Source organism: Sebastes umbrosus, chromosome 8 (assembly GCF_015220745.1).
Source record: "Sebastes umbrosus isolate fSebUmb1 chromosome 8, fSebUmb1.pri, whole genome shotgun sequence".
Classification (NCBI taxonomy): domain Eukaryota; kingdom Metazoa; phylum Chordata; class Actinopteri; order Perciformes; family Sebastidae; genus Sebastes; species Sebastes umbrosus.
Genome location: NC_051276.1, coordinates 23,188,053 through 23,315,603, shown reverse-complemented (window position 1 = coordinate 23,315,603; position 127,551 = coordinate 23,188,053). Strand labels below are relative to the sequence as shown.

At 42.1% G+C, this 127,551-nt stretch overlaps 3 protein-coding genes across 3 annotated transcripts in view; all 3 read left to right on the top strand.

Moving 5' to 3' along the window:
* The first annotated feature begins 5,899 nt into the window (after positions 1 to 5,899).
* On the top strand, positions 5,900 to 25,665 carry ncs1b (neuronal calcium sensor 1b). The gene is made up of 10 exons (XM_037777479.1): positions 5,900 to 6,595; positions 7,600 to 7,721; positions 8,750 to 8,896; positions 12,866 to 12,890; positions 18,384 to 18,522; positions 21,592 to 21,670; positions 22,113 to 22,201; positions 22,272 to 22,349; positions 23,810 to 23,917; positions 24,395 to 25,665. Exons 3-9 carry the CDS (start codon positions 8,833 to 8,835, stop codon positions 23,906 to 23,908), a joined length of 573 nt encoding a protein of 190 aa, XP_037633407.1. The 5' UTR covers positions 5,900 to 6,595; positions 7,600 to 7,721; positions 8,750 to 8,832; the 3' UTR covers positions 23,909 to 23,917; positions 24,395 to 25,665.
* An 863-nt stretch (positions 25,666 to 26,528) lies between these two features.
* hmcn2 (hemicentin 2) lies at positions 26,529 to 87,799 on the top strand. The gene is made up of 81 exons (XM_037777478.1): positions 26,529 to 28,079; positions 29,776 to 29,846; positions 31,180 to 31,338; positions 31,767 to 31,889; positions 35,897 to 36,068; positions 37,091 to 37,197; positions 37,282 to 37,402; positions 37,486 to 37,749; positions 37,850 to 37,994; positions 38,432 to 38,553; positions 38,788 to 39,060; positions 39,479 to 39,620; positions 39,927 to 40,054; positions 41,749 to 41,862; positions 41,954 to 42,112; positions 42,197 to 42,391; positions 44,071 to 44,166; positions 44,318 to 44,445; positions 44,536 to 44,680; positions 45,873 to 45,985; positions 47,524 to 47,683; positions 48,623 to 48,782; positions 52,302 to 52,429; positions 52,575 to 52,826; positions 55,162 to 55,245; positions 57,094 to 57,285; positions 57,382 to 57,512; positions 57,679 to 57,823; positions 59,143 to 59,269; positions 59,361 to 59,518; positions 60,223 to 60,501; positions 60,588 to 60,730; positions 61,304 to 61,454; positions 61,561 to 61,776; positions 61,893 to 62,006; positions 62,108 to 62,295; positions 62,394 to 62,490; positions 63,364 to 63,525; positions 63,643 to 63,756; positions 63,959 to 64,155; positions 64,526 to 64,607; positions 66,108 to 66,239; positions 66,325 to 66,468; positions 66,551 to 66,710; positions 67,811 to 67,935; positions 68,309 to 68,492; positions 68,597 to 68,694; positions 68,792 to 69,070; positions 69,158 to 69,348; positions 70,436 to 70,517; positions 71,661 to 71,797; positions 71,895 to 72,036; positions 72,129 to 72,273; positions 72,680 to 72,807; positions 72,981 to 73,137; positions 73,240 to 73,361; positions 73,450 to 73,614; positions 74,009 to 74,116; positions 74,232 to 74,366; positions 74,617 to 74,751; positions 74,876 to 75,145; positions 75,235 to 75,425; positions 75,520 to 75,733; positions 76,994 to 77,128; positions 77,220 to 77,410; positions 78,087 to 78,168; positions 78,490 to 78,660; positions 78,957 to 79,109; positions 79,541 to 79,678; positions 80,128 to 80,249; positions 80,373 to 80,613; positions 80,725 to 80,784; positions 80,877 to 80,996; positions 81,857 to 81,991; positions 82,207 to 82,326; positions 82,484 to 82,609; positions 83,907 to 84,035; positions 84,151 to 84,444; positions 84,542 to 84,661; positions 86,137 to 86,263; positions 86,396 to 87,799. Exons 1-81 carry the CDS (start codon positions 27,821 to 27,823, stop codon positions 86,772 to 86,774), a joined length of 12,603 nt encoding a protein of 4,200 aa, XP_037633406.1. The 5' UTR covers positions 26,529 to 27,820; the 3' UTR covers positions 86,775 to 87,799.
* Positions 87,800 to 121,299: 33,500 nt separating this feature from the next.
* Positions 121,300 to 127,551, top strand: part of angptl2b (angiopoietin-like 2b) — a 12,386-nt gene continuing 6,134 nt past the window's right edge. Inside the window, exons 1-2 of the mRNA XM_037778669.1 lie at positions 121,300 to 121,857; positions 127,480 to 127,551. The exon at positions 127,480 to 127,551 is cut by the window's right edge and continues 830 nt beyond it. Of these exons, the coding sequence (XP_037634597.1) occupies positions 127,499 to 127,551 (53 nt within the window). The 5' untranslated portion in view covers positions 121,300 to 121,857; positions 127,480 to 127,498. The remainder of the gene's footprint in view (positions 121,858 to 127,479) is intronic.

Here is a 127,551-nt window from a genome sequence, read left to right as displayed (position 1 = left end):
TGTGTTGTTTCCTGTTGTAGCCATTAGAGGGCAGACATGATCCTGTGATTGAAGTGGAAGAAACTGGGAGGCAACAGAAGCACTTACACTCCTCCACAAGAGTGTAACAAAATAACATCCCTTGTGTCCAGGGCAGACATAAAACCTTACCTAAGGCCAAATTGCTTATTTGGAGGGCGGAAGATTCACAGTGGAAACAATAAAACAACAACAGTAGAGCTAAAACTGACCAGCTTTATCCTCTGGGTCATGGCTATCATTAATCATTTCCTATAATACTCAAACTGGGCCCGATGAGGGACTTTTCTCTCTAAATTCAACTATAAGTAGTGCTTTTTAAAAAAAAAAATAATTTGGTGTCAGGGAAGTCATTTTAAATATTACTTTCTTTGCTTTTGATGATACAAATGCAGTAAAACTGGGCCCTGCAGGCAACATTTTCCTCCTGCTATGATAATGACACCAATGTCCCGAAATAACAATGTATTCCACCTTTCAGATAATCTCACAATGATGTTGTTTCACTATAAAAATAAAACATTTTTTAAAGTGTTTGACCCCCCTCCTCCCCTTCCTCTCTTTCTGCTCCTCTCCATCCCTTCCTTCCTGAGGGAGGGGTGGATAGTTTATCTCCATAAAGCTGGGATTCAAGCCCCCATCTGCCATTAGTCTGCCAGATATCTGCCTGTTGTCAGTCTGAATTAACAGCTGGGTGTCACAGGCATTACACCAGCATCGCCGCTCCACTAAAACCTCTGCTGGATTTACCGAGCAGCACAACAGGCTGCGATAAGTGTTGTCGAATCCTTATTACCCGTGTGTGTTCAGAGGAGGGTGGGGGATTGTATATTTATGATCCTAAATTATATATATCTAGCCATATGGGATACTCAAGTGGGTACAACAGATGACGCCTCGGGGAAAAATGTTGTTCAGTTGCGGTTAGTGATGGAGGAGGAAGTTGCTCTTGGAATGAAGTTAGTCAGAGAAAACTGATGATCTGATTCTGTTAGATAGATACGGACACATTTTTGCCATCCTTTCCATTTTTAGAAGGGGGGAAAAATCGATACAGCATAGTATTTGATATTTTGCGTGGCAATATTGTATAGTTACACTGATGTCAAGTATCGACCTTTTATTATATAAACTCTTAACCTCTTAACAATCCAGCTGCTATTCTGTCTTTCACAAGTTGTAGCGGGATGAGTCTTAAAGCTAGAGTGAAGATATGTTTGTGTGAAACTCGAAAACCTAAGGTGTCGATTGTCATGTTAGGTTGTCGGGAAGAACGATAAATAATGCTCCTAATTTTCACAAAATTTTGGTGTGGATAAAACTGGCATAGCCATTTTCAAAAGACTCCCGTGACCTCTGACCTCAAGATATGTGAATGAAAACTCTGAGTTGAACACAGAGTGAAAACTGTATCTTATTAGATAAAACAGAAGTTGACAAGGGTTGAAAAAAAGGTAATAAATCGCTAAATATCTTATCGCAATACACAGCATATTGCAAAATGTTTAAAATTGCAACAAGATCATATCGTGACTTAAGTATCATGATAATGTTGTATTGTGGGGCCTCTGGTGAGTCCCACCCCAAATTTTTGTTAGGACCGCAGAGGGCCAGCCCTACAAACGCAAAAGTCTGTCACTGAGTGATGAAGTTGCATGCATGGTCGGCCAAGTGTTGGAGTTTCCTCAACAGTTTATCCACAAATTTCCATACTGGCCATACAAGGTCCAGACATGTACTCGGTTTTGACCGAGTCTTGTTACTATACTAATATTATTGTCAAAATCTATGATTAATATTCTTGTTATAACCTTTCAGATAGACATTTGTCTAACTACATTTTGTATGGTGAAGCCCAACCTCTCAGCGTTTCATTTTGAGATGCATTTATGTAGAGTGGCTCCGGCTTGTACATAAAGGGATTCTCGTTGATCTGCTGCCCTTTGCCCAGTCGCTCCATCTGTCACACTGTTGTGAAAGATTCATATGTGCAAAAACTAGAAACTCTTTTTTGTTTGGATAATGTTTGGAGGATAAGTATTGATGCTAAAATGTTCCTGTGCTGGTTTGAAAGAAAAATGATTAAGGATGTTATTTTCAGTAGCTGACGTGGAAATATCGCTTTCTAAGCACAGAGTAACAGCCTTGAGTGATAAAATAATGCTTTTTTTATCGTGCAACTTATCAATTGTCTTGGTTAAATCTAGCACGCCTTTCATGTCTGACTCATTGAAGCTGCATTTCTCTTTAGGTATGCGACTATTTATAAAACTGCCAGAGTGATGGATCAGATGTTGAATCAAAGTTACAGCTATACATAAAAATATCACCCCCAAACGGTCATAACATCCGTTTCTCTCAACCGTTATGTGCTTTGTTTATGTACGAGCGCCTCTGTCTTCAGCCTGTAATCTAAGAAAACCTGTAAACTCAGGAAGACTCCCTCCTGCTGATGGACTTTTTACTACCTTCTTGTGTTTTCGCTGCTAATTAAGACAAATATTGTGTTGATGGTATGTTGTCAGCCCTGAGGTGATGACTTTCCAGCCTGTAATGCAATACTGAGGGTGCTAAAAACACGGTGGCACAACAAAATATATAGATATTTTTCCAGGCAGTGGTCTCCTCCCAATAGTCCCCCAGCTGTTTTAGCACATGTCAGCGTATCATGATGATGCAAAGGTGCTGCAGGGGCATTTAATGATGCCCCTGTGCTGATGATGATTTTAATGATCATGGTGCTGGTTTTCTGATAAATGCAAGTAATTACACTGAATTGTTTTAAGGGGAAGTGCTTTTTGTAATGTGTGTTTGAATGATAGGAGGCCGTGTTTGATGCTCGGCAATGGAAATTCCACGCTTTCTAATGTATATTGGTGCCTTCAAAAGGGGTTGTGTTCACGAGAGTCCATATGAAGGCCCCCTTCTTGTGGTATTCACGACCTCGTAAGTGGAAAGTTTCTGAATGCTCAGAGTTTACGAGTTGTGACGTGTTTGTTGACGTCAGAAATGGCCATGGAAGTTAGTTTTTTCAGTGCATAATAAGTTAATATATTGTAATTTTAGTCGTATTTTGTTTTTCTTCGTAATTATATAATAGGTCTGAGGAAAATGTTGATATTCCCAACTGCCTAATCTTTTTCCTCTGTCATTATGTCTTTGCATTTCCTGCATTATGTTACCCACTTGCTAGCTTGCTAAATTGTTAGCCTCTGTGGCTTTTAGACGCCGATAGTGATGTTAATATTGCCGTTGCTTAGCAGCAGTGTTCTCATGACTTAACCACTTGAACGCCAAGCATATTGTTATACACAACGTGTCATGTTGTAAACACGAGCTCACTAGTTTCACTTGAAGGCACCATAAGACTATCAGATACTTAGCAAAAAAGAATGGGAATTAGTGGCAACTTTGACATGTTTCAGTGCGGATCTTTTGGTCTCTAGAAATTGTGAAATATGTTACATTATATCAGTGATAAAGCTGTAAGAAAAAAAAACTGGATTTATGGAATTAACTTGAAAACACCATATAGTTAATTTGTTTGATGACAAGAATATATAGCCAGGACTTATGGAATTGAGATCTACTGTACTGGACTAAGTGGTTGGTGGTAAACTGTGCAAATAAAGTGAGTTTAGGTCAGTTTACCCACTGCAGGTGAAAATAAATGATGTTCCTAAAAAGCACCAGGCCTGCTCTCAGGTCTACAGCATGAAAACATTAGACACCTTCCATTAATTTACCCCGTTTTTGCCCTTGCTTCTTTCTCCTGTGCTCAGCCTTCTTCCCTCTGTTCCTATGAGACTACTGTAACTGCAATTGACTGCTAAAAGGGACTGCAGGGAAGAGCACTGAATACTAAGATGGCCAAGCCACACAGCCTACAGTACATTTCCATCCAACCCTCCCTCCCATGAATGGGCAGAAAGCTCCTGTTGAGTGATAGTGTAGCAGTTGTTAATGGACAATCGCTATTGCTGAACATCTGTCGGCATGCGGCTGATGGGACCAGAATTTTAATAAGCTGCACATGTAAAGGTCTGATTGCAAAGTTTGGACTTAAGCATGAGTAACCAATGTGATAAATTGAGACTCGTGGGAAAAGTGATTTGTTCTTGCGTCTTTCATGTAGCTTAATGAGCAATTAATACATGTGAAGACTGCAGAGCATTCATCTTTTGCTTCAATATGAATTTCTTTCCCTCTGCTTTAGTGGTAGTATATCTGAAATCATTTTTCCTCATTCCCATACTGCAATGTTTCTCAGCTGGCCATGTGCTCTCCAAATCAGTAATTATAGTGGGCTATGTTTAGATAAACACCCAACCTGAATTTTCCTGCTATGCTCTCTCAATTTGACATCAAGCATTTAGACTTCTCTTCTAGTCAAGGACTTGCAAGATACTTATACTGTATATATTTTTAGCTGCGACTAGCAGCTCTATTAGCTCACTCTGTCGGTCCACAACAATTTCCCCACCCTTTGATGGCCACCGTTTTTGCCCTAGGAAGCTGAAATTTGGCATGGAGTTCAAGTGTGTGGTGTTAAATTGTGTTTGTGTTCTTGCCAGTTGGAAAAAGGGGGTGTGGTAGCGAGAGTGGCCTGTAACAAAAATGCATAACTTCGAAACGGATTCAGTACCATGGACAAACTCATGAACCATTTGTCGTAGGCATCATTGGTCTCAGCAGAGAGTTCCTGTTTCAACTCATGGCTATTGTATGAAGGCTGGGACACGGTCTTGAACTGTGGGGTATGATACATGCACAGTGTAACTGGAGCTGCAAAGTTGGGAGGTTGATTGATTCATATTTGATCAGCACTGCCTAGTTTGACTGTTTGATCGGAGTTAGATTGCCTCCTGCTCAGAGCTCGGCTCTGATTGGTTGTTTTCCTCCTGTCTGTGAAATCTTGCAGATGCCATTAGGAGCACTGGAGGGCACCGGAGGACACTGGAGGATTATCTGTCTCATGCACTACTGTCAGGATATAGGGACCATTTTATAAAAAAAATGTTTTAATCGTATTTGCTCAATGTCTACCCACTGCTGCTTTAAGGTCATATTTGCTTAGTGACCCCTCGGCAATCATCATGCCAAATTTGGTGCTTGTATCACTATTTGCACGATTTGATTGAAAAATGTATGTTATCCGCTCCACTTATCAGTGTTGCACTAAAATTGGGCACACCAGGCTACCTAAAGTGTAAAATCTGCCTTTAATCTCTGTGTGTGTGCGCAAAAAAGTGAGTTCCTGCACTGTATTATGGCATGACACGTGTAAAATGCTCTTAAAAAGCACACAAAGAGTCCTTGTATGACTAATTACACACACTGGTGTAGCGATTAGCTAATAGAGGCGATAAAGCACCTCCACCCTCAACATATAAACTGGGGAAAAAAAGTTCGGAAACTTGTGTTTGGTCGATTATTTCTCTGTTGTTACAATGCTAACTGGCATTGCATTTTACATCGTTGGATGATGTCCAACTCGTAAGGATCATGCATTTGTGGGATGAGCAGCACAGCTGATTATGTGGGTAGCGCCCAAGAAAAATTTGCCAAAATGCTCTGCCAATGGTAAACAGTGTATTCTCCTGTTGGTATTGACTCTTGTTTTGAGTTGTTTGGTGGATTGGATGATTGAACTCTCTATCAGTAACAAGGAACAAACAAGACATATTGGCTATTTTACACTTTATTCATTCACTGCATTCAGTTTTAACAGTCTCTTCTGCACTCTATTCACTTTTTTGATAGTCGTGTATCACAGCTGTTACCCTGCACTATATTCAGTTTTAACAGTTTTCTTCATCTCCTTGTATTTTTATATCTGGTATATTTTTTTGTACTTTGTATTTTGCACTACTAATTTTTTTACTGCCTTTTTACTAACATGTTTTGCACAATGGAACTGTGATGCTGGAAACTTGAATTTCCCTCGGGATCAATAAAGTTACTATCTATCTATCTATCTACCTATCTATTTATCTAATTGTAAAATACACTAGGTTTTAAGTTGATCATACACTAATTAAACACACTGGTGTAGTGATTAACTAATAAAAAAGATAAAGCACTTCCAGCCTCAACATAATGAGAAACAAAAATGAGCTATTTATGAGCCATGTGAACCACCGTCGAAAGACCAGACATTACTCACTAACATCAGTGTTGCACTAAAATTGGGCACACCAGGCTACCTAAAAGTGTCAAATCCGCCTTTAAAAACTCTGTGTGTGTGCGTCAAAAAGTGAGTACACCAATCCTTCACTGTATTACGGGATGACACGTGTATATGCACTTAAAAAAGCACACAAAGAGTCCTTGTATGACCAGTGTGGTACCGCGACGTCAGTGTCTCCCTGCTGGCACTGAAGCTGAGCTGGTCGGGGCCAGGCAGCCAGCAGCAGCAGTGACGTCACTCCCTGTCGGCGGCATCAGAGCAGCACGGACGTTCCATTCCATCCGCGCGCAGCAGAGCAGCGAGTCGTTCCAGAACTCTGCGATAGGAGGAAGAAGACGTTGGTCAACGGCTCAACGGACGGCGACTTTTCCCGCTTCTATAGCTCAGGTAAAGTCGCCTTATTTTTTATCGAGGACACGCTTTTATTAATTTAGAGGTGTTTTTTTTATTTTTTTTTTAGTTAACTCGCTTCAAGGAACAGCGTGGGTACCAAACGTTGCGAGTACAATGACTACTAGCAAGCTCTCCCCGCACTAGCTGCTGTGCTGTAGCCATAAAGTGTGTGTTGTTGCTATGGTAGTGCTGCCAGGCAACGTCCCACCTGCTGCTGCTGCTGCTGCGACTATATGTTTCTTTATCAACCCAAACAAATATGAATATATTATAATGTGCCCGTAAGTCCTTTATCCCTTCTGCTGTTAAGCTGCTGAACATAGACCATACCAATTTTTAAATGACTGTTATTTAGAGGAATTTTAAGATGTGTTGTTTTTATTTCTTATTTTTTGGCTTTTATTGCTATAATCCTATGTATTTATATGGTTCTTATTGTAACTTGTCCCTCCAACTTGCCCCATGCCTTTTTAATATATATTTTTTTCCTTTGACTTGACTAATTATTGGTTGTCTGTTGTATGTATGGATGTATGGACTGGGAATGCTACAAATGAATTGCCCCCCTTGGGGATGAATAAAGTTGTCTGAAGTCTGACAAAGCCCCATTCTTATGTGTTAATTCAGCCATTCATTTGCTGTGTTTTTAAGTGTGCATCAGAGTGTGTTTTAGTTGTGCTGTTTTTCTCCTAGCCAACTGTTTTCACAAGACGTGAATCAATCATTCCTAACACTTTTAACGCTACACTCATTGAAATTGTGCTAATTTAAAGCATTTTACTTTAAAAAAAAAAAATTCCACATTGTGCCTTTCCTGTGGGCTAATATTCAGCAGCTTTAGCAGACAGTAGAAAGGTCGTCTGTTTTGATCGTTTTCCAGTCAAGTGCTCATGTGTCTGTTGCTCTAGGTGACAACAACACACAGCCCGTTTCCATTAAAACACAGCAACTGCTTATCATTCCCTTTTCTAACTGCTGTCTTGTCTGTTTATTTTCAGTGTCTAAGTAACACACCAGGACCACAAGGCTCGAGCGAACACAAGATGGTGATTACCAGCGTGGCATCCCTCAGAAGGACATTGCCGGCCATGGACACGGAGAACAGATGTTCGCAGTGAAGGTAGCCTAGCGCATACAGTAGTTTTCCTCATTCTGTGGCTTATAGAGACAGCTGCTGTGGTTAGGCATAGGTGCATTGCCAACACTAGGCAGGCCGATACAAAGAAATTCCATTATCCCTCATCTCCTGTCTGCTGTGACAGAGAGGAGGAAATCACCATATACCATGCTGTCGTGAGGCCAGGAAGAAGGAGGGAGAATTATGAGTCAGAATGGAGAAGAAAAGAAAACTGTCACTCTTCAAATCCTCCTCTAAGCTTGGTAGACAGCTTGCACACTTATTTTAAGAGCAAGACCAGATCTCTTTTCAGCATGGCATCCAGAACCGTGTGGATACCTTGCCTCTTTTTGCTTTCCATAAATTATTACCGAAACATTTTCCACTTTTCTTAAACTGTTGCGTCTGTATACATGCCAGGGATTAGAGTTAACGCTTTTGAGTGAGAGCAAAGTGCAGCGGGGTGCATCCAAGGCGAGCTCTGTTCATTGTATTTTAGTTTACACACCTCCTTATCTCAGCTGTCAAGAGGGAGGATTCTTTTCTACAGTAACTTACCCAGAGCAATAGAGATAGTGGTGGGAAAGGAGGAGGGGGTGGGAGGAGTGAGAAGAACAGAGAATGACTGTGAGGAAGTGAACATGCTTAACCCAGCCACTGAGTGACTCTTGTATCCAAGGACGAAGGTAGCAACGCATCCAAACGCCACTCTTCGCCCACGGACTGCTATGAAGAAATGAGGCGAGCACATAGGCACTCAGCGGCGCTCGTATAGACTCAACAACCTGCCAGCCCTTCTTCACAGGGCCCCTGGGGTTTGACTCGCCTGTCTGGAGTGCCAGGGCTGATGATGACTGAGCAGATCATGACCGCAGCTAGAGTGAACTACACAGAACGATAGATTCATTTAGCTTGAATGGGAGTTTCCTTTTTTCTTTTCTTTTTTACAAAACAAGACAAAAGCGTGTTTCCCTTATTTCACTGGTGTTCTTGCACCTAAACTGGCCCACTTTTGTGTATGTTTTTGGCAGAGGAGTAGACCGGAGAGGAGGTAGTAACAGGTCCTGCGTGCCAACCAAGGTGGGCTTGGAGGTGTGGAGGAGAGCTGAAGATCATGGGCAAATCAAACAGCAAGCTCAAGCCAGAGGTGGTGGAGGAATTGACAAGGAAAACCTACTGTGAGTACCTTTTCTTTTTGCTTGTCTTTGGGGAAACAAACTCTTTTCAGCTAGCCTGTATAAGGATAAAGGACCATTCAAGACTATACAGTGTGTGATAGGACACCATTAATTATCATATTTTCCACCCACTGTGTTCCATACAGGCTGTACAGTAAATAACCCTGTCTGCTGTGCTGGGAAATATTGAGATTCTTCACCAGTATTTCGTTGTCGACAAAACAGAGCTACAACTAAATGTCAGCTGGGAATATAGCTCCCTGTTTGATTTAAATTTACATTTAAATGTTGTGTCGCAAATTGTGATTAGTTAAGGTCTGGCAAAAGTTGCAATCAGCATCTTTAAATCACGCTGAAGGGAATTTATGAATATATAAATGCTGAGTTTCTATCAGCTATTGAGCAGGGGATTTTAGAGATGAGGATGTGGTTTTATATGCAGGTCATGGACCCTCTGTATAATTTCATATATAGACAGAGACAGAGATTGATAGATATAGAATATAAACAGAGCCTAATTGAAATGGTGGGATTGGGTCTGCTCTGCAACATTGCAAGTACATGGATTTGTGTTGTTCCTGTCGACTTGTCAAGGCATTGCAAACTGACAGCATTTGCTTTTCTCACCTTGCTCGCACTACCCTTATTCATTAACGATCCCCTGCTGAACAAAAAAGATCCCCACCCCCCCACATTTTTCAATCAAATTTGACCAGAGATCACATTTATAATTACCACAACGACGTCTGTTCGCAAGACACTATATTAATCATTTATGTGTTGTTTCCGGCGCACAGAGTTATTATTATTACTTGAGCAGTGCAGTGTGCAGGTGTGGGTGGGAGTTGACATCCATTGGCTGCTTAATGACAGTGTTATTTGTGTGGTGGGTCTCTCCACAGCAGAGCCGTGGAAGGCTGTTGTGGCAGGAAATTGCTGTGGAGGAAGATTGGGCTTCGTGCTGGGCTGGGCTGCTTGCTGCTGTCCTCTACTCACTCTCTCTCGCTCTCTCTCTCTCTTTCTCTCTTACCCTTTCGCCCTGTCTCCTTCACTTTATCCCCTAATTGCCCTCTTTGAGCTGGGAATGGAATAGTATAATTAGGATCTTATCTGGTTAGCATCGCTGAGAGGGGCACCAAGCTTTCTCTCCCAGCTTGATCATTCTCCCTTTCTCTGTTGTTGCCTGACTTGACTATCATTTCTGCTTTCCTTGTTGTCTCTTTCTCTCTCCCATGAGAAGCTCTGTCTGCCATTTTAGTCTACGCTTTCCTTCGGTTCTTGACAGATTGGGGACTTTGTAAATTTATATGTGCCTATGTGTCTTTTTCTTATTTTCCAGTGGTAGAAGAGGTAGGGTGTTTTTTTCCCACCAAATTATGCCCTCTGTGTTGACAGGCAACTAACAAGGCCAGGCCAGAAATAAGGCCTGATTAGTTCAAAAGATGTCTTTCTTCAGCTGTGTTGTAGGTTTGAGAATGCATCTTCATAAGAAAATTATTATGACCTTGTATTTTAAATAAAATGCTTTCTGGCCAAAGACCAACCTTGAGCTGTGCCAAGGCTCCAGCTAGCCGGTGTTTTTCCTGTTCTTAATAAAAACTGTGGAAACTGGTTGCAGCCTCACCTGTACTTAATTCCAACCAGAAATGCTTTTCCAAATGACTGTTCTGGCATCACATGGAAATACCAGCAGTTATTAAAATGTCTGCAGGATGTAGGCTTGGCCCACGTAATGGCATTAGGGATGGCATGAGAACCGATACTTAGGTACCAAGTCGATGCCAAAATTCGGAAAATGTGACGGTACTTGTTTTTCTACAGTACCGAGGATCAAGACTAATGGTGACCCGATGCCCCGGGGACGTTACAAAATTTCCCTGATAATGCTACATTGTGAACAACAAATCTGTGTTGGAAGAGAGCTAGTTAACGTTAGCTCTTTAGCAGCTGGTGGGCAGCACAGTCCTGCTTGGCTAAATAACGGAGCTAACCACTAACATTAACAGAGTTTGCATAAAGTTACATTATGATGCATTCAAGCTCTATTAGGTTAAGAGGGTTAAAAAATGTTGTATTCGGCAAAGTTAAATTATAACATTATCATGATGTATTCATATTAGGGCTGTCAATTAACAACACAAAACAATGACAAATATTGTCCAGAAACCCTCACAGGTACTGCATTTAGCATAAAAAACATGCTCAAATCATAACATGGCAAACTCAAGCCCAACAGGCAACAACAGCTGTCAGTGTGCTGACATGACTATGACTCGCCCAAAACACCAATGGATTCCTTAGGTTTTCTAGTTGATGCCAGTATCTTCACTACGTTTAAAACTGAGCCCGCTACAACCTAAAAATCGCAAGTTGTGTTAATGTGTTAAAGAAATTAGTGGCGTTGAAACAAATTTGTTTTAACATGTTAATCGCTCCAACTTTGACAGCCCTACTTCATATGTAATGGCGAGATACTTGAGGCGGATCATCAGGGATTAATAATAAATTTACAAAAAAACAGTATAATGATAATAAAGGTGTGTATGTTAAAGTACATAGGATTTATTGTTTTATTTTTGTTTTCAGCCGTGGTATTGAATTGGGTGTCGAGAGTTGTGGAATTTCTCTGGTATTGGTATCGCCCACAAAATTTCTGATGTCGTGACATCCCTAAATGTCATGATGCTTTTGCAAGTTGTCAAAGCCATGAAGAGTCTCACAGTGACAGAATACAAGCTGGATGTGTTCTCGCACACCCTGCAGGGTCAGCCAGTTAAGTGGGCCCTGCACTCTTCTGCAATGGGCTGATTGCATTATTGCCCATCGCCTCTGACGGACTTATGTAATAAAACATTTTATTAAATCGTAGCCATGGTGAATTGCCTCAATTTTTGACTACATTGTCTTTTGAGGCCAATTTAATGGTAGCTTGGCTTGGCTGACAATCGTGAGATTGACCCTGACATTTATTGCCCAAGAAAGGGTCACATGATGGGTTTTCATGGTGAAATGCTGAGCAGAACGAATCGAGGCCGAGAGATATGCAGGCGAGGGCTACCTGACCTGACCTGACCCATAGCCTCTGTATGATTTTGCTCCAGCGCTGCAGTAGACACATTATGGGATACACATGTAGATCTCATTGTAGAGTGTTGGATAATTTGATTTTAATTCCCCAGAAATGTCTTATTTGTGACTGAATGTGCATGAAACTCCCTTTGTTTCCCTGACTGTATAACTTTGCAGTAACCATGACTATGAGTTGCTTAAGGTTAAACATTACAGTAGGAGACATTATCGATTAACTAACTGGCTGTTTGCTGTATTTGTAAGGCAATTGCTTTGCCCCAGGCCCAACAGAAGTGGTACAGTAGTAGACGGCATCTATCCTCAGACTTTTACCGTGGCATGAATTCAGCAAGTCTCTCTCAAAGGACCACCTGGTTAAACTAATGCTATTGATTTCCAGCCCTTGTTTTCATTAGCAACCCCAGGAGGCAGAGAGGCCGAAAATGGCTGTGGTTACTTGAGAGAAAGTAAAGAGACGAGGGAAATCCATGAGGAATCAGTTGATTAGATGCTGGCAGATAATGGCATTTTGTGTGGGCGTGATAGCACATCATGCCTCCTAAACTGTTCTTTCTTAAAATCTGTGGCTGACCTTCATTCCCTCAGCCTTGTTTTATCTTTTTGTAGCTCCCTGGGGTTTACTCCCACTTGTCCTTTACTGTCCTGGCCAACAGAAAAAGATATTCATCTCCTCTTGATAGTATGCTAGAATCGATGAATTAAAATCATGGCTTGTGTCCAATAACTGCACGTTGACATCGTTGAGTGTGAATATATGTAAGGATTGGGCCAAGATAATTAACGATGCTACTACTTGGCTCCTTTAACAACAAGCTACTTTTCTTGTAGGACAGCCAACGTTTTCCTCTAAGCTAATGTCACTCTTTATTTCTCTTACAGTTACAGAGAAAGAGGTGCAACAGTGGTAAGTGTGTTTTTTTTTTCTCCATTCCTGATGTAAGCATGTTGTGGCAATTGTGTTTTCATTGTCAAACCTCCAGTGGTGGAAAGCAACAAAGTACATTTACTCAAGTACTGTACTTAAGTACAATTTTGAGGTACTTGTATTTTACTTGAGAATTTCCACTTTCTACTTCTCGTCCACTACATCTCAGAGGGAAATATTGTACTTTTTTTATCTCCACTACATTTATTTGATAACTTTAGTTACTTTGCAGATTAATAATACAAAATATAATCAACTGATAAATTATGTTGTAATATTAGATTAAGATGAAACTTTATTGATCCCCGGGGTGAACTACCCAGTAGTATATAAAGTAAGTGAAGTGTTGAACAAATAGAATATCCCAAAAATATTAGTAAAATAGCAGAAAATATTACCAAATTGACAAAAATTTACAAAAGAAATTGTAAAATTTCCAAAATAATATCAGTAAAATATCCCAAAAACATTTGTAAAATATTAATTAATTATCAGACAAAAAATCTAAAATATCCCCAAAAATTACAAGCTCCATCTTTACTAGCTGTAACATTAAAGTGGTGAACACATTAATGCATCAATAATTATAATCCAATAATATAATATAGATTATTCTGCATAATGAGTACTTTTACTTTTGGTACTTGAAGTATATTTTGATCCTAATACTTTTGTACTTTTACTAAAGTAAGAATTTGAATGCAGTACTGTTACTTGTAACAGTGTATTTTTACACCGTGGCATTGTTACTTTTATTGAAGTACAAAATGTGACTGCAAACCTCACTTGTCTTGACACACTTGCAAAACCCACTTTGATATATTTTACCCAGGATTGAGTTTCTTGAGTCCGCGGATAGTGTATTTACATTTAGTTTGATAGTTGATTTGAAGCCGTTTCCCTCACCCCACCCTGAAGACAGATGCGTTCTGAAAATAGAATGACTTTGGAGTCTTCCTGAGGCTGAATGACTTTGAAGGCTGATAACACTGATACAAACATTTCCATGATGCATTCCTCAACAACCTTTTTTTTGCTCTGTTTGGTAAAGGGATGTCTGATAACAGAAGAATGGCCTGGGGTGCATAAGGTTGTTCCACTTTCAGGCACTTAATCGCTACACTGCCTAGAGAGCCTCCACAAGGTTGCCGATTAGTAATCCTCCCCGTTGGATTCTGCACCTATTATTCAGTGTGACCTGCGCCAGCCCGCCTTGCAGAGGTTTCGCCTTTGTCTGATACCAGCTTGCACTCGCAGTGTTCTAACATGTACTTACATATACTTATTCATGAAACAGAGACACCTCAGACTACGATACGTCACAAGACTGTGGTGAGAGCGATCATTACTGTTAAGGTGTGAATTTCTGATCGTTTTTCCGAAGGCCCAATTTGACAGCCACTGGCACAGGGATAAGAGACAATGCACCTTCATTTCCAGAGATGATTCAAGCATGAGCGTAGCCATCGCTTTTGTTTGCTGCATGCTGCTCTTGGGCTATTGTTTCTTTGGAAATGAAAAACAAAGAATAGCGTACATCAGAAGAGGGAGCACTGTAATAAAGTGATCACTGTTCCGTGTTCACACTTCAGTTCTCCTGCTTTGGTTTTGCATTTCACGACCTAATTCTGCATGCATGAAAAGAGCTCTGTCTCCGGAGCTAGGCGCTGTTCATGTCCCCTGTTAGGGGGTGTACGGTGGGAAGGATGCAGGGCACATTCACAGCCACGCAGTAGCATTATATATCACCGGGTATTGGCAGGTCAAGACGAGCCTCCGAGCTGGCCCGTCTCTGGGGCTGACTTGAGTGCACTGGGGTGGAATACCCCCCACCCCTCTTAAACCTCCTCTCCTCCGGCTGTGCAGCCAGCTAGCTCACCATCACTCTCGCTGTCTTTCACAGCAAAGTTAGCATGAGTCCTCACTTGAAGATCAGCAGCAATCAACACGGCTGAGTGTGAGGGATGAGAGGGAATTTTACCAGGGGAAATGCCAGATGGCATGTAATTAGAGCACAGGCACAGACACAGAAGAATTAGCGGGGTTAGATAAATGCCTGTGTTGTGCATTAAATTTGTTCCCCTTCCTAATTCTCCTCTAAAGGGAACATCATTAGTATGCTCGAGGATCACCTGAAATCAATAACAAAATGGCATAGCGCAGTGATGTTCCCGCCAGCTAAGCAGGAACAAGAGAGACGTCGTGCGTAAGTCTTTAGCGAACCACCACGGTAGATGCCAAGGAGTAGGAGCCTGTGCCAGCAATAAATACTTAATCTTCATGCTGGCCCCCCACTGTGGTCTGATGCACAATGTCACGTCTGCTATGTCCCTGCAAGTTCAGTGCGTAGTTGCACTCTTACACTACTTCAAGTACAGTCTGACTGCGTATGTGTCTTAGCACCAGTGTCACCAAGTCAGATTTCTTGTACATGATCTGTTCTTGGCAAATGAAGGTGATTCTGATTATGACTCTGATGAATAGCTGACACTGGGCAAACATGTTTACACTGGTACATTGCCTTTGTACTGTAGATGTGTCTTCTGCTTGGTAGTCAGCCTTACATTTGTATTACTGTATGCTTAGCAAAGCAAGTGAATGTGATTATCGACTGGCTGAATAGGGAAAATAAGTATTTGATAATTCAAAACTCATAGTGCATATTGAAGAATTTGACTGGAGCCCAACCAATACTGATATGATATTTAAGAGAGTAAAAAAATCCAATAATTATATATTGGGTGATTTCTTTTTTTTTTTTTTTTTTTACTTTAAAGGTTCTCTTAAGGGGATTCAGAGCATTAATATAGCAACAAACATCTAATTTCTATGTAAAGATATAGAGGAGTAAAGTCTACCTGAGCAGAGAATGAAGTTGCTCTCCTCACGGGCCAGCCACGCGCGCCTTTCAGTGCATATTCATGCACGTGAGCGTGCTCCACTGACTAGCTCATGGCCGCGACTCACTTCACTCTGGTTACAGCTGATAACGCCGTCCCAACCGATGGCATCGTTGCGGAAGCGTAGCATCCATCCTCCGGTTCTCCCTCAGGTAAACACTCTTAGCTCTGTCAGCTCTGTTGCCGTTGTTTGCACTGTTAGCACCGTTAGCTGCAAGCCATCAGCTCAGACGTCGCAATTTTGAGAGCCATGCGGAGGCAATAGAAATGCTCCCAATCTCGCATTTAGCACCTTTTTAAAGACATAATTAAAGACGAACAGTTTTGATAAGAATCCTTCATATTTGGTTATTGAAAATGAAAAAATGGAATTAAAAAGATAATATCTCTGGTTCTGCACTCTTTTCAAGAGTCTGACAATGTTATAGAAGTCTAACGCTAAAACGAGTACTCTATTAATTCATTTTGACATGCAATAAGTCCTTGAGGTGCTCTTAATAATGTTAAAGCTGGTCACAGAAAAGAAATCTTCAGGCACTCTCAGGCAAGGAAAAAAAGTCATTGAAGAGGAACTCCGGCGATTTACTATTGCTCCATAAAGCTGAGTGACTCATAAGAAACCCATTTCAAAGCAGCAAAGACCAAGATATCCTTTTTCCCTTTTAACTCCTACATTTAATGCAACTCCTAACTCCTACTTTAATGCAACTCAAGAGCGTTGGTCATAGACCTAAATGCCCACTTCTTTCAAACACCATAGCTCCAGATGGTAACACAGGCTTTCCGTTAAAAAAAAATTAAAACTCAATCCCAGGCCAAGATAACCCTGGTGACATCATAAGTCCCTTTTTAAAAGCCCTTATTTAGTCATGCATATTGGTGTAAAATGCAGACATGTTTGGTCCTCACACAGTCTTAACCAGGGCATTTGGACCATATTATGTAAGTGGTCTGTGATGCTAATCAAGTTTTATGTATTATTTTATCCTCCTATCAATGCAATGCAGTATACGGGAACATTGTTTTCAACCATTATTTATGTCAACAAGTTGAACTCCAATCAAAAACACATTTCTGTAATGTCATTTCTTGTTACTTATCAGCAAACAAATACTCTGATACCAATAAAACTGTGATAAGCATGTCAGTGTGTTGGAGCACCGATTCAGTTTTATTATGTCTGCGATAAACTAAAATTGGCTGATATTTTACCCACTTGAAATTATTGAATAAAAGCAATACAGACACTTCTTGTAAACCTCCTAGTTAGCAGATAGAATGAATTGTTGTGGATTCTCTCATTTGATGACAGCTTTTTGTTCACTATGGCTGCACGTATGACGCAAAGAATAGGTGTATTTGCTGCAAATAATTTATAGATGCACTGTTCTGTTTTTGCAGTAAACTATCGCCACTGAATGGGCTATATACACACTATACTAAAAAACCTTTTATGTTGGTTGCCGGATATAATATTACATAGTCACACATTGAAAATGACTGAAGAATTCAGGTGAAATGGGTCGGCGTTGGATTACGATATGCATTGTGTGCTCTGCACTTTGAATACCAATTAGATTGTATTATGCATTATAGTGAGCGAGGCTTTAATTTTCCTGCATATCTCCAGATAATTCAAATGTGAGAATTACATGCTTCTGCTCTCTCCTCGCCTCTCTTCTCGCTGAACTTTTTTCTCAACTGCTCCTCAAAGTGTCTCTTTGACTGTATGGAGCTAGCTTCATTATCGCGAAGGCAGATTAAAAGCAAAGAGTTTAAGAGGAGCGAGGAGTGGAAAAGATCTGTCCTGGCCTTCATTCTTCATCAGAACACACTCTCTCTCTCTTTCTCTTCCCTCTCTCTCTCTCTCTCTCTCTCTGGCCGTAATTACAGCCCAGCCTCATTCTGAATCAGAGACGAACATGCAGTACTCCCTTGTGTGAATGTGCGTCATTTCTGCTGTTGATCAAGAGCAAAAGCTTTTTGCGATGCTTTTTATAACTAGAGTGTTATTATTTCCCCGCTATTTCCTCCTGCTTTTCATCTAGCATTTATTTTTGTAAAGGCTAACACTCTCTTCCTCGTCCCCCTGACCTATTACAGTCTAGTTAGACTTTGAGGCTGCTGTGTTCCTTTTATGAAGACGTACAAGGGAAGTGCCTACCTCTGAGTGACTGCGCTTGAAATTGCTTATGAGATGCTTCTATATTTAGGCTAATGAAGATATTAAGTCGCTCTCTAGATATGTCATTTCCAGGGGCCAGAGGAAGCTCTCAGACTTATCTATCAGCCACGCATATTATCAGAAGAGGACTAGAGAGTAATTTGATTAGAGTTAACCACCCTGGGCTTGCTATTGGATTAGGGTGATCGTCTTATCTGTGAATGAGACAAATAGCTTTGCACTTTACCTTTTTGATCTTACACACTCTTTCAAACTGAATCAGTAATGCCTGCTGTAGAGGTGTGGAGATGAAGAGGTCCAGTCTTGTCTTGATTCATGTATTCTCATCACATTATAAATGCTATTTTAACTCTTTAAATACTCCTCTATCTGTGCTTTATTTTTCAGGTACAAAGGTTTCATTAAAGATTGTCCAAGCGGACAGCTGGATGCGGTGGGCTTTCAGAAGATTTACAAGCAGTTCTTTCCTTTTGGAGATCCCACAAAGTTCGCCTCCTTTGTCTTCAATGTATTTGATGAAAATAAGGTTTGTTATCAATTTCACTTCTTTTATTGTCTGGGGTTGCTGCTAGATAAGGAACGGGATGTTAAAAGCGACTGTGTCTGAGGATAGAGCTAATCTAAAGGTCCTTCTTTCAGCCAGAGGTTGCACAGAATAAAAGGGCAACATGGTATAGAAATCCTACTCATTTTGCTGCTGTTATCATTCCAGAGCCCTTTTTGGCTGCAGGGTATCAGGTTTGTATATAAAAAAAGGTTATTTATTGAATCTCTTCCACTTCAACCCTCTTTACCATAGACACGTTTTTTTTTTCTTATTTAGGGGGTACAGGGGATGTTCAGGGGTAGATAAAAACATCAACGGAGAGCTGGGAACCTGAAAATTAATTTGAGATGCAGCTCAGCACTGTGTGTCAAGTTGTTCTAGTCATAAGTACAGTATGTGATGGTCATTCCCATGCTCTATCATGTCTCATAAGTTGTTGCAGCAATTTTTGGGTTACATAGATTTGGTGCTAAATTTAACCTTTTTTTTACCATTCAAGAATTTCTCAAAATGATCTATAATCCCACCAAAATACCACATTAAGACACCAAGACCTTGAGGAACACCATAGAAAAAGCCATGCTGGGATTTGGTATCAAAAACTTTTGACATTTGGAGATTTCTGCAAGAATTTCATTTTTCGATTTTTGCGATTGGATGGCGAGTACTTCTGTTCTAGAAACTACTCAGAAACCCCCTTATTGTTAATATACCTAGGAAAGCCATCCATCCTCTGAATGCTCTAGAGACCTAGAGCATTCAAATGATTCTCTCGTTTGTGGCTGTAATGTTTCATGAGGCTGTGATTACCCTAGAGGTCACAGTAATTTTATACAGTGAGGTCACGTTTCAAAAAATGGTCTCACTACAATGAAATGGCTACTATGGGGACTAACATCATCACACATTATTACAACTGGGCTCATTGGATCCAAACGAGACTTAGCTTTCCAGTCATACCCAATTTATGTAATTGCAAGACTGTTTAGGGACCCCAGTATGCAGAAATATTCAAATACACCATTTTAGAATAGGCGAAAATAACACATTTATACTGCATTCAAAAAACTGAATGGTTTTTGCCCCAAGCTGCATGTGATTATCATGAAGTGGGCATGTCTGTAAAGGGGAGAACCCATTTTCATTCACATATCTTGAGGTGAGAGGTCAAGGGACCCCTGTGAATATGGCCATGCCAGTGTTTCCCTCGCCAAAATTACTAGTACCAGTACCTTCACTCTTGCTCTAAAACTGAGCCTACTTCAGCCTCTGAAATACAGTAAAGTCGGCCGAGGTCGCCAGCGTCCTCAAAGAGGTTAAACCCCTTTTGAATGAAAGTTTTGGAAACTGAATGATATTTAAAATCTTGTAAATGTAATCAAAATATACAGTATATGGACATGTCGGACAATCCATGTTTAGCATACGCTACAAATTATTTTATGCATAATGTGTGATAATTTCCCTATTTTTGTTCTTTGTATTTTTTGCTAACTGTAAGGTTAGTACAAACAGAATCCTATTACATTTCTCACGTATTTAAGGACATACATAAGTACATCTTTGAAATCATTCTCTGCTGTCAGTCAGTATTTCAACAGCAAAGATGATTCTATCCTATAAAAAAGACGAGTCGTTGCATCATTAGTAACACATAATGGTAACCCTTAGTTTGGTGCCAGAAATCAGTTTCCAAGAGTGTTTGCCAGTTTATTTTTAAAAAGGTGTATATGCATGTTTGTTTTTTTTGGAACGAAGCTCTCTCTGTTATGTGGGCGCATCCTCTAAGGATTTGAGGACATGAGATGGCACGTTTCAACAAGGCCAAACTGCTAAAAGCAACATTTGTCTGGAGTGATACACCTCATCGCATCTGTGCGAGATTATTAAAATGATGTTTAGGAAGACGGACTGTAGATGAGCAGCTCCTGGGATTTTGGTAAGCCCCTGGAGCTTTATTGACTCAGTTAAGAGGCTTTGTGTCAGGAAGATCAGACAACCCCTCTGTCTGATGTTTATCTGTGACCTTCATTAGCGTTCGGCACCCCATAGTTAGAGAATGCATTGATCTTAACAGCATTTATTACATTTATAATCAGCAATGCATGACCTCAGCATTGTCCTGCTGGTCAGATGTCTAGCAAAGATAAAGTTAGCTGACCCCAGGGCCATGAGGAGCGCTTTGATGTCTTCTGAAAGTAGAGCTGTCTGTTGCTGAACTCGGTTACAGGTAGGCAGCTGTTAGTAGCAGAATGTTGGGAAAACTTTTTGATGCAACACAATCCTTTTAGTATCTGGAAGCCTGAAGGCTCCACTACCAGGACATCGATTTATATGCATCTCTTGTTGTCCACAAGCTGTCGTTTTCACTTGTGTGAACGGCACGTCTTTTATGCAGCGCCTTTAAATGTTTAATTTGACCAAGTCTCATGCAGTTGCATGAGGTCATAACTTGGTGAGTCGGTCTGAATGAGTGGCGTTTGAGCCACTTTGAGCTTTCGTTTTGCATTTGATTATTATCCGTGTTAGAAGACGTTTCTCGTGTGGCCTCACAGAAGAACGCTGCAGGCCTCAATTTTGGGAGACTAATTGGAAATTTTGAGCTTCTACGGTACGATTCAGAGCATTTGATTCGAACAAAGCTCAGAGGAAACGCGTGTCAGAATATTTTCTACCTTGTCGGACAGAATTATCCGCCATGCCCCATTCATGATGTAGAAAAAATTGTGAAACACTTTGCCCCCCCTCCCCAAATATACAGCAGTTGTTTGTGTGCTGTAACTTTTTCGACGACGAGCCAGTCGCATCCATCTTACTAATGACCAGAGGTGACATGTTTGTGCCTCAGGAGAGAGCCAGGTGCGGGGCAAAAATAGCAGCTGACTTGGAGCAAACGTCTGGCCCCGTTTTCAACAGAATACAGCAAGGACATCATGAAAGAACAGCAAGGAGCTCATGAAAGTACAGCGAGTGTGAAGCAAGATGCTCATCTTGTCTCTGGGCCATTTCCTCTCTACCATTCTCTCTCTGTCTCCCTTTTGTCTGCAGGATGGACGCATCGAGTTCTCTGAGTTCATCCAGGCCTTGTCAGTGACTTCCCGGGGGACTCTCGATGAGAAGTTGAGATGTAAGACGTCCTTTCCTGTGTTTTGACATTTAAATGACAGGATTAAGGACTGACTGCAATGCGTTGCATATGAAAGAGGACTGGTGGTTTCCTAGAGAATAGCAAACGAGATAATTAGCAAGATACAGCAGGCATATTAAAACTGGGGGCCATGTTGACAACTTTTTTGAAGATAAAACACCCTAGAAAACTTGCAACTTTAGCTGTGACCATAAGTGTTAAACCTGAAACAAAGTGTGATCACTATTTATATGCACAATTACTACCGTCAATTTTTGAACTGGAAAGCAACCATGAAAGACTGCTACATGTCTGTACTCAGTTTTCACAACTCCCAAAGTCATGTTGAACACATAAAGAAATATATAGTTTAATATAATCGTTTGGATTACACTTTGAAGTCACAGTCGCTTTCTGATCTCTTTTTTTTTCCTCCTTACAGGGGCTTTTAAACTCTATGACCTTGATAATGATGGCTACATCACCCGAGATGAGATGTTGAACATCGTAGATGCCATATACCAGATGGTGGTAAGTTTTACCAGACATCATAAATCATATGAATCTGAATTGTGCAAAATGTAATGATTTATTATTTTAGGGGAACACTGTGGAGCTGCCAGAAGAAGAAAACACACCAGAAAAGCGAGTGGACCGTATCTTTGCAATGATGGACAAGGTTAGTAGCTTAAAGGGTAACTTGGGTATTTTTGAACCTGGACCTTATTTTCCCATGTTTTTGTGTCTAACTGACTAATAGGGACAACGATTTCTGAAACTGGTCCAGTATTGAGAGAGAACGCTGTAGACGGCAGCCACTCACAATGTACGCTGCAGTGTAATCCTATCGGGGCACCGTCATTTATGTCCATTAGAAGTGCTTCTTCTTGCCATGACAGGCTTTGATTGTTAACGTTATACTAACTCTGCTCAATTGCGCTGGCAGCTTGTTTCACAGCTGCCAGTTACAGCGTTCTCCCTCAATACTGGACCAATTTCAAAAATTGTTGTCACCATTAGTCACTTAGACACATAAGCATGGAAAAATAGGGTCCAGTTTGAAGAATACTGAAGTTACCCATTAATATCAAAATAATATCAAAACACCAACGTGTTAGAGACAGTGGCTTCGTCCGAAATCACATAATATGTACTGCATACTCAATATGTTTACTATCGTTCAACGTACATACTGTACATATGTATCTTTTCGGACGCACTGAGCAGTAATTTACGTCATCACTTCCTGAGAGCCTCCCTGCCGGTTTGAGATGTGTAACCATGGTCACCCGTGCCAACATCATGTGACCAAAACAATGGTTTGTGAGAGTCAAGTCTGAACTAATTTAAAAACTATATTACGCCTAACAAAGTGAAATCTTATACTTACAGTTAAATTGAAGTGTTATTAATGTTGCAGAGCTATCTATCAACGTCTGTTATGAACATTGTCGTCACTACCGCATTGCATAGTGGGATATTTATGCCGCCTTAATGTCCAGTGCATACTATCTAATATTTCACTACTAAAAAATCTCACAAACGGTTTCAGCGTACTAAATAGCATGTTAGTATGCAACCAGCGATAATGCAATATAGTCGCTGTACCATTTGATGTTTACATGGTTTAACATCAAACTTTGCCTGACACTGATACCAGTGCAGTAATGATTATTATTTAACATTAAGAGGACTGAATCTGCCTTTGTTGCCACCCTCAGGGCTTTGACATGGACACTGTTAAGTTTAGAGCCATCACAGCGTCAGTAACGCCGCCTGCAGTCTATAAACATCATATATAGTCTCCTCCACCACTCTCCCCCGGTGCTAATGCCCATTCCCTCGGCCCCAAGAATCTACTCAGCTTTAGTGAAAGATGAGACGCAGCCTGCCTGCATGGGTGTGTTTGTCAGCCCACTACTGCCAAGATCAGCCCATTGGACTAGCTGTGCAGCACAGCAGCACTTAGTGATTTGTATTGGCAGAGAGTGGCTAACGTCCAAGTGCACTGAACCAAAGATCCCATCTAACAGCATAGAACAGGAGTAGCATGATTTAGCTTAAGAGCCTGTTTTGCCCCCTGCTGGTAACTCTGTGTTAAAGCATTACGGTTCATCTTGTCTCATGTTCCTCTTCCAGAATGCAGATGGGAAGCTGACTCTGCAGGAGTTTCAGGAGGGCTCAAAGGCAGACCCTTCTATTGTTCAGGCATTGTCTCTCTATGATGGACTTGTGTAGGAATGTAAGGTGAGTGGGTATTAATGAGCTGCATACGGCTCTGCTTGGGTGACTTTCAATCCCAGGTCATGCTTCCAACTCAATATAATGCGGTCTAATTCTTAATTCATCAGAGCAAAGTATATAAGAAAGGGAATTCAGTCCGTGGGCTGAAACCAAAGTGAAGAAGCCACTTTCTGCTCACAGTTTGTTCCTATGAATTATTCAAATGGCCCACTTGTTTGCTGGCAATCAAATAGTCTTGGAGTGCTGAGTGAAGAGCGAGACAGCCCTCTCTGCTCTCACTGCCTAATGTAATGCGCAGGCCGCTGCCAATTGTTGCTGACATCCTGCTCAGCGTTTTGTCAACTGCGAAGTGAACTCGCGAAGACATATTTTAGTAATGCAGCAGCTCTGTTTTAGTGATTTATCCTGCATGCCCTGAACACACCCACGTTTCATGACACCACTTACTGTCATCTGTTCAGTGGTGATAATTCTTCTCAGATGGATCCATCTCAGCATCAGCACGCCAATCCAGCACCATCACACCTGCGACGGGAGGAAGAAGCCACATTTATCTTGCTTCACCCACCCAGAAGTGGACTGCAAACTTTTTTGTCACACGACCGTACCCGTGTCAAGTAGCTGTTCGTCTACATTTCCAGTTCGGATTGTAAACAAATATATCCTCTGACGTGACGGAGAAGTCAAAACATGTCAGCAAAAACCCTCATTTATCCGTGCTTCTGCAGCTATGTGACACCGCGTACACCCTTGAGTTTGTTGTACGAGCATTTCTGCAAACGCAGTGTTGTGGTTTCCCCATGGACAGTCCGAGGAACTGAATTCCCCCCCTGAAATGTTTGTGTGTGTGTCTATTTCACATACTGTAAACCAGGGGATGCCAGTGAACCGCTCAGTGGAACTGTGCTGCTGCTTCACCACCACACGGAGAGAGACTATAAACCCGGGGGAATCTGGAAAAATGTGTTACTTGGTGATAAAGATGTGAACTCTAACTTGAAGTTACAAAGCAGTAAAGTGTACATTGTATAATGTAAATAGAATGGTAATTTATTTTCTGCTTTGCTGCGTTTATGGGAATTTCCTCATACGTATGGAATGAAGTTTTATTTTTTATCAAAAGGTGTTGAAATGTATTGCACTGTATTTTTCATTATTGTGGGATTGTTTTCTTTTCTCACATTCTGAAGTTTCCTTTTCCTTAGAGGAGAGGGGTTTTATTTGAAGAAGGAGTCGGGAGTTTTCTATGGATTATTTTACTACGTTTGCAGTCTCTGCATCCTATTGTGTTTCTACTCCCCCCCACGTTAGCACTAACGTCTAGTGTCTGCACTGTTGCACAGCCGCATCCTGAACGACACGACCGAGCAACACAGTTGAATTCCTGCAGCTCGCATCTGAACTGAGGCTCATTTATTCCTTTTGAGAGCATCGTACTCCACCCCTCAGTCAGCTCTCACACAAAGCCCCGGTCATTGAGAGGCACAAACAGACATCAATTCTGGTTGTAAAGCTTATTTGCGAGCTCCTGTGGTTGCGATTGTCCACTTTTGTATTTGTCCTGTGTGAGGCCAGAGCATGTGATGATGCCTTTTTTTCCATTTTTTGATTGTTTTAGATACAGCGTTAAGATGTTTTATCAGCTTCACTGATTTTATGCCTTATGCAAATGATAATTTACTGAATGATAAATGTCATTTACCTGTTGATTGACAGTATAAGAGCACAGAATAAAATGCATTTAAGTGGCTCACTTTTCTATGGCTGCATTCTTAGTCGTTGTATTTGAAATGAATAGAAAAGATGCATCTGTTTTTTTCTTAATTTTATAGGAGCTGCTTTGTTTAAAAGTGGAATGACTGTTGCTCAAATGTGTATTTGCAAAAACTTTCCTTATGATCCCTAATGCATCTCAAGACAGTAATCCAAGACATCACACACCCGATTACATTGTATTTAAAAGCTGATCCTTCCAGTATTGCACTGAATTACTTCACTAATAGGGAATAATGCAATGCGTTGAAATACAGAATCTTAAAGCATCAGTGGGTAGAATTGGAGCATTAAAAACAGTTATTTATATAAAACGGTCACTATATCCTGACAGTATATCCACACTCCGGTGTCCTCAGGTGCTCCTAATGGCATCTGCAAGATTTCCCAGACCGGAGGAAAACAACCAATCAGAGCCGAGCTGGAGCCTTGCCGTCCCTGAGCAGCTGTCAATCACTCACGAACTCGGATCAAACGGTCAAACTAGGCAGCGCTGATCAAATATGAATCAATATTCTGTTACTGTAATGCCTATTTCTTGCATAAAATGTTTTCAGAAACATTTTGTAGTGTACTGTTTAGCTGTAAAATGAGAAAGTTTGTGCCATGTTGAGATAAGTTGAGGAAATACCAAGCATCATTACAGTTACAGAATATTTATTAATATTTGATCAGCGCTCCCTAATTTGACCGTTTGATCGGTGTTTGCAGTGATTGACAGCTGCTTCTGTTGAATTTAACAGCCAATAGGAACGCTCTCACCCTGAAATGACCTGTGATTGGCCAAAGTCTCCAGTCAAGGGCTAGATTGTTTAAAGCCTGAAAACAGCCATGAGGAGGTGCAGAAGTCTAGTTTTCTCTCAGAACACTTGAATTACAATATGCTGAAAGGTTAATATGGAATTTTTGCTCAACGATGCCAAAAACATTCTGCCTACTGCCACTTTAAACTCGCTCTGTGGTGTAAGTCTGCACTGTTTGGTTGTATAATGAACAATGCATAAAAGTGTGATGTGTTGGCATTGATTGGTGGGTTAATGAGGTGCGATAATGGCTCTGTCTGCTCACTGGGCCTGCTCAGACCTGCTCTCGGTTTTCTTCTCATCAAGGACAGATGCATGTGATATCAAGAGGAGGAGGTCAGGAGGGTCCAGAGCTTTGACTGGAGACTTCTGTTCTGTCATTTTGGGTACATCTTTGATTCACTTTGTAGACGTTTTAAATGTAAATCTGTAACTAAATGCAGTGAAAAAGAGATTTTAAGTGAACAATCATCTTGTCTCAAAAATATTCTGGCTCCCTCGCACTTCCAACTTTGCAAGAAGACACTGAATTATTTACATTTTCATAGGAGCAGCGCTGGCTTCCTCTGTGAGGTCTCATCTCCTGTGCCACAGCTAGACATCAAGTGAATCATATTTAATAATCAATAACCCATTTCTTTTTTTCCAGATCAGCAAGGTAAAAAAAAAAAAAAGGAGCATTTCTGTGTGAAGCGTCAAGCTCTTCCATTTATATGCCAAGGGGGAGATTTCTCAGGGTTGGTTATGTATAAAATTAGATTGGTGTCAGCTGAATATAAACGACGGCTATTTATAAAAACGAGGCTGTTGCTGAGACAATGTTCTCGGCATGTCCAAAATACAGGCTCCAGACTCTGCTGCTAATGTGCGCAAAAGCTGGTAAAAAACAAGTCTCTAGGGGGAGAAAATTGAATTGAAGGGGGGGGGGGGATGTTGGGATAGGGTTAAAGCCTGGAAGTCACACTGGGGTCGAGGCAAAAAAAAAAGTCAGGTTGGGTCTCGGGAACCTTTTAATACCCATCTCCGCCCCCGTTTGAAGCGTCAGAGCACCAGCTCTCCAGGGGCTCTCCAACACAGAGCCAGTCCACACGCTCCTCCAAACTTTACGCACGGATGTCCTCCTGTTGGAAGTCTTTTTACTCTGGATTTTGATGTGTTTCAGCTGAGCCAGATATATTTTTCTACCGATTGGAAACGATCCCACACTTTGAATAGCTTTGAGATCTAAACTTTTTAAAACTTTCCTCAACTTTTTTTTTTTTTTTTTTTATTATTTGATTCGCCTCATTCCAGCAGACAGATGCAGTAAATCTAAAAAAAAAAAAGAAAAATGACCGGTGTGTTATTAAAATGCCTAGTGTTGGCGCTCTGTATCGGCGCGCACAGGCTCCTGGCAGACCCCCGGGCTGAGGAGGGTGATGGATCCGGTGACAGCGCCTCGACCCTGGCCTTTGTGTTCGACGTTACCGGCTCCATGTACGACGATCTGAAACAGGTGATAGATGGCGCCTCGCGGATCCTGGAGAAGACCCTCAACCGGAGGACCAGACCCATCAAAAACTTTGTCCTGGTCCCCTTCCATGATCCAGGTACCTTTTTTTAACCACTCTGTTCTTAAAACAATCAGCCACACTATAGGCACATTTTTTAGTGAGTGTTTAATCTTGAATATGTTTGTAAATTAATGCATATAATTCAGATTTCCTGCAGCTTTCAAACTAGACAAAAATAGTCAGATTGTGTTGCCAGGTCCAGTTTTTAATCTTGAATATGTTGTAAAATAATGCATATAATTAAGATTTCCTGCTGCTTTCAAATTAGCCAAAAATAGTCAGATTGTGTTGCCAGGTCCAGCAGCCTATAACCTTCTTTTGCATTATGACAGCATGTAGGTCACATTGCCCCTGATTTGATATGGTTTCTGCTGCTGTCATTTACATAGTTTCACTATAAAACATCACAGCAAACTGCAGCTCATCTCAGGACCTGTTGCACATGTTGTAGCAGTTCCAGTAGAAGTCCACTTGGAACACACAGGCAGCACAAACTGAGACATCAAGCAGGAATATAAGTGAGCTTTTAGAGTGAGGAGTGTGTGGGACAGGTAAGGCTCTTCACCCCCCGGCATCTACCCTCCTATATGGGAGAGCTGCAGCTTGAAAATAAGAGTGCTCTAATGGGGGAGGGTGTTTGAGCACTGATGAGAAGCATATGCTGTCTGCTTGTATGTAATTACCCCACCCCTCCCCTCCCTCTCCTCCATCGAAGCCTCCGGAAAACCCTTGTAGCCCCCCAGTTTAGCCAGTCATGGGGGGGTTGGGGATGTTGGGCTGCACTAACACCACACATTTTGTCTGTGTTTAATGTGCCCTGCCCTTGGGGACCTTGTAAACTTCCAAGATTGCAAAGAAGCCGAAGAGGCGTGACAGTGCTGTCAGTGTTTTACAGTCACTCTTGAGGATCATACAAGGACTTGAAAGCCTCCACTGTTGGAAAATAAGATTAGAAATGTAATCATTAGTCTCACAAAGATACATCCAAATGGTGTTTGACAGTCTGAATAACAAGCGCAGACACACACACACACAAATCCTGAGGCTCCACCCTACCTGATAAGGGTCTTCTCTGTATAATGAAAGGCTTGTGTTTATACACAGCAGTGTTCTATAGCAAAAACAATGCGTTCTCTGTGTATTGGTTCATGTTTGCCGTTCCAGGGATTGGCCCCAGAAGGCATCCAAGTAAGTGTCAGGCCCTGGCAGGTTCTTATCCATCACACTGGAGTCTGCTACTGCTTGAGGAGCAGTAGAAGATGCTGACTACAGCTGCAGAAAATTGTTATCCCAACTGTGGCCAGATTGTAGCGATTTGTGTGAAACAAAACCTGAACAGTGTAATTTTGTCCCAATCTAGCCAATCTTGTGCTGTGTTTTGGTGGTGGTGTTGTTGTGTGTGATTGATATTCATGTCTTGCACGAAAGCTACAGGGTATCACTCTGGCCCTGATAAATTGGACTGTGGCTTATTTGGGCTTTTGATGCTGTAAATGCTTTTCCTCTGTTCACAGAGGCAGAACCGCTGAGAAGGAACAACTAAAGCCTTTGTTCTGATAAAGTTGTTTTGTTTGAAGAACAATCCAGACGAGTTAGACCTAAGCTCTTATTCGGTTGGGATGAATATTTTTCGGCATACGCTATTGTATGGCAACCAGCACATCACTCTTAAGCTGACTGGATTTAATTTTGTTCAAGTCTCTGTTTATGATATACGTTTCCAACCTCGCAGATATCGGCCCTGTGTCCATCACCACCGACCCAAAGAAGTTCCAGCAGGATCTGCAGGAGCTGTTTGTCCAGGTGGGAACCAGAACAACACATGAAATGATTATTCTATTGGATCTGAGACCACCGTGTTATTCCACACTAATCCAAGCTATAGCTGTGTGGACTGCGATTGATTAAAGGGGACCTATCATGCTTATTTCCAGGTTCATACTTGTATTTTGGGTTTCTACTATAACATGTTTACATACTTGTTCAAAAAACACATTTTTGTCATATTGTCTGTCTGAATATACCTGTATTCACCCTCTTTCTGACACGCTCCGATTTAGCGCCTTTCTCTTTAAGCCCCCCTCCTAAAAAAAAAATATATGGTGCACCCAGTGGGCAACTCCGGTTCTGAAAAGTGAAGCCAGTGAGGAAATGCCTTAAATTTGCATTCTTTCTAATAGCCAGCAGGGGGCGACTCCTCTGGCTGCAAAAAGAAGTCAGATTGTATAGAAGTCTATGAGAAAATGAGCCTACTTCTCACTTGATTTATTATCTCAGTAAACATTGTTAACATGAGTTTATGGTCTCAATCGCTAGTTTCAAGTCTTCTTCCATACAGTGTGATGTTCATTTAGTAAATTATGGTTCAATTTAGAGTCAAATAGACCATAAAGTAGGGTATACTTTAGGGTGTGGCTACCTTGTGATTGACAGATCGCTACCACGACGTTGTCCGGTCTGGGAATTGTCCGTGATTTTGTCTTATAACTTACTGACTCGTGTCACTTCTGGTTGCCGGCATGGTGATAATGTCCACTTCTTATGTACAGTCTATGGGTGCACCTTTGCAAAAGTAGTTCTCAAGCTGTGGGCGGTATATCATTTTTATTATGATATGTTCACTTTAAAGCGAGCCTATGTAACTTACTGAACAGCAGCTACTGTGGCCACAAGGGACAATAAATGTGATAATGGTATGACGTAGTGTAGAGAAGAATCATAAAGTCAGCAAACTGTCTCAGGAGTATCAGTTACACAGCAATATGTATCTGACGTTTGCTAACATTAGCCACTGGTCACACCACACTAAGTAAAGCTGTAGTGATAAAACCCTGAGGGTATTGAATTTAGCAAGGGTGTGTTTTTTTTTTTAATATGAATTCAAGTTTTAATTTCTAAAAGGTATATTGTCTTATTTCTTCTTTCAAAAGTTACTTAGTGTTGCTTTTATGAGTATTATGTTTTTAAAGTTTCTACTGAAAACATTTTCCCTCCTAAATGGGACACCATTCCAAAAGCTGAGCTATGACAGAGTTGTTCGAGTATAAAATCAGTATGAATGCAGTTTAAGAATAAGCTATTTGGAGTTTATTTCTTCTGGGATATTTATTTGATCATGTGTGATTCTGTCACCCAGGGTGGGGGCGACTGCCCCGAGATGAGCATAGGAGCCATAAAGAAAGCCTTGGAGGTATCCCTGCCTGGATCCTTCATCTACGTGTTCACTGACGCCAGAGCCAAAGACTACCGCCTGAAGAGAGATGTCCTGCAGCTCGTGCAGCTCCGCCAATCACAGGTACAGTCCTAGAAAGTGGACAGGTCAGGACTGGAGACATACGTAATGTTTTACTGTCATTCCACAGCTATGCAAGCATTTCATTATTCTTGTTTAACTCTCCCATAATGATTAAAATGCTGTTGAGGTGATGTTAGCAGGAAAATGGCCTCCTGGCCCACAGAGTTTTGAGTGATCTTTGCATTTATCACACGCTGTCACCAAAGGAATACAGTGGCATGCTGGGAAAGATCTACATTCCAATGAAGTTTCCCGACGCTCAGCTGAGCAGGGGGAAGCCTCTTCAAAGTTACTCTAGTCTCAGCCTCTACGTGAAGCATGACAATGAGCATTAGCGTCACTTTGGAGCCAACTGAAAAGCGAGTCCGTAGAAAGCAAACACTGAACAGTAGTAATCCTCTTAACTCTTCCTGCCCCTTCGTTCCCAGGTGGTATTTGTGCTGACTGGGGATTGCGGGGACCGCTCTCAGCCTGGCTACAGGGCGTACGAGGAGATCGCCGCCACATCCTCTGGGCAAATCTTTCACCTGGACAAGCAGCAGGTCAATGAGGTGAGAGCATGACAGATGAGTCCATGGTACTGCAATGACTGCTACTTTCACCAGACCTTTATTAAATACATTGTGTATTGTATACACACGATAAATGATTTAAGGAGGATCTATTATGCTAATTTTCAGGTGCATACTTGTATCTTGTGTTTACATGCTTTAATGTTCAAAAAACACTTTATTTTTCTCATACCGGCTGTGCTGCAGCACATCGTTTCACCCTCTGTCTGAAACGCTCCGTTTGAGCTCCTGCCCCCCCCCATCAGAAAGCCCAGTCTGCTCTGATTGGTCAGCTGGCCCACTCTGTTGTGATTGGTTAATCGAACCAAACTCTTCTGACTCCGCACCAGCTCCGCTCTAACTAGCTTTGTTTTAAGGCGTGCCAAACTAGCCACTAGGCAGGTATTATGCAAATGTGTTACTTGGTGACATCACCACGTTACAGAAGAAAAGGCGGGACTTCAAGCGAGAAGTTTCAGGCAGTTCAGGAGCAGTGTTTCTGTGGGGGAGAGTAACTCCCTTTGGTGTGGACTTTGGGCTTTGTAACTTTGCAGACCTTTTTATACATGTATAAAAAACTATATAAAAAGAACAAAAGCATAATAAGTCCTCTTTAATATAAATTAAATTCTACGGATTCTACTAATATGACATATAATTCAGTTGTGTATATGGATATAAAAAGGGTAATATCACCTAATAATGGAGAGCTGCAGGAGCAGAAGAGAAAAAAAAAACCTTTGATCCACTGATGTAATAATAACGATTTCATTTAGTGTAATCAAATGATCCCAAAGCTGATATTAAACTTCCTGTTCATATGATACGGACGAGTGCCTCTTTTATTTCGGAAGCAGCATGTAACAGAAGCCCTGTCTTATGAAGCCAAAGACAGCAGGGCTCACTTCCCCGGCAGACGTAAAAGAAGCCAGAGTTTCCTCTGGAAGAGACACTGGTATCCCGCATGTCAACACAGGAGGTGGCCGGGCAGCAGCGTTGAGCCGGAGCCAACAGCCCTGCACACTGGTGGCCCACTGAACCTCTGAACTCAGATGTGTTTAAGTGTGTGTGTTGGTCTGTTTCTTGTCAAGTCATGCTTGCATGTAGCTAAACATACAATGCCCGTGTGTGGGGGCAGCTCGGTTCATTATCACTCCATAATCCTGCCAGCTGTTTAAGGAAGTGTTTGAATGTGATATTTGTGCTGCAGTATTAAGGGAATAAGAGACCAAACTCACCCTAGCTCTCACACCTCAACCCCAGATGGCTTTGTGCTCAAGTAGCCTTTGACATGTTCTTAGAGTACGGTTACATGTCAACATGTGCATACTTATGAACATATTTTTCTTGGATCCACATTGAATTACTGTATATCAGTTGTTTTTTTAGACCTGTGTGATTATAGCTCTTGGGTGGCATGCTTTTACCAAATTAATGCAAATCCTTTAATCCTTAAAGACCTCAGAAGTGCTGCAAATCTAACCAAAATATTCCCTCTTAATAGCAGTTTAATAATGTGCGGCCGAATCAAAATATACAGAATCTTTTTGTGGTCCCCGGGGGGAGAGTTGAGAGAAAACAGACTCTCTAATCCCAGGATATGATCTGTCATGGCTTCCCTCCTTCCAACACAGCTGCCCCGGTGGAGTTGGCTCCAAGTTCCTCACACAACATCTCATTGTCAGCTCTACGTACGGCACTCTATATGCTCTTTTAAATTTGACTGGTTATCAGCGAGAGGATCCGCTAACAAGAGCGCAGACAAGAAATCCCCGCTAATGTGCTGTCAAACTTGGACCACGCATGATCTATGCTCCTCATGGTAATGATGCCATTCGCAGTCATCGGTAGGCTGAAGCTCTGATCGAAAATGACGGCTGCTTCCAGATAATGTCTGCTGTGATGTCTGCTTGCAGACAGAAACAGGGTTTTAAATATGCATGATGCGGTTTTGCAGCATAGGATATGGCCAGTTGTTGTGTGTCTACCCAGCAAGCTGCACAGACGCTCAACTCAAGTGCCTTGAAGAGTCATTTGTTACATTGCCCGTATGGTTTCCTCATTACGTGGATGCCGTAGCGATTTAAGGGGCTGGTAATGGCTGTCAGACATAAAATCCAGAAACCTAGGTAACATTTCTCCTCCGTCGTCTTCCTGAACAAAGGCACCGTTTATGGTGCTGCCTCTCTCAAATACTGGCCACTTTGACAGGCAAAGCCTCGGCAGGTGTGTCGAAACTCCCACTGGCAAGAGAGCAGGGGGTCCATCTGGGACTGATTCGCTCTAATAGCGAGACATCTTCCTGCAAATGTCAGCAGTTGTGGTGTTTAAGCCTGGGCAAGGACCAAGCTGACCCCTCCCCACTGGGAGGGCTGGAGTCAAGCTGTTGTGCTTAACCGCTGCATGGCCAGCAGGTAAAGCACCTGGACGAGTGAGGGGAATACCCCAGCCTCAGCTAACCCTTCTTCTCCGGCCCATCTGTCATGCTTCCAAGAATAGCAGAGGGGGGTCCTTCCTGTAACAGCCCCGTAAGCCCGTTCAACTGAGACACGCCGGATGAGGTTTCACAGGACTTAAGATCCTCTGCATTCCCAGCGGTTGAGACAGGGAGTGGCTGCAGAACTCAGCGTGCTCCTCCAGACTTACCGTGGCCCGGAAAGCGGGCCGTCCCATCTCTGCACTCCACTTCCCTTTTATCTGAGTAATGCCCACTCCTCTACTCTGCTCTCTTGCATAAGAAATAGACACTATCCTGGGGTAGATGTAGGTCACTTCTTCGTGGTTTCCTGCTCTGCTGGTGATGGCTGCACATGTGGCAGACATTACAGCTGTTTCCAGTTGTAAAACGGCAAGAGGAACCAGCTGCTGTCAGCGCCCAGTGGACCCGATAGACAAAAAAAAGCAGAGGCCTGATAATTAAATTATCAAAGGCTTTTCCTTGTTTCAGGTTTTTTCAGCTTGTTTTCGTAAACGTCTTAAAATGTGTTGCCGTTGGCTCCGTCTCCGAGGGCCCCGTTGTAGAAATGTTTTCAGTTTGTTTCATTGCAGACGCAGCTCAGCCATAATGCCTCCCCATATGAGGTCAAAACAAATACTAGACAGCAGTTGCTTGTTAAGCATTTGGAAGATGGAAAGACTTTGGTCTAGTGTGGCCTCTGAAATGAGACTCTGTGAAATATCAGTGGGGCTTTTCTGCTTCTGTTTTCATTTTAGAGAAAACAAAAGAAAGCTGTACCCAATGATAATGATTATAGCTAGAAGGTCAAGCACCTGTCAAAACTGAAATTCTATATTGTCAAGATATTTCTCTGGAGAGCCTCTGAGGGATATTATAGTCTAAGTCATGATTGTTTTTGCCATTAAATATAATCAAACTGTCCACCATTATTGCAGACTTTGGGTAATCTTTGCTCCGGGTGGTGGAATGACTCATTTAAGAAGTGAATCTCCTGCAATCCTAATGTGTCTGACCTCATCTGGCTCCTTAAGCTTAACCGATTCCACAGAAGAGTGGGAGCGTGCACATTAGTAAAGTTGATACTGCGGAATATACAGTTGCATTTCTAAAACAAAGGCAGCACTGCTTTCTATTCTGAGGAACAAGCCTCATGATTCATGAAAGCTGTGTTGCAGCAGGGGGACGGCTGCCTGCCTGACAGACTTCCACAGTGAGAGACACTGAGTCCTCTGGGAATACATGCTTGAGAGTGCAGAAAACTGTATGTTATCAGTTTGACAGTTGAGCTGTTTCACTTTTCCTTTGTTTAGGCAAAACCCCTCAGAGGAATACTTTTGCGATGAAAGAATAGTCCGAAGACAAAGAGCAGCTTGCTGCTCTAGCAGGGAATGGGTCGGCGGAGGCACAATCGTGTCCTTCCTGTCCTCATCCTGTCTGTCTAAGTTGAGAGGGGATCTGTGACAGTTTGCATTTGACGGATCCCAGCCTCATCCACTGACGAATGCGTCTCCTCCAGCGTGACATGTCGCTCTTTTTCTCCTCCTGCCAGGTTTTAAAGTGGGTAGAGGAGACGGTCCAGGCCATGAAGGTCCACCTGCTGTCCTCCAACCACGACAGTGCTCAGGAGAACAAGTGGGAAGTGCCCTTTGACCCCAGCCTTCGAGAGGTCACCGTGTCCCTCAGTGGACCGGCACCACAAATCGAGCTCAGCGATCCCTTAGGTAGACAACACATTCATACAGTTTTTTTCCCTGCCATATTAATTAACCATATTCTCTGTGTCCGCAATATGAGGTATATACAGTATGAGTAATTTTCATGTATGTTTTGATTGATGACACAGACAGCTTTGATTTATGATACAGTATGAAGCATCCTTATCCCATTTCATCATTTGTTCTAGCTTTTTGTTCATGCTACAATATGTTTCTATAAATTAGGGCTGTCACAGTTAAAATAATAACGTTATAACGTTAACGTTTGCGTTAACGTTATTACGCATTAACGCAAACTCACTTTAACGCCACTAATTTCTTTAACGCATTTATGCAACTTGCAATTTTTAGGTTGTAGCGGGCTAGAGTATAGATACTGGCATCATATGAAACTAGAAAACCTAATGAATCCATTGGTACTAACCGTGTCATAGCTTGTCGCAAAAGAGGCTAATTAACGCTCCAAACTTACACTGAATTATGGCGAGGAAAAACTGTCATGACCATTTTCAAAGGGGTTCCTTGACCTCTGAACTCAAGATATGTGAATGAAAATGTGTTCTATGGGTACCCACGAGTCTCCCCTTTACAAACATGCCCACTTTATGATAATCATATGCAGTTTGGGGCAAGTCATAGTCAAGTCAGCGCACTGACGCATTGACAGCTGTTGTTGCCTGTTGGGCTTGAGTTTGTCATTTTATGGTTTGAGCATATTTTCTATGTTAAATGCAGTACCTGTGAGGGTTTCTGGACAATATTTGTCATTGTTTTGTGTTGTTAATTAATTTCCAATAATTAATATATACATACATTTGTATAAAGCAGCATATTTGCCCACTCCCATGTTGATAAGAGTGTTAAATACTTGACAAATCTCCCTTAGAGGTACATTTTGAACAGATAAAAAATAAATAAATTAATCACGATTGACTATGGACAATCATGCGATTAATCGTGATTCAATATTTTACTCGATTGACAGCCCTAATAGTTTACTTCGAAATGTTCCTGTTCTTGTGTTCTAGGTCGTGTAGTTGGTGAAGCGCAGGGCCTGAAAGAGCTGTTGAACATTCCCAACTCCGCCCGTGTTGTCAACCTGAAGTTTCCCAGACCTGGGGCTTGGAAACTGAAGGTACTGCTCTGGTGAATAATCCTTAAATATGTTTCTCAGACTATTTCATGACAATGGGCTAATTGAATACTTTCTTTCTTAAAGGCGAGCTGCGCTGGGCGCCACACTCTGAGGGTCACAGGAGTCAGCAATGTAGACTTCCGGGCCGGCTTTTCCAGTGTACCCGTTTCAGAGTTCAACCACACCAGAGAGAGGCCAATAAAAGGTGCCAGACATGTCTCTGTTAGCTCATTTGACTGAGAACACATGCAGAAGATGACTTCATGATGATCTGTCTTTGTCTCTCAGGACTTCCAGCCCACGTTTTGCTGAAATGCACAGGCCTGAAGCCTCCAGGTCAGATCAGCCATGTGGAGCTCATATCAGGTTCAGGTCGCTCCCTACGCACTATCCCCGTGCCTCTGCCCTCTGACCTCGGTCAACAAGGATTGTGGCGTGTCCCTGAGTTCCGCACCCCCTCCCAGAGCTTCTTCATCAAGGTGACGGGCAAAGACGAGGAGGGCTACCGCTTCCAGAGGCTGTCCAGCGTCTCCTACACCAACATCGTTCCAGGCAAGGCGACCCGCTCCCCGCAGACACATCTCGACGAGTGTCTTTCACACCTCATCAATCTTTCTGCTGACCTTTAACATTTGTTTCCTCCCTTGTGTAGATCCCCCAGCTGTGAGCATGCCCGATGCAGTGAAGGGCTTCTACATGCAGCCTGTTGTGATCGGCTGCGCGGTGGAGAGTGACATTCCCTACAGGCTAAGATTCACCAGAAGTGGGGTTACACTGGGAGAGGAGAAGTCCTTTCAGTGAGTCTTTTCCTCAGTACTCCGTAACATTTGGCTCGCCTCCCCCATTCGGATTCCTTCAGACGTTACAGCTTTAATTCGCCCATTACCTGCTGTAAATAATGCTAATTAGGTCACTCACTACTCTTACCAGAGAGCATGTCTGTAAAGCATTAGCGCAGCTTGAGTGTCGAGTTTTATTGGCTCATCTGTCAGGAAACATGTACACAGTCAAGTTTGTGAACATTACACATCGGATTGTGTCATCTTAAACAATTAACAAAGCGCCTATTCTTTCCTGGTGTTGACGCTCTGCTTTGAATTATATTCATAAAGTGGAGCTGACTTGTGGTGAAAACTATTCCCAGTGTGTGTGTGTGTCTGAGACGCTAATTGAATTTGATCTTGTTGCTATTGTCATACTCCAGTCAACGAACCAAGCGTGTGTTTTGTATCAGGAATTCTGCCATAGCATCATGGGAAATCGCCCAAGCGTCCTCTGAGGATGAAGGCCTGTACGAGTGCATAGTGCAGAGCAGCGCAGGACAGGGACGTGCCTTAACACAGTTGACTGTCAGAGGTATGTCACACATGAACAACAATGCAAGCACACACACCTCCTCCGTCGTCTTGCCTCACAGTCAAAGCAAGGCTTTGAAATAAGTTCCAGCCATTTTTATCATGGCTAAAACATCAACACGACACAAAGCACGCCAGCACAAACATTTTACAAAAGTAAACTATTTCTGCAGTGTTTGTTCACCGCTGATAACACCAGTTTGATGTTTTGGGTTGTGTTTCCAAACTAAAACAGAACCTCCTCCGGTCCTGAAGCCGGCGGTGAATGTTACTTCCTCCGTGGGAGGCGTGGCCGTGCTGTCCTGCCAGGTGGAGGGATCAATGCGCCACAACTTGACCTGGCAACGAGCGGGTCGCACCATTCGGGCCCGCACAGGGAGGGTGAAGCTGCTGTCCGACTCATCGCTGCAGATCAGCGGGGTGCGGACTCAGGATGCAGGGGAGTACCACTGTGTGGCCACCAACGCCCACGGAGACAGCAGAATCACCGCGTGGCTTCTCGTCCCAGGTATACCCTGCGGGTCATCTGCTTAAACGCTTAACACACCGGGGGCCTCATGGCTCCTCTCAGGCCTCCATCATCTGTTTTCCATTATGCGCTTAACCTCCTCGCAGTCAGATTGAGCCACTTCCTCGTCAGAAAATGTTCCTCATCAGACAGCATTGATGCGTGTTAAAGTGTGGCTTCAACTGTGGGCACAAGCTCAGATGTTTGTAATGGATTTCAAAAATAGCCAAATAAATGTGAAACTTCTGTGCCAATGATGTCAGACATGGTAAGTGCTGGTAATTGCATTGTAGCCCACATTATCAAGAGTTTAACGTTGTTAAAGTTGTGATAGCGAGGTTAGAAATGACATCATGCGGCGGTGGCACGGCCCTGAGTCATTGACAGCATTTTTGCCTCTGTTTGACTCCAATTGTAGAGGCTCCTTCTGTGGTAGTTCACCCCCAGGGCCAGGCTTTCTCCCGAGGGGACGAGATCCGCCTCGTCTGCTCGGCGTCCGGCTCCCCCCCTCCCCAGCTCTTCTGGAGCCATGGAAACATGTTCCTTACTAATCGGCCGAGGTAAGGGAACTCTCAGCCCACTCAACACCTCCGGCACAGAGGACTCAGAGAGTCATTACATTCCACTTTGACTACATGCGCGATTGCCACATCTTGTTTGCATCACTTCTGGAGATTTACATCCACTGATTTCCAAACCGCGAGTACTTTATATGCCTGTGTAAAATACATATTCAAAGAAAAATTTCTCTCATGATACCCAAGAATAGCAGAAAGGGTTAGAGATGAATTACCGTTTAACATCTGCACATGTAATCACGAAAAGTCAACAAAACATGAATCCTGATGTCCTGCTGCATGATACAGGTTGAGTGTGAACCAACATGGAGTCCTGACCATTAGCGGGGCCCTCCCAGAGGATGTTGGGGACTACACATGTATGGCAACCAATGAGGCTGGGACTGCCTCTCAGTCTGTGTCACTTACTTTTTCAGGTAAGTCAAGATATCACTACAGATGTTGACGGTGCCGATGTGAAAACATGCTGTAGGTGGAATAATCCTTTTTACCTTTTGGAGTCTAATTCAATTTTTTCAATTTCTGTTCTGAATAATAGTTTCTGCTAGCATTCATTTTCAGACTTCAAATGAGGCAACAGCAACTTTTTTTGTCTGTGTTGTTGACTATTCTTCAGGAACATTTGTTTTGAATCAATCTGTGAATGATATCCAGCGATAGTTGTCCACCAGTGTGGCCACATGCTGCTCCGTCTCACACAATGGGGTATTTCTCTCCTTGTTTTGTGAGCGCTGACAGTTGTAGGCCTGAAGTTTCAGTCACGGCATGTCAGTTAGTGGTTGACAGAAACCTCAATACTGATGGGCTGTGGCAGCCTCTTCCTGGGGCATGCTGGTGTTATACACACTTTTGTCTCTGAGTGTCATTTTTAACAACATTGATCTGTCAAGGCAGCGAGTGGCTTGTGAGATGAGGCTTACTGTCTGCCTGTTCCAAAAGCATCTATCCTTGCTCTGTTGGCATAGAATGTGTGTGAAATGTAAGCTTAGTTTTTTTTATATTTACCTCAGGTCTATTCCGAAGCCTTTACTGAGTTAAGCCGACATTACTTTACTATTATTTCCAAATCTGGTAAATTGCTCAATCAAAATCCTTTAAGAATGCAAAATGAAACAGCTTTTTAAAGAGGACGTATCATGCTCACTTTCAGGTGCATACTTGTATCTCGGGTTTCTACTAGAACATATTTACATACTTTAATGTTCAAATAACGCTTTATTTTTCTCATACCAGCTGTGCTGCAGCACCTCTTTTCACCCTCTGTCTGACTCTGTTGTGATTGGTCAACGGAACCAAACTCTTTGGACTCCGCCCCAGCTCCGCTCTAACTAGCTTTGTATGGAGTTACTTTTGTGTCTTTATTATCCAATCAAACAGAATAGGTTTGAAAGCAAAACTGTCCACACTGTAATCAAAAATATTTTGTCGCAAGTAAAATAATATTGTGATTTTAAAATGTATTAATGCAAATTCAGACGTTTTGTTTGCAAATCTAAAAGTTGCTGAATCTCAAGGGAAGGACCTACGCTGAAAAATGACACGTCTCTACAGTATTGGCCAATCTCGATTGGAGTGACAGCTTAGCAACTGTTAGTAAATGCACAGCACATCACAAATATAACATACAAACAAAACTTGAATTGCAAACAGAACTTTTGGATTTTCATTAATACATTTTTAATCATAATTTAATTTTAATTGCAACAAAAAAAAATTAATTGCAGTCTTGTTAGTTTTGCTTTTTAATCTATTTTTTGATTACAGTGTGGACAGTTTTGCCCTCAAACCTATTCTATTTGATTGGATAATAAAGACACAAAAGTAATGTTTGAGGGCGTGCCAAACTAGACAATAGACAGTTATTATGGAAATGTGTTACTTGGTGACATCACCACGTTACGGAAGAAAAGGTGTGGCTTCAAGCAAGGTGTTTCAAGCAGTTCAGGAGCAGTGTTTCTGTGGGGGAGAGTAACACTCTTTGGCGTGGACTTTGGGCTGTGTAACTTTGCAGACCTTTACCTGCACAAAAAACCATACAACTCACTAAAGGAAAGGGAAAAAGCACAAAAGCGTAATAGGACCTCTTTAAGCTTTTCTTTCTATCCTCCAGAGGTGCCTAGAATAACAGTGGCACAGCAGGTTGTACTTGTATCCGTTGGTGGTGATGTGACTCTGGAGTGCCAAGCCACAGGCGTTCCCCCTCCTGTTGTCCACTGGTTCAAAGGTAAGTTAAGGTCAAAAACAGCATGTACATAAAAGCGACTGAGGAAATACACAGTAAGAGACCAATGGGCTAGTTTTCTGTGTGTTTCCAGGTGAGCTTGAGGTGGGCTCTGCTCCTTTCGTTGAGCAGGATGAACACCGCGGGACCCTGCACATCCGAGGGGTGCAGGAGGTCGATGCTGGTCAGTACAGCTGCGTGGCCAGCAGCTCTGCCGGATCCTCCGCTGGTACAGTTAGTCTGGAGGTCGGAGGTGAGACCACACTTCAGTGTTCCACATAAAGCTTATTTTTCTCTCAAAATATACACAAAGGAAAATCCACTCTTCCCTCCACAGCGGGCCCATTGTTCTCAGAGGCACCGGTTGACGTGACAGCTAACGTAGGAGAGAACATCACCCTCCCCTGCACTGCCCGAGGTTTCCCGCAGCCGACTGTGACCTGGCACAGACAGGACGGCAGACAGATTCTCACAAGGACAGACAGCCACAGTAGAACAATGCAGCTGGAGAACGGACATCTTCTAATCCAGAGTGAGTTAGCCATGAAACACTATCACAGCAAAGAGCTTTGGTCTGCAGCGCAGGCTATTACAGCTTCATGGTTGCCTTGCACCGACTGGCATGACTGACATTTTCTGAGTGATTATATATAGAAGAGGTGCAGCCTTTCATATTAAATTCAGCTTTTCTTAAGAGAGGGGGAGCAACAGGACGTCATTACCATCGGTAAAGTTACATCCTGCTAAAAGCACTTCTTCTGGTCTGTGAAAGACTTAAAGAAATGGCCACATCATATTAATGTAGGGCAGTCAATCGATTAAAATATTTAATCGCAATGAATCGCATGATTGTCCATAGTTAATCGTGATTAATCGCAAATAAACCACACATTTTTTATCTGTTCAAAATGTACCTTAAAGGGAGATTTGTCAAGTATTTAACATGGGAGTAAGCAAATATGCTTGCTTTATGCAAATGTACGTGTATTTATTATTGAAGATCAATTAACAACACAAAACAATGACAAATATTGTCCAGAAGAAAAATATGCTCAAATCATAACATGGCAAACTCAAGGCCAAAAGGCAACAACAGCTGTCAGTGTACTGACTTGACTGTGAATTGCCCCAAACTGCATGTGATTATAATAAAGTGGGCATCTCTGTAAAGGGGAACCCTAGAACCATAGAACCCATTTTCATTCACATATCTTGAGGTCAGAGGTCAAGGGATCCCCTTGAAAATCTGGCCATGCCAGTTTTTCCTCGCCAAAATGTAGCGTAAGTTTGGAATGTTATTTAGCCTCCTTCAAGACAAGCTAGTATGACAATGGATTTCTTAGGTTTTTTCTAGTTTCATATGATTCCAGTATCTTCACTCTAGCTTTAAAACTGAGCTTGTTACAACCTAAAAATCGCAAGTTGTGTTAATGCGTTAAAGAAATTAGTGCTGTTGAAACAAATTTGTGTTAACGCGGTATTATCGCGTTAACTTTGACAGCCCTGCTATTATGCTATTAATAATTCTGCAAGAGTAGGTGTCCCTTAGTCCATGTATTTCTCCTTCATTATGAGATTGTATTCCCATCAGAGCAGGAGGCCTTCCAGCCTGCAATATGACTAATCCTGGCCACTGAAGGTGATCCTTTGTGCTCCCTTAGACTAAATGTCTATAGTATGTGTAATATTATATTGGAGAGGAACGGACATATTTGCATGGGCTGCTGCTGTCACTGTTTCCATTTGTGGTTGCCGTCTGACCTAATTAGCTCAATCTGTTGCAGATGGCTTTAGTTTACCTGCCACCGTTTTGGCAAATGTAATAGACACACAACCTTCTGCTCCTCATTTTTTACCTTAATGCTTCATGTCTTGTCATCACCTATTTAAACATCGGCCTGACTATCTAAACAGAAGAAGTGAATCATATGGTGATGTTCCAACATGTGATCTCCAGAGAATTTACCAAGTGGGACATGTGTGTCAGCAGGCTGGCAGCTGAGGCAAACCCATTAATCCCGTTATTTTCTATTTTTAACTCTTAATTACAGCACAGTCAAACCAATAATACCACTTATTATTGAGTAGAGGGCTTAACTGCTATTAACATGGCCTTATTTTTTTCTAGATAAGTGGTTTTCTTTCTCAGTAACTGCTTATCTCCGATGTATAGATTGTGTTTCTAAAGATGTATTCTGTGTTTGACGACAGGTGTCTGGTTAGATGATGAGGGGCTGTACGTCTGCGAGGCCAAGAACCAGTTTGGAACCATTAAAACGGAGGCCAGAGTTGGCGTCACTGGACTGGGTAGGCTTGTCTAAGCTCTCTTATCTCTCTGCACTACAATATATTTTAGAAACAATGGCAGCAACTCCGAAGCTGACTGCTTTCTTAAAATACTTTCACACTTTCCTGCTCTTGTTTACTATTTATGTCCTTCCGCTTCCTTTTCCTGCAGAGCCCCCTCTCTTGGCCCAAGGCGCCCCAATCATCACCACTGGCATTGGCCAGTCCCTGAGTATTCCTTGCATGCTGTTGGATGGCATACCTCTTCCAGAAAGACACTGGTCCCAAAATGGAAAACATGTAGGACTGATTTAACTTTCAAATACATACAGTATGTCACATATAATATTTATGTTCCTGTGTGACAGCAGTTGTTTTTCTCCTGCCCAGATTCAGCTGAATGGGAGGATGTTCCTGAGGAGTGATGGCAGTTTGCACATTGAAAGGGCCATCCCAGAGGATGCTGGGACATATGTCTGCACTGCGGTGAATGTAGCAGGGTCCATGAACATCACAGTCAGCCTGGAGGTCCACGGTAAGAGCGCATGATAAAGGATCTGTCAAGACATTTCAAAATTTTTATTTGCTTTCTTGCCAAGAGTTAGATGAGAAGCTCAATACCTCGCCCACACAAACTATGATTAGCTCAGCTTGGCATGAAGACTGGAAGCACGGGGCTAGCGTGGCTTTGTTCAAAGGTTACTTGTGGATACTCAAGGAAGTCAATTGTCTGGCCAAGAAATATTCCCAGTACATAACACATAACCACAAATTGTCGTTTTTAAATTTAAACTTGCGTACACATTAAACAAAAGAGTCATATGTAAATTAGTGAGCTTTAGATTTGCTAATAGGTGGATTTTAAATGTCATTCGATTTGGTTTATGACCACGTACCCAACAAACATTCGCATCAGCCCTCCGTCAAACTTTTCACTTTAAAGAATGTAATGTGACTCGTCTAGACGGGACGGGGAAAAACGGACAAAATTAACTTCTCTCCCGTATCTGAAGTGGCGTTTCTATCCATCCGTAAAGAGATGCATTTCCTTGCCTTGAACACCAGGTGATGTTATCCGTATACTATACAGACACAAGACAAAACTGTGTGGAAATGAGGTGTTAACATAAGCATGTTAGCATTGTCATTGTGTTGTCAGCATGCTGATGTTAGCATTTAGCTAAAAAGCATTGATTTGCCCAAGTACAGCTGAACAGAGCTGCTAGCATAGCTGTAGATTCTTAGTCTTGTTTTATCTTTAGACCAAACCAGGCCAGCTGCTTCCAGTCTCTATGCTAAGCTAACCATCTAACCTGGCTCCATCTTCATCTTTACCTATTTCACAAAATGTCATACTACTCCTTTAAGTTCTTATTCCTTAATACAGTTTCTCAATGCTAGAGACTTTGGCAAGTTTGGACCAATACAGTTTGGACAATCAAGTCAACAATGTGCTGACTCAGCGTGGAAAACAATATGTCTATGACTTGACCACCTGCTGTCATCATAGTGAGAGGGCTCATTTATTGCATGCTTTGATGAAAGGCTCATTTTGTTCTTAGGCGCGTAATGACAGACAGGCCAGATTACGGTTCATCATCAGTTTGTAATGAAGAAATGCCTCGAGCGCTGACACTGCTGGCTCGCTAAGGCCAGTGATAATGCTGTGGGTTCACTTCTTCACGGCCAGTCAAACAGCTGTGTTTTGTGACCTACTTCTTCCACAGTGCCCCCTGAGATCAACGCTGGTCCGTACCACTACATAGCCAACGAGGGCGTAGCCGTCACACTATCATGCGAGGCCAGCGGAGTTCCCAAGCCAAAAGTTGTCTGGTCCAAGGTAGGATGTCACACTCACTGTCAAAATCTACTTTTCTTAATGATTGCTTTGGCTGCCTCCCATAAACCCATGCACGCATGACAAATTGGCTAGTTCTTATTCCCACATTATCTAGTGAGGATCACACTTGGCATTCATTCTTGAAATGAATCATCATTAGATTTTGTAAATATTTGTTGAATTAATAGCCATATCAAGCATGTTACAATCAAACAAAAGATCAACATCTAGTCCTGCAGTGATGATGGGATCTACAATTTTCTACAGCCAAACCAGTCATCAGGGTTGTGCCTAGAAGGTAACCTGCAAATTGCAAAAACTTGCCTAACCTTAACTATTCAAGGTCAATGCCTAACCTTAACCATTCAAGGTTGATGCCTAACCTTAACCATTCAAGGTTGATGCCTAACCCCTAACCATTCGAGGCCGATGCCTAACCTTAACCATTCAAGGTCGATGTGGTACCTTAACTATTTGGGGTCAATGCATAACCTTAACTATTCAAGGTCAATGCCTAACCTTAACCATTCAAGGTTGATGCCTAACCTTAACCATTCGAGGTCGATGCCTAACCTTAACCATTCAAGGTCGATGCCTAACCACCAAAATTATTTTTTATTTTCCTATTGGCATATTAATCTAACAACACGGTATCTCCCTCTGGCCTTATTTTTCTCCCGATTTGTCAGAACACTCTACTAAAACACACTGCTAAGAATACCATCGACAATAACACTTTGCATTTCCATCAAGATCTGATTAACCTGACCGCTGGAAGGATGTAACCATGGCAACTTTAGCATATTGCTGCTTGACTGTGAGAAATCACTCAGGAGTTTTATTGCACCTTAGGAATCTATTTAAAACCTTTCTAGCAGCACCTTCCAGCACAACACTTGAGTAAAAAAAACAGAATCATATCATGAGGAGAAAACCTGAAAGGTTATATGCAGCCAGAATGCAAAAAGAATTAACCTTATCATCAAACATTATCATTACATGTGTCATACAGCACTACACCTCTGCTTTATTGCTTGTGACACTGACTACATTATGATCATTAAATCTACAAGCAGTTGTTATAGCAAATTATAGAGTGGAATGGATTTAGCCACGGCAATCATTAAAAGCAGTGATTTGACCTTTCACATGAAGAAATAAACAGACAATCATTATGCCAGAGTAACCGCCCCCACACCATCACATAGTCAACATCACTGAGTGAGGTCAACATACATATTTTTCTTCCTTGCTTTCTCCAAAACATTTTCAGAGGAGTGCTCTAGAGTCGATTAAATTTCTTTTCTTGTCAGATAAAAGTGAATCTGTAAAAGCAATTTGATGTTCAAAGCAAGTGCGTGTACAGCAGGCTGTATTCTTGTATGTGTGTATTGGGGATAGAGAGTGAGTTAAAGGGGCGCTCTGTAATTACATTAGACATCAAAGGTTGGCCTGTAAACCTTAAACCGTAGAAAGAGCTCAGTGTCCCTGCGGTGTACTGTATATTTTATCTGGTTGTACGCCTTCTGTTCCTCCAGGGGAGGCAGCCTCTTCCCAAGGACCGCTCCTCTCTTCAGTCCAATCCTGATGGATACCTCCACATCCCCCACCCCACCAGTGACGATGCAGGCATCTACATCTGCACCGCCACCAGTCCTGTGGGTTACGCCAGCCGAGAGATTCAGCTCAGCGTCAACAGTAAGGCAAATAAATATTCCAGCACAGTCACCCAAACACAGCAGTGTTTGATTTAGCAAAGGCTGACGTCTGTCTACAGATGTTTCACTGTGTGCACATTTTTAAGAGACACAAAGCAGGTTGAACTTAGAGCCTACATGGTATTCTTACTCGGGCTGTCAAAGTTAACGCGATAATAACGTGTTAATGTCACTAATTTGATTAACGCAACTTGTGATTTTTAGTTTGTAACGGGGTCAGTTTCAAAGCTACAGTGAAGATACTGGCATCATATGAGACTAAGAAACCTGAGGAATCTATTGGTACCAACCATGTTATACTAGCTTGTCGCATAGGAGGTTAAATAACGCTCCAAATTTACGCTAAATTTTGGCAAGGAAAAACTGATATGGCCATTTTCAAAGGGGTCCCTTGACCTCTGACCTAAAGATATGTGAATGAAAATGTGTTTTATGAGTACCCACGAGTCTCCCCTTTACAGACATGCCCACTTTATGATAATCACATGCAGTTTGGGGCAAGTCATAGTCAGGTCAGCACACTGACACACTGACAGCTGTTGTTTCCTGTTGGGCTTGAGTTTGCCATGTTATGATTTGAGCCTATTTGCTTGCTAAAGAGCTATTTTTATACTAAATGCAGTACCTGTGAGGGTTTCTGGGCAATATTTCTCATTGTTTTGTGTTGTTAATTGATTTACAATGATAAATATATACATATATTTGCATAAAGCAAGCATAATTGCCCACTCTCATGATGATACGAATATTAACTACTTGACAAATCTCCTTTCAAGGTACATTTTGAACAGGTAAAAAATGTGTGCTTAATTTGTGATTAATCACGATTAAATATGGACAAATTATACGATTAATTCTGATGAAATATTTTAATCGATTGACAGCCCTAATTCTTACAACTTCTTTCCCTCTTTTCCAGCCATGCCTAAGATAGCAGGCGTGAGTGGCCATGACAACACAGTGAAGATGGCTTCAGAGGTGGGGACAGAGGTTGTTCTGCCATGCGAGGCCCAGGGGAGTCCCTCTCCACTAGTCACATGGAGCAGAAATGGACATCCTATCCCCCCCGTCACAGCTGGGTAAGAGGAAGTCTTACCTCACTCTGGCAGTAAAATTAGTTAAAAAATCATGCAACAAAAGTTCTCACAATACCTTGTCTCTGACTCAGCTTTTACAAAGCTCTGTGACTGAACTGAAGCTGGCTGCCTTTCAAAGCTGCTGCTAATGTTTGGAGTTCATTTAGTGATGACTTTTGAAGGGCAGCTCGGCAGAGGCTGCAACACTCTGCCGGAGAGAGAGCTGTGTGCGGGCTGAGGAGGAACATCTGGTCCCACATGGTTCTCTGATTCCCGGCTTTCATGTGTGGTCACTCTGGGTGCAGACAGACAGACAAGCTGACTGGGGGACACATGACAGACAGACTCTCCGGGCTAGACACCAGACCGAATTGCTTTGGGGCTAGATAGAAGAACGACAGAGTGGGTTGAAAAAGCTGCGGTGACTCAGATACAGTATGACTTGTGTGGGTCCAGGAAGAAGGAAAAGGGTGGGGGTGGAGTGGGGGGGTTGCCAGGAAGAGGGGAGGAAAACGAACTGACAGAGGAAGAGATACAAGCCCCTGTCTGCCTGATGTTCAGATTCCCCGGGGTGCTTCAGCAGTAAAACAACATGCTGACTCTTTACTAGCCCTGTCTGATGAGAATAACACACCTCTGTGAACAACCCCCACATCAGCCCGTGCTTTGCATATGCAGGAACTGCGGAAACAAGCACGCTGTGAAGGAGGGAGATTCATTCTCTCCCAGCTGCACTTTGTGGGGTCAGAGGAAATGACCAGGGGGTGCTGATTGTTGAAATATCTTAAATCAGGGGGCGGTAAGAGATTTCTGCCATAGCTATGTAAAAGACTAGCAGTAGCAAAGAGATGAGAGGGTAGGTCAAAACACAAAGCTATTCAGTGGATTTGTTCACTCTACACCTAATCCTGATGAGGCCAATTTGTCCCAGCTGGGTTTCCACAAAAAGTTCCCAGGACTTTTTCAATGAACTAAAAGGTTCCTTCAGCCCACTGTTGTTGCATGTCCACCGCGGTCTAAAGACCTGCAAAGAATAGACAAATTAGTCCGCTGATGTATGAAAAAGCAATACGACATGAGACAAGAGCTGCTGGTGGTCACAGCAGTAAATATACTCTGCAGCCTGCAGTTCAGTGTGTCCGCCTATTTCTTCTAAAAAACACGCTGCGATGATATTTACTGCTGCACGTTGGAGGTAATGATTGAAATGCAGAGGAGGAAAATAAAACAAAGAGCGGCTGTCTCCGCCGTAAATCATCGGTTGAGTGTTTGAGGGTTATTTATTTGTGATTTAAAACGTTAGCGCTGTGAAACAAGCAGAGGCTCTCTCTTTTTTCTCTCTGTCTTTTTTCAAACGAGTCGGGAAGTCGAAAGCAGAGCCTAACTTTACTTTTAATGTTATCAAACAGAGAGAAATGCCCCACCAATCAGCGATGGTCATCCCTACAAACTCCACTACTTTCAGAAAGTACTACCCCTGACCAGGGCGTTTTTGGGGGGCAAAAAGGCCCCAGAAAATGTCCCCAGAACTTAATTTAGACCCTGGTCCCTGCAGTCGAAATGCTGTGAGCTCCTCAAAAGGTTCTTAGTTCCGGGGGGAAATTTCCTGCGGTGGAAACGGGGCTTTAGTCCGACCGTGTACACAGATGACTTGACACCAATGTGGGGAGCGATGGCTGGGCGAGAGGGGTGGTTCACGTCTTGTGTGTTCGAGCTTGTGTCAGCCTTCACTGTGGCATTGCCGAGCTGCAGCGCTGCAGTCGGAGGGGCACAGATTGACCACTGCAGAGGCAGTCATTTGGTTCCAACGTTAGATGTTGCTGCCTCCTCTCCTGAGGCTGTTTGAGGAGGTGGGGGAGCGACATTACACCATATGTGCTGCTGAAATAGAGAGCTCTTTGTGCCTCAAGCTCACTTACACGAACATGTTATTGTTATAATTCAGTTGCTTAGCAGACACACTTATCTAGGATAAATCCAAGAGATGTGTTTACACTTGGGCATATTATACATTTATACAGCTGGATAGCTTCTGGTGCGATTCAGGCTACCACACACGCCTTTAAAGCGTCTGACCTACATTTAAAGTACTTTTAACCTACATGCTGCTTTTGTTTCGGCTACAAAGCGTGTATTTGGAGAGGAGGGCAGCGCATGTGATCGCCTCCATCTGTCCACTTGTTTGTCTGTGACAAACATCTATAAATGGAATGGATGGTTTGCCATAAACTCTGCTTTCCACATGGTTGTTCTCAGGAGGATGAAACATATTGATAACAGAGACCTCTGTGTGACCTTCCATGTAGCGCCACCATCAGGACGACCTTTTTGATTTTCAGATTATCTGCATTTCCTGACCCTTTAGTGATGAACACACAATAGCTGCTGTGCACGTTACTGTTCCCAACAGGAAGAAATGCATTGGTTTTTGTGTGCCTATGACCTTTCACCTTTCCCATGGCGACGTCACCAGGTCAAACTTTGGCTACCCTTTTACTCTGTAATTACCCTGGACAATGGTAATTGTGAAGTCACAACTCACCAGGGAGATTACTAGGCCCTGGCTGAAGTCCAGGCTCCACTTAGTGCTTTCTTGTTCACTAGATCCATTTTTCTTTCCGACAAACAACACAAATACGCAAAGATGCCACTGTCTCTCACACTTTTGGTATTTAGAGCTCAGCAAATGGCTTTTAAAGTCAAGAAAATACAATAAGGGGTGAAATTTAAGATTATTTTCTTTGTCGATTAATCTGTTGATTATTTTCTCGATTATTTGATTAGTTGTTTGATCTATAAAAAGGCCTGAAAATGGTGAAAAATGTCAATCAGTGTTTCCCAAAGCCCAAGCTGACGTCCTCAAATGTCTTGTTTTGTCCACAACTCAAAGATATTCAGTTTCCTGTCATAGAGGAGTAAAGAAACCAGAAAATATTCACATTTAAGAAGCTGGAATCAGAGAAATTTGGCTTTTTTTTCTTAAAAAATTACTTGAACGATTAATCGCTTATCAAAACTAATTGAATAGTTGACAACTAATCAATTAATTGTTGCAGCTCTAAATACAATACACTGGACAATGTAGCGTTATGCTCCTTTCTTTCCACAGATTGCTCAAAATGTGTACATATTATCTAATTAATTTACATACTAATGAACCACTTTATCAGTGTGCTTCTGGCAGTAGCTGTACTGGGAATTCACTGTCTGAATCCGTTTACAGGAACCAATTTCATCAACTCATCTTCTACTAAAATTAGTAACAGAAGCAAAACTGCATCGTGAAATTCGTCCTCACAGACTATCATGGTTTACAAATACTGTAAACACTGGGCAGAATCTATAAATATTTTACTATATATGTGCTTGTATGGATGTATTCATGCTCCAAAACGTAAATTGGGATGCTAGAGGAAAATATCACTTCAAAACAGGAACACTTTTTCTCCCAAAATCTTCAGAGACTCATAAAGTGTTGTGTTTTCTCCGTCCCTTTGCCCTTGACCCCTAACCACTCCCCAGGTTCACTGTTTTGCCTTCAGGCTCTCTGAGGATCACTGATGTGCGCCTGATTGATAGTAAACTTTACACCTGCACTGCAGAAAACCCAGCAGGCAACGTGTCCCTAAGCTACAATTTGCACATTCAAGGTAACTTCTTAGAAACTTTAAAAGTTGTGTTCTCAAAATACTGTCAAGTTGATATATCCCATGTTATAATAGAAAATAGATAAATAGATAGTTGTGTAACAGATGTGGTAAGACATGCATTTAGGATCTTTGCGTTTGTCCTCAGCTAAACCCAGAATTCAGCCAGCACCTTCCCTCCTGAAAGCCCTGATTGGCCAAAGGGTGACTCTGCCGTGTGTGGTCCAGGGAGAGCCGAGCCCAGAGATCAGTTGGTTTCACAATGGACTTCCTGTTGGGGTCAAGAACACTGCGCCCCTCAGGATCCTGCAGGTCAGCCTGGCTGACCAGGGCACTTACCGGTGTGTGGCCAGGAACAGCGCTGGACAGGAGACCTTGGAGATCAAGTTGGAAGTTCTTGGTGAATATCTGCAGTTTATCTCTTTGAACCCTGTTTGTTCATTTTGAGAATGGGCAGAAATGTATGTTTATGTTTATTTATTTTGCACAAATTAAGAGTACACAAACATAACAAAAAAATATATACAGTGCAGGAAGCGGCAAAAAACCCACTGGGTTTATTTGAAACCTCCACCTAGAGACATGATTAATATACAGAAATAATACGACTACATAATAGTGATGACAAACAATTAGAACAAGATATATATAATAACAACAATAACAATATAATATATCAAAAAAGACAAGAAGTGTAAGAAATGAACACAACTCTGCTATATGTACAGCATATTGTGAATCATGTAAAACCGATTTAAATATCCATTTCCTAGCACTGGCGATATGAAGATTTATATACACTGACAGTGTCCCAGTTTTAGGCTCCCCCAGTCTCTAGAGATGCATTCTCTTGAGGCACAGTAGCTCCGTGCTGCAAGAGGATAAGGGCTCAGTTGTAATAGAAAAGAAATGGTTCATATGACGTGTTATGAAAGTGTTTATAGTTGTTCCCAGTGGCTACACTCGAAGGAGTGAAAAGCTGGCCGTCATAGCTGAGGGGGGAATATGTGATATTGTCTCTCCTGGAAGGCATTCATAGTGTTGCACTCGGCTGTTCACATAAAAAGTGTCAGAAACAGTTGTGGTAGTAGAATGAAAAAGAGAGCTAGAGAGAGGAGTTCAAACCCTTGCTCCATTCTCACCTCCACACAGCTGGCCATTCACAGTGTGGAGTGGGTGTGAATGCCAGATTCTCGAGTTTCAGAAACTCTTGGACACAGCCCCCTCTTCAATCCAATTATAAGGTGTGTGTGGGGAGGGGGTGTCCGAAGTTATTCGACCACCTGCGAGCACCATCTGATTTAGCACACTTGTGCTAAATCAAACCTTCTTGCCATCAGTAATAGGGTGCCACAGGGATCTATTCTTGGTCCCTTACTATTTACATTATACATAGATAACATTATTCTTCCTAATCAGTACTTAAACACCCACTTTTAAGCAAATGATAGATTTGTATGCACCTGGCTCCTACTCATCTTCAGTCTGCCTTTGATGCTTTCCCGATATCCTGACCCGTAAATGCGGATAAGACCAAGTATATGTGTATGTACTAACTGTGGCAGAGCTAGTAGGCACCTTTTAAACGGAATGAACTGAACACTGCACTCAAGTTGGATATTTGGCTGGACTGCAGAAGGTTAGCCCTACAAACACAAAAGTCTGTCTCTGAGTGAGTGACTGAGTGATGAAGTTACACAATTGGTCGGTAGAGTGTTGGAGTTTCCTCATTGGCCGTTGCTCTTTCAGAATAAAAAGGCGGGAACAGTCCTTTATGCAAATGAGCCCGTCCAGCGCGATGCGTCTGGCTCACGAAACTTGGACCAAACTGTTAAACTAGGCGCTCTAGTTCTCAAATAAAACGAGATTCAGCAGTGGCATAGACTATTTCTCACTTAAAATGTTTTCAGTAGTAGATTTTGGTGGATTGTTTAAACGGAATAACAGAAAGTTTACGAGCAGGCCGCCATGTTGTTTCCTGTTTGAAACGACAAACAGAAAACCAGGGACTAATAAGATGCATTCAACGAGAGGGTATGTCACCTCTTGAATGGCCAGTTGAGTGGAGCAGCGCGTCCCATAGTGTCCTCGCCGGACCTGGTGGACATGTACTGCTGGATTTAAAGGGAATATTTGTAACTTTCAGAAATGCTTGTTAACAGCGACACCTGTGGCCGTTAAGTCGACGCTGGGCTTGCGCTTGCTCGCTCTAAATAGACATGAACGAGCATCGCTCAAAACAGCGAAGCGACACACGTCAGCTAAAACCAAAATATCACTTAGACACCTGTGACTTAACGGCCACATGTTTCGCTGTTAACAAGCGTTTCTGAAAGTTACAAATAGTCCCTTTAACATTATCGACATGACCACTGACTATTTGTATAACAATTTAGCCACAAATTCAGTCTGACCATACACGGTCCAGCCATATACTGGGTTTAAGTCTTGTTTTCATTCCACTGGGAGATTTTAAAGCTTTACTACCTGATAATTGTTTATGACTCTTGTAATTACTTTCATTAATTCTGTTTGCCACTTGATGGCCGGTGAGATGTCTCACCCACCACAGCCCCTCAGATGCCCTGAAGGCTTCTTCTCACTTACTTATGTACTTACACTGGAACTCAATTAATAATCTGACTAAAAGTCGTTACACTTTGGATTTACTGTTCACTGTATAAACTGCCCTTGCACTTTGAACCAGCACTTAACTTGTTTTACTGTCCTCACAGAGGCGCCGTCCTTCGCAGAACCCGGAGATGCCATCATGGAGAAAGTAGCGAAGAGCAAGGTCATCATCCCTTGCCCTGCTAAAGGTATGGCATGATTTGAGTCAGCTTTAGACCGACTGTAAAGTATACGGCCATCAAAGGCCTGGCGTTTAGAAGAGACATAATTTACAGAGCGTGACTAAAGTTGTTAGAGCCTAAAATGGATGTGGCTTTTTGTTCTGTTTTTTTTATGACACGAGAAAATTCCGCTTCAAATGTGGGTTTATGTGTATTCGTGCACCATCAAAGGAATCTTTCGCTGTCAACTCAGACTTTTAGTTGTCAAACCAGAAAAAAAGATCCTTGCCATCTTAAAAGGCATATCCTCTTTTTATCGCAGCACCCAGAGGTACGCTGTTGTCTCTATATTTTAACATCTCTGTGCGAACAAGGTAGCGCCCTGGAGGGATGTGGAGAGCTCGCTATTTTATCGGAACACAGCGAGTGTCTGTACATGTCTGCGGATGCACTAATGGATGCTTACCTTACTGATAGCCTGTGCAAACAGGTATTGTTTTGTGTGGTGTGGAGCTGTGTCTTGGTTACCAGCGCGGTGAGAGGAGGTGAGGACGGTGTCCGATGTGGAGCAACAGCTGGAACATCGGTCTGCCTGCTGCCTCAGTGAGCCACATCTGCTTTCCTTTGCGTCGGGGCCTGCTGGGAGAGGAATCCTAATTACAGGCTGCTGCTGCTGGCAGATGAAGGACGGAGATGTCTGAGGTGCACCGGGAAGCACAGGAAGAGGAAGATGAAGCTACATTAGCCCTTCTTCCATCCAAGTCATACTGACAGGCAGGCAGGCTGCACCAGGCCACAGAGGGCTCACACAGAAATGCTTGATGCTCATGATACCCTATAGAGGCAGCTGGCAGCAGGAGACAAGGATCCCCCTCGTTGTTCTCTTGAGATCTATCTGTATGAGGCAGATAAAGCGCAGTCTCTGCCAGGAGGATATTATTAATTCACCAACAAGCACATTGCATTTGATAGAGGTAATTATTTGAGAAACACATGGAAGAGATAATCTACGACTTCGTCGGCCCCAGCAAGTAATTTCAAAGTCCACTAATGAGATCTGTTAACATCTAAAACAGAACATCTGTATGCATTTCCTCCCAGCAATGAGATAATGAATTTGCTTAGAGCTCTTTAACTGTAAACATGTGTTCAGAGAACAGCAAGGGTCGATAACATCACTGTTCCCTGGTGCTACGTCTTCTGTGGTTAGTTTTTTTTTGGGATTGAGGAAGGGCACAGTGTTTAATTTCCCTTCCTCGTCCGTGGTGTTTGTATATGTAACACTTCTGTAAATAGACAGAGCCGTGGCATTTGGATCACTCCACTGCACTGCTCTTTCATCGCAACTTTTTGCTCTGTCCTTGTCATTTGTTGTGTTGGGGACATAATTCACCTTTTCCCCATTCCACCTTTCTCCTCTTGACCATTTCCACCTCTCTCCCACCCAGTAATCCACAGAACACATCTGTTTCAAGCTCCTGAGCGTACGCACCAGTGCCTTTGAACTGCTTGTTCAACCACTCCTACCTATTCTTACTACCTCTACTCTCTCCTCAGTGTTTTGTAATAAATCTTGATGCTCGTGTTTAGAAGCATACATCTTTACATCTCTCCAGCATAACTTTTTTATGTGACCTTGAAATCTTAAACTCGCAGGCTACAAAGACCCCATTTTGGCAACGTCTGCCTCGCTGTCCCGCTGTCCAACAGATAAATGTAGAGCTGGCTTTTTTTTTTAGTCTGGGCCGCTTGCCCATTAAAGTTCCCCTGTAGAGAAGCAGAGAGATGGAAGTAACTTTTCTTTCTGTCAGACGTGATCAATAAAACTCAGTTCATACTTGCTCACAATCCCTTTTCTCGTCCCCGCACCTGCAGGTTCCCCTCATCCCAAGGTGCGCTGGTTCAAGAATGGCCTGGAGATACAACCTGAACAATCAGAGCTTTCTGTGGCGAGGGACGGAGCTCTCGTAATTAGTGCAGCGTCTGCCGGCCACAGCGGGGACTTCAAGTGCGTGGCTACCAACGAGGCAGGCTCTGTGGAGAGAAAGACTAGGCTGAAAGTAAATGGTGAGAATTCAGTATTTTCTCTCCCTCTTAACAAAATACCTTAAACTGAACTGAAACAAACACAAATCTTCCCTTTTTTCCTTTGCGCTCTTGTAGTTCCCCCAGAGATCCAAGATGATGGGCAGCCGCGGAACCTCACAGTCACCTTGAAGCAGCCTCTCACTCTGGGCTGCGATGCTTTTGGGATCCCCTCGCCAACAATCACCTGGACTAAAGATGGTCATTCTGTGAGTGCTTTCACCCTGAATTCCCATTTACAGTTAATGTAAAACCTGGGCTGCATGTTAATTATACCTTGTAGATATCTAGCTGTACAATGCCACCAAGTGGCCATCGTTCTAATTACAAAATAGACACTATGAGGATGCGCTGAACTGATTTCTGCATGTCCAGGTGGACAGTCCTGGGGTGTATCTGCAGAATGGGAACAGGCTGCTGAGAATCTACAGAGTTCAGCCAGAACACGCAGGAAGATTTGCCTGCACGGCTCAAAACTCGGCCGGGGAGGCCCGGAGAGAATATCACATTGTGGTGCAAGGTGAGCTCATAAACCAGCTGTCACACTGGTATTTAGTATATAAAAGGATGGAGTGGGGGAAAAGACAGATTTCCGGATTCCTACTACATTAAGTGGATAGTTAGAAGGGATATTTTTCTTGGACTCTCCTGGAACAGTCTAAAGCCCCCAAAGAACTGTTTAATTAACCCCTTACCATTCTGTCCTCTTGATTGAAGTATATAATGGTTATTTTCATGCTCTATTGTCTCTTATAAATTGTTACAGCAATTTTGGGGTTGATACTATTTGTTACACAGATTTTGTGCTAAATTTAACCATTTTTTACCACTCGACAATTGATAAAAAAGGATCTATAATCCCTCCAAAATACCACATTAAGACACCAAGACCTTGAGGAACACCATAGAAAAGGCAATGCCGATATTTGGTATCAAAAAATTTGGAGATTTCTGAAGAATTGCATTTTTTGGTGATTGGATGGCGAAAACTTCTGTTTTGGAAACTACTCACAAAACCCCCTATTTGTCAGTTTACCTAGGAAAGCCATCCATCCTCTGAATGCCCTAGGTCTCTAGTTTGAGGTCATAAAGTTTTATGAGGCTGTGATTATCCTAGAGGTCACCACAGTTCATTTTATAAAATGAGGTCAAGTTTCAAAAAATGGTCTCACTACAATGAAATGGCTACTATGGAATGCAATTTTAAGACTGTTTTGGGACCCCAGTATGCAGAAATATTCAATAACACCATTTTAGTATAGGTGAAAATAATACATTTGTACTGCATGCAATAAACAGCAGGTTTTTGCCCCAAACTGCATGTCATTATCATAAAGTGGTCATGTCTGTAAAGGGAAGACTCGTGGGTACCCATAGAACCCATTTTCATTCACATATCTTGAGATCAGAGGTCAAGGGACCCCTTTGAATATCGCCGTGCTAGTTTTTCCTCGCCAAAATTTAGCGTAACTTCGTAGCGTTGTTTAGCGTTCTTCCTGACAAGCAAGCATGACAAGTTTTCTAGTTTCATATGATACCAGTATCTTCACTCTATCTTGAAAACTCAGCTCGCTACAACCTCTGAAAGACAGAATAACGACCGGGCCTGCCGTTAGGCCATTGGGAGTGTTAAGGGGTTAAACTAACCATTAAAGCCAGTGCTAATGACCTCATTAACTGATGTCCCTCTGTAATCTGGATGATTTTAACATCTCTGTTTTTTCCTGACAACAGGAAATTTTGAATTTGAAGTGATCATGATCTCATTCTGATTTCATAAATACTTCAAGCTATTTGAACTAACCAGTGTATTTCTGGTGTATGTGTACACTATTACAGCTCCACCAGTGATCTCAGGAGCACCCCGACTGCAGGAGTTAACTGTGGTGCTGGGCCAGGAGGTGGAGTTTCAGTGTCGCGTCAGCGGACGACCAGCACCCAGAGTGGAATGGAGCCGCGACGGAGAGTAAGCATCTCTCTAACAGTTTTATTGACGTGACATTCAGCGCCACACGCCCATAGTATCGATTTGATCCGCCGTTCCTTCCTCTCTCCAGGGTTCTGTCCCGCGACGGAGACCCCCATGTGGAGTTTCTGGAAAACGGCCAGGTGTTGAAGGTGAAGTCAGTGAGAATGAGGGACCAGGGGCTTTACCAGTGTCTGGCCAGTAACAACGCAGGAACCCAGATGCGCCAGTTCAGACTCACAGTGCAAGGTCTCTACTTCATCTAACACATGTACACTCACAACCACACTGGCTTGAATCCAGCAAATACTCTCATTTATTTTCTTTCTCCACAGAAAGAAATGAATCAAAGAAGACAAAAAAATAATTTAAAAGTTCTCAGGATATTGAGCTGATTTCTTTTCCAAAAGTGCTGTGGTAGCAGTGTTGTTTTAAGAAAGAAACATAATATTTAAAGAGGACCTATTATGCGTTTTCGCTTTCCTTTAGTGTGTTACATAGTTTTTTGTGCATGTAAATGGTCTGCAAAATTATAATGTCAGGAGCTCAAACAGTGGGTGAAAAGAGGTGCTGCCAGTATGAGAAAAATAAAGCATTTTTAGAACATTAAATCATGTAAATATGTTCTAGTAGGAACCCAAAAAACAAGTATGCACCTGAAAATAAGCATGATAGGTCCTCTTTATTTCATGTGTAGACTTCGCCTCTACAGTTGTATGATTTGACTTGCACAACATTGCCTGGTCTATGAGCACACACTGGATTCTCTTCATGCAGAGCTCTGGGGATTTCTGTGTCACCCAAAGAGCATGTGCTGTAATTGCACACTGCATTTCTGTTTTCTCCTGCACAAAACAGGCCAGTCCCCTGAGGATCTGTTCACCCTGTGCTGCGGGCTAGTAAAAATCTTGCTGGCTGTTAAACATTAACGTTTTGTCGATCTTTCTCTCCAGCTCCCCCCACCATCAAGGGCCCCAGTGAGACCTCGGAGGTGTCAGTGGTGCTGGGTTTCCCCACAGTCCTCCCCTGTGATGTCGAGGGCTCGCCCACACCCAGCATGACCTGGCTGAAGGACAACCAGCCCATCGTGTCCAGCCCCCAGTCCACATACACCCGCGGCGGGCAGGCGCTGCGACTGGGCTCGGCACGGGGAGACAGTGCCGGCCTCTACACCTGCAGGGCCACGAATCCAGCCGGCACCGCCGTCAAACATTATTCTCTTCGTGTTCTGGGTAAGAGACATCTATTCCACTTACACATTAAAGTGGCTGGGACAGAAGTTTTAATGAAACACCTGCTTTTTCCCCCCTCTCATCAGTCCCACCACAGATAGAAGGCGACTCTACATCCTTAAAGTTTGGTGCTCAGGAGGAGAAAGTACGGATCAATGGGAGTTTAACTCTCTCCTGTCTGACCAAAGGTTTCCCTGAGCCCAAGGTTAATTGGTTCAAAGACGGACAGGTTAGTGTGTTATCTCTTAAAACCACAAACATGTACCTCTAAGGTGATTTCATGGAACAAGTTGTAACCTCTATCAGCCTCTACTGGCAACCAATACGAATTGCAACAGATTTTACCTCCTCTTGCACAAGCCACCTACACTCCCCAGATTCTGTGCTATGAGTAAGCTAGTTAATTATAGCAAAGATGTAGAAGAAGAATCCAGTTATTACATATCATGATGTAATATACTGTAATAGCTTCGGCCTGTGTGCTTTTTTCTTTGACCTACATGTATTTTCATGTGCAGCTTAATTGTGTTGCTACCGCTCAGTATGCGTGTGTGTGCATGTTCTGCAGAGCCTCCAAGTGGGAGCAGCATAAAATGCACGAGGATTAGGTGGATTAAGTATTCATTGGGGCTTGTGTTTTAAAACACAAAACAGGCAGATGGAAATTTTGTTTTAAAAGCCAGACATTTAAACCCCCCTGCCAAATGTTTTGTTGAGTCAGTATTATCTAACCTTTCAAACCCACCACTGATACTGACTGACTTCTAGTCTATATCATCTGATGTATTTTCTTTGTCTTCAGTTGCTGACTGGAAACTTCCATGCCGGCATTCAGGAGAGTGGCCATGTCCTCCTCATAGAGAACGCCATGCTGTCCCATGAGGGGCAGTACACCTGTGTGGTCACCAACTCTGCAGGAGAGGACAAGAGAGACTTTCGTGTCACCATTCAGGGTGTGTTGGGTTAAATCTGCGTATTATATAAAATGTTTTAGAATAAAAACAAATCTTGAATTAATAGAGTTATTGACCTGACACAAACATGCTCTTGTCTTGCTAGTCCCTCCGATCTTTCAGCGGGTGACTAACAGAGAAGCAGCCTGGGGTCTGGGACACGAGGGTGACGATGATGAGGACATGGTGGAGAAGAGGGAGGTGGTCCTGAGCCATCCCATCAGCCTGTCCTGTGAGAGTAACGCCATCCCCCCTCCCAAGCTCAGCTGGTACAAAGATGGACGAAAACTCACCTCCGCCGATGGTGTGGTACTGCTTCCAGGTCAGAGGGAAACTCCTTCCTGTGTGATCTCGGTTAAAAGCAGTAGTGTGGTTGTTATGCATACCTGGGGCTTCATATTCATGGGTAAATCTGCTGTTGTATGTTTGTGCTTTCAGGTGGAAATGTGCTACAAATTCCCAGAGTGCAGAAAAAAGATGCTGGAAAGTATACATGTCAGGCTGTTAATGAGGCCGGAGAGGACCGCATGCACTTTGAACTGGAGATACTAGGTAGGCAAGCGCATAATTTAGTTGTAACTAAAATGCATGCAATTCAATGTATGTATTTGGAAATGATCATTTCTGAAGAGGATGTCTGTTTACCTCCTCAGTCCCTCCTGTGATCATGGGAGCATCAGAGGAGTTTATGGAGGAAATGGGAGCAGTGGTCAACAGCTCCGTGGTCCTCCACTGCGACGTGACCGGACACCCGGCTCCAGTCATCTCCTGGCTGAGAGACAGTAGGCCGGTGCACGCAGACGCACAGCACCACATCAGTGAGGATGGGACTCAACTCCAGGTTAGTCATTGTTGACTTTCAGACAAATACCTGCTCGTAAACAGATCCATCTGTGACTGTTTTGTATTGAGGAATAACACTTCAATACCATCCTTCAGCTCCTCAGTGTCCAGGTTTCAGACATGGCTGGGTATTCGTGTGTAGCTGAGAACAAGGTTGGAACAGTTGAGAAGCACTTCAGTCTGACAGTGCAAGGTAAGAAAAGTCCAAAGGGCTTAACCACTACCTCTGTATATTCAATTTTGCATGTAAACAGAAGGACCAACATACTGCATGTCTCTCAGGTTTTTTATAATGGATGTTATAAGTGGTTCCCAACCTGCGGCCCGTACCCCAAAGATCACAGGGGGTGCGCCAGGATTAGTCAGCTCTGAGGTTGTCAAAATTAGATTTGCTCATGCATAACTAAAATCCTAGTAACAAACTTACTGGGTAATTTAAAAGTCTGCATATAAAACAAATAAAAAATATATATTTTTTTGCTACTTAGTAGCAAAATCTAACAAAATATTCTGCTTCAATACATATTTGCTGGTGTTTAGCCTTTCAAAAACAACATTTTCACTGCAATCAAAAACCTATTTGCTCCCCCGCTTGCCGCACACAAAGAGAGGCCCACATCTGTATTAAAGGGATCGCACTAGCAGCCATCTAACAACACCATAAATTACATTTATTTAACCACAATAACAAAAAATATATATATTTTGGCTCTAACACTATTATAGTAAATTAATTAAGTCGTCAAAAAAAATATCATATTCTGTATCTGCATTCGCTTGGCGAATACGTCAAGACGTCATCACTTTATTTATGTTGATGAAACTGACAAGTTATATTCATTAAAGAAAGCTGATTTAAAAAAAAAAAAAAAGACTAACTCATTTATTACACTGAATCACTCTATTCAAATTGTGGATTTTATTAGAGGATTTGTAATCATTTTTAGGGTGATGATGTTGGGGAGGGGCTCAGTTTTTCTTAGATATAAGTAGGGGGGGGCTTCAAGGAAAATATGTTGGGAACCACTGTTCTAAGTGCACAACACAACTGTTGTATCTCCTTCAGTGCCTCCTAGGATAATTGGCCTTAAAGAGGAGGACGTTAGTGTGATTGAGGGCCACATGGTGTCATTGCTGTGTGACGTCCAAGCGTACCCTCCTCCAGAGATCACCTGGACCAGAGACGGGCAGGTCCTCCACTTCAACACCGGCATCCACATTCTGCCAGGTCAGACCTCGGCCACCGCAATACTGAAATCATTCTTCTGTCAGGAGCATTTCCTTTGTTTGAATCTAATAATGGCCTAGGTATTACATTTCATATCATTTTATATATATAATATAGGCGGCCAGATGCTACAGTTGCCTCGGGCAAGACTGGAGGATGCTGGGCAGTATGTATGCACAGCCACCAACCCAGCAGGCCAGGACCAGAAGAGTATCCTCCTCAGTGTTTATGGTGAGCAAACACATGGTGACGCATCTGCACAATTCAGCTACATATACAGATGATCTAATCTCAAAACATTGTCTAGGCTCAAAAAAAAAAATCTGTTTACTTCAAGCCAGCTGTGACCTAGGATAGTTCAGAAGTGAATCATAACGACTCTGAATGAATCAAACTGAGATCATGGCCCTGTCTTTTATGTGCAAACCATCAGTCCTGCCCACCCTGAAGCCCCGACTAGATGCCGAGTCAGATTCGGTCACCCCGCAAGTTGGCTCCTCGGTCACCCTGAGATGCGAAGCACATGGCGTTCCCGAGCCCGAGGTGACGTGGTACAAGAACGGGCTGCAACTGGCCGCAGGGAACGGGCTGAAGATGAATCCTCACCAGCTGGAGATCATTGGAGTTCAGGTCGGGGAAACAAAAAGTTTTACGTCCTATGTTTGAGGCTGCAAACAAAACATGAAATAAGTTGTTTAAGTACTCAAAGTGGCTTTTGACAAGGCTCAAACTGATCTCCAGACTTCTTAAATGTATAAGGCATACATATTTAACTTTCACACATTCATTCCATAAAATGCACAGATTGCCAACAGGAGACATGGCTGCACGTGTGATAAGAAGCAACACTTGAACGGGTCTATTCTAAGTTAATATACCTGATTCAGAACGCATACACCAGCTAGCATAGCAGGAAGGAGCCAAGTCCCTTCTTTACCTGCAGCCTGTGCTCAATTTGCACCCTCTCTCACCACAATGACCTTCTTTTTTGTGTTCCTAGATGGCAGATGGTGGCACCTACACCTGCAAAGTATCCAACGTGGCTGGACAGGTGGACAGGACATTCAGAATGACCGTTCATGGTGAGAAAACCTCTTCTATGTCCTAAAAGTAACACTTCACCCCCCAGGCGCATAGGGTAAACGTTTTAACAAATAGATATCACCATGAAACTTCCCCAGTTGAGTATTTACATTAAGACAGTTATTTTTTTTGTATTACAAGTTTTCTGAAATGTTATGTTTATGCAAATGAGGCGTTATCTTATTAAATACAGAACAGAAATATTAACATTAGATTAAGCCAGGTTCAAAATTCTTCTGCCATTTTGTTGACATATTAGAATCACAGGTTTTTACTGAGTGCATTTTGGATGTCTCTTTTTATCACTCCATAATTCAGAATTTATTGTCAACTGCCATAAAAAAAAAAAAAATTCGGAATGAAATGTTCTATAAATCAAATGAATGAATGATATATGAACAAATCCGTCTGTAAAACCTTTAGAATATAGACTGGAATGAAACTGGAAAGTTTGGTGCTACTGAAGTGGAGATTTCTGACTCAGAGTTTGAGGAAAAACCTCATTTTGAGAAAACAGCCTTTAAAGATACAGTACGTGTTGTAAATTTCCATACATTTTGAAGACACTACAGGTAGATGAGGTGAAAATGTTTATTACACGGCTGTGTTGAATACTCGATTCTGATTGGTCAATCACGGCTTTCTGTGGTCTGTAATTTCTTTATAGCAGACCGTTGCTATGTTTAACATATACATTGCTATGGGCGCAGTTCTGATGTCGGACTCTGATGGACCGTTTTTGTTTCAAATTGATTTTTTTTTTTTTCTTTCTTTTTTTTTAAAGTTATTTTTTTGGGGGCATTTTCCATTTTATTGAGAGGACAGTGGATAGAGTCTTGGAAAGGGGGGAGAGAGAGAGAGTGGATGCGGAAAGGGCCACAGGCCGGATTCGAATCCGGGCCGCCGCGGTCAGGACCAAGCCTTGATACATGGACGCCCGCTCTACCAACTGAGCTAACCCAGGCGCCCTCAAATTGATTTTTTAACCAAGTAGCCGTGTAATAAGCGGAATAATATACAGCTAGCGGGTCATTGTTGTGAAAGAATCCCCTATCAGGGCGATGAGAGACCCCTCCGCGAAGCATCGCCCTGTCAATGATTCTTTCACAACAATGACCGGCTCGCTGTACATTATCCCTCACTTAACTAATGGCTATCACCATGAAACTTACCCAGTTGATTACTTAATTTAAGTCAATTATTGTTAGCATTACAAGTTTCCTGAAATGTTATGTTTAAATATGCAAATGAGGCATTATCTAATGCTAACTTTCGTTGAATTTAGGAGAAATCGAGAGACGCAAATAGACAAAGTAGTAAAATAAACACCTTAATATGTGTTTTGGATGTTTCTTTTCCACTAGTCTTAAAGAAGACGAAAATGTTACGGAAGCAAAATTGCCCAAAATCTCGAAATTGACCACTGTATGAAAAACACTGGTGCCTTAACAACTATCTTCAGAAGGGAGTGGTTTTATTCTACAAATATATGTTCACAGTTCCTCCTGTCCTGGACGGGCCTCTGCAGGAGTCCCTGAACTACACCCTCGGCTCCCATGTGGCCCTGCTGTGCGAGACCTCGGGGGTCCCTGTTCCCAGCATCAACTGGCTCAAGGATGGAACTCCTATTGGTAAGAGGGAGGCAATGATAGGGGGATTGGAATAGTGTGTGTCATGTGTGAAAGCTAGTGTAAGTGAATGTGTTTTGCTGTCCAGAGAGCAGTCTCCAGTGGCAGTGGTCCGTTCGAGGGAACCGGCTGGAGCTGGGGCCCCTCTCTCTGTCTCACGCTGGAACATACACCTGTGTGGCCAAGAACGGCGGGGGACGCACACAGAAAGACTACATACTCACAGTGCAGGGTAAAAGTAGAAATATTATACACATTTCTCATAAAAGGAAAGATTTTCAGTGGCGTTTAGCCGTAATCTTTGTCCTACTCAGTATCGCCGACCATCCTGGACTCTGAACACCCATCTGATGTGAGTGCACCCATGGACGAGGAGCTGACCCTGGTATGCAGAGCAACTGGAAGCCCCACACCACGTCTCAGCTGGCTGAAGGACGGAGTGACTTTAGAGGGATCAGACTCCCGTCACATTGCGTAAGTCATTCACATTCCCCATTTCCCAAGCGTCCAGAGAGCTTTACAGTAAGAACCTCCCAGTTTTGGATTAAGTGGATTTGTTTAAATATCCATCATAACGGCTCTTATCATTCCTTTGCACAAAATCACAAAACTTGGTTTAAAAGCAACATGACCCACCATCATACCTACAGTAGTGACTCCATGCTCGCCCTGTCTGCTCTCGTTTGCGTCCCTTCTGGTTTTACCTGTCTTCTCTAATGTAATGTGATTTTATGTTGTCATTGTTTTAACTATTTATGTTGATTGTCTGCTTGTGCTGTGTCTCTGTAATGTGATTTTAAGTTGCCATGTAGGCTAATTGCCTGCTTTCTAAATGTCCTACTTTGCATGATGCTGCCTTACTCCTCTGACCTTTTTTATCCTGTTCTGCTGTTGGCAGCATGTTTTGCTTACTCCTGTTCCAATTTTATTTGTTGTGTGTTTTATTTTTTGTTTTAACAGTCAATTTTAACATCAGGCCGAGGAATAACAATTGAAAATTAGCCTTTTGTCTAACACTAGCACATTTACAGTGATGTTCATCAATGTGCATTGTCCTTGAGGATAAATAAATATAATAAAAATAAAATAAAATTTACTGCCAGGGCTTTAAATGCACACAGAACAGTATGACGCAACAGTAATAATAACAATGATCAATTTTATGGAGCGCATTTTGCTGGTTCAAAGCTGCTGAATTAGTTTAACAAGCAGCACAAGAATCAATCAACACCATTCCCTAAAGGTTTGGAAAATAAAATATGAATCATCGTCAAAGACAATGTGCATGACAGGATGGATGTGTGGACGGACAAATGGAGTCGTTTAAAGTCCCTCGGCTAATTTCATCATGAAGAACAGTGAGAGCAGCTGTTTTACAGCTGTGCAGCAGCTTCTGTGGTCATTGCAGCTGCATCAGCCAGAGAAAGCAAATCTGTCTGTGTGTGAGTATGTGTGAGAAAATCGTGGGACGATGATGATAATGATGATGGGAAAGTAATTGAGGTTCAGAGGTGTGGTGGATAAAGTAACGTGGTGTTAATGTGAAACCATAATGTGTATTTGTGACCCGGCAGTGTGACCCCTGATGGCAGCACGCTAACATTACTGAGGCTGAGTCCCGAGGATTCTGGGACGTACACCTGTTTGGCCGTCAGCCCGGCTGGACAGGAGAGTAAAATCTACACCCTCTTTGTACTAGGTCAGTTTGAACATTTTGTATCTGTTTTATCTGTTAGCTGTTGTTGCCTGTTGGGCTTGATTTTGCCATGTTATGATTTGAGCATATCTTCTTGCTAAATGCAGTACCTGTGAGGGTTTCTTGACAATATGTGTCATTGTTTTGTGTTGTTAATTGAGTTCCAATAATAAATATATACATACATTTGCATAAAGCAGCATATTTGCCCACTCCCATGTTGATAAGAGTATTAACTACTTGACAAATCTCCCTTTAAGGTACATTTTGAACAGATAAAAAATGTGTGATTAATTTGCGATTAATCGCAATTAAATATTTTATCGATTGTTCAGTTTTTGAGTGATTTGTTTTCATTTGATTTGACTTGTCACAGTCCCACCATCCATCTCTGGTGAGAGCACCGCCCCCAGAGAGCTGCAGGTCACACAGGACAGCGTTGTGACTCTGGAGTGTCAGACAGCAGGAAACCCTCCGCCTCAGATCAGCTGGCTGAAGAACGGACGTCCTCTGCTTCTCTCTCCTCGTGCACGCCTCCTATCTGGTGACTCCGTGCTGAGGTCAGTTTACAGAACGAAAGCCGAATACAAACCAGATCATTTTTTTAGATCATTTTCATTTATAGATGAGGTGATGCTAAGTGTTCCCTTTCTTTATGAAAAAGGATTTCTCCTGTGCAGCTGTCCGACGCTGGACTATACACATGCGTGGCACGCAGTCGCGCTGGTCTTGCCGAGCTCAGCTATGATGTCCAGGTCCAAGGTACAATCATAACACACCACCTACTGATTTTCCGTTGAACTGATTCTTTTGGACCTGAGGGTTTCATACAGATGTGATGTGTGTGTGTGGTCCGCAGTGCCCCCTGGTGTAGATCATGTTGAACCAGTGGAGCCAGTTACAGTAGTCCAGGGGTCCTTGGTGACTTTAACCTGTGAAGCACGTGGCATTCCTCCTCCTACACTGACTTGGATGAAGGACGGCCAGCCACTTTCTCTCCACCGCAATCTGCTGCTGGACGGACAGGAGACACGGCTGCAGCTGCCTGATGTAGCGCCTTCAGACGAGGGCCTCTACAGCTGCGTGGCTAGTAACCAGGCTGGAAGCAGCACGAAGAGCTTTAACCTCACCGTGCTCGGTAATCCCAAAACAATTTGTGTATTAAATGTATTAAATTAAAGTCATAGTGAACAACTGAGTCAAAACACTCTGCTTTCTAATCCAGAGCCTCCAAAGATATCCAGCTCCAGCTCTCCAGAAGAGCTGACCATAGCAGTGGACAGTCCACTGGAGCTGGAGTGCTCTGCTGTGGGAGCCCCACCTCCCACACTCAGCTGGCTCAAAGATGGCCGCCCCTTGGAAGGAACTGACATTGTTCAGCAGGATGGACACTTTGTCAGGATTAGCAAAGTTCAGGTAAATTACAAACAGACAGTATCTGATAATATTGCAGCAGTCAAGTCGCACATACAGTAGCTGTGAGCACATGCACTATTTAGTAGGGATGAACGATATGGATTCTTTTCAGCCGATACCAATTGCCTGCTTCTCATGGCCGATACCCATAAGATAGACGATAATTTCACATTTTTGTATTTTAAAAAAAAGTTCATTACCTATAGTATGCACACCTGAGGAGCAAAGATGGATGTTTTAATATTCCATAGCTCTGACCTAACCAAATCTAACTGACATCACTATTGTTAACGCAACAAAAACAAAGAGCAGTTCTGACTCTTCAAATGTTCATTTCATTTTTCTAGTAAAGTACGTCAAAAAAACTTGTATTACAAATTGCAATCGTGTTGTTTTCCTCTGGAACTAAAAAACATCCTAAACAGCGTCGACATGTTTGGCTCTCTAGTCAGCCTGCTGCGCTTGTTCTTCTTCTTCTCTGTGTTTATTGGCGGATTGCAAACCAACTTTAAAGGTGTGTACCGCCGCCTACTGTGTGTAGATGCTGCGCTTGTTAAGTCAATGAAAGTAATTTGGTTTATCAGCCGAGGATTTATTGGCTATTATCTCATTATTGGAGTAATACATAATAATATAAATTTCCCATTATAGGCCGATCATTTATCAGGCCCGATACATATTGTGCATCCCTGCTAGTTAGAGTTTGTGATTATCGTGTAACTTTCTGCAAACTGTACTTTCAGGAAGATGCAATTTGCTGAGGTTTTTGGAAAGAAGTTAATCTTGTCAACAAAAAAAAACACTTCATATCCCTGATGCAGCTTTAACAAGTCGTACATACAAAAACCAAAAACGTGAAATGAAGCTAAACAATTAGGTTACTTGTAATTCAGTCTTCTAAATAGGTTGCTTATGTTTGTGATGTACATCATAGATATAAAGTTGCTAAAAAAGCATGAACATTTATCTGTATACCCCAAATCAAACGGCCAAACAACTGGAAGATGTTTTAACAGGATCAATCCAGGCAAATACTGCATTATTATGCAAGAACCACTCAAGCTGATTAATGTTGTCTCTTTTAAAGGTCGAGGATGCAGGTCTGTACACCTGCTTGGCCAGCAGCCTGGCTGGAGAGGATGGAAAAAACCATTGGGTCCGAGTCCAAGGTGACACAAGCTCTTCTTTCATGTTGTTCAACTTGGAAGAAATATATCATGTCCCACTCTGTCTCTTATCTTCCTCTCTGACTTACACCTGGGACTGGATGAATAAAACTCTGTGTACATTCTGGAGTAAAAAATCAGTGTTTGCAAAAAGTAAAAACAGACCTGGTCTGGCATTAGCATTTTCCGCCTACGGTCATGCACTGTTATGCACGCAATATGAGGTATATACAGTATGAGAACATTTTCATGTATGTTTTGATTGATGACACGGACAGCTTTGATTTATGATACATTGTGCAGCAGCCTTATCCCATTTCATCATTTGTTCTACCTTTTTGTTCATGCTAAGATATGTTTCTATAAATATAATAACACGCAACGCTGTTGAGACATATTAAGATGCTGAGATTAATGTTCCGAGTAAAATTCCCAAATTTCTTTCTCTGGATTATTGTGACATACCCGGCCCAGCCTGCTGTAAATCATGTGTGGTGAAACACACAGCGCATCCTTCTTTATAAATGTTGCGCCGTGTGGAAAGCTAAGCATGTATTTTTTTTTTTACTGCAAACACATGATTTTTACATCTGGCCTCTGATCTACCCTCTGACTTCATCTGTTCCACATGGACACGTCTCTGCCTAGCTCTTCATGAGACAATAAACTCGATCGACAAATCACTGACATCTATAAAAGATCCCAGCAATGTCATCTGTAAACTCAGACTGCTGTCTGTTGCCCCCCACCTCCTGTTGTTGCTTTACAAAAGCATAATCCAACCCATCCCGCTGTACTGTTCCCCTTGCTTCTTCACCATGTTAACCATCTCAAACAAGAACAAACTTAACAGCATCACATGCAGTGCCTCCAAAATCATCTGCCTTCCCTCACCCAATCTATCAGATATGAACCTCAGAGCCATCACACGCCTGTGTATACTGTATATGTGTGTACTGGCTGTGGAAACAAATATCTCTCTTGGGACAAATAACATCTAATTCTAATATTTGTTTTAAAAGCAGGACTTATAGATATAGGAATTGTTTGTCACTTTATTAAAAAGTGTGTCGCCACTGGAAGCTTTTTTTGTAATTTGCCTGAGTGAGGGGGTCCACCGTTTAATAACCAGTGTTTGTGTTTCAGTCCCACCGACCCTCCTTGGCTCTGGTGATGTGAGGACATTGACGGTGCCGGTTAATGGACATCTGACCTTGGAGTGCCTTGCTGACAGTGACCCCCCTCCCGATATAGAGTGGTACAAGGATGACGCCAAGCTGCAGGTACAGAGTCAAACATCAAAAACATGTATTGAGCTAGAAGCCATTTCCTCTGTCTCACACACTGTCTCTTTTTCCTTCCCTCCTCCTGTTATATTAGCTTGGTAGTCGTATCCAGCGGCTGGCAGGTGGTCAGTACCTAGAGATACAGGAAGTCAGGCCTGAGGATAGCGGCCAGTACAGCTGCGTGGTCACCAACATAGCCGGAAGCAACAGTCTGTTTTTCACAGTGGAGATTCTCTGTAAGTCTGCCTCTCAATAAAGAGCTGATATAAATATTTTTTTGTAATAGCTCCAAGTCACTACATGAATATGTCTCTTTTTATTCCTCTAGTACCACCAGTAATAAAGGAGAGCAGCTCAGTGGTGACCGCACATGTCGGCCAGGATGCGGTTTTATCTTGTGAAGTTGAAGGTGACTCTTCAGCTACGGTCATGTGGAGGAAAGATGGCTTCCCTGTAACTCAAGATAACAATAAGTAGGTCCTAACTTTTTGTTTTATTATGCCTCCGCGCCGGCAATAGCCATGGCTGGAGGCATTATGTTTTCGGGTTGTCCGTCCGTCTGTACGTCCGGTTCATTCTCATGAACACGATATTTCAGGAATGCCTTGAGAGAATTTCTTCTAATTTGGCACAAATGTCCACTTGGACTCAACGATGGACTGATTAGATTTTAGAGCTTTTTCAAAGGTCAAATTATGACATTTACAGACATAGATGCAACTTGACTGGTTGACCGGTAATTCTATTTTTAACAAAAGTCCTCTGCAATCTGTCCTTGTTATATTCTACTTTTCCACGTGTGATAACATAAACACAGACACAGCTACACACTGTGGTGTCTATGCATTCATTTATCTTTTAATTGTGCATTTGTTTCAGGTACACTATGTTATCAGAGGGCTCCCTGCGTGTACATGGGGTTCAGTTGAGTGATGCTGGTCGCTACTACTGCACTGTGTCCAACCAGGCTGGCTCAGATCACCGGGGAATTGATCTACGGGTGTTTGGTAAGAAAAATAAGAAGTTACTATATCTCTGCTTTTTCACGAATTTTATCATAACACATTAGATCCCTGTGTTGGCTCTGGTTATGATTATAGTGCAATTGTCATGCTTAAATACTTTGTGTTAAAAATACAGTCCTGTGGTCAACATGTGAATCTGTTCTGTCTCCTCTCAGTGGGTCCTTCGATCAGTCCCGGTCCATTCAATGTGACAGTAACCACAGGGATTAGAGCTGTGCTGAGCTGTGAGACAACAGGTATACCCCCACCTGAAGTATCCTGGAAGAGGAACGGCACTCCACTCGATATCAGCCAGCAGCCTGGTGCATACAGGTAAAGACAAAGCTGTGGCCGGACTCCCTTTGAATACACTATATGCATACATTCCCGATGACACAGCCATTCAATTTTAAAAGCTGACACAATTCTGTCCAGGTTACTATCCTCTGGGTCCCTGGTTCTTTTGACACCCTCCAACGAGGATGAAGGTTACTTTGAGTGCACTGCTGTCAATGATGTCGGGGAGGAGCGCAGGGTCATTGAGGTCATCCTGCAAGGTGTTGATTTTCAGCTTTGTACAATGAGCAAACAGAAGAGAGTCATTTCAGATGATTGAATCGATGACTTTGCTGTTTGCTCTTTTAGTCCCACCATCTATTGAAGACGATGTCACGACGGTCACAGCTGTGAAAATGTCTCCTGTGGTGTTGCCTTGTCACGTACAAGGACGCCCTCAGCCCACTGTCACCTGGACCAAGGGTGGCGCCAAACTGGGAGCCAGAGGAGGAAGTTATCGTGTCCTTCCCACTGGTAAGACAACATGTCTAAAGGTCTTATGGTTTACTGGAACGATAATACCATAGACTGTATATAAGAAGTGGACGTAGACACCGTGACGTCACCCATTGGTTTGTGGACTGCCGTTTTGAAGCCTCGAGTTCGGCATTTTGGGACCATAAACTCATGTTTACAATGTTTACTGAGGTAATAAATCAAGTGAGAAGTAGGCTCATTTTCTCATAGACTTCTATACAATTAGACTTCTTTTTGCAACCAGAGGTGTCGCCCCCTGCTGGCTGTTAGAAAGAATGCAAGTTGAAGGCACTTCCACATTTGCTTCACTTTTCAGAACCGGAAGTAGCCGCCTGAGTTTTGCTCATTAAATGTGACATTAAACTGTGTATCTTTGCTTATTGCACTGCAGGAGTGTTGGAGATAACTGCTGCTGTGCCAAGCCATGCTGGCAGGTACACATGCTCAGCCCGCAACCCAGCTGGAGTGGCTCACAAACACATCTCACTTTCTGTGCAAGGTAAGCTGTCATAGACTGGCTGCATGTTGCTGTGAAAACACTACCTGTTGTGTACATGTAACATGTAAATATATATATACACACAGTAATAAGGGATTTGTTCTCCCATGTTTAGAGCCCCCAGAGATCAGGCCAATGGCAGAGGAAGTACAAGCAGTGTTGCATCATGGGACCGTTCTGCCCTGTGAGGTTCAAGGCTTCCCCAGACCGTCCATCACCTGGCAGAGAGAGGGAGTTCCCATAGCATCAGGTAATGATTTATAAAATACACATAAAGCAACGTATATTGTATATAAGTATTTAACAACATTAACATTCACTAGATTTAAGTCCAATAGTTCATGACTGTGATCTGTGGGAACATTCTTAATACTTTCAACATGTTTACAGACTGGACAGCTGTCTATCAAACCCCATACTATATGTAGATCTCACTGAAATTCATGGGACATGATCTGATTTTCATGCTCATGTGATGCGAATGCCTTGTTTGATTACAGGTCACAGGCTTGCTTTGCTCTCAAACGGCGCTCTGAAGTTTTCTCGCGTCACGCTTGGTGATGCGGGGACCTACCAGTGCCTGGCAAAGAGCGAAGCTGGCGTAGCTGTGGGCAGGACCAAACTAGTCCTTCAAGGTAACGTGGACTTTTTGGTCTTACAGATGGGACGAAAATGGTGGTTTCACTGTGTTTATTCCATGTTGTCAAACTGGTTATTTTGGACATTTATAAATGATCTAATACTCTCATGTTTCTCCAGTCCCACCCGTGCTGAGTGTGCCTCGTGTGGAGTACACTGCAGTGCTAGGCCAGCCAGTCAGTCTGGAGTGTGTGGCTGATGGGCAGCCCCAACCTGAAGTTACTTGGCATAAGGAGAGGAGGCCTGTGGTTGACGGCTCTCATATACATATCTTTGCCAATGGAACCTTGGCTATTATCTCTACGCAGCGCAGTGACGCAGGCATGTACACATGTACCGCCAAAAACCTCGCCGGCAGAGCCAGTCACGACATGAGGCTGCTTATTCAAGGTAGATTAAGAGCCATTTCATATCATGTAAAGTGAATATAGCAGGTTTATGTTTAATAGTATTAATAAATACTTGTTGTTGCATTTCAGTCCCGCCCATGATTCCTCCTGCGCAGACAGAGCTGTCAGTCATTCAAGGATTTCAGGCGCTGCTGCCCTGTGCTGCTCAGGGTTCACCAGAGCCCAGAGTGACGTGGGAGAAGGATGGCGCCGTTGTGCCCGTCCGTCCAGGCAAATTCACTCGCCTGCGATCAGGAGAGCTAATCATCGAGAGGGCTGAGGTTCGCCTGATATTCTTCACTGCATTACTGTATGAGCCACAGCTCTGTCTAGCTCTGGGCATAATAATCAGTTTTGATTGCTTCCTTCACTCAGCCAGGAGATGCCGGCATGTTTACATGTGTAGCCACCAACGCAGCGGGCTCTGCGAGACAAGACATCCGCCTGTCCATCAACATGAGGCCTGCCTTCAAGGAGCTGCCAGGGGATGTGACCCTGAACAAAGGACAGAGTCTGGCCTTGTCCTGCCACGCTCAAGGGACACCTTCTCCTGTCATCTCCTGGACTGTCAACAACAGTCCTCACACAGGTATTCTCTTCAAATGCACTTTAATACTAGTATTACAGTGCCATTGTGACAAAAATCACATCACGGTGGCAGCCTCTGATGATCACAGTAACATGCAATATTGTTTATAGTGATAATCCGTAATTTCAGTCCTGGTTGATTTGGCAACACCCTGTTTACAAGTGGTGACAGCAAATGCGGTTTAATATTACAGGTTCCAGGATACGGGGGGCAGTAAAACAACAAACTATTTTCATTTTAATTGATACATTTTCCATCATTCTGTGAGCAACTATGGTCTGGTCTTATGCTACTCATGGCCTGAGTCTGCAGACAGCGAAAGTGAAAGTAGTTGGCTAACTCGCTGAGAAGTTAGAGATGTGAATCCTGTCGCCTGAAGCTCTTCATCTTGATCTTCTTCATCTTGTTTTGTAGTTAAATTAAAGCATTTACTGTGACTACTTCATAACAAAAGTTGTGTTTTGCCAGTTAAATGGTTTTAATGTGAAGCAGCAGCAGTAGGAAATGTTCGATTTGCATTTGCAGTAACTTAATACCATTTCTGTGAATTTCGCTACAGACACCCAGTTTGTTTACTGCAAATATATAAATATTGCAATTGCTTTCAATTGATTAAAATATTTAATCACGATTAATCACACTTTTTTTTTGCAAAATGTACCTTAAAGGGAGATTTGTCAAGTATTTAATACTCTTATCAACATGGGAGTGGACAAATATGCTGCTTTATGTAAATATGTGTTTGTATGTATATATTTATTATTGGAAATCAATTAACAACACAAAACAATGACAAATATTGTCCAGAAACCCTCACAGGTACTGTACTTAGCATTAAAAATATGCTCAAATCATAACATGCCAAACTCAAGCCCAACAGGCAACAACAGCTGTCAGTGTGTCAGTGTGCTGACTTGACTATGACTTGCCACAAAACTGCATGTGATTATCATAAAGTGGGCATGTCAGTAAAGGGGAGACTCATGGGTAACATTGGATTCTTTAGATTTTCTAGTCTCATATGTTACCAGTATCACCACTCTAGCTTTAAAACTGAGATCGCTACAACCTAAAAATTTCAAATTTCATTAATGCATTAAAGAAATGAGTGGCGTTAAAACAAATTAGCATTAACGCGTTATCGCATTTACTTTGACAGCCCTAATTGCAATACTTTCAATACTTTCAATATTATTACTTCAATGCAGTGTGAGTTAAAATGTAACCATGTTAAGCACTGATTGATTAAACATGTTCCAGGTGCCACTGTAGATGAATCTGGCAGGAGCTCTGTGATCGTTGAGAATGTGACCACGGCTGACGCCGGGACCTACGTGTGCATAGCAGAAAACAGCGTGGGCTCCATCCGAGCTCTCTCATTTGTCCGTATCAGAGGTGAGCTTCCTGTCGAGGATTAGCTAGGGGGGGCTATCCATTTAACTTTCTACAGATACTGATATCACTCTTGTGCTGTGTGTGTCTCCAGAGCCTCCGGTGTTAAAGGGTGAAGCCCACATGTCTCAGACGGTCATCCAGGGTGGCTCCGCTATGCTCGACTGTCCAGTCCACGGAGACCCCAGCCCGGTCCTCCGTTGGCTCCGGGATGGAAAACCATTGCTGCGCCCCCTCCGAATGCAAGCGCTTCCCAACGGATCCTTGGTCATCTACAGCATCACTGTAAATACAGAGCTCCCTTTATGTTTTTTTTTTATTTCCTACATTTTAGAGCAGCTCTCTTTAGAAAAGTTTTGTTAAACCAAGTTTGAATGATTTAGCCCCCATGAGCAAACTACTCACATCAAATATTTAATGTCTTGGAGAACAATGGAGCAATATTGATCTAATCCAAGCTTCATCTGCAGTCCCCTTGGGTGGAGGAACAGTGTGCGACTGTCCTGCAGCATCCTGTTCCCACCTAAATCAGATTCACTTCAGTCAGAAAGGCTAACAGCATTAGCAACAGAGGGAGGAGGTGAACAGAGAGCTGGATGTTCCCAGACTCTGCCCCTCTCTCCTTAGCCCGTAACCTTGTTAGCCCTCTAACTGCTGCCGTAATTGCACAGCTTTCTCACAGACAGATGACTGTCCTTCCCACGGAGCACTCTAATGTGAAATTTCCTCTCTCTGGCCCAATAATATCTATTATGACAAAGAATTCAATGGCATAAGGTCAGCTGCCCAGTAGAAAATGCCAGCTTTTCTTTGCTATAATGTCAGCTTTTCTTCACCATGAAACTACATGTGATCTAAGACACAGTTTTGTCCCGGAGCTCTGTGGCCCCATCAGAGGAAAATTGTCCCTCAGAGTGCCAATTAAAGCCAAACTCTCCTCCTCTACCTGTTTGATCTACAGGCTGCAGACGAAGGGGAGTACCAGTGTGTGGCCGAGAGTGAAGCTGGAAAAGCTGAGAGGACCATTACTCTCACGGTTCAGAGTGAGTTCTGTGCTTATAATTACACACATTGTCACGGGATATGACATTAATCAGAAAATACACACAACACCTGCAAGTAATAGCACTTTTTTTACCCATCAGAATCTGGTTTCTCTTTCTAAGAACTATTCAAATAAATATTTTTGTCCCACCTCCACTTATTTATGCATTTTGTTTTCTTCTTTGTCAAATTTTGGTTGATTTTTGTCACTTTTTTTCCTACCTTCGGAGACATTTCTATAAACTCATTGGTTGTTATTTTTGCAAATAATCTAGACTGAAAACTCCACCGTCTTTTCCTCTAATCCCTCTCCAACACAGTCAATGGAGGCTACTCTAACTGGGAGAAATGGGGTCCATGCAGTAGCACCTGTGGACAAGGCTTCCAAGAACGGATCAGGTTATGCAACAACCCACAACCAGCCAATGGCGGCCGATCATGCAGCGGCCACAGTATCGACTCTAAGAAATGCCAAGCTGGTCTCTGTCCAGGTACGAATACATTTTTGTATTTCCTCCACGCCGGCAACAGCCATGGCCAGAGGCATTATGTTTTTGGGTTGTCCGTCTGTCCATCCCATTCTCGTGAACGAGATATCTCAGGAACGCCTGGAGGGAAGTTCTTCAAATTTGGCACAAACATCCACCTGGACACAAGGATGAACTGATTTAGAATTTGGTGGTCAAAGGTCAAGGTCACTGTGACCTCACAAAACACGTTTTTGGCCATAAGTCAAGAATTCATATGCTAATTATGACACATATGCATGTCTGTTTGGTAATGAAAGGAGAGACTCCTCGCAAGACCAGAGGCAGCCTGATAGGCATGGTGAACGAGAGGGAGTTTGGTGTGTCCTTCCTGGAGGCCAACATTACAGACAATATGGAAGACGGGAGCAGCACTATGCAGGCACGCCTGGACAACATCCCTCCCAGTGTGGGTGAGTGACCGCACTTTATGTCCTCCGGGTTGATATCACATGCCTAGAGAGAAAGGCCTTGGAGTCATTTCAGTGCTAACTTTAAAATATAGACTTCTTTTAAATGGAAAAAGTATATATTAATTATTAGGGCTGTCAATCAATTAAAATATATAATCAAGATTATCTGCATGATTGTCCATAGTTAATCGCGAATAATCACAAATTAATAACACATTTTTTCATCTGTTCAAAATGTCCCTTTAAAGGGAAAACTATTCTGTTACTCTGACCCACAGTTTCAGGGAAAACTGGAGTCTGTTCTGTTCTGTTTCTTCTTTCTTTCATTAAGTAGTGAAAACATGAGAGATCATTTATGGGATGTGGTCCTAATCTTCTTTTCTGTGGCTCTGTAAGAGGCCAAGAGCTGATTATTTATTTTTTCGTTGTAGGTCCCTTGTTACGGGTGCTTGTGTCTGCGTTTGCTCCCATCTACTGGACCACCGTGTTGCAGAGCGGAGCTGCCAGAAACGGCTACTCCCTCACTGAGGGCCAGTTCAGACAGGAGTCTCAGCTTGAGTTTGAGACCGGTAAGTTCTGCCCCAGATCAGTTTTACATGTATGGAAGTCAGATATTAAGTGTTAGCCAATGGATCATTTATTTAAGGTAATGTACTATATATTCCAAGAAAGAGTTTGGTAGCTTGGCCAGTTGCTCAACTCATCTGTTACGTGATGAAAATATTGCATCTAAAATCATGCAGGCTTTGTAAATATCTCACTTATGTATTCATGCTTACTTTGAATTATAACTGTTTACAGTGCAAACTACAAACAGACACAAACTAAAAATAACAGGCTTTTTAGTCATAAAGTTTTTATCTTATCTCTGAATGTTCTTTTGTAGTTTACAAAACAACCAGCAGATGGCACCACTCACTTCCACTGACATTCATGAGTTTACACATTAATTCTCATCATGCTCCCTTGTGCCTGTAAATGAGTTGTCATTTTACTGTTCTTTAATCTCTTTAAACAGGGGAGATCCTTCGTTTGACCCATGTTGCCAGAGGTCTGGACTCTGAGGGAGTTTTACTAATCGACATCGTAATTAACGGATTTGTGCCTCCTTCACTATCATCATCTCATCTGAGCCTCCAAGTGCGTTCACTGCTGTCATAGTAATGTGTATTACAGACCTCAAACACATCTCACTAGAGATTTTGATGACATATGTAAGTTCCTCTTTCTTTTCCCTGACCTCATTTCTTTTGTGTCCCGCAGGAGTTCGATGAGTCATACGTGCAGACGGGCCAAGGGCAGCTGTACTCGTGGTCATCGCAGACCCACCAGAGAGGAGGGAACCCCATGGTGCTGCGCTGTAATCACACCATTATTTACGAGGGCCAGGAGGAGCGCCAGGGCCCCCTGCTCCAGCTGCTCAAGGTCTCCGGGATGAACAGCGTCTACAACATGTTCACTCTCACTTTGGACTTCCATATCACTGCCAACCTTCTCATACCAGGTCTGGGGGGGAAAAAATGACAATGATTTAAAACTTAACTGCCATTACCTCACATGAAATACTGCATCTGAATGTCCAAGCATCTATGAAACTGAACTTTTCTGTTTGCAGATGGTTATGGAGACACATGCCCTAAAGGTTTCATTCTTGACACGGCCTCCTACTGTGCTGGTATGCTGCTTTCCTTTATTTATGCCTCATTTATCTTTGAATATTTGTCCCTGCGCCAGTTTTATTATTATGATTCAATGTGTCCTTATTAGACGAAGATGAGTGTGAGCTCCAGTCTCCCTGCTCTCACTCATGTAACAACATCATGGGAGGCTTTTCCTGCGCCTGTCCCTCTGGTTTCACCATCTCTACAGAGACCAACACGTGCCAAGGTGAGAGGAAAAAAAACGTTTTTGTGATTAATTACCAGATATACTGTATAATGGTAATGTCTCAGTTAAAGGGATAGTTCGGGTGTTTTAAAGTGGGGTTGTTTGAAGTACGTATCCATAGTCAGTGTATTACCTACAGAAGATGACGGTCGGCATGCCCCCAGTTTGGAGAAGCAGACAGGAGTTACCGCACAGAACGAATGCAATGTACTGCTGTGGACGGGGCCGTTAGCAAAACATATTTCAGCCACCTAAAAGAAAGGCCCACCTAAAAAAAAACGATATCAGTTTAAGTGTACGCTATATTTAGTATATTTTCACTGCTTTATCTTGCCGTCAGACAGTCCTTTTATTGCCGTTGTACCCATCTATGCTCTCGCCAAAGCCACCAGACTCCATTGACAAAACCTGTAATTTTACCTCACAAAATACAGGGTTGCTGGTCTACCGCTACCTCAATCGGTTAGTTAGTTTGTGTTATTGTGTGACTTTGGTGAATCCGAACTATCCAAAGTCACACAATGATACAAACAAACTAACCGATTGAGGTAGCGAGAGAGCCGCAACTCCTGTGTTCTGCAAGGTAAAATTACTGTTTTTTTCAATGGAGTTTGGTTTCTTTTAGGTGGCTAAAATACGTTTTGCTGCCGCCCCCGTCCACAGCAGTACATTGCTTTGCTTCAGTGTGGTAACTCCGCTCTGCTTCTCCAACTACTGTAGGTAATACATTGATTATGGATAGTTACCTCATACAAGTCCACTTCAACACACCCAAACTATCAATTTAAGGAAAATTGCCATCTTCCTCTCATCCATTGCCTCAGCATTTGGCCTTACACTTGTGTTTCACTTAAAACCAGATATCGATGAGTGTTCCCAGGGCTCACACATGTGCCACTACAACCAGCAGTGTGTCAACACAGTGGGCACGTATCGCTGCCAGGCCAAGTGTGGACCAGGATTTAAGCCCAGCATTACGGGAACCAGCTGTGAAGGCAAGTCACTGTTAATCACTGTTAAAACTGCCTGCACAACATTTTCATACGGAGGCATAACAACTTATCTTCTACTGCATCTTCCCTTTTTTTGTTGAAACCAATTACATTTGTTCCTGCAATAATCCATAAAGACAAATCTCATTTCCTGCCATACAGTATCTTGTACAGTATACTGGATCACTGAAGCCTGATGTGTCAATTGTGTGTTTCAGATGTGGACGAGTGCAAAGAGTCCGCTCTCTCCCCATGCCAGCATCAGTGTCTCAATACTCTGGGTTCCTACCGCTGCATCTGTCACCCTGGATACCAGCTGTCAGGACATCGCTGCATCGGTCAGTCACTTAAACTTCCCACAGGATATTAAGAGCTGAGAAAAGTCATGGGAATTAAATTATTGTAACTTTCAAATCAAGGCGTGTCAGAATAGGATAATGTGTTAACTATAATGTGATAACTAACAGCTTTGTTGTAATGGTTGAACTTTTACAGACATCAATGAGTGCATGAGAAATGTCTGCCCGGCTCGCAAGGAGTGCCATAACACAGAGGGAGGATACCAGTGTTTCGACAGCTGCCCAGCTGGAATGACCAAAGCCGAGAATGGAGCCTGCATGGGTTAGTGGCTATCATACTTCATTTTTTCATCCACTTTCTTTATGTGCTAACTGTAGCATTAAAGGGATAGTTTAGTTTTTTTGTTTTTTTAGTCAGTGTATTATCTAGACTAGAGTAGATGGCGGTCGGCGCCCCCAGCTTGGAGAAGCAGACAGGAGTTATCGCATGAAAGCAAAGTTGCTGGTCTACCGCTGCCTCGATCGGTTAGTTTGTTTGTGCTATTATGTGACTTTGGTGAATCCAAACCAACCAAACTCACTCAATAACATAAACAAACTAGCCAATTGAGGCAGCTTTTTGCTGCCGGCCCCGTCCACAGCAGTACATCACTTTGCTTCTATGCAACTCCTGTCTGCTTCTCCAAGCTGTGGGTGTGCTGACTGTCATCTACTGTTCGGTAATACACTGATTATGGATACCGTAAGTACCTCATACAACCCCACTTCAAACACCCAAACTATCCATTTATATCATGACTTCATTCTTATAGAGACATAAAATCAACTCACTTATGCTTTAAAAGGCTCATAAAACATAAAACACCTGTGATTTCTCTAATTAATTTGTATTTGGATGTTGAACAAGTGGCAGTTGGTCAGATAAGCTGGTCTTGTCTGCATTAGTATAATCAGTGGAAGCCAACAGGACTGTTGGTGATAGTATTGGCAGCTTCTACAGACCTCTCCACTGCATTTTACGTAACATAACACCAGGTCAGATTTCAAAGGATTGCTTTAGGGCACAAAACGGCAAGAGGTCGCTGCATATCCTTCACAAAGAAAGCTGAAGCGTTTGAAAACGTCTATTAATTGGTCCTCAAAGCAAACCTTTGACCGAAGCAACAAAGATCCTCTTTATAACAGGAAGCAACACAGTTTATGATAGTGTGGTCTTCATTTTGAGTAACTCTATAGTCCCAGTAGCAACAATGGTATGAGAAAGAGGCTGCCAGTCATCTCCAGCATGGTCTAAATTATGGTTTTACTTTTGTTAATTTTTTTGTTATCACAGTTATATCTTGATTTTTTTTTTTAAAAAACACTCAATATTTTAATCTTTTTATTATCTTAGTTATTTATTTTGTTTATTTGTGTATATATATATTAGTTTTATTAAAGTCTTATGTTTAATTTATTTAATATTTATATGGCCTTGTGTCTGAATGGTGCTCTATAAATAAAATTGCCTTGTCTTGCCTTTTAAAATGTTGATTAAGTTGATCAGAAGAGTTACAGGAGATGCAAATGTAATGCTGAGATTTGTGCTGATATATTTTTGTTGACTGCATATTTTCCAGATGTTGACGAGTGCCAGGATGGAAGTCACATGTGTCGCTACACTCAGATCTGTCAGAACACGATCGGAGGTTACGGCTGTGTGTGTCCCAGAGGTTACCGAACCCAGGGAGTAGGCCTGCCATGTCTGGGTACGACATCTGCTGTGTCTGTTGTATAACACGACTCACCAATGATGCATGGTGAGTTGTGTATGACACACAATGACACATGGGAATTTACCTGAGATTTGTTCTACCTTTTCAGACATTGACGAGTGCCAGCAGACACCGAGCCCTTGTGCTTACCAGTGCCGCAATGTGCCCGGCAGCTTTAGGTGCCTGTGCCCTCCTGGCACTGTGCTGCTCGGAGACGGGCGCTCCTGTGCGGGGCTGGAGAGAGGGCAGACCTTCACCAACGGCACCAGGGTCAGGGCGAGACTCCGCCCACAGCTGGTGTCGTCTCTCGGCAGGCCGATCCTCTCTCGTTCTCACGGAGTGTCTCGCATCACCAGACAGAGCTGTCCTGCAGGCTACACCAACAAAGACGGCTCATGTGTCGGTGAGTGTGCATCAAAACTGTCAAATACAGCATAAGTCCACATCATACTATCTTGCCAACCTCCTGATTCTTACACTTCACGGTATTCTCTGTACAGATGTCGATGAGTGTCAGCTCAGGAAGCCATGTCAACACGAGTGCCGTAACACCGTTGGCAGTTTCCAGTGCCTGTGTCCCGCTGGTTACCAGCTCTTACCCAACGGCAGGAACTGTAAAGGTAAGAATTTACTGTAACTGTAACCTTCTTATCTTGCGATGTCACGGGATCACGCGAGAATCGCAGGTTCACATATCACACAAAAATCTATCTTGTCAGGCTTTAAGTAATGCGTTTGTGTCCGACAAGCCAGAGCACGGACCAATCAGCATCCTTTTACAGGTTTCCTATGCAGCATGGAAAAGTATGGATTGCCCCTATTCCGTTTTCTAAACTATAAAATTCAGAATTTCTAAAAGTAAATTGATCACACAAGCAGAGTGTTTTTCTTGGCGTTTGGAGCAGCCAGTACAGTCAAGATGTTTACGAGTGTGCGAGTGAGCACGGGTCAGAGCGTACTGAACTCACACTCCTACGCAGAGCTGCCTGTACATCTGGACGTCTCAGCCAGGGCCAGCACGTCCATATGAGCGAACGAGGCAGTTGCCTAGGGCGGCACTTTGCCAAGGGGGGCGAAATGTGGGCAAACAATTCATTATGAGCAAAATAACAATGATAATACAATAATAAAATGTAACCAATAGCAGTAACTGCAGGCTGACAGCACAGAGGGGAACACTGCCTGTCAGACTGGGCCGATCTAATACTTTCAATATTGAGGGGGGGGGATACGAGCGGCCCTTCCTAATTTGGACTGATCCTCGTTTGTTGAAATCTGATTGGCTCAGTCATTTACATCGTGAACGTGATGAACTGTGACTAGTGTTCCAGCTCACCTCCTCTTGCCTGGCCGCCTTGTTTTGATTCAGTGCAGTGGTGACGTGCTAATACAAACCGAAGAGGTGTCATCCACTATGAAGTGTTTTGAAGGTCTTCAGCGTCATCAGATTGTCTTTATACCACCAAAACTGTATTGGTGTTAAAATTATTGCCCGACAGACGTTCGCATAAAAGACCTGTCCATCTCAAAGTCCTGGGATGGATTTCTGTCCCTGTTGCTAATAGAGGGGCGGCATAATTGTAGAGGCAGAAGTGCATGCACAAGACCTACAAGACAGTGTTGCCCCAAGTGAAAGATGTTTGACAGTGGAACGTTGCAACCATAGGGGAGGCAGCGATGGTAAGCCATATGCAAGGGCAAAAGCACTGTAATATTGTCACAACATCATCTGCACCCCGAGTCACAAAGTCAAATATGGTCTGTAAAATCTACGGAGAAGTCTGGAAATTTGAGTCTGGAATCCTGAAGAGATTGGCGTAGATGCTGCATTAGCATCAGTTGTATCAGAACTGGAGAGTATTTCTTCATTGAAAGAAGAGCAAAGAGCGGCACTGAAGGCTTTTCTCGATGGAAAAGATGTTTTCGCTCTTCTCCTGACTGGCTTCGCCAAGAGTTTGATTGACAGATCGTTCATCCAGTCACCTGCCAAGTATTTTTAAAAGATGCCTGCCCTTTTCTAAACAGTTTCCAATGAGCCTTCTCCCTCCCTTGAAATGATCACAGCTGAGCTCCTATCCACTTTCTCTACCTCTAGACATCGATGAATGTGTAGAACAAGGCATCCAATGTGGACACAACCAGATGTGTTTTAATACCCGAGGGGGGTACCAGTGCCTGGACACACCCTGCCCTGCATCCTATCAGAGTGGACGAAGCCCGGGGTAAATTGCATGACTAAAAAAGTATTGTACGGTGTAAATACAATAATTAGGCTGTATGCATGTGCATGCAATGTTTTGTAGCTATAAAATATTTGAATGTGTCAGTGACACTTTCCCGTTGACCCTTTAAAGGACGTGCTACAGGCCCTGCTCTATGGACTGCGCCACAGGAGGCTCTCCTCTGCTCCTGCAGTACAAGCTGCTCACTCTCCCCTCTGGCATCCCAGCCAATCACAATGTGGTACGACTGTCGGCTTTCTCAGAGTCCGGCGTCCTGCAAGACCGCACGTCTTTTACCGTACTCGAGCAGGAATCAGTGACGGGCGCGATGGGCCGGGTGTTTGGCATCAGAGACGAGGCAGGCAGGGGGATCATCTTCACCCTGCGGGCGCTGAACAGGCCGGGACTGGTGCGCCTCAAGGTGCAGGCCACCACCATCTCGTCGCAGGGCCGCATCACCTACCAGAGCATCTTCATCATCTACATCTCCATCTCGACGTACCCCTACTGAGCCTCTGTGCTGCTTTACAGATGACTCTGCCTCCCAGTGGCCTCCGGATGCCTCCTACCCACAAGGCAATTCCCCCAAAACCCTGTGCCTCAGACACATTAGGCCACGCAAAGAAGCTCTAACATACAAGAGAAGGTGGACGTGGTCAGTAAGTGGATCTCATGAAGACGTGTGCCCCCATCTGTGACTGAAATGAATTCATTATAGAGCAGAACCTACTCTGAAATCTGAACTGACAAACATGCTGGATGAACATAATATTTTGTTTATTCACTATATGCCCTATTTTGGGAAAAATCTTTCTTATCAATATCTGAAAAATGCAGAATGCGAAAAAAAATGTAATGTCAACCAAGCACTGAAGTTATTTAGTATCCATCAGGAACAACCAGATATTTTTTTATGTTCTGCTATCATTTTGTTTGTTTATTTTACAATGTTATCTAATTCTGGGACAGATTTATTCTCACAAGCCTTTTAACAGTTTTGAAAATGTACAATTCTTCCCCTACTATTTTAATTTATTTAAGTCATTTGAACACATCACTGGTTCAAACAAGGTTTGAATTAATCAGGATCTACTAGCATCCTGATGACAAACCTTCAGTGGCACTATCTAAACAGTGGCTTGTAGCTATCTCGCTATCATATGTCTTTTTGTACTCTTTTTATAACATTTTTTATCACGTGTAAAAGTTCAAAGGTGCTAATCTGAATGTACTTGAGTGTTTCAAATACTTGCCTTAGACTGCACTTACAGTTTCAGCTACAAAATGGCACGTCTTTCCTGCATTCATAATGCTATGCACAACATTTTAGTAACATAACATTTGAAATAGTTCAGCAATCAAACATGTGCCATCAATGAACACATCTGAGAAGTAATCTGAAAACTATAAAATGCCCACAATTGCAGTAAAAATGTTTGCTCTACTCCTGCAGATTAAACAAATATTTCCCTGTTGCTGTAAATGAGTGTCAAATATTTGTAGAAATAAAACAATTTGTTATTGTCTGTTACCATACCATAGTCTCAGTCAGTCTTGGTTGTATCCTATAACAGAACCTACTAACTAACAGCATTTTGCACAAACAATATTACTGCAAACATGTATTAACCAGGGGGAGAGCTTACGCACAACCTACTCAGGAAAAGCCATTTGGCCACAATGTTAATGAATGACGTATAAACCCCGAGAACAGATGACAATCTGGCTTTTAGATCATTTCTATTCTGGCCTTCCCTGACACAAACCTTAAGTAAACCTAAAATAATCTCTTTCCCACTCTGTTATGACTGTTCTGAGAATGCAGTAAAGTGGTCGTTGGCGATCTCTCTATCTTGTGCTCTGTCAATCTTAGGGGGATCTACTTGCAGAATTGGAATATAATATTAATGTGTTAAAGTGTGCTTTCTTTAGTGTATAATCACCTGAAACTAAGAATCGTTGTGTTTTCGTTAGCTTAGAATGAGCTGTTTATATCTAAATAGGGAGCGGGTCCTCTTCACGGAGCCGGCCGCCATGTTTCTACAGTAGACGTAGTAACGGACAAACCAAACGCTGACTCACATTTTCCGCGTTGACCCCCATAGTTCTCCAACACACAGGAGAAGTTTAAAGTGGTTGCAATCTGCAACCTCACCGCTAGATGGCGCCAGATCCTACACACTGCACCTTTAACATAGTTTTATTTGCTCACTCAAAAGTGCTTAGCATCAAAGCTTAAAGCAGCTTTGTATTTAGGGGGCTGAGAGGTAAAGACAAATCTATACAATATATATGGAGGTTGACAAATTTCTATCATCTCACAAATGATATCGTAATATTGCCCAACCTTAACAGGTAGCATAAATTTTCTTTCTTTTTTTAATAATATTTTTTATTGACACTAAGCAACAAACATCCATGAAATGAGTTACAAACCCTGTCTGCATACATCACCCACCTAAGTCTGTCTAAAGTGCTGCATTTTAAGAGTTCTTATAGATACAGTACATAGAAAAACAAAACAGTGAAAATTATGAACAAATAAGGAGTGATATTTTAATTACCATACAATCATAGATTTGCAAAAATAAAATCTGGCCTGTGGGGTGTTACATAGTTAAGCCAGTTTTCCTAGCATGACACAAATAAGTCAAATTTATGGTTAACATATGCTGTTATCCTCTCCATTTTGTAAATGTCCATTGTAATGTCCATCCATGTATTTAAAGTTGGGCTCTCCTGTGATAACCATTTCCTTGTTTTCTAGCAGTTTTCATAGAGGACTGAATTCTGATCTTATAATCTGCATCTTTATCTGTTACACTGATACTCAAAGCCAGGAGATCATATCACTGACTGTGGAAACATCTGTAATAAATGGTCATTGCCTCAGGTAATACCTCAGCTGCTCAGTAGATGGAGCATGCTTTAGGTTGTTGTCAAAATGTTGAAACTGACTGTAGATCAACTGCTGGGCCCTGGTGCTCTGGGTGTACTGTTGCTCTCTTAGCTGTCATCACTGTCATATGTTGAGCTGCTGGTTGTAATAACAGAGCAGATCGATCTCTACGGGAGGGAATTTCAACATTACCCCGCTTACGGATACACTGTTATGTGGGATCAGGTTGTTTTTGTGCCATGTAACTGACCAGGTTGAAGAGTTTGTACAGTTTGGCATCTAATACAGAACTCATTGTTTTTGCTGTTCATTTCCCTGAAATGACTAATAGAGAAGGTCATGGAAAGCTGACCTGAGCTGAGCTGAGGGGGTGTGTTTGTTGATGCTTCAATGTGTGTGTGGGGGGGAGGTTGCCTCCAGTTGTTTTGATTTTTGCTGTTTCTGTGATGTGGTCATTAGCTTAAACTGGATGTTAGGAATTACAAGTGATTGTGAAAGAACAGTTTTCTACAGTATACTGTGTGTGGGTTTAATACTTGTTAGTAAGTTACTACTTTAAAGGGGAACTACGCCCATTTTCAAAATTCAAAAAAATATTAGTAAACATGAACAACTTTCTCCCAAATCCCAAAACTAGAGTGCTAAAACTCAAATTTGTGATGTCATAGGGTATAAAGAGTGGAGCTGCTCCACAGACAGTGGATGAGGAGAGATGTTGTGAATGACACTGCAGCCAAGGGAATGATCTGAGTATATGGGGACATTTTCTGTTTCACAACTGAGATCACTGCAATAGAATAAAGCTCATTTGGGTATAAAAAAAGAAAACAAACATTCTGTGGGTCCACAAAATCAGTCTTCCATTCATCGTCTATGGAGCAGCTCCAGACTTTATACCCTATGACATTACAAGTCTGAGACTTACTTCTCTGGTTTCTGGCTTTGAGAGAGAGTAGCTCCAATATTGACTTTACTAGACCATGGAAATAACACATTGGAATTCTCAATTTACGTAGTGTTCCCCTTCAAGTTGTTATACGAGTCAGCGCTTTCCATCATTAAAATATCCATCATACAACAATACCCCTTATTATAATCATGAAATAAATATTTAGAAAATATAGATGTGTACAAAGCAGATCAAATAATTGTTGATGTGGCAGTTCAGCTGTTCCATATTTCCCATTAACGTAAACAGAAAGGATTTCTAAACAATTTTCCAACTGTGTTTCTAAACAAACAGCCATTAAACATAATTATTTTTGACTAGTGGTACATGTGGAATTAAATTAATTAAAGCAATCTGTGCTATGTCTTTAACATCTCTGAACCACAGGCAATAGCTAAAGCAGCAGTGCCAATATAACTTTAACGTATGCATGTGAATAGAACGAGCAGTGGTTGCAAATAATTAGAAATAGCATTAAAAAAAGAAATGAGCATTGCTTTCTGGGAAAAACAGCAGGACTGCACGCCAAACTGGAAGCTAGTCATTCATTAAGGTTTCATAGAGCTTCACAAATCCCTTGTAACACATGTAAATACACTGGGAGGCAGACTGGAGGCCTTTTCCTCTCTTCTATAAAACACAGAGTATTAGTGAAAATGAATGCTTAAGGCTGAGAGATGGCTAGTACCATCTCCCCTACTGCTTTACACAGTCAGGATGTCAGGAGAAATGGGGACTTACTGTGCTCCACTTGCTAATGAGCACAACACCGCTGCCTATTAGTAGGTATAAGCAATAGAGCTCAGAGCGTAACCATTATGACCAAGTTAAATCTTCAAACAAAAGAATTCTTCAAGTTAAAGTCTTGTCAAACATTTCACTGTGTCCTAGATTATACCTGAGATCTAATGCCCCTTTATATGCTAAATCAGACATTGTTTGACCGCACAGTATTCGCTCATAGCATACCAAAACATTCAAAACTTAAAGCTGCACTAACTGATATTTTTACATGACTGTATATAAAGATAGACGACATGACAGCTCCCCAAAAAGTGAAGCAAAAACATCTCGATCGCCCCCCTGCCCTGGTGGCTGGCTGCAGTATAGGTCATAAAAGGAAGTGGAGACAGGCATTTAGCTGATAAAGAGTAGTACATTTCCCTCAGGAGTTGGTGAAACCAAAAGAGAGATAAAAGGAGAGTAAATATTGGACTTTAATTTGTCATTTGTCAGAAACCTGAAACCAAATGAATGCTAATGTTGCTCGGCATCTGCTGGGTGTGTAAATAGGCAACTGTTTGCCCACACTTGAACCCAGTGGTGGCAGAAGTACTCAGATTGTTTACTTAAATAAAAGTATCAATACCACAGCATTCAAATACTCTGTTACAAGTAAAAGTCCTGCATTCAAAATCGTACTTACTTAAGTAAAAGTACAATAGTATCAGCATCAAAATATACTTAAAGTACCAAACATAAAAGTACTCATTACGCAGTATGGCCCATTTCAGAATGATATGTATTATATTATTGGATTATAATTATTGATGCATCAATGTGTTCATCACTTTAATGTTTAAGCTGGTAAAGGTGGAGCTGATTGTAATAGATTTACTTTACGGGTCCTCCACAGTTGCCCAGACGGACAAACCAAACACTGGCTCTAGATAGGGCCATTTACGTTTTTGCGTCGGCCAACGTAATTGTCCTATTGTAATTTTCAGTTGGTTGCAACCTGCAACCTCACCACTAGATGCCACCAGATCCTACACACTGCACCTTTAATTTTTGTTGTCTAGTCTTGGTCTGTGTATTAATCAATTAATCAATGTAGCAACACATTTGTAAGTGATACTGAAGCATGTTGCAGTTGAGTATTTTGAATTTGGGCTGTGGGGCTTTTTAAATCATTGTCTCCCTTTTCCCCTTTTCAAAGATACGCCAAGTTGCAAATGAATATGACAAAACGTTATTTAAAAAAAACTTTACATGAGGTCAGTTTTTGTTCACCGATTAAGTTGGATTCAATATCCCAGACATTTCATTGATGCTGCACAAAGAGCTGTCACTGAAACAGACTGATCCATTTTCATCTGGAATCCAAACCAGCAATGAACATGAGTAATGTCTCTGCTTCAGCGTGTCATAACTCTACTGTCTGTAGCTAAGTGTGGGGAGATTGAGTAACACTATGATGTGGTGACGGAGAACTAATGGTGAAAGTGTGGCAGAGAATGTGGAGAGCTTGTCAAGACTCCATGTGCAAGGTCAAAAGTATAGCTTATAGGGTATAGTGAGTGTACCTGTGATTGCGTCATTGAGGTTGTCAGTGTTTTACATCATTGCCAGCTTGTTGAAAAAAGGTATGTGTCAAGTTCGGAATTGGATCTTTGAAGTTATAGTGAGCTTTAAGTACTTTTTGGACTTGCTACCCCATTAAGGAACAATCACAGGTCCAACTTCAACAGTTCTATGTTTGTGTGCTTGTGCAAGTGTGAGCGCCGCAACCTTATTAACTCACTAAGGACGAGGGCCGGATAATGCCAAAAATGCAAATGCAATCAGGCTGCACACTGCGGCGACTTGCGTATGAATATAAAAAGATGTTGGCAACGTGTCTCAAAACCATTAATAGAACTTTCTAGCACACACTTCATCAACATGGCACTCGACTGTGGAGACAAATTTATGAAAGTGAAGTATATTTTCCAGATGACATTAAGTTTCTCCCTTCATATGGCTGCGCTGCCTATAAACGTGATAATCAACGTATATGCAGCGCGTTCTTCTTACCCAGAGCATTACCCTATGCCCTGCTGGAAATAACGTGTGCGCAGATGAAAAGGATGCAAGGGTAATATTTACTTGTTGCCATGGCAGCAGTGACATATACAATATATAAAAATCTTTAAGAAGCAGGCCGGTGAAAAGTGTTGAATAATGCAGACATGGCACACAGATGATAATTTGAGGTAATTTGTCTGGGAGGTTATTCATGATGCATGTGCACTGACTTTGCACCTCTGTGTGGAAATTTTGTATCCGTGTTGTTATGCCTTTTGTTGAAGAAATGTTAGAGGCTGATATGTGGTGTGGGAAGAAGATGAGCTCATGGAGATATGCATTACAAAAATGAAATACTGCTTAGATGAAGCACTGCCCTCAATGCTATCACCTCCCTCAGTGGAGCAATAAAAATACAAGCACAGTGTGTGGTACACACCTTGACATCATTCTTTTCCGCCGACTTGACGATATTTCCTGCACACGTAAGCCTGCACAGCTTGCCAAGAACATCAATGAGTTTTGGACCAGTGTTTACATTTTACAGCCCTGTATAAGACTTCATGTGTCTGTAGAATATGCAGCCCATGACATCATCACTAACGGTTGCTCTGCCAACCACCCACAGCGCTCCCTCGTTCTAATAAATTGCCTTCAGGAAATGCAGAAAGACAACATTCTGTCGATTTATTTGGATAACACTTTCACGTGTTCTAAACATGTTGGCTGTTGCTGTTGTGTGAGTGAATGCATGCGTTTGCTTCACTTTCTTGATGTGGGCCAGACGCTGACTTCATCGCCACATCGCTTACCACAGTAGTTCCATCCATCCTGCTTCCCAATCCGCCAGCCAAGCGCTGCTTCCTACCATTACTCCCTGGGAGGACGGCAGATGAGGGGGGAAAAGGGGACTTGTATCAAATTCTAACATTACGGATGGAAAGAGGTAAAAAAAAAAGACCACCGAATGCTGGAAAAGAGAGAGGCCGTGCAGTTCTTTGGTTGATGCATTCCACACAAAGTCTCAAAGCTACTGTTTTGGGTTCGGTTCCGCGGTGAATATCGTTCACCTCGGCCCAGGCATTACAGCACAACTACAGACGCCAGATTTGCTTGTTCCTCACACACATTTTTTCCAAGCAAAATGAGTTTCCAGGCTCAAATGAACACATAAAAACTATTATATAAGCATTTAAAGACAATAAGATAATAATAGCAGTGCAAATACTTAACTACGCATTAAAGCTAGAGTTGGTAATCTTCTTTGAAAACACTTTTGTTATAGCAGTTGAAATTCTCATTATATCCCGCAATCAAGAAATCAAATACAGGGGCGCCCCACTAGCTTACCCGGTAAAGCGGCGACCCATGTACCAAGGCTCAGTCCTTACTGCAGCGGCCCAAGGTTTGAATCTGACCTGCAGCCCTTTGCTGCTTGTCATTCCCCCTCTCTCCCCCTTTCACAACTATCACCCTCACTATCTAATAAAGGCAAAATGGCCATAAAAATAATCTTTAGAAATGCTGTGACAAAAAAAAGAAAAATATCTGGTATCTGTGGCTGTTGCAGGACTGTAATAAACACGTCCAATCATTTCATTCGGCCAGAATGAAGCTGATAGCTTGACAGCTGTGAGTACTAACAAAAGCCATGTTTGTTGTTTGTATTCATTATGATAATTTTGTGGAAGTGGCTTCAGAGGGAGGCCTGAAGGGACGGGCTGTCAGTGTTTGGTGACTTTCTCGCTAGATTTAGAGACTTTTGGAGCTAGTGCTGCTAGCTACTTTCATGGAAAAGAGTTGACAACACTAGGCTGGGTTTTTTGGTTGGATCATTGTTAAAATCTAGCGTAGGCTTGCTAGTTTAAGATTACCAACCCTAGCTTTAAGCATGCAAAATTCTGTAACTACTATGCAAACTGAGAATTACATTAAAGGTGTAGTGAGTAGGATCTGGTGGTATCGAGTGGTGAGGTGAGGAGATTGCAATCAAAACTGAAGTGGCGTAAAAACGTGAATGGCCCTCTCCAGAGCCAGTTGTTGTAAGAGTAGCGTAGGTCACAGTTGTCGTAAGAGTAGCGTAGGTCACAGTTGTTGTAAGAGTAGCGTAGGTCATCTGGAGCAGAGCCAGTGCGTAGAGAGTGTGTACGTGGGAAGTGAGTGGTGAAGCAAAAGAGAGAGAGCGGCAGCGACGGGAGCGAGTAACGTTATCGAACGTTGTCGAGTTAAAAGAGTTTGGTTTGTTCGTTCTGGGCTACTGTTGAAACATGACAGTGCAACATGGCGGTTTCCGTGGAGAGAGGACCCGCTCTTTATGTAGATATAAACGGCTCATTCCAAGGTAACAAAAACACAATGATTCTTATTATCAGGTGATTATACACTTAAGAAAACCAATAGATCCCCCAAAAAATATTGCACACTGGTCCTTTAAGACCGGAAGCTAAATAGAACTATAATCACAGTTAAAGCTGCTATAATCAATAATTGGTTCACTCTCATTCAGCAGCAGCAGGCAGCTGTGTTCAGTAAAGACATTAACCTTAAAACCGACAGCATGCTACCTGCACAGCACACCAAATGAATGCAAACAATGCTCCGTGTCTGTTAAATGTATAAATAAGTGATGCCATATGAACGTAAAAGGTGATATTATGTCAGTGTTTATAGCTTCTTTCCGCTGCCCCCACATGGCCAATAAATCTCTTAATGCAGGTCTAAGTAAATAATGAGCTCCTAATAATATGACTATTGCATCAGCAACTCTGCCCCTCCACCAGCATGCTTAGCATTTGACTGAGCAAGCAAGTTTTGCTGCCCCCTCAGGATATTTGGTGTCTGCTCAATTAGTGAAGCCAAAGCCCCCATTTTCCAGACCCGCAGTTGTACGCTAATCACTCTGCTGAGATTTACTGCCCTGTTGGACAGGTAATTGTCAATCCTGCTTCCAGTGATTAGTCTCAGACACAACCCATGCGGTGTTAGGACCGGTGGTAAAGAAGTACTTTCTCACGCCAAAGCTAGAGCACCTGAGGCTATCTACAAAAATACCAGCTTCTTGACTACACCGCAAGTTAAAGTCATGTTCTCTAGCAGGTAAACTATTGCCTCTGTATATCACTGTCATTTGATATAGAAATGTAGTATCTAAAAAGTAAGAGTATAGGCCTACAAATATATTTCAAATATATTTCATATACTGCAAATGCTGCTTTAAAATAAAGAACATGTCTGTAAGACAAGATGGAAACCAGGCTCGATACTTGAAAACAGGGACACCAAAACCACACTTGTGTTTCCTGTTTGCAACCAGATGCCCTGCCAGCCTGTCTGTAATCACTCGGTTGTAAAACGACTTTTTAAAAGTTCAAGTTGTACGTTTTTGAGTGTTTTCGACAGCTGTTCCCCAATCTGCAGACGTCTGCGTGACTAGTGTTACTTCAAGATAAGCCTTTTTAATACACAAATACCTTCAGTACTACATCAAAAACCAGCACGTCGCAACTGGCTTGAGGGCAACATACTTTCATTCACAGGCCTGGAGTGAGATGAGATGGAAATATCATGGTCATAAATAGTTTTGCAACACAGAGGTAAAGGGAAAGCCAAAAACAACTATCTTGGTCCTCCCACACAGCGGCTATGGAGTAACTATAGTCACGACTTTGAATGACCTGTTGCGTACTGGTTTGACTCCCATCATTGGGAGGCTACATTTTAGATAATTTCAGCAACATTTTGAAATCATTTTTGGCAAGTATTCTCATTTCCAAAAGGAACAACTGATAAAAACATGTTGCAGACATTGTAGCTAATCCAGGAAATATTCAAGACCTCTACTTAAAGCAGCAGTGGGTAGAAATGGAGCAAATATGACTGTCCTCTGGTGTCCTCCGGTGCTCCTAATGGCATCTGCAAGATTTCACAGACAGGAAGAAAACAACCAATCAGAACCGAGCTGGAGCCTTGCAGTCTCTGAGCAGCTGTCAATCACTCATGAACTCCGACCAAAAAGTCAAACTAGGCAGCTCTGATCAAATATTAATACATATTCTGTTACCGTATGGCCATTTCTTGCATAAAATGTTTTCAGAAACATCTTGTTGTGTACTGTTTAGCTGTAAAATGAGAAGGTTTGTGACCCAGCAGCCATGTTGAGATCAGTTGAGGAAATACCAAGCATCGCCCACCAGCTGGAGCAAACTTTTTTATTTTACAGCTAAACAGCACACTACAAGATGTTTCTGAAAACATTTGAGGCAAGAAATAGACACTACAGTATCAGAATATTAATTCATATTTGACCGTTCGCAAGTGATTGGCAGCTGCCTCCATTGAATCAACAGCCAATAGGAACGCTTTCTCTCTGAAATGACCTGTGATTGGCCAAAGTCTCCCGTAGATGTTTTAAATCCTGGAAACAGAGCCATGAGGAGGTGCAGAGGTCTAGTTTTCTCTCAGAACACTTGATTTACAATATGCTGAAAGGTTATTATGGATTTTTTTGACCAATGATGCCAAAAACGTTCTCCCTACTGAAGCTTTAAGCAGCAACAGTTGTAGCTGTAACTGGCTTCCTGCCTCTGATAAAAAGTCAAGACACTACGCAGATCATCAACAAATCTGTGCAGAGTTAATTGCAGGGTGACATCACTGAATACAGCCCGTATATAATTGCAAACACAGAATTACCTCACAAGAAAAGAATGGGCCTTTATAGTGACGCTAAAACGGTCCAATAAAGGCATGTTCTACCACTTCTGAGAGACAGTCAGTGCAGTATAGTTTTTAGCAGTGGACTTTTGGTTTCCTAACAGACACTGTCCCACGCCATGAGCGCTCTGTTTGTCTTGGCAGAATCATCTTTTTATTGCCCGTCCAACGTTCATATTTTCTGCTCTGGCTCCATTTGACAGTTTATGAGTGTCTAGGATGTATTGGATCAGAGGTTTTCTTCCTGGAACTGAGAGCGCCGCTGGTGGCTGGCTTCCAGAGAGACATGACCTCCGGCGGCGTGTGACCCCAGGAAATGGGGTGGTACTGGAGGGGCTGACAGCCATCCATCACAGCTGGTGCCCCACACGCTGTGCAGCATGGCTACGGTGTGCTCTCTGGCTTTGACCATTTCATGCTTCTTGAAATCCAATACACACACTTATATTTAGCTTGTCCTCGCAGCATTTTTACAGCACGGACATGGCCAATGAAATGCCAGAGACTTTAGTATGAGACATAAAAAGTTTGTTTGTAAAATACTACAGTCCATGGCAACAAACTGTAACCGATTTGGCATTTCTTTGATGCTGCAAATAACACGCACTGGCACACTTGGTGACCACAGAGATGAACGGCTAAAAAAGAATGATAGATGGAAGTCAGCTGTGGATAATAAATCAAGACAACCCGGGTAATGATGTTGGAATTTTATACTTTAAAGAACCAGTTAATACAGCACGTGCCTAGAACCTCTCATCAACTCTATCATATATCAAGGTCAGCGAACCACTTGTAAGCACCAAAATATCTCTTGAAAACAGAGAAGAGAGTGCTTTTTTCAGCAGTACACGATGCATTTATTTATGCCGTTATGCCAATCAAGTCTTTGCACGATCCCAGTATATCCACCTCTTGTTTGCTCATTGAGTAGCCACTGGAGCAGCTGAGGATCAAGCACTGAAGTGAATCACACCTCAACAATAGTGGAACATTTGGCATGACCAGTGTTTGATCTACCAGAGCCGGACCATTCATGCCTACTGATGGCTCAGCGGCGTTCCTCGAAAACACCAATTATCACAAATGAGCCGCAGTGTAGGTTTAGGGCATGCAGTCTATCATCCATTGAGGGAAATCCAGTAGTGAGTTTAGGGAAACATTAAGCACTAGCTAATAAGCATTAGCACATTGACTCTGTAAGCTTAGTTCAGCCACACGGCAGACACGGGCTGAAAGGAAAATGTCAGAAACTGCACAGTCACACCACCTCCTCATTTGTAATAATACTTTAATTAATAAAATTTTGGCTATCATCTTTGATGAAATCAGACAGCTCATCATTCATCAACAACACTTTGCTTTTATGAACAATAGATTCATATTATAAACTCTCCGGCAGGTTAGGTGTAAACGCGGCTTTACTCCTGCTTGGTGGGTATACTATTAACCTCTAAGATATTTCCATGTTCACATCACCAGATAATCACCAGCTAAGACGGGCGTAAAAAAATATTGATACACTTGAGTGATATTGCGATATTATGTTTTGTGATACCGTATTGTTTTTCAAAGCACTATCGATTTTAGAATAATAATTCATAGTTTTCATGTTCTTTTTGCATAAACAAGTAAACTTTTCTTTACTCTGATTTTATGCATTTTGCGGTGCGTTCTTTATATTATGACAGTTTTCCTAAAATTAGATTGAAAAAAATCACAATATATCGCCTTGCTGTATCGCAATATATCGCAATATATTCAATCGTAACATCGGTATTATGATCAGTATCGTATCACCAGATTCTTGCCAAAAACACAGCCCTACCGGCTAATATGTATTACTCCTTTTCCCTGTCTCTGTTTACACTGAATGCTGATTCATGAACATGTTTTGACTTTTTAACTTAGAAAATTGGTCGTCAGTCAATAAATCTCTGGGAAAAATCTCTACGTACAATTTATGTGTAACATTTAGGGGGATGTATAATCTCTTGAACATAAGAATCGTTGTGTTTTTGTTTCCTTAGAATGAGCCGTTTGTTCATACTTTACTTAGCCATGTTTCTACAGTAGCCCAGAACGGACAAACCAAACACTGGCTCTCTTTTTGCGTCTGCCACCGTAGTTCTCCTTCACACTTGGCACACGGGAGACGTTTCAGTTGGTTGCGATCTGAAATCTCATCGCTAGGTGCTGCCAGATCCTACGCATTGCACCTTTTAATTTGAAAATCACTGAATTAGATTTTTTTTGACAAATTTAGGTACACTTAAAAAGAAAAAAAAAATGCCTTTTAATTAATTGATTAATGGTTTCAGCTCTAGTGCACTCCACTGCAAACCTCACCTTTGTTCAGCCAGTTCAGTAAAGCAGCCCACGCTTCTTATGAGGACACTTGTAAAGATACAGTTTCCTATTTTACTCATTAACAAAACAAAACTGTAGACTAATTGGCATTGTAGCCAAATAGATTATAGCCCAAAGCCAAACTCTTATATTTCACAAAGTATCATGAAAACCTGATGCAGGACTGTTTCAGCCAAGGCTGACTGTACTCTCCCCTACAAGCCTGTGACTCAATTTTACTGCTTTTACTTTTGTAATGAAGGCTTCCCTGAAGCTACGTCTTCTGCTGTCATTTAATACACACCGCGGGTGATGACACAAGCTCTGCTCTTTTACAAGCTCTGTGCTGGTTAGCACCGAGTCACAGCGCCAGTAAGTGAAGAAATTTAAGCTGCTTTTCTGTATGTTTAAAGAAATGGAAAGTTTTAGGTGTACAACTCAAAACAAACAGGTCAAGTACTTCTGACCTGACTTTTACTTTACTCTTTGGGACATTCCTCCAAAATGACCTCATAGGGGGACAGCAGGCTTGGAAAGCAATAAAGTCAGTCTCAGTGGAGATGGCTTTTCCATCAGCTCTCTGGCTTTCACTGCTCAGGGCCGCGGTTCAGACCTGTAGTCTGGGACCCCCTGTGGCAGCTTCAAGGATGGGGGGAATAGGTTGTAACAACTTGGAGTACTCAGGTATAAAGTCTCACATCTTAAACTTAAACTCTCCATTATAGTTACTACGGGCCAACTTTATAGCCTGCAGTAGCTAAAAGGTTAGCTACTGCAGGCTAACTCTTTCGGTGCACAGCAATAGTGAGCTGATCTGAAAACATTGAGGCAAAGAATGGGGAGAATTGGAACGCAGAAATCACAATTCCTAAAAAATGCATTATGTTTTGTTGAATAAATTATACACATTGTCACTCGTAAATCCAAACATAGATTTAATGATCTTTTTAACCAAACACATGTAACGGAGGGAACGGTGTTTTTCTTCAGCCCCGAGTGTGCCTACAAACTTCCTTACCAAGGTTTGCTTTGCTTTGCACAGGTGGTGTCCACATTTGCTTATGTGGAAGAAGGAAAGAAAGTGTGCAATGCTATAATTAAGGGAACATTCAACTACAAAGATGAAACCACAGAATAACTTGGTCAAACAGCCATTCAAACAGCTCTCTCTCTCTCTCAGTGACTTCCTTCGGATACCAACTCAACATGCTGAACCGGTTAAACAGCTGCTGATAGCGGCCGTTTAAAGCCAACGGGAAAACTAAAAGGGATGGTTGGCAAAACGGGGCCTAACTGTCAGCTTGCCTAAAGGACAAAAAAGGGAACTCGGTTTAAGAACATTTAATAAATCAGTTTACTGCAGAAAGCTGGCAATAACAAGTTATTTAAATGCCTGCAAATTCACTGACGGTGGTTTTGTGAGGCAGCTATAATACATACGATGGGTAATAAATCATTTATGTCACAATGGGGATATTCAGTCAGAGTAGGACTTCGCTGTAAGCTTTAATGGCACATTCATGTTTACGGCACATAGACTTAAACTGAGAGGATGCAGACTTTGGAATTCATCCAGACTCAATAAATTAGCAAAACTAGCCTTGAGCCTAATCGCTCTGATGGTAAACATTCATATTATATGCTGACATAACACTCACGCTGTAACAGGCAGAGTTTACATCATCTGGGAACGTTGACTGGACAGACTGGTGTAATAACGTCTGTCTGGGCCTCCGGCCTTTTAATGGCAATGCTTTGCCTGGCCAGTGGAAATAGCTGACTAAATATTGGCTCAAAGTACATGGAAGCTATGACCGACAAACGTTAGGTAACTGTGGTTCGTCTCTTTCAATTGAATGTATTTAGACAGAGAGGTAACATAATACGAGCATTTAAAATAATCTTTAAGGCAACAGGTCACCAGCTTATTTTTCTGTAATGGAGTAATGCAGTATTGAAGAGGACCTATTTTGCTTTTTCCCTTTCCTTTAGTGTATTTAAACCTGCAGCAGGCAGAAAGTTTGTGCATTATTCGGCAAAAAATCCATGATAATCTTTTAGCATATTGTAATTCAAGTGTTCTGAGAGATAACTAGACTTCTGCAATAAGAAAGTTTGCTCTGACTGGTGGGCGGTGCTTGGTATTTTCTCACCTGATCTCAACATGGCTGCCGGGTCACAAACTTTTGTCATTTTACAGCTAAACATTACACTACAAGACGTTTCTGAAAACATTTGAGGCGAGAAATAGGCATTACAGTAACAGAATAGTGATTCATATTTGATCAGCGCTGCCTAGTTTGACCGTTTGATCGGAGTTTGCGAGTGATTGACAGCTGCTCAGGGACGGCAAGACTACAGCTCGGCTCTGATTGGTTGTTTTCTTCCGGTCTGTGAAATCTTGCAGATGCCATTAGGAGCACTGGAGGACACCGGAGGACACAGAGGAACAAGATTTTTTTCAAATTACCTGTCTCATGCATTTTTTTAATCAGATTTGGTTGACCAATCACAACATTGGGCCAGCTGACCAATCAGAGCAGACTGGGCTTTTCGGTAGTGGGGGGCAGGAGCTCAAACAGAGCGTTTCAGACAGGGTGAAAAGAGATGCTGCAGCTCAGCCGGTATGAGAAGAATAAAATGTTTTAGTAGAAACCCAAAATACAAGTATGCACATGAAGATAAGCATAATAGGTCCTCTTTAATATACTGTGTTTTTCTTATCTACAAATAGGTCTGTAATCAAGTACAGCATCTACTGTAAATAGCCGCGCAAATGAGAGCTTAGGTTTGATTAACTGTGTGACTAGAGCAATTCACTAAACCTGAGCAGAACAATAAAGCTTTTGAGTGAATACTTGCTGCAAATTGCTACCTTAAGTAATAATCATCCAGGCTAGGGTACAAGAACAGAAACATGCCACATTGCTGTGGGGTAACAGCTTATGTTATAAAGTTTTACTTATGAGACAATTCAATTGACAGGCACCCTATTGTTCCAAAGCGAAATTGCATGGCAGGAAACTAATAAAATGTTTCATTCGATTGCTTTTGCCGGATGAATGTAGCTTTTGAGTAGTTTCAGCAGGCATTTTATGTCCCCGCGTCAAGACCTCCTGCAATGACATGTGACATTTACAACGATCTGTCAAATGGACCTTAATTATGCCTATATGTGCTCTGCCACCTGGAGGAAATTAAACACTTGACACTCTAAAGTGTGCACTGTATGCATTCATCAGCAGGGAGCGAGTGGCACAGGGGTAGCATTTCAATAGTGACCCCGCTTTGACTTTATGTCTCACTCTGATGAACGTGCATTGGCCTTGGGCTGCCATAGGGAGGGTTGGGGGGGACAATCAGGATAGGTTTCCCAGGCCTTGATTCAAGAGGGGCCCCAATGATCAGTTACTGTTGTAGTAAATTGCATAAATACAGTCCATGCATCGTGCCTGCTCAGTTTAAATGCTCTAACCAAAACAAAATCTGAGGGTCATCTCTCTTCTATAACCTGCAACCGAAGAAGTGAAATAACTAAAAGGCTGAGCTTACATGTTCAGAGACGTTTCCAAGGTGAGTTTCCAAACTAAACACACAAAGATTGTCCAAAGTAGGAGCGCATGCCTGGGTTGTCTGTTGCAGTCTGTCCGTACAGTACAAAGAGCCTGCAGACGCTCAGCCAAATCATGAGCTCAACACTGGCCTCCGAAAAGCAGCCCGCACTGAGAGGACACTAAGTGTATACATGTGTTTGTTCAGAAGTGTGGGGTTATTAAGCTTGTCTCGTTGTCTGATGTGGTTCAGGAAATGGCTCACTGCTCCACTTAAGCCATGTTTAGGTTATAGCAGTAAACATTTTGTCGCCAGATTTCTCCAAGCTATAAGACTCGTGGTATAAGACCACGGCATCCCTTATAAAGGGTCACTATTAACTATAAAAATGTTCACATTGCGTCACTGGAAGCTGTTGAATCCAATAAACTATAGGAAGATATCACCATTTCTCACTCAATAGATCATTTCTGAGAGCTTAATGATAAACTATTATTTAAGTCTCAAGCAGACATTGGTTCTCTTAATATTTTTTTATTCTCTGAATAAAATGGAAATAATGCTCTAGTTTGGCAGCTGAAACCAGGCACAACACCATTCACAACACATTATCTCATGTGCAGTGGAAAAAGCAATTCCCGTTCTGTGGTTCCTTTGGTTTTTTCTCCTGTGAAATTGGGGTCTGTCTTTCGAGTAAGGGCAGGGAGCATGCTTTAATCTGGAAAATATTACTCTGGGTGGAAGAACATGGGAAACAATAACACTAGGAGGATTCCTCTTCCATCCTCAGGGCTCTGTGATTCGGAGATATGCTTTAGTCTGCAATTTTAGCTCACCACAACCACCCGCTTGGCCCCCGTCCTTTGCTACTCTTTTTCCACCTCCCTCTAAAGTGGGCTTTTGTCTTGGCTCGTGCATGAAGTAGCTCAGGAAGAGGAAAAAAGTCCCTCAGGTAACAGTTTGGGTAGTCTGCACTACAATAAGTTGCCCTTGCTCTAGATCATTTACAATATGAATGTTCACAAAGACTTGAAACTTGACTTGGACATGCAAAAACTTACTTGTGAGCATTTGTGTTTTTTACTTCATGAAAGTATATTGTATACTTTAACTTATAGTACTTAGCCAAAGATTTATGTATTTCATAAAGAGACTTGCTCCTTTTGCTATTTGACTTGATGATTCGTGATGAGATTTTAAAAAAATTATAAAATGTGTTGTTCTCGAACCTCTACGGTGAACGGATAATCCCAAAACTTGACGAATTTAAGTAAATTCATATCAAAACAACCTTTAACAAACTCTCATACACTTTAATAGGCTACTCTGTCAAAAATTAAGCAAAACTACAAGCCAAATATTATTTTTATATAGACCTATAAGACAAGTATACTTAATTATACTTTTCTTAAGTATATATTGATCAAAAGATTAAGTAAGTAGGCCTAGAAGCCAAGTATACTTAAACTTTTCTGTATACTTGTCAGTATAAACCAAGTATACTTACAGTGTGTTCCAATCCACGTACTTCCGGAAGTACACTTCAATGTAGTGCACTGTGTGCACTCTGTACTTACTTGAGTAGTGCATGAATTTCAACGGCGTAGGGTCGTCTCAAATAGAATACTCTGCGGCACACTTACCGGAAATGACGATCGCAACATTTCACCGTGGCTCGCTACCCGCCAAAATATCTTCTTCTTCTTCTACTGGTTTTATGGCAGCTGGCATCCTTTGTGTTGCATTGCTGCCTCCTTCAGGTTATACCCATCCACTACCTGTCTATAAGGTACGTTGTTCAGCACCGCAAAAGCTCCTGCATTCATCTGCCACCATTTTCACATGTTTGAATAGTGGTCGTGGTCCCGCCCCTTCCGCTACGTAGCCAAGATGGCGACAATTGAGTGTGAAAAGTGTCCAGCGTTCCACACTATTTGACCGTTTTGAGTACAACATCCGGGTACTTCCAGTGCACTGTATTTTGCCATACTTCACAAAACGCACTTATGCACTCAAAATAGTAAGTGTAAGTACGGAAGGAGGCGGATTGCAACACACTGTTAGACTTTTTTGTATACTTGTCACTATGAGCCAAGTATACTTAGACTTTTCTTTATACTTGTTAGTATGAGCCAAGTATACTTAGACTTTTCTTTCTACTTGTCAGTATGAACCAAGTATACTTAGACTTTTCTTTCTACTTGTCAGTATGAACCAAGTATACTTAGACTTTTCTGTATACTTGTCAGTATGAACCAATATACTTAGACTTTTCTTTCTACTTGTCAGTATGAACCAAGTATACTTAGACTTTTCTGTATACTTGTCAGTATGAGCCAAGTGTATTTAAGTATATCTCTGATAAGTACATAAAAAGTAAACTGAAAGTAGACTCTTATTTTAAGTTCAAAAGAAGTATACTAATAGCACACTTGAATAAACTTAATTTTGGTAAGGAGCGTTGAGCTTTCAGGTGACTGTAATCTACCATCCTCCTGCCAGGAGAGTCATAACAGATGACACTAGTGTGTTATGAGGTCCTGCTGCGTGGAAAGCTTCCCGTGTTCAGTCAAAGACTTCCTCTTCACACATGGAGAAGTAATCAAAACACGGAGGCAAATGGAGCAAGTATAGGTCTTCCTTCAAAGCAGAATGACTCCCTTCTGTTTTTGACATCGAGACGGCCAAAGCCTTCCGGCGACTGATTAACTACTGTTTTCACAGAGGAAACCATAACAAATGATTTGTATGCTGTTGTCTAACGAAAATCACCACAGGGACAGTAAACGGAAAAATCTAATCTTCGTTTGCTTCCTGCTGGGATGAGTAGTGGAAAATACCTCATAAAAATGTAAGGCTACCGAGAGGATAAAGATGTAACACAAAGCAGCTGAAAACCAATACAGTCACAAAGGCAGGTAAATAATTTGACTGTAAAACCTGCAGTTAGCAGAATATCTTTGACATCATTGGGCAAAAATTCCATAATAACCTTTAAGCATATTGTAATTCAAGTGTTCGGAGAGAAAACTAGACTTCTGCACCTCCTCATGGCTCTGTTTTCAAGCTTTAAAAAAATCTAACCCGTGATGGGAGACTTTGGCCAATCACAGGTCATTTCAGAGAGAGAGAGCGTTCCTATTGGCTGTTCATTCAACGGAGGCAGCTGTCAATCATTCGCGAAGTCGGATCAAACGGTCAAACTAGGCAGCGCTGTCAAATATTAATCACTATTCTGTTACTGTAATGCCTATTTCTCACCTCAAATGTTTTCAGAAACATCTTGTAGTGTACTGTTTAGCTGTAAAATGAGAAAGTTTGTGACCTGGTAGCCATGTGGAGATCAATTGAGGAAATACCAAGCACCGCCCACCAGCCGGAGCAAACTTTCTAATTTTACAGCTTAACAGTACACTACAAAATGTTTCTGAAAACATCGAGGAGAAAAATAGACATTACAGTAACAGAATACTGATACATATATGATCAGCGCTGCCTAGTTGGACCGTTTGATCGGAGTTCATGAGTGATTGACAGCTGCTCATAGATGGCAGGCTCCAGCTCGGCTGTGACTGGTTGTTTTCCTCCGGTCTGTGAAATCTTGCAGATGCCATTAGGAGTACCAGAGGACACAGAGGCACATGATTTTTTTTTTTCAGATTAGCTGTCTCATGCGCTACTGTCAAGATATAGTGACGCTTTTTTAATCATATTTGCTCTAATTCTACCTACTGCTGCTTTAATAGTTTTTTTATTAATGTAAAAGTTCTGCAAAGTTACAAAGCCCAAAGTCCACGCCAAAGGGAGTTACTCTCCCCCACAGAAACACTGCTCCAGAACTGCCTGAAACACCTTGCGTTTCTTCCGTAACGTGGTGATGTCACCAAGTACCATATTTGCATAATACCTGCCTAGCGGCTATTTGGCACGCCCTCAAACAGAGCTAGTTAGAGCGGAGCTGGAGCGGAGTCTGAAGAGTAATTGGACTGATGGACATGATTTTTTTCAGATAACCTGTCTCATAGACGACTGCCAGAATACAGGGACCATTTTAAAAAAAATAACTTTTTGTAATCGTATTTTTGCTCCAAATCTACCTATTTCAGCTTTAATTGCAGGGGTGGAAATAACGAATTACATTTATTCTATCTGACTAATAAACTGTGAGAATGGAACAGGAGAAAGGAGATACATCAGCAGCTGCAGCAGAGAAGAAGCTGCAGGTGTGTCTGCAGCCACTAGGGGGCGGAGCTCCAGAGAGGAGACACTCCGGAAATGAATGTTTGCACACGGCCCGCCAAGGTCACGGGCCGGGGCCACTTCAACTACAAGTGAATTAAGGATCATAATATCTGGTGTGGTTGTAAGTTAGTAGCATTATTGTACCTCAGCGTAGTTAAATATAACATAGTTAAATGTTGCGTCTATCTTAATTAATGACCGATATAATGTGCCACCTGACGAGCACGCTTACCTACAATGTTCGTGAACAGTAGCGGCGGGCTAACTCTGGCAGGTGTGTGAAGACTTTCTGCTGTTTGAGACTGTTAATCCCTGGAGCTCAAAAAAGGAGCCGAGTGGACTGGCTGTATTATGCTTTGAGAATGAAGGAGAGGAGAGACGTTAAACCTGGAGCAGGTTATGGAAGCCTTTACCGTGCTCGAGACTCACAGGCTGCCGTTGTTCAGACGGGTCAGTACAAAGAACGTTGCTAGGCAACCAGTTTTATGTTCATGCTACCTAGTATGTGAAAACAGAAATATGAAACAGATGCTCCTCTCACTTTGTCTATCTCTGTCTTTCATCAGAGAACCAGCATGCACAGGTGGTGCTTAGTGTTATCATACAGCTCATCCAGTATACAGGGCTTCTTGTCTGATTTGTGATTGTTCCCAGGGATGTTATGGCAGAAGGCAGGTAATGAAATTAGAACCTACCACCTGCCAAATAACAGCAAATGTTGGTTGTGGCAGGTGAAAATTTCAGGTCCCCTGCCACCATGGCAGACAGGTTTTCCTTATATTCAAATATTATTTTTCAAAAGCAATTCCTAAATTAAAAATAGTCGGTGATTAAGGTTACATGATCCATATTTCTACAGTCTTGTACCGCTGACTCAGTGTTTACTAGGGGTGTAAGAAAATATTAAAAATATGGAATATTGCAATATTATGTTTTGTGATGCTGTATCGATTCTCAAAAACCCTGTATTGATTTTTAGTTGATAGTTTACAAGCAAAGATTAACTCAGTCAATACTTTATTTTATTTGCAAAGAGAAATGCAAATGCAGATCCTACTATTCTGATTGCATAAAAAAGTTTAAAAAACATTTTTTTACTCAGATTTTATGCATGTGGCAGTGTGTTTTTTATGCTATGACCGTTTTCCTAAATTAGATTTTAAAAAATCTATATATTGCCTTGCTTACAGTACCGCCTTGCTTACAGTACCGCAATATGTCGCGATATATTGAATCGTAACCCCTGTATCAGGATACGTATCGTATTGCCAGATTATTGCTAATACACAGTCCTAGTGTTTACAATTCTAAAGCGTTCTAAATCGATTTCAGAAGAAAAAAAATAAAATTGTGTGGCTAGTAGAAATGTCAAGTGACCTGCCACAGTGGCACGTGAGGAAAAAACTTAATTTCAGACCCTGGCAGTAGGGTCTTTGCGTGGTGAATATTGAATCTTTATCACGTAAATATGGTCTTGATGGTGATGTTTCTAGATGTGATAATAGCTTATAAATAGTTATAATGTTCACCATTTTAGTTTAGAGTTTTAGCATGTTGATTAGCACTACACAGTACAACTGAGCCTGATGGGAATGTCATTATTATTGCATGAATGTTTGTACAAAAATATCATGGCGATTCATCCAATAGTTAGATATTTCAGTCTGCCACTGTTTTATATCTATGAAAACAGTGCAGTCTCTCCTTTGCTGTGATATGTGTATTAGTGGCTGTATTAGTGCAGCCGGTGTGGAGTTCATGTTGTTTACACGTCCACGTTGTCTGCATTGGTTTTTATTCTACTGTTGATTCTAAAAGAAGTTTAACGCGCTGTGGTGTCCATAGCTCATTTTATTTATTGTATTTTTGTTAAATTGTCTGAATTTGTCTCTTTTCTGGTAATATTCTTGAGAGGCTACACTGAGGAAGGCAGGTAATATTTATAATTGATAATCAGTTGTAAGCACACAGACTGCAGAGTGCCTGTCTGTTGGTGTGGACATAAGGGGTCTTGTTGCTGATGTTGTTCCACTTGTGTATAAGTTGACATTTAATTCAATCTATTTTGTAGCTTAAATATGTTCGTTAATTTAACAGTAGTAGGCTATCGTATATCTTCCCCCTCTACCCTCAAAAAAATGTAACGCAGTAACGTTTACTCGGTACATTTTAACCTACCTACTATATGCTTTTACTAAAGTACGTTTTTACAAGTACTTTTACTTGAGTAAATTTCTTTAAATTAACAGTACTTTTACTAGAGTCCAAGGTCATTTAACAGAGGTGATTTATGCTGCAAATCTTAGTGTGAGGGAAGTGATAATACTCATGACGGCCTGTTTTCAGAAGCTAATGTATACTGAAAGGTGGCAGAAAAGTCCTCAAAGACAACTTGGGCTGCTTATTTGACCTAGAAGGATCCAAGACAAACAGTCTGCAGCTTCAAAGTATAGCCGTGCTGCCTGTGTGGTCCGTTTCGGTCTATGGGACCATATTTTACTCGTAAAGACTGACATAAAAGCTTCTAATGTACACTGAACACAAAGGCCAACAAACACGTCTGGATATTACTGGTACAACTATACAAATCATACTCAAGCTCACTAATTATTAATAATTACTAATTAACTGGCTGCAGAGGACAGAACAACCAACATGACATGCTGATCCACATATGCTGTTGGCATATAGAAGCCCTGACACAGGAATATTGGGGGTCATCAGTTGAGTTGGGTTCGGGGAACAGTGTCTGAAATGGAGTGTATATTCCATATTTGCACAAAACGTTTTACTAAGTTTACTTGCACAGGTAATCAAAAATCAAACAAAACTTCTCTGACGGGCTCAAGACTCTATATAAGGAATAAAGATACTCTGCGATGAGATTATTTGCCCCGATTACTCAGTTTGAGATGTCTCCATAAACGCCATTCAAACTTTGTAGGCAATTTATGATTCCTTCTGCTTAGGTCAGTGTCAGGCAGTATAGTATAGCAGCATAGTAAAAGTGTTCTCACTGCTGCCATCAGTACTTCCATAAACAAAAGGGAAATGAGCTACGGTCTACCTTCAGCCAGAGTGTCGTTCCAATCATTCCCCAGGCTGTCTGTTCCCCAGGCATTAAAGCTAGCAGACCTGAACCTAAATACACAGCTACCGAATATATCTTGTTTCCCACAGTCCACTGGCTATATAACACATTATATATTGTTTTGTTTTATTTGTTTAATCTGTACAATAAGAAATGTCATATTACAATAGCTGCTATAGAAATGTGGCCTTCTGTTGCTCAAACTGTGCAGACACGGCCTGCTTATCCTTTTACTAATGCAAAAGCCACAGCTTGCCAGTCACCTTTTTAATGATGTGTTTATGTGATCCCCATTAACCCGTTAAATCTGGAATTATCATGTGACCATGTTATGTTTGCCAGGTGCTTGCATTCAGGTGTTCAGCGATCACTGGTAAACAGATGACACGAAATAGTCCAATAAACAAACACAGCAAGGTGTAAGTGATGGAGGCCAGCCATGAAATGCACTGTTATTGTTAGCAGCCTGCTGTTAATCAACACATTTAAACAGATGATGACATGGAAATGGAAGTTATTCTTTTGCTTTCCTTAATATGAATTTATGACATATTTCATTCTAATATGTAATGTATTTTCCTTATATTATTATTATGATATCATATTAATTTGGGTTTGTCCACATTTATCACTGGTATTTAGCCTTTTCCCAGCTGTTTGAGGTCAACTATCCACAGTTGTTAACATGGAAATTCCTGATTTCACGAGTTGTCAAGGCCCACTAAAAGCAACATTAGTCCTGGTCTGTGACGAGGCAGGAACTCACAAGTATGGGGAATTCTCTGTAGACCATATTATTTGGGGACAAGGCACGGTTTCAGCCCATTAGCGTTTAAGCTTCACAAAGAGAGTTTGTGAAATGGAACAGCTGTTCTGGAGGCTCAACACCTTACTAAGACATTTTATGTTTGTTTTTCATTTATTTGTCACCTGATGTCAATACACTACGCCTAGGAATTAGAGTGGCACAATTATTCTAAAATACTGGGAAAATTTTGTGCTGCAGTGATGTCCTGGCCTACACATCTTACTCTACAGACTTAAGAAAACATCTTTGTTTTGTACAGATCCCTGAAAAAACACACACCATAATCATTGTAATATGTTTTCAATGAAAATTATGTAAAATTATCATTCCCTCTAATATCGCAAATCATATCACAATTGCAATATCAGTCAAAATAATCGCAATTAGATATTTTTTTCAAAAACGTGCAGCCTTACTAGGAATAAAGGGATATCAAAGGAATATATAAAAAGATATGTTGTAACTTTTAATTTCAAGTGTTGAGCCCATTACGGAGTTACTGATTAGCCTAATAAATTTTAATATTTGGCAAAATTGGTTCAATATTTATGGTAGGGTCAAGCAAACACACGTGCTTTGTTGAAACCCAGGGATGGAAAAGACCACACTTGACTGAATTTGGTCAAATAAACTGGAGCGAGTACTCGGGGAGTTTCGGGTCAATGGCTTTCTCTTGGAAACCTGCTCATTAAGGGAGAATTGTGTAGTAAAATGCAAAGATGGATAAAATTGATAACAGAAGACACAATTCATGGATCAGTTTTGTTTTGCTTGTTTGTTTATACTCTCTTCTACAACAATACTCTCAGAAATCAGTTAACAGATTTTGATGAAGGCAACAAAAGATGCATCCCACCATGCTGATGTTCATTACGAGTCATACTGATTGAGGTGCTAAAATGTCAAGTCAAAACAGGGTGGCCTGTACTAAATGATGCTAGTTAGTGCAGAGACATATTCAATTATGTATATGGGATGCTTACAACTGATGTAACCAACCTTTGATTTATGGGATAGTAATTAAAGGTGTACTTGAAAATAGGTCTGTGATAGCAGCAGGCGGAAACCTCCGGTCTCCGGTCTTCAGGTCTCCGTAGCCTACTTTTGTAGCTTCTAATTGAATCTCCTGCTTCCCTGTTTGTACTTGTTTCGCTTTCAGCTGCATAGGACACGACCACTGCGCTCTGAAACCCAATTTTTCCAATGGCTTGCGCAGCGCAACCACAGCTTTTCACTGCGCCAAGGAAAGCGTGAGCACAGCCAAAAGCGGAGCTCGCAGCTTGCGGAGCGTGCAACTCGTGGTGCGCTGCGGCCAAAGTTCAACCTGGTCGAACTCTGGTCGCAGCGCACTTCGATGTGTGCTGAACCCAGCGGCGAGCGCAACACAAACCACATTCTGTGTTAAAGGTCCATTACAGGCTATTCATGATTTCTTCTACATAGTGCTTTTCTAATGCTCAAAGGTTAGTGTCAGGCAGTATAGTAACAGTGTTTAAAGTCTGGGCTGAGCTGGGTGTTTGGGGGTGGCACTGCTGCCATCAGTAATTCCATAAACAACAGGGAAATGAGCTATGGTCTACCTTGAGCCAGGGTGCCGTTCCAATCATTCCCCAGGCTGTCCTTTCCTCAGGACATCAGTCATTAAAACTAGCAGACCTGAACCTAAATACACAGAAAACACTGTGTTCTTCTCCACAGTCCAGCAGCTTAAACCAGAGAGAAACAAGCTACGATTCCTGCATTAGTATGACTTGATTCCATGTCACACCTGGTTTGGAGGCTGGCTTGTTGGAAAAAATGATACTGTTGCCAGATAAACGTCCAATAAGATTTGACAGAGCCAAGAAGATGACAATCAAAGACTGATCACTGCTGCTATAAAACAAGCCTGTCACATAAAGATGTGGGATGGCCATATTAAAATAACTGGGATCCAAGATTCATGATTTGCTCCAAGTGGGACTTGTGTAGCAACTCATAATGTAATAACTACTGTGCATATTGTAATCATTTAAATGTAATAAAACCTCTTTGAGTTAGCAGCCACGATGCTGCGTGTATTGTCGTGTACACATGCAGCCACTTTCCCAGTAAGGATCCACAGCATCATTTAGTTTGTGTGTCAGCCCGGCAAAACGTTAGCGAGTATCGGACAGACCGTGTGTGTATGTTGCTGGCGGCTTTGTGCTCGCCGTCTCCACACACATACGGTCTGTCAGCGCGGCGTAACGTTAGTGAGTGTCCGACAGACCGTGTGTGTGTGGCGGCGGTGAGTGTGGGGTTGTCTGTGGCGTTATCACTGCAAACGCAGCAGTGCAGTGTGTGCACAGTTTATTTATCGGTGAATAAATGCTACAACTCCTCAAGACCCAAGGCAAGGTCCTGTATCTTGCATATCTTGTATTGTATCAGTGCGATAAGAGTTTCAAATGTTAAGTAGTAATTAGTCCGAGCAGTGCTAACACAACGTAAAAAAGCTGGTAGTCCGCCATCTTTGTTATTGTTTCTAGCGCATGCTCATTACACAAGGCAACAGTGGGCATGCACGAAATGAGGAGAGGACGTCATTGTTTCCCAAACACAGAAAAGTACAAGTTACAAAGTAACCAGAGTTTTTAAAAATCTGCAACTTAGAAAGCATTTTAAAAAATATCTGTTGTTGTGACCCAAAACTCCCTTTGCGTGTGGACGAGAGGCCAAAACGTAGAAGAAAATATCTAAGTTTAAAAATATCTGTGTATTTGTATACAGGGCCTCAATGTTATAAATTGGCTACACTTATCAGAACAATACGAACATTCAGGCTCCCTCATGTGGCATAAAGGTGTACTGCAGATATAAATGTTAGATAAAAGACTATGAAATAAATTCTGCAAATTGATTTGGCATTTGTTACTTTAAATTAAGTACTAAACTAGAGGCGTTACTATGCTTTAAGAAGACAAGGAGAGTACTCTTTACATTTAAATGATTACATTATGCACAGTTATTATGCCTGTTACAATTGTAAAACATACAGTGTGTTAAGAACATTAGACACAGTACATATATTATATTGAATGCATATAATATAGTGTCTTTTCTACACTGGGGTAGTTTTGTAGGGATTTTTTTGTATTTGCACAAGCAATGGTCATCGGGCTGTGAAAGTAGGTCAAATATGCTGCTGACATAATCCACACAGAGTCATAAACTTCACTGAGAGCTGAAACCTAAACTCTACTACTGACTGCCTCCCCTGATGACAGAACTGTGTGTGTTTATCATGAAACCTTCAGGACTCTCCTATATTACAACTCGCTCCCCCATGAGTCTATGACAGGCCATTAGACTGCTCCCTTGAAACTCGCTCACATACTACCCGTATAGACCAACTGCCATTGCCTTTCACCAGCACATTAGGTCGCACATCATTATATTTTCAAGTTGCTTATATGGCACAGGGCTTTATTTGTTGTTCTGTGCTGCTTCCATGGATCCCGAATCACAACATCTGTTAAATAGCCTTTCCATAGTGAGTGTGTTCCTTTGGATTCTTTCCAAGTGATGTAAAGACGGCCCTCTTGTGAAACATGTCTGGAAACCATACGTTAAGCCGTGGCGCTCATGACAAATAGGTACTGTATCCTTGATCCTTGAACTCCACGCTACAAGTCATAATGTCAAACCTAATATATGTAGGCTACTGAGCTGCTTTGGGGTTTAATGCTTGTTAAGAAACAGGCTGTAAAGGGATGAACGACAGGGAAATTCAGTAAATTCTGAATTTAATCTGACACAAATTTAAAAAGTTGGTCATTTGCTGCATACGTGGCAAGTTAATAATGTTATCCGCAGCGTCAGCATTGTCAGCGATAAATTGTCAAATCCCTGCGTGAGTTCTATGTCGAGTGGATTTCAGACGAGGGCCACACAGGCTGCTCATGCTTTCAACGTCAGACTAATGACGTCCGGATGAAATCCTGTTCCTCTGAATTCTCGCACGTTCCATATTTACTGGTCTCGTTTGGCGGTTTCTGCAACAGTCGGGGCGAGCTTGACAAAATCCTGAGCCAGTCCCATTCTTTCCACTCAGATCATAAAACTTTTCCTCCCTACAGAACCGTTCTTGTTGGTCTACCAGACACAGTGCGTCCTATACAGCAAGGCCATGGAATAATTAAGCAAACTCTTTCCACGCCACATCATAGAGGAAAATATTAATATTTCTATTTTGATAAATGCTTTACATTACCATCTGATTCAGAATGTAGCCATAAGGCAAACAAAAAAGGTTATAACAACAATTTACTAAAGTGAATTCACAGTTGTAATAGGCTTGTCAATCAAAAATGCACAACAAATGGCGAGCAACAGTAGACCGGGGGTGGCGAGGTCAATACAGGTCACCTGAGAACCATCCATCATGGCTGGCAGACAGGAACACATGCTGGCCTTGTACATACCCATGTTTAAACAAAGCTCTCTGTGGTGGCCTCACACAGCAAGACGCTCATACTGGGTACATACACTGAGCAAAACACAACCTCTTTCCATGTGATTCCACTCATGAAAAATATAACAAGTTGACTATTATGGAACGTATTCCACAAACGGTATTTGTAGTCTTGAACTATGGACAAATGGGAGCTGTGTTGTTTGACTTTCAGCTGTTCAACTAACATGTTTACGTTCAATGTCAACTAAGGCTGGAGGTAACTAACTGCATTCACGTCGTCAGCTAGTGTAACTGCATTTGTGGCTTTTTGAGTGTATCAGTTATTTTACTATAATTTATTGTTTTCAATTGAAATTACGTCAATTACATAGGGCTGCTCCTCTTGGTCGATTAGTCGACTAATCGGTCGTTTTGGTCTTAGTCAACTAAGATTTCTTTAGTTGATTAGTCAACTAGTTATACCCCCACTATAACGTAGTCGGGGGTATATAGCGCTCTGTATGTCTGTCCCTCCGTTTCCGGAGCAGAACTTGGAAACTATTTAACTTAGGAACTTCAATTTTGGTATGATGGTTGACAGTGTGGTTTAGTTGTGCCTTTTGGGGGTTCGAGGTCCAGGGTGCCCAAAAATTCAAAGATTTTGGCCACCCTGGACTTGAGGAAGGTGAGCTAAAAACGAGGTACATTGTGCTCCAATTTCATTAGTTCCTAAAGGGCAAAACCTTTGGCCCTACTTTAATAGCGGTCAAGCGGTGTGCGGGATGTGAGCCATGCTCACTTTTGCCTTGTTTTAGAGTAGTTTTTTTATGTTTTTTTCTTGCTGAATGACTTATTTCCAAGAAGCTTATGAGCACATCTCTCCTAAACAAAAGATTTAAAGTGGTGCTTTTGTGTGATTCTTTGTGGAGAAACTAATCAGATTTACAGATCTGATTATTAGAGTGTTCGATTAGTCGACAAAATCGTATGAGTGTTAGCCGACTAAAATGGTCTTTAGTTGAGAACAGCCCGAATAAGTTTACCCTACAAATGTCTTCACTCTAAAACTATTTATACTAAGTATTGGACAACTGTAGAGCCTTCTGCCAATAACAGGCAGTCAGTGATCAGAAACATATTGGTGCATCACTGTTCTCTCTAAATGGTAACTCTTACGGAGATGCCAATCAGGCAAGTCACAGTAAATATTATTTCTAGTTAATGAAATATAAGTAATGTATGCGAACTAGGGATGCTAATTTTGAAAAAATAATGTAACCGATAACTGACTCTCGTTCACCGATTATTAACCGACAATGTTTTTCCGTACAAAAGTGCTGCAGGCTCACTGCTCTTTCTTCACTTCCTTATACGCATCTGTTGAGCTTGTTTTCTTTAAACTCCCATGCAAATCTAGGAGGATACATAATACAATTCACTAATTTAGCAGCTGTTTTCTGGACACTATGTGTATTTTAGTTGAATATTCATTTTTATTGAATTTGACATTTACTCGACAAGGTGGCCTTTATATAATTTAATGGATAACAGCAAATAGAGAATTACTTAAAATAATTAATTAGCGATTATCCCGTCTTAAAATCTACATTTTTATTTAACTGGTCACAAATTGTACTCATAACAGAAGCTTTCCTCCTGCTAATCCCAGATGAACTTTCTCAACATGCTCATTCATTCACCAACATAGAAGCCCATCTGTGAAACATTTCCAACGCGAAGCCACTTTCCATGATCCTCTCCCATGCGGCGCTTGCAGCTTTAAAATGCATTGATTGGCTACTATTTCAATGTGGGACTAACATTTTCCCCCTGACATTTTTATGATCCGTTGTTCCTCCACCTGCTGAGGATTAGAGATGGAAAGGGAACTAATCACTGCACCAACACCATGGTTTTGGATGACATCCAATGAGTCACTCAAAGCACTCAACATTGAAAAGCAACTCGGCTTCCCAGCCGCTGAGTAACAGAGACATTCACCAGTTATCCGCAAAGTCAGCTGCAGATGTCATTTATTAGAGGAAAGAGAAGAAGATGGGTAAACAGTTGAATAATAGCAGTTCAGTTTAACACATGTGATGCGTGAGAGCTGAAGGTGAATCATTTTCTTTGATCAAAAATGTCTTTAAAGGGATTAGCTAGTCACACGTGTGACCGGTCCTTCAGTCTGGCTTAATCTTGGATGTTATGAAATGAATTCGTCCACTCCAATATCTTGTGCCAGGAACTTTGTCTCATAAAGCCAGTTGTACATTCTCACCGTGTCATCAGGGGAAACATTTAGACGCTTCCACTCACTACAGGAAGAAACTGAATCGACCGTGAAAGAAATAAACGGCCGACTGCCTTCAAATACTGAACCACACATGATCTGAACAAGGAAATCATACATGAATGTGAAACAAATATAATCCATTATGTAATATACATAAGACTATGTTTATTGCACTGATGAGATTGTTCATTATAGATATTTCATTCTTGAAAACTACAGTAAGCTTTCACTTGGTTGCATCTTTATAGTTTACAATATTTTCTTTCACTTGCTATGAAATTATGCCCCGAGGATGTAACAGCAGCTGACATCAGAAAGGTTAAATGCTGCCTATTGCAAATAGCTTTTCCAGTCTTACTACATTTGGTTAATAGTGCATGGGAACATTTCCCCAAAGCTGACTGTTTTATGATATTCCTTGATAGAAAACACATGAATGCGAACCGTACAAGAGCCTGACTTCACAGATGCACTGAGGCCAATATTAAATCTATAGGCTTAAAGGGAATGGTAGATGGAAATATAAAACTATACAATGGAAAATGCTGATTGTACAATATACAGGAGCACCTGAATAGTTGCACACATGGTAGAAAACAAATTTGAAGATTAAATCATATTTTAACTGCAAGGCTTCAGCTATTGACTTGTGCACCATGTTCTGCACTTCATTTTTTGATGTAATTTGGTTTATAATAATTTTAATCTGGAGTTCTTACCAACCCACAAACTGTAAAATAAGACAACCCAGTCAGTTTTTTGTGGGCTGACTAGATCAGAAAACATTTGATTCAATAAGCCATTCAGATTTGGCTCCCCTTCCTATGTCACATGCAGGCTCATTAGAATATACCGATAACAGTTTTTTTCTCGCAAGCCAATCAGAGCAGACTGGGCTTTTTTGGGAGGGGGTCTTAAAGAGACAGGCGCTAAAACAAAGCGTTTCAGACAGAGGCTGAATACAGGTATATTTAGACAGATGGTGTGAGCAATAAAGCATGTAAACATGTTCTAGTAGAAACTAGTGGGCAACCTCCGAGGTCTGAAAAGTGAAGCCAATGCGGAAGTGCCTTAAATTTGCATTCTCTCTAATATCCAGCAGGGGGCGACTCCTCTGGTTGCAAAAAGAAGTCTGATTGTATACAAGTCTATGAGAAAATGACCCTACTTCTGACTTGATTTATTACCTCAGTAAACATTGTAAACATGAGTTTATGGTCTCAGTCACTAGTTTCAAGTCTTCTTCAATACAGCATGATGTTCATTTAGTAAATTATGGTCCCATTTAGAGTCAGATAGACCATAAAGCAGGGGATGCTTTAGGGCATAGCTACCTTGTGATTGACAGGTTGCTACCACAGCATTGTCCGGCCTGGGAGTTGTCCGTGTTTGCGTCTTACAACTTTAACTCTTTCACAGTATGTTTTCAGTTCATGAAAGTTAATTGACGCCTAAAAAATGTCTTATTTAGCATTCAGTTGTACTTAGCTCCATCCTCTCGTGTCGCTTCTGGTTTGCAAAAAAACAAGATGGCGACGACCAAAATGCTGAACTCGAGGCTTCAAAACGGCAGTCCACAAACCAATGGGTGAAGTCACGGTGACTACTTCTTATATAGAGAAACTCAAAATACATGTATGAACCTCGAAAATGAGCATGATATGTCCCCTTTAAAAAAGTACTACTCATGTAACTGCCTGGTATTAACACCTAATTTATGTGCAGATGAATTGATGTAACCAAAGTTTTGGCACATGAGAGAGACATGAAACTTTATCTCATTCATTGTTAACTTTTTTTATCCCTTCCTTTATCCTTTTGTACGCATCCAAACAGTTTATAGTTGACACACATAAAAGTTACTCTCCATCTGTAATATATTTAATGTGTATACTCCTAAGGGGGGAGACACACATCTTGTGCATTGTAAAACTCTACAGCTAAAGTTAGAAATTTTATTTAACACAAAGCTACAATAAAATCTTGAAGTAGCTCGAGGCTAAAAACTACGTAACAACTGATGATCACAGTTGCCCATGTGGTGTTACTACAAGTTGGTCGCAAAACAATTTCATTTCAATAGGTGACAAAGCAGTTAATACCAGATTAAGAAATAACTTTAGTAGCTGCTAGAAAAGTGTAAAATTAGGACCTTAGAAACTTCAGAGATCATGTAGTATTTCCTTATGTGCACTGAATAGAAAACTATTAAACACTAATAATCTTAGTGGAAACAGGAAAACCCAATGACAGCATTATTGGCTGGGGAAAGACTTTGAATGTTATTGAAAACAGGAAGACAACACAAAAACAACAGACGTCAGCCAAGGCAACAGTATCCAAAGCCAAGTCTCTGTTTCAGAAATTTATAGTGCATATTGGCAAGGCTGTCCACACACTGACATGACAACGTGTTTCATATCCTTTTGTCTACAAACACACATGGACAAGTGAGCACAGCTCTCCTTTTGAAGCCATTACGTAATTATTACCCCGGCAACATGTAGTTCAAGTGTGTACGCAGATCTGTAGCCCGTTTCACCTCCAGGCTATGAACCAGGGACAGCAGCCGCTCACCCAGACCTGGTCTACGTCTAAACACCTGGATCTGCTTCCTATCCGTCAGCCTCTTCCCATCTCTCTCGGGGCCAAGCTTTCATTCACGGCCAATTAGGATGTGATCGGTGTAACAGCGCGGCTGTCCACCACCAGAAGAGTCCGAGCCAGAAATAGTGGTAGTGGTGGTGAACCAGCGGCCAGGGGGCAGGGGGTTGGAAATTTGAGTAGTGTGTGTGTGTGTGTGTGTGTGTGTGCGTGGCTCGTGTTGTGCATGCTTGTGGATCTCTTTTGTGCCATGGGGAGGAGGGGTGGAGAAAGAAGGCTGTTGCTTTAAACAAGAATGTGTTCATTTTTAAGGGAGAGGGGGGAGGCTCAATTTGTCTGCCTGGTGAAACACTGCGAGAGGATTTTTCATCATTTAAAAGCACCAAGGAGTGAGAGAGAGAGAGAGAGGTGCAGCTGAGAGAGACAGCCTCTTAGAGCTGTGAGGCAGAAGTGATGGATTCAGCCCACAGAAAAGTGACAGTCTTCTCCTAACGGGCCATAGGCAGTACACAACCTGCCCTGGACTCTCACCATTAATCAGGAAACTACCTCCACCATCCAACTGTAAAGTTGTCTCTTGAAAACTTTTTTTATTCCAGTGGATTTTTGGATTTTGTTTGTTGAAGAGTTTCTGGCAAGTTAAGCTTCTGTCGGGCTAATGACGGTGTTTTAATCATAGGCTTTAAAACACCACTACCCTCCACGGCTGGGATGGACTGAGGTGACAAAGAGTGAGTAACAGTCAGCGCAGAAAAAAGGGGGAGAGGAGGACGCAAGGGGTGCAGCTTTCACACTTGGGATGACTTTCTACCAGGAGAAACTTCAATCAGCTCTGCCAGGAGGGCAAGGCAACTGAGGGAGACTCATCAGTACTCTGCACTTATCTCGTAAGCATTGAGCAACCTTTTACTTATTTATACATTTATCTTATTTATTGTGCACGTGTACACTAAATTATGTCAAACATTACTTCAATTCACTGCACTGACAAATTGCCTGTAACAAGTAAGTCCACAGAGCAAATGATGACCTTTATTGGAGTTGTTTTTGTGAGCTCAGAGTCAGCCCAGTGACATTTGTAACAAAACAGTGAAGCAATTATTTTGCCATTTCGTTAAATGGATTGAAGTCAGACTTTTAACTGTTCACTCTCAAGCCGCTGCACTTCACATAATGATTTTGTTTGATCATAAATTCATCAGTCGTCATGCAGCATCTGTTATCTGACTCACTGTTCAGTGCCAAAGGGTGATTGTACTTTCTGATGAGTAACTGGACTGATGGACTTGGTTGAGGGGGGGTTAATTCAGCGCAGGGTGATGCTGGAGAGCGGGCTCTCTGGGCTAAGTGCTTCTTCGCTACTGATAAAACACTCAAGCTTGTGAAAACACAGGACCCTAAATGGGTAAAATAAAGGCATGGGGTAATGAAGAGGGTGTGTAGTAGATGATTTACAGTAAGAGCCTTGTATGATACATGCTGGCATATATAATTCTAATATCTAAATAGTACCATTCATTTCTAAAAAAAGATAACCTGACTATGTCACGCAGCTTCAGGATGTTCCCCTGGGCTCAAGAGGACAGGGAAGCAGGCGGTTGAATCCCGTCTTTGTTTCTGTTGCCACAGCAGTGTTTGGATAAGGGGGCTTTGAGGTAGAATACTGGAAGTTATCGAAACAATTCCAGAGACCCCCCGCCTCTCCATCTGACTCAGATCACAAGTGCGGTACGGAAGAAGCAGCATGAGACAGAACAAAACCTAAAATCTGACCAAAAACCTGAACTCTCCTGCTCCAAAACAAATACTGTCCTATACCATGAAACTGAGCAGGTAGTTGAGGTTAATCATGTTCAAAAAATGCCATGTTACGCGCTTACAAGGATTACATGCTTGAGGAAAGAATGAGGTCACCCTCAAGGTAATGTAATAGTGCAGATTACCATGAGCAGATTGAATTTGACTCTGATCCAACACATATTGGGTGTCATGCAAGGAGGCTGCCGGTTCTCAGCGGAGCTGGCGCTAATTTGAACATGCAGCACGAAGCCGCCCCTGCAAAGTGCCCGCTTTCTTTTCAGCTACTGGCAAATTAGGCGCTGCTGTGCAGTCGTGTTGTGATCTCCTGTTGCGGATGATGATGATGTGATTACGAGGCATTCACACAGAAAGTAGGACGCCGGGAATGAATTGGGTCAGTAGATACAGTATGTCTTATAGATGCAGAGGGGATAAGCGCGAGTAGTGGTCCCGCGTCTAGAGAGGGTCTAGCCCTCTCCGTCTGCCACCATTGACTCTCCGTGTGTGTATGGCAGCTCGCTCTAATGAGGTGACGAAGAATGCGAGGAATGCCATGCTCACGCCGAAATGAGAGGGGCTGGGGTGCGAGACATCAGCCAGTCTGCCCACCTTCTAATTAATATGTGCTGAGCATGACTAAAAAGGCTGGAGCACAGCGCTGGTCAGAGACACGCTGACCTACCCGCCGCACACACTTGATTTAACACTGAGTCAAATCCAGAAGGAGGAGTCGTGTAAACACAGACTTACCACCTGAAGACAGTAAAACCAAAACATTTTGGTGTGAAGCAGACTTGAAGAAATCGCCCAAGAGGAGCTGCCAATCAAATTCCGACGAGAGGTGTTATTCACCGCACACTACACTCGTTTGTTTTTAGGCCCTGAGCAGAGTAGACGTGTATATGACACTTCTCAACACCGGTTAATCACTGCAGCTATTTGCCAGTCAATGGCAGCTTGTTAAAGTGAACTGATGTCGGGACAATGACGAGCCACGGGGGCTGTTAACAGCAGGAGGAGGAGGAGGAGGCCTTTCTGTTGTTCCCTCTGGCAGACTGGTGGACGGGTTAATAACAGGCTGTCTCCGTCGGGGCAGATGGGACTCTCTCTCACGTCCCTGGGATACCGAGCCCAGCAAGTGTTGTTATTTGAAAACACACAATATCGGAAAAACACTCTTAGACACGCACATACTGCATTCACTCACACATTTCATCACAAGCTGCAAACATTTTCCCCCCTCAGCTTTGAAGTGTAGTGAAGCCTAGAGCAGGAGATTCCGGGCTAACGACATCCAACATGGGACTCCTCCGCGGCAAGGGCAAATCGCTCGGCATTTCTCAGAGACAGAGCTCATGTTCCGGGGGGAGAAACCGCAGGAGCCACTGGCCAAATACAGTCATCAGCACATTACGAGGGACAGGCTCTGGGCTGCTCTTTTATCTTGGTATGGGCTTACTCGTAAGCTATTATTAGAGATATCTTTTGGGCTTTATCTGGAAAGACTATAATATCATTTCAATGAGTGTCTCTTTGCATAGTGCGAAACATATTTATGACACTACGTTTTCCGAATCAATCAGCATTTGCTGAGGTGATGTCATACGGCCAGACTTTGTTGGCAGGATTAGACTGTTCTTTAGAAGTTCTCAGGAAACTAGTTGACTAACACTCATACAATTTTGTTGACTATTTGATTAGTTGATTTAATCGACAGATCTGTGAAATACTCCTCAAATAGGGAGGTTAATAATTAACCGTTAACCGACATTAAGCATTTTAACCGATTAACGCTATCGGTTAAAACAGTTAAAAGAAATATTAATAATTAATAAAAAAGCTGAGCGGCTCAGAGGAGCGGCTCGTCACTTTAAGGAGAAAAGCTGATCCACCTTAACAGCCCACCTTAAGAGGCAGAGCCGGAGTTGCAGGATACAGGAAGTCGGCTCCGGTCTCTCGAGCTCGCCTGAGCGGTGCGGAGCAGAGGTGTTGTAACATTTATTCACCCACAAATAAACTGTACACACACTGCTACGTTCACAGCTAAACGCCACCAACAACCCCACACTCACCGCCGCCACACACACACACGGTCTGTCGGACACTCGTTAAAGTTATGCCGGGCAGACACACAGCTGACAACCCGCTAAACTAAACTAAATGTGCGGTGGAGACTTTTACTGGGAAAGTTGCTGCATGTCTGCGACACTACATGTAGCACCGTGGGTGCTACAGTAGCTTTCCTGACGGGTGAACTGGGGACTCAGCTGTCTGTTGTGCTCATACACTGCAGCTGGCACATGCGAGGTTAACGGTTAATAATCGGATAACGAGGGTCAGTTATCGGTTAAGAAAATGTTTCAAAATTAGCATCCCTATCCTCAAAGAATCACACAAAAGCACCACTTTAAATCTTGTGTTTACCAGAGATGTGCTCATAAGTTTCTTGGAAATAAGTCATTCAGCATGAAAAAAGCCTATAAAAAGACTAATCGACTAAATAAATCTTAGTCGGCTAAGAACAAAATGACCGATTAGTCGACTAATCGACTACGAGGGGGCAGCCCTTTTGAAACAGAAACTACACTCTTCTTTGAGGTGTTTTGATTAATAGCAGTTTCAACTGTGGACTTGCTACTTTTTGTTACTGATTTGACAAAATGCCATGGGAGAATCAGACCTTATATTCCTCTGCACTGAAGGGGATTTTATTTCTGGCCAGGTTAAGTATAATAGCAAAATGACTGACAGGTTACAGAAGAGTACAGGATGCAAAAGCCCACGCAAGTTTATTTTTTTTCGGTCAGTAAAAGTGTTTTCACATTCTACTCTAGACAGATAAAGCCAAAACGGTCATGTTCTTAGAGAGTGCTGCATTTCTCTTCTCCACGTCTCCTACCTAATGCGCTGGCAGCACGCCCGGATTAACAAGACAAAAACATTTCTGCTCTCTTCCCAAGTTTGCTCTTCCTATTAAATGGTGGATTATCTTCCACACCGAGATAGGCTAAAACAAACGCACGAGGAGTTGTAAGGACTGGCAGTCCTGACGCGGATCTTCAAAAACTAAAGCCAATAAAAGTCTCTGTATAATGCGTTCTGATTAGACGGGCCCCTTCTGACTCTGGGGAGGTGTTACACAGGACCCCTCTGTAATCCAATATGCAGCAGCTTTCAATTAAGGTGCCCCAGGAGTTCAAGGCCTTGTTATCCTTACACAGGAGTTACATTCTCCTCAGCACTCAGTGGCATCCCCCTAATAACACCACATCATCCACAAAAACGGCCTGCACTTATTTTTCTAATTAAAATGCCTACCCTTTGAATTCTGGGGATAACAGTTAAGTATCTCATTCTCATTAACTCTTGAGGAAAGTTATGGGTTGTTGTATGGGAGGACATAGCATTTAAGAGAGACTGTAATCTAGACAGGGATTAATGGTATCTGAGATTTAATCAGAAAGACAGATCAGGAGAACGTTATGTAACAGATGCCGGATAGTTAAAGTAAGCTTTTAGTCTGTTAAAACAGAAACACACGGATGCATAAATTCAGATTAATTGCCTTTCGGTGTCTGAACGCAACTTATTTCCCTCTTTTGGTAAAGGCTATGGACAGGAATGATGCAACACGATCGATATTTAAAGCGGTTCCATGAATAGCATCATCTGGTAGTGTCTCAAATTTTCCATAAGCAAAGATGTCCAGGCCTGCAGAGGGGAGCAGATAGGAGTGTTTCTGTATGTCAGTGGCAGTCGCCCAAACACAACCTGAGCCCAGCACAGCAAACTAAGCTAAACACACTCCCCCAACAGCAATGAATCTGACTAAAGAAATCAGCACATCATTAGACTAAAGAAATATTTTTCTTAGAGGCAGTCAGGTGATTAGTAACTTTCAAACAACATGTACTGCATACTTTTTGATAGCGGAAAACTGATTCAAACACACCAGGATCAAGGCCACATGTATCCAATGAATGACACAAATGGGAAAACTGCAGTGTGTTTCCATGCCAGTAGTGATACGTACAGTGTAGTAACCATGAGATTCTTCATATATCACATGTGAATATAATGCTTTTCCTGTCATGGAAAGTCACAGCAGCCACTGGGGCGCTCAGCGAGGCAAGTGAGCGATTTTCTTTCAGATCTAATCTGTTTCGGGAGCTGTAATAACCTCCAGCCATGTCTAGGTTGAGATGTGTATGCACAGGGCTTCTGTGTCTGTCTGATTCTGACAGGTAATGGAGGATAGGACCAGTGTAACCTGATGGGCAGCCTTCTTCTGGTCCCAATCAGCTTAGCTGTAAAGGACTCCATTGATGCCCTGTCAGTTCTAATAGTAAGGCAAAAAAGGTTCAGAATAGGTACGCTCATACAGTCTTCTGCTTACCAACTACAAAAGTGAGCCAGCTGGTCTAACAGTTCCTCCGCCTCACTCCCCGCCGCTCCGAAGAAAGACAAGCTACCTAGCTAGCCATCCGTCTCTGGAGCTGCGTCCGTTCTCTTCCAGGCGAGCTACGACCACACTATACGGCCACACTTACATGTGTTGCCACTGTAACAGCTAACAACAATCGCCATTTTCTTTTGTACTAGTCAAATGATCGTTCAATGTCCACTCCAAGGTCTACTCCTATTCTATTTCTATGTTTTTTTCACTACAATACAATCATGTTCTCCATTTTCTTCCCCATTCTCCTCAGGCGTTGGTGAGTTGGACACATGGAGCCCCCTTCAATGGTCCTGCTGGGGCTCCTTGTTGTTTATGGACTAGC

Excerpts from the sequence above, each read along its gene's own strand:
- hmcn2 (XM_037777478.1), top strand. The coding sequence starts at position 27,821 with ATGACCGGTGTGTTATTAAAATGCCTAGTGTTGGCGCTCTGTATCGGC. Across the intron at positions 63,526-63,642 it reads CGGCATCCACATTCTGCCAG|GCGGCCAGATGCTACAGTTG; the intron begins GTCAGACCTCGG and ends TATATAATATAG. Across the intron at positions 80,785-80,876 it reads CACGGCCTCCTACTGTGCTG|ACGAAGATGAGTGTGAGCTC; the intron begins GTATGCTGCTTT and ends TGTCCTTATTAG.
- ncs1b (XM_037777479.1), top strand. The coding sequence starts at position 8,833 with ATGGGCAAATCAAACAGCAAGCTCAAGCCAGAGGTGGTGGAGGAATTG. Across the intron at positions 22,202-22,271 it reads ATGCCATATACCAGATGGTG|GGGAACACTGTGGAGCTGCC; the intron begins GTAAGTTTTACC and ends TTATTATTTTAG. Across the intron at positions 22,350-23,809 it reads TCTTTGCAATGATGGACAAG|AATGCAGATGGGAAGCTGAC; the intron begins GTTAGTAGCTTA and ends TTCCTCTTCCAG.